This window comes from Oncorhynchus tshawytscha, linkage group LG16 (assembly GCF_018296145.1).
Source record: "Oncorhynchus tshawytscha isolate Ot180627B linkage group LG16, Otsh_v2.0, whole genome shotgun sequence".
NCBI lineage: Eukaryota > Metazoa > Chordata > Actinopteri > Salmoniformes > Salmonidae > Oncorhynchus > Oncorhynchus tshawytscha.
In genome coordinates this window covers 41,413,671-41,557,849 of record NC_056444.1, presented here as the reverse complement: position 1 = coordinate 41,557,849, position 144,179 = coordinate 41,413,671, and the positions used below count along the sequence as shown (strand labels likewise).

General features: G+C 42.4%; 3 protein-coding genes across 5 annotated transcripts in view; 1 reads left to right on the top strand and 2 right to left on the bottom strand.

Annotated features, from left to right (window-relative positions):
* LOC112215681 (progressive ankylosis protein homolog) overlaps window positions 1-16,227 on the top strand; it is a 32,047-nt gene extending 15,820 nt beyond the window's left edge. Inside the window, exons 7-12 of one of the 2 annotated variants that reach the window (XM_024374920.2) lie at window positions 6,090-6,182; window positions 6,327-6,419; window positions 13,432-13,561; window positions 13,889-14,012; window positions 15,144-15,243; window positions 15,374-16,227. In XM_024374920.2, the coding sequence (XP_024230688.1) occupies window positions 6,090-6,182; window positions 6,327-6,419; window positions 13,432-13,561; window positions 13,889-14,012; window positions 15,144-15,243; window positions 15,374-15,490 (657 nt within the window). In that variant the 3' untranslated portion in view covers window positions 15,491-16,227. Of the gene's footprint in view, window positions 1-6,089; window positions 6,183-6,326; window positions 6,420-13,431; window positions 13,562-13,888; window positions 14,013-15,143; window positions 15,275-15,373 lie in introns of both variants that reach the window. The other variant, XM_024374921.2, reaches the window with a different exon arrangement.
* Window positions 16,228-20,144: 3,917 nt separating this feature from the next.
* LOC112215680 (ubiquitin thioesterase otulin) lies at window positions 20,145-41,440 on the bottom strand. Of its 2 annotated transcripts, none has more exons than XM_024374916.2 (8): window positions 41,298-41,440; window positions 26,485-26,735; window positions 26,264-26,352; window positions 25,314-25,420; window positions 25,060-25,203; window positions 24,609-24,740; window positions 22,147-22,416; window positions 20,145-21,547 (listed from the first exon to the last, which is right to left on the bottom strand). In XM_024374916.2, exons 2-8 carry the CDS (start codon window positions 26,631-26,633, stop codon window positions 21,278-21,280), a joined length of 1,161 nt encoding a protein of 386 aa, XP_024230684.1. In that variant the 5' UTR covers window positions 26,634-26,735; window positions 41,298-41,440; the 3' UTR covers window positions 20,145-21,277. The 2 variants fall into 2 exon arrangements, with proteins under 2 accessions (XP_024230684.1, XP_024230687.1); XM_024374919.2 differs by having other exon boundaries at window positions 22,147-22,410.
* Window positions 41,441-54,288: 12,848 nt separating this feature from the next.
* On the bottom strand, window positions 54,289-119,585 carry LOC112215157 (POU domain, class 6, transcription factor 2-like). The gene is made up of 10 exons (XM_024374104.2): window positions 119,409-119,585; window positions 114,246-114,305; window positions 114,004-114,045; window positions 112,170-112,253; window positions 108,322-108,873; window positions 101,929-102,075; window positions 93,211-93,420; window positions 89,699-89,852; window positions 62,906-63,074; window positions 54,289-57,473 (listed from the first exon to the last, which is right to left on the bottom strand). The coding sequence occupies exons 1-10, from the start codon at window positions 119,583-119,585 to the stop codon at window positions 56,951-56,953; spliced, it is 2,118 nt and encodes a 705-aa protein (XP_024229872.2). The 3' UTR covers window positions 54,289-56,950.
* Between the last annotated feature and the right edge of the window lie 24,594 nt (window positions 119,586-144,179).

Here is a 144,179-nt window from a genome sequence, read left to right as displayed (position 1 = left end):
GGAGTGATGAATCACACTTCACCATCTGGCAGTCCGACATACAAATATGGGTTTTGTGGATGCCAGGAGAACTCTACATGCCCCAAGGCAGTGACAACTGTAACGTTTGGTGGAGGGATAATGGTCTGGGGCTGTTAGTCATGGTTCGGGCTAGGCCCCTTCGTTCCAGTGACGTGAAGTCTAAATGCCCAGCATACAATGACATTCTAGATGATTCTGTGCTTCCAACGCTGTGGCAACAGTTTGGGGAAAGCCCTTTCCTGTTTCTGCAGGACAATGCCCCGTACACAAAGTGAGGTCCATGCAGAAATGGTTTGTAGAGATCGGTGTGGAAGAACTTGACTGGCCTGCACAGAGCCCTGACCTCAACCCCATTTGAGCACCTTTGGGATGAATTGGAACGCAGACTGCGAGCCAGGCCTAATTGCCCAACATCAGTGCCCGACCTCACTAATGCTCTTGTGGCTGAATGAAAGCAGGTCCTTGCAGGAATGTTCCAACATCTAATGGAAAGCCTTCCCTGAAGAGTGGAGCTGTTATAGCAGCAAATGGGGGACCAACGGCATATTAATGCCCATGATTTTGAAATGAGATATTAGACAAGCAGGCGTCCACATGCTTCTGGTCATGTAGTGTATGTACATATAACTAGGAATAAAGTGATTGATTAATAAACAGTAGCAGCAGCATATGTGATGAGTCAAAAGGGTGAATGCAGATAGTCTGTGTAGCTACTTGGTTAACTATTTAATTAACTATTTAGCAGTCTTATGGCTTGGGGGTAGATGCTGTTCAGGTTCCAGACTTGGTACATTAGTACTGCTTGCCGTGTGGTAGCAGAGAGAACAGTATATGTCTTGGGCCTTCCTCTGACACTGCCTGGTATAGAGGTCCTGGAGGGCAAGGAGCTCGGCCCCAGTGATGTACTGGGCCGTACGCACTACCCTCTGTAGAGCCTTGCGGTCGGATGACAAGTAAGTTGCTATACCAAGCGGTGATGCAGCCAGTCAAGATGCTCTCAACGGTAGAGCTATAGAACTTCTTGGGGTCAAAGGGCCCATGCCAAATCTTTTCAGCCTCCTGACAGGGAAGGGGCATTCACGTGCTGTCTTCATGATCGTTTTGGTGTGTGTGGACCATGATAGATCCTTAGTGATGTGGACACAGAGGAACTTGAAGCTCTCCACCTGCTCCACTACAGCCTGTTGATGTGAATTGGGGCATGCTCGGCCCTTTGTTTCCTGTAGTCCACGATCAGATCATTTGTCTTGCTGTTCTCTCTGCTACCGCATGTCAAGTGGTACCAGTGCACCAAATCTGGAACTAATAGGACCCTGAACAGCTTCTACCCCGAAGCAATAACAAGACAGCCAAGTAGTAATGAATGGCTAGCTGGGCTACATGCATTGACCCTTTAATTTATTTGTATTAACTCTCTTGCTTTGACTCTACTCACACATCCTTACACCCCAACACACACATACAGTACACTGGCACACATGCATACTGATGCCACACACACTTGCACACACGACATACTCTGCTCTACTGCTCACATAAGCTGCTGCTACAGCGGTCTATTATATCCTGTTGCCTAGTTACTTTACCCCTACCCTTGACTTATTCCACAATTTGTTGGTAAAACCTGAATTAATTTTTTAAAATTAAATATATTTCTATTTTCTCACCCATCTACACACAATACCCCATAATGACAAAGTGAAAACATGTTTTTAGACATTTTTGCAAGTTTAATGTTCACACCCCTGAGTCAATGCATGTTAGAATCACCTTTGGCAGCAATTACAGCTGTGAGTGTTTCTGGGTATGTCTTTAAGAGCTTTGCACATTATTATTTTAAAAAGTTGGTTTATCAAATCCAGTGTATATTTGGCCTTCTGTTTTAGACTGTCCTGCTGAAAGGAACAGTTGTCTCCCAATGTCTGTTTGAAAGCAGACACAACCAGGTTTTCCTTTAGGATTTTGCCTGTGAATACTTTAAGGCACTCTATGTACTGTGCCTTCGGAAAGTATTCAGACCCCTTGACTTTTAACACATTTTGTTATGTTACAGCCTTATTCTAAAATTGATTTTTTTTTTAATTAGAAAAATCCTGAGCAATCTACACACACTACCCCATAATAACAAAGCAAAAGCACCTTTTTTGAGTATTTTTGCAAATGTATAAAAAGTTAAGCCTTTTATTTAACTAGGCAAGTCAGTGAAAGAACAAGTTCTTATTTACAATGACGGCCTACCAAAAGGTCTCCTGTGGGGAGGGGGGCCTGGGATTAAACATAAATAAAGGACAAAACGCACTTCACAACAAGAGAGACAACACTTCATAAAGAGAGGCCTAAGACAACAACATAGCAAGGCAGCAACACATGACAACACAGCATGGTAGCAACACAAAACATGGTACACACATTATTGGGCACAGACAACAGCACAAAGGGCAAGAAGGTAGAGACAACAATACATCACACAAAGCAGCCACAACTGTCAGTAAGCGTGTCCATGATTGAGTCTTTGAATGAAGATTGAGAACTGTCCAGTTTGAGTGTTTGTTGCAGCTCGTTCCAGTCGTTAGCTGCAGCGAACTGAAAAGAGGAGCGACCCAGGGATGTGTGTGCTTTATGGATCCTTTAACAAAATGTGACTGGCAGAATTGGTGCTGTATGGGGAGAATGAGAGCTGCAGTAGATATCTCAGATAGGGGGGCATGAGGCCTAAGAGGGTTTTATAAATAAGCATCAACCAGTGGGTCTTGCAACGGGTTTACAGAGATGACCAGTTTACAGAGAAGTATAGATTGCAATGATGTGTCCTATAGGGAGAATCGTGGAACCACCAAGACTTCCTAGAGCTGGCCGCCCGGCCAAACTGAGCAATCGGGGGAGAAAGGCCTTGGTCAGGGAGGTGACCAAGAACCTAATGGTCACTCTGACAGAGCTCTAGAGTTCCTCTGTGGAGATGGGAGAACCTTCCTAAAGGAAAACCATCTCTGCAGCACTCTACCAATCAGGCCTTTATGGTAGAGTGGCCAGACTGAAGGCACTCCTCAGTAAAAAGGCACATGACAGCCGGCTTGGAGTTTGCCAAAAGGCACCTAAAGACTCTGATTATCTGGTCTGATCAAAGCCAACATGGAAATCTTTGGCCTGAATGCCAAACGTCACGTCTGGAGGAAACATGGCACCAAAATAGCTGTGCAGCGACGCTCCCCATTCAACCTGACAGAGCTTGAGAGGATCCACAAAGAAGAATGGGAGAAACTCCCCAAATACAGGTGTGCCAAGCTTGTAGCGTCATACCCAAGAAGACTCGAGGCTGTAATTGCTGCAAAAGGTACTTAAACAAAGTACTGAGTAAAGTGTCTGAATACTTATGTAAATGTTTTATTATCGGGTAGTCAGTTAGGAAAGCTAAGGCTAGCTTTTTAAAACAGAAATTTGCATCCTGAGGCACTAATTCCAAAAAGTTTTGGGACACTGCAGTCCATGGAGAACAAGAGCACTACCCCCTAGCTGCCCACTACACTGAGGCTAGGAAACACTGTTACCACTGATAAATCTGCGATAAGCAATGATTTCAATAAGCTTTTTTCTACGGCTGGCCATACTTTCCACCTGGCTACCCATACCCCGTCCAACAGCTCTGCACCCCCTGCAGAAACTTGCCCAAGCCCCCCACACACACACACACACACACACACTTCTCCTTCACCCAAATCCAGACAGCTGTTGTTCTGAAAGAGCTGCAAAATCTGGATCCCTACAAATCACCTGGGCTAGACAATCTGGACCCTCTAAAATGATCTGCCAAAAATTGTTGCAACTCCTATTACTATCTTGTTCAACCTCTTTCGTATCGTCTGAGATCCCCAACGTTTGGAAAGCTGCCGCGGTCATCCCCCTCTTCAAAGGGGGAGACACTCAAGACCCAAACTGTTATAGACCTGTATCCATCCTGCCCTGCCTTTCTAAAATCTTCAAAAGCCAAGTTAACAAACATATCCCCGACTATTTCGATTCCCACTATGCAATCTGGTATCCCAGCTGGTCATGGGTGCACGCACCTCCTAAACGATATCATAACCGCCATTGATAAAATACAGTACTGTGCAGCCGTATTCATCGACCTGGCCAAGGGTTTCGACTCTGTCAATCACCGCATTCTTATCTGCAGACTCAATATCCTTGGTTTCTCAAATGACTGCCTCACCTGGTTCACCAACTACTTCTTCGATAGAGTTCAGTGTGTCAAATCGGAGGGCCTGTTGTCTGGACCTCTTGCAGTGTCTATGGGGGTGCCACAGGGTTAAATTCTCAGGCCGACTCTTTTCTCTGTATATATCAATGATGTCGGTCTTGCTGCTGGTGATTCTCTGATCTACATCTACGTAGACTACACCATTTTTTATACAGATGGTGTCTAGCCCTTCTTTGGACACTGTGTTAACAAACTTCCAAATGAGCTTCAATGCCATACAACACTCTTTCCGTGGCCTCCAACTGCTTTTAAATGCTATTAAAACTAAATGCATGCTCTTCAACCGATTGCTACCTGCCCGCCTGACTAACATCACTACTCTGGATGTTTATGATTTAGAATATGTGAACAACTACAAAGACCTAGGTGTCTGGTTAGACTGTAAACTCTCCTTCCAGACTCACATTAAGCATCTCCAATCCAAAATTAAATCTAAAATAGGCTTCCTATTTCGCGATAAAGCATCCTTCACTCATACCCTCATAAAACTGAACTATCCTACCGATCCTTGACTTCGACAATGTCATTTACAAAATAGCCTCCAACACTCTACTCAGCAAATTGGATATAATCTATCACAGTGCCATCCGTTTTGTCACCAAAGCCCCATATATTACCCACCACTGCGACCTGTATGCTCTTTGGCTGGCCCTCACTACATATTTGTTGCCAAACCCACTGGCTCCAGGTCATCTATAAGTCTCTGCTAGGTAAAGCCCCACCTTATCTCAGCTCACTGTTCACCATAGCAACACCAACCATAGCACATGCTCCAGCAGGTATATTTCACTGGTGATCCCCAAAGCCAACACCTTTTGGCCACCTTTTCCTTCCAGTTCTCTGCTGCCGATGACTGGAACGAATTGCAAAAAATCACTGAAGCTGGAGACTTATCTCCCTCTAACTTCCAGCATCAGCTGCCAGAGCAGCTTACCGATCACTGTACCTGTACACAGCCCATCTGTAAATAGCACACCCAACTACCTCATCCCCATATTATTATTATTTTTGCTATTTTGCACCCCAGTATCTCTACTTGCACATCTATCACTCCAGTGTTAATGCTAAATTGTAATTATTTTGCCTCTATGGTCTATTTATTGCCTTTACCTCCCTAATCTTACTTAATTTGCACACACTGTACATAGACTTCTTCTATTGCGTTATTGACTCTACGTTTGTTTATCCCATGTGTAACTCTGTTGTTTTTGTCGCACTGCTTTGCTTTATCTTAGCCAGGTCGCAGTTGTAAATGAGAACTAAATTGTTCTCAACTGGCCTACCTGGTTAAATAAAGGTGAAATATATATTTTTTAAGTATTGTGTGTAGATTGAGAGGGGGGGGAAAAACGAAGCAATTTTAGAATGACTAACCTAACATTTGGAAAAAGTCAAGGAGTCTGAATACTTTCTGAAATCTACCTCAATTACCTCATACCTTTGCCCATTGACTCTGTACTGGTACTTCCTGTATATAGCCATGTTATTGTTATTCTATGTGTATTCATTCCTTGTCACTTGCTATTTATTTTCTGTAACTCTGCATATTTGGAAAAGGAAGGTAAGTAAGCATTTCACTGTTTATCTTCACCTGTTGACCAAGAATGTGACACAAAACATTTGATTTGATAGTTATGGGAAAAACCACATGTGATTACCAACTTGGCACATATTCATAATTGTCTTTGCTGACGTCAAGGCTTTGGCTCAGCAGTCGTGTTTTAACAACTTTTCTACATTACTGTAAGCTGTTCAAAAAGGAAATGAAATATGAGTCCGAATGACTTCTTTGTCTCTCTCTTTGCTTGGCCAGGCTGTGGCTGTCCTCACTGCCACCTACCCTGTGGGTCACTTGCCGTATGGCTGGCTGACTGAACTGAGGGCCATCTATCCTGCTTTCGACCAGGTAAACCAAGACCTCATCCACAGTCTAAGAATAGCCTCTTGTTGCAGATCACAACATAGTAAATATCATCAGATTTAAATGAATACAGGTGACTTGTATTGGCGTCCTTTATTCCCCAATAATGATACTGTTCTTTTCCAACAGACCAATCCCAGCAATAAGCTTACTTCTGACACACCGGTTACAAAGACGCATATCAAAAAGTTTACAGCCTGTTGTTTGGCAATATCACTTACGGTAAGAAGGATCTATAGATGGAAGGATGTATGGATCTGTTTTTATTCCAATACTGTATTTTGATCAGTCACAGGATCAAATTATATTGGGAAGTATACCAACTCTACAGAAAAAATAAGTATGAGTATAGAATTCAGAGCCAAAACAGGTTGAGACTCACGCAAGCAGAGGAAGTTGTCCCTTTAAGATTCCTGCACTGACAAATGCATGGCATTTCTACCTCTGTCAATGCTTCTTACATAACATCCGGTGTCGTACTTGTTAATTTCCTGAACTATAGCCTAGCTGAAAATGATTGTGAGAAAAGCGAAACTGGCGCATCTGATAGATTAGCACAGTGTCATGGATGGATGAATATACAGTACCAGGCAAAAGTTTGGACACCTACTCATTCCAGGGTTTTTCTTTATTTTTTACTATTTTCGACCTTGTAGAATAACATCAAAATGATGAAATAACACATTGAATCCTGTAGTAACCCAAAAAATGTGAAACAAATATATATTTTATATTCTTCAAAGTAGCTATCCTTTGCTGTGATGACAGCTTTGCACGCTCTTGGCATTCTCTCAACCAGAGGAATGCTTTTCCCACATATGCTGAGCACTTGTTGGCTGCTTTTCCTTCACTCTGCAGTCCAAACTCATCCCAAACCATCACAGTTGGGTTGAGGTCAGGTGACTGAGGAGGCCAGGCCATCTGATGCAGCACTCCTTGGTCAAATAGCCCTTACATGATGAAATGACACATATGGAATCCTTTGAGATTCTTCAAAGTAGCCATCCTTTGCCTCTGACAGCTTTGTGAACTCTTGTCCATTCTCTCAACCAGCTTAATGAGGTTGTCACCTGGAATGCATTTCAATTAACTGGTGTGCATTAAGTTATTTTGTGTAATTTCTTTCCTTAATACATTTCAGCCAATCAGTTGTGACAAGGTAGGGGTGGTATACAGGAGATGGCTCTATTTGGTAAAAGACCACGTCCATATTATGGCAAGAACAGCTTGAATAAGCAAAGAGAAATGATAGTCCATTACTTTAAGACCTGAAGGTCCGTCAATCCGGAAAATGTCAAGAACTTTGAAAGTTTCTTCAAGTGTACTCGCATAAACCATCAAGCGCTATGATGAAACTGGCTCTCATGAGGACCGCCACAGGAAAGGAAGACCGAGTCACCTCTGCTGCAGTGGATAAGTTCATTAGAGTTACCAGCCTCAGAAATTGCAGCCCAAATAAACACTTCAGAGTTCAAGTAACAGACACATCTCAACATCAACTGTTCAGAGGTGACGGCATGAATCAGGCCTTCATGGTGGTATTGCTGAAAAGAAACCACTACTAAAGGACACCAATATGTAGAAGAGACTTGCTTGGGCCAAGAAACACGAGCAATGGACATTAGACCGGTGGAAATTTGTCCTTTGGTCTGAAGTCTAAATTTGAGATTTTTGGTTCCAACCACCGTGACTGTGTGTGATGAGATGCAGAGAACGGATGATCTCTGCAAGTGTGGTTCCCACCGTGAAGCATGGAGGTTTCAAAATAATAAAAGCTGTCTTCTATTTTACATTCAGCTCTAGATGTATGAATAATAGACATTAACAGAGGACAACAGGTTGTTTTTGTAAACGCGCTGTTGAGAGAGCATATATCCCAACGGATATAAACTCAGCAAAAAAAGAAAGGATCCTGTCTTTCAGGACCCTGTCTTTCAAAGATAATTTGTAAAAATCCAACTTCACAGATCTTCATTGTAAAGGGTTTAAACACTGTTTCCCATGCTTGTTCAATGAACCATAAACAATTAATGAACATGCACATGTGGAACTTTCGTTAAGACACTAACAGCTTAGACGGTAGGCAATTAAAGTCACAATTATGAAAACTTAGGACACTAAAGAGGCCTTTCTACTGACTCTGAAAAACACCAAAAGAAAGATGTCCAGTGTCCCTGCTCATCTGCGTGAACGTGCCTTTGGCATGCTGCAAGGAGGCATGAGGACTGCAGATGTGGCCAGGGCAATAAATTGTAATGTCTGTACTGTGAGATGTCTAAAACGGCGCTACAGGATGGACAGCTGATCGCCCTTGCAGTGGCAGACCACGTGTAACAACACCTGCACAGGATTGGTACATCCGAACATCACACCTGTGGGACAGGTACAGGAAGGCAACAACTGCCCGAGTTACATCAGGAATGCACAATCCTTCCTTCGGTGCTTAGACTGTCTGCAATAGGCTGAGAGAGGCTGGACTGAGGGCTTGTAGGCTTGTTGTAAGGAAAGTTTTCACCAGACATCACCGGCAACTACGTTGCCTATGGGCACAAACCCACCGTCACTGGACCAGACAGGACTGGCAAAAAGTGCCCTTCACTGATGAGTCGTGATTTTGTCTCAATAGGGGTGATGGTCAGATTCGCGTTTATCGTCGAAGGAATGAGCGTTACACCTAGGCATGTACTCTGGAGTGGGATCAATTTGGAGGTGGAGGGTCCGTCGTGGTCTGGGGCGGTGTGTCACAGCATCATCGGACTGAGCTTGTTGTCATTGCAGGCAATCTCAATGCTGTGTGTTATCGAGAAGACATCCTCCTCACTCATTTGGTACCCTTCCTGCAGGCTCACCCTGACATGACCCTTCAGCATGACAATGTCACTGCTCGTTCTGTGCGTGATTTATCAGTGTTCTGCCATGGCCAGCGAAGAGCCTGGATCTGGGACCTGTTGGATTGGAGGGATTGGAGGGTGAGTGCTAGGGCCATTCCCCCCCCAGAAATGTCCGGGAACTTGCAGGTTCCTTGGTGGAAGAGTGGGCTAACATATCACAGCAAGAACTGGCAAATCTGGTGCAGTCCATGAGAAGAAGATGCACTGCAGTACTTAATGCAGATGGTGGCCACACCAGATACTGACTTACTTTTGATTTTGACACCACCCGCTCTTTGTTTAGGGACGCATTATTCAATTTCTGTTAGTCACATGTCTGTGGAACTTGTTCAGTTTGTCTGTTGTTGAATCTTCATACAAATATTTACACGTTAAGTTTGCTGAAAAGTAACGCAGTTGACAGTGAGAGGACGTTTCTTTTTTTGCTGAGTTTTGTTATGCCCTGTCATAAATCATCTGGTTTTTCACTTTTATTTGTTTTATTTACAATTTAAAAAGGACTGGAATTGGTGAAACTTGCAGTTAAAACAATAATAATAATTCAACTTCTATAGAGCTTTTCAGAGAATTTCAAAGCACAGAGCTGCCAACTCTCACGCATTGGCTGGGAGACACATTTTGACCCTCTTCTCACTCCCTCACACCTCTTATATCTCACGCATTGAAAACTACTGCTTTTATTTTTGTAATTAGTTCATTTGTGTACTCGGCGTGTTAACTTTTAAACTATGCTCCAAATCGTTTTGAAATTGCAGCATCTGCGCCTGCAATTTAACATCATGAGCGGTCTTATCTTGCCACAGCACTGTGAGCTGCGGCACATTGAAGCATATAATTGGTATAGTTATGTAAGGGACCAATGGGATTGGGTGCGTCTTTTAAAGAGAGCAAAACGTTCTCCGCTGAGTTTATAAAACTGTAAAAAGAGCAGCACTGTAGCGCTGTTTTATGTACAATGTTGTCAACAAAATTAGGTTGCCTTTATACCCGTCCCTATTGCAGAATGCAGCCTTTTGACATCATGTACTGAAGTCAATTTAATCCCTACTTGCCTTAGTCCCCTCGTTTGGTGATTGGCATTTAGGCTGTTACAAAGAAGTGGCGGCAGCAGACAGACCTACAGTATGTTTTAGCAGGGAAGTTTGGTAGGGTGACCTGATTTTGTCAAACAGATTGTGAACCCAAAAGTGAGTTTTTATTCTAGAGGGGGGGACAGTACATAGAAAAATAATTTGGTTGGGGTGTAGGGGCATATTTATGTAAACTTGTCTAAAACATATTTTATCTCTTTACTTTATTTAGTCTGATCTGTGGAACAATAATCAGTCTTAATGGGATAAAAAATAGGGTAATTACTGTGCTTGTCAGCAAGAACACTATAGTTATTACCCACACTTATTCCACTTATTCCCAATTTTGCCAGTGTAATCACATATTTGAAATCTGATATGCCTGCTTGTCTTAAATGAATTATATGAGATGGTAGGGGGACTCAACTTAAACACATCCCATTTTGTCTATGTAGAGTAAGATGGCAAGGATCTTCAACTAGTAGGTGTAAACCCACTTAATATTGGTATTCATTAGATTTGTCTTGAAGGTTGGGTGATTTTCAGAAATTAGCCCTGTTTTAAAGAGTTAACCCAAATGACAAAATACGAAATTGTTTCTGTCCTTACCTTGAAAGCAGTCTATGGACAAGGAGACTGCAATATATGATTTGGTTATCCACTGCCATCAACCATTAATATAAAAATGGCCTATGCGGCAACTTGTTGTAGTTGGCCACACTCCATGGCAGGTGTTGCATACAACTTTCCACTTGAGAATAGGGATCAATACCTACTTCCAATGTTTCTACCGTTTGCCTATCTAATTACTTTCTGAATAAAGTGTCAAACCACCCAAAACAAATGACCATACATTAAATGTAATCCAACAAAATTCTGACAGTAACAAAGTTGTCGAATTTTGAGTGTTCATTTAATGTTCAAAGCATCCTCAATCCACATGATCTGGGGGTTTTATTTAAAGATGTTCCACCCTGGTCATGGGCCTAAGCCATGTCAAAATACGTAGAAATTAGTCCCCCGAGGTTGTGCCAGAGGGCAATTCAATTCACATAGCAAATCTCACTCCAAGTTTTTATCAAAAGTTGGCAGCCCTGAAAGCACAAAAAAATACATGTAATAAAGAAAAACATCATTGCAACTTCATGATAGACAGTCATGAGAAAGTTCATGGCTTGAGTGATCATCTGAGGGAGGTGGTCAAGCAGGGAGAGAGAGGCCGGAGGCAGGCAGGTAGCTCATCAAGGTGTCTCACTGTTTTGTCTTTTCCGTAATCGGAGCTAAGCCACTGGACTCTGTAATAGGTAGCTAGCTAGCTATTTAACTATTCCTTCACTACTACCAAAATGAAGCAGCCACTTGGATGACACTGCAGCAGTTACGTGGTGCCAGAAAGCACTCCACATTTTAAATAATAATTCAAGAGCAGCCTCCCTACGATCCTCATCACTGCACACGTCTGCCATCTTGCTTTCGGGCTTCTCTCCATCCTCAACCGCTGGACATTGGCTGGAATTCGAATCAAAACAGCTAGCCAGCTAATGTTAGCTAGCTAGCTAGCCAAACAAACAAATGACTAGCCAGCTTCAGTCTTAATGCTGTGGTTGATTCTGATATGAATTAGCTATATTAAATATTCATTCTTACAACCAAAATGAATTGATGACAAAAAATATTTACAAAAATGTACAGGAGCTCTCTGCTTAGGCTGCTAGGGCACCATGGAAACAGTAGACCTATGTACAAAATGATTTGTCTTTCCCTAAACTCATGGTGGTCAGTACTTTTTTATATTTAAAGGGGAGGATAACTGGGTCCCACAGACAATCGATCTGAAATCAGTCATGGGATTTTGTTTGGCTTTAACCCATGTAGGGTGGAAATGGGAACGGTAAGAAACTGGTTTGAAGTTTGTGGCCAAAGTTAGGTCTTGGAACCAGAGAAAGAAGTGGCATTCCAGCCAGATGTGGAATTCCAGTTTTAAACAAGTAGGGTGTGGGCTCATGCCTGGCAGCACACACCACGTTGGGCCAGTTAGATGTGGGCTTGATGAAAACTCGGGCAAAGCCTGTTTGACAGACAACAGGCCAAGACTTTCTCTGATTAGCATCTGACTCAGAGGGAAAGACAACGGAGAACAGCACAGAGCGGACAAGATGGATAACGGTGTACAAGAAACACCACAAAAATGATCCGTGTAAAGGTTATACTGTAAACAAAGCAAATTGGTTTTAGACCGAAGGGTTGCTGAATCGAATCCCCGAGCTGACAAGGTAAAAATCTGTCGTTCTACCCCTGAGCAAGGCAGTTAACCCACTGTTCCCCGGGCGCCAAAGACGTAGATGTCAATTAAGACAGCCCGCCGCACCTCTCTGATTCAGAGGGGTTGGGTTAAATGCGGAAGACTCATTTCAGTTGAATGCATTGTTGTACAACTGACTAGGTATCTATCCCCCCTTTAGATGGCGTTTAAAGATTTAGACTGAGTGAGGAAGTTTGGCGAAAAAGGGAGGAAAACCACTGATTCATTGACTCAAAATGACCTCTCTCTTATTGTACAGTATGACAGGTGACTGACTAACCGTCTACAACTAGAAAAACATCTGATTAGTAATCAGCACGACTACACTGCTACATTTTCTTTGACAATGCAATGTTTGTTAACCAGAACCTGATGAGCACTACAGGTGGTTTATACGTTGATTTGCAATATTGTTACATACTGTGTCTACAGTACATTGCTACCACAATTTGAATGAATGAATTCGGTCACACGTCTGGCTTGTGTTAACTTCTAAGGGACCACAGTGAATCGAAAACCACTCGCCTTAAAGAGGAAATATGCAGTTGCTACCTACATTTATGGATTTATAAATTAATGATATTAATAACTTTTAAATGGCTCGTGAGCTTAGTTGTCGTACCTCATCAGAACCCAAAATATAAGCTTGTTTTATTCCAATGTTTGTAGACAAATAAATGTAATACAACCTTTTTAAAACGGGGTTAAAACTGTAATTTTGATATTGTGGATGGTCTCCAGCCCCATCCTTCAGCTTTTTACTGAAAAATGGGCGGGGAGGATGCTTTATTATTGTTATAGCTACTGATTACCGCTTTATTGATCTAGTCAATTCTAACGAGGCATGGTTTTGGCAAGGTTGCCCAACTTTGGTGTGTGTGTGTGCTTAACACCAAGTTAAATTACTCTGTTTATTTGCCCAGCTGTGTGTGATGTACCGAACACCTCTTTGTTTGTTAAACTTTGGACAGCTCTGCTTCGTGGTGTTCTGGACCCCTCACATCTCAGAAATGATCCTGATGAATGTGATTGGGGTGGACTTGGCCTTCGCTGACCTCTGTGTTCTTCCACTGAGGATCTTCTCCTTCTTCCCTCTGCCAGGTAAGAAGAACCACTCGTCTTATTTCACCATTAAAACACTCCCTATGCCTCTTGCGCTGTTGGCTGGAGCGTAGAGTTGTGGGTTTGATTCCCGACGTGCCACATAGATTAAATACAATATATATTAACAAAGTTGTTTTAACAGGAAAAATATCTGCTGGAAATATTTGACCATGATGTGATGATTAGTCCCAAAATGCAGTGTTTTGTTCCTCTCTTGCCTGTGTGAACAGCTATGAGCCATGGTTTAGCTGAGAGAGCAGTATGTCTGGGATGTAATATTTCCACTGACTTTCCCTGTGTGCGTCTGTGCGTGTGTGTGTGTAGTGATAGTCCGGTCCCACCTGACCGGTTGGTTCATGACCCTGAAGATGACCTTTGTGCTGACCCCCAGCTCTGTGCTCCGCATCATCGTCCTCATCACCAGCCTGGTCATGTTGCCTTCTATTGGGTAGGTGGACAATTCAGTGGACACAGACCAGCCTCTGAGTCCCAAATGGCACCCTATTACTTTTGACTAATATGACAAATGATGTTCTATTCTAATACTGGATCACTAAAGATGGTTCATTTTGAATTCAGCAAACTTTGCTCAGTGTGATTTTGATTGGACTTCAATCTGACAGCGTTGAAGAGCTGCTCCCTGTTTCATGATGAGCAAATATTCATAGAAATGTATTCCGAGGTGAGTTTAAATCAGGACAATGTAAAGGATCCCCATTCACTGCATCACCTACCATCAAATGCAGTCTGTGCAAATTCATTGAGGTGCGCATTAATGGGTTCTCTGCAGTTTTTTATTGAGCTGATATACACATTAAATCTTTCTACCGTTTCCTTGTGCATGGTTTTGAATTAAACATAAGGCATAAGGTTATCGAAACATGAATTTATGAGCTATGCCACCAGAATTGGACCCATCTGCAATAGTAGCTGCCCTTATTTTACTCTACCTTATCCGTAAATGTAAGTGAATATGTTACTGCCGTTTCTCGCAAAGCCATTTTTATATCTGAAACGTATGCACCAGAAAACAGTCACTTCGAGATAGTTGTTTCTCTGTGGGCAAACTGCATCTGCACTTATTCCGCAAAAATATTAGTGAGTTACAAATAAAATGTATTGTTTATATACATCACCATAAAGACTGGCCATATAGAGATTACATTTCTTCCTTCGCTTAGCAACGCCTTTCATCTGGACTGACAAGTGGAAGCAAGTCGACCAGACCTGCTGCTATGGCGAAGACTCACAGGAGTGGAAAATCCTTTTTATCTTTACCTAAACCAACAATATCCATCTGTGCCAGATGTCAGGATATTTCACAAGACATCTCAGATGACTCATGTTCTTCCGGAACCCGCTCGCACATTTTTCGCTCGCCACACACTATAATAGACCTACAACTAAATGGCTGCTTTGTTTTTGAGGAAGGGTTAAGTGTCTTATTTTAGTCTATGTGGATCCTCAAAATGTATTCCAAAATGATAAGCCTGTACCACATAGGCCTACTGTAAATCCTGTATTCTGATCTCTACTGGTCAGTGGTTCCAGTGTTAATGAATTTGGGTTTGTGTTTCAGTGTCCACGGGGCAACTCTGGGGGTTGGGTCCTTGTTGGCTGGTTTCGTAGGGGAGTCTATCATGGTGGCCCTAGCAGCCTGCTATGTCTATCAAAAACAGGTGAAGTCCCATCCCTAAAGGCAAAAGGAGAGTAAGAAACTGTATAGTCACAGTGAAGTACAAAATCACTAAGTTGCCCTTCATTCCTTTCATGTCTCTCTCCTTTCTTCTGATCTCTCCTTTTGCACAGAAAAACTATGAGAGGGCCAACAAGCTGGTGGAGGGAGAGGAGTCTGTTCCTCCGAGTGAGGTGTGTTCCAGAACTCAGAAGGACGCCATCGAGGAGCTCCAGGAGGAACATGAGTAGAGGCCCTCGGAGGGAAAGGGACAGGAGAAAATGGAGCTAAAAGCCACAGAGAAAGGGAATTCCAGTGGGTAGTTCCTAATACCGGACCTGAGAGAACAACTGAGGGGATCACAGAGTCCTTAACCTTTTACACTCATACTCATATACTGGTTGAAAAGTGTAGGTCTGGGCACTAATAAGAGCCTGAATTGGAATGTTGTGGCTGTACAGTAACATGCTATATATGATGTCACAGCGCTGTATGGGTTTTGACTGACAGCCATTCTGAACTTGAGCACCCTGTGCGACAAGAAGTTGCCCCCATCCCTCCTGATAATTGGGCAACTCTTGCAATTTTTGTCTGAGAATGCTTTAAATGAAAATGACTATATTTTGAAAGATGTGATGAGGATTATAATAAATGTCGCTTTGATGTCAAACCAGCAACCCGAACAACTTGTCCAAATTTTCACTTCACATTTCCAAATCATAAAATGTATGTAATATACAGTGTGAACGTTCATGATCACTGTTTGACGTGCATTTACAAGATGACATGGTGCCACTCTCTGGGTTGTGCTGAACAGAATGAGCCTGTTTGTTTATTGTGAAGAAAATGTGCTGCTGCACATGAACCTGAATGCACTCATGACTCCTTTCTATGCTCACCAAAATTACCATCTGTTTCTCTGATTTGCCTTGTAAAAGCCTAACATTGTAACAGCGTGTTTTAGAACTTCACTAGTCATTTTGGCAATGGAACAAGCTTTCAAATCATGCCCACCTCACCCAGATTGCGATTTATGGACTGTTTTTGGATTGCGTAAACAACCGTAATTGTTTGATGGCGGGGATGCAGGGATGTTCCAAACAAAACAGGTTTGCTTGCTCTAGTTCCTCAACGGCACATCTAGGAGAACCTAAAAGTACCTTATTGTTGAAGACTTCTTTGGCTGTGTCATCCCAATTCTGTGATCAGCTTTGAAAAAGAAAATAACTGATGTGATTGGTCAAAAGACCAATCAGTGGAAACATTTTCAGAATTGAGCTGCCTGTGTAAACGCAGCCTTAGTCATGAATGGGCATTGAAATGGCTGTGCACACTTTGGAAAGGAGTGGCCACTTGAGCCTACATTATACCTGTCGCCAAAATGTCCTTCGTCATGATCTTGACCTGATGTCTTGATCTTGTCTGTTTAAACTTTTAAGATCTGGTCACAATCGGATCACTGTATTTTAATCATATTCATCTGTCTAAAAAATGTGGGCAAGATCAGGACAAAATACAATGTTAGCACCAGGTATAAATCGGGATATGGACTCAAGTTAGTACTCACTCAAACCCTTGTAATTGTTTTGTCTTGTGGTCTACCTAACCTACATTTTCCAGGAATAGTCTTGTTACTGAATATATTCAAGTTTTTTTTCCCCCATGATCAACAAATGCTGCGAAAGTACAGTAAATGTGAAATGCACAAAATCAAATGTACTATTTGGATTCAGTTGTGTGCTCACGTTTTGGACTAATTGTATTGATTTTATTTCACCTTTATTCAACCAGGTCGGCTAGTTGAGAACAAGTTCTCATTTGCAACTGCGACCTGGCCAAGATAAAGCAAAGCAGTTTGACACACAACACAGAGTTCCACATGGAATAAACAAAACATAGTCAATAATACAGTAGAACAAAAGAAAACAAAGTCTATATACAGTGAGTGCCAATGAGGTAAGAACTCCCTTAAGGCAATAAATAGGCCATGGTGGTGATGTAATTACAATATAGCAATTAAACACTGGAATGGTAGATGTGCAGAAGATGGATGTGCAAGTAGAGATACTGGGGTGCAAAGGAGCAAGATAAATAAATACAGTATGGGGATGAGGTAGGTAGATGGGCTATGTGCAGTGATCTGTGAGCTGCTCTGACAGCTGGTGCTTAAAGCTAGTGAGGGAGATATGAGTCTACAGCTTCAGCAATTTTTTTTTTTGCAGTTCGTTCCAGTCATTGGCAGCAGAGAACTGGAAGGAAAGGCGACAAAAGTAGGTGTTGACTTTGGGGGTGACCATTGAAATATACCTGCTGGAGTGCGTGCTGCTATGGTGACCAGTAAGCTGAGATAAGGCTGGGCTGTACCTAGCAAAGACTTGTAGATGACCTGGAGCCAGTGGGTTTGGTGACGAGTATGAAGCGATTTTCCCATTATTTATTTTTCCCATTTACTCACAAACTGTATCCCTTTCAGTTGCTAGCATGGTTATGCATATTCTTTTCAGATTTCTTCTGTAAGAAATGTTTTAATTAAGCACTAATCCATATACGACAATTTCCAGGAATGTAAAGGGTTAATTGGCTCCTTGAGCGTAGACAGTCAGCCAATAAGAGTGGAGATCTGCCATGATGAGAAACGCACACTGTACAGACAAGCCATGCACTAAAGTGCTCATACATTTAAATAACTTCCATCATGTTACTGCTAATGGAGCATGGGAAACAACTGACACAGGAGATCCTGTCCTCAGCAATGAAAGGGAAACAATGTGTTACTTGATCATAATGCCGGGACATTTTTAAGGACCTGTTGAGTTGGGCAAGTGTATTTTATACTGGCGACGGGTATTGCAAAGTGTGTATTGACTAACAGTGAGGGGTCGGGAATGCCTCAGAAGCTTGTATGTGTGACCTTGGGCCCGATTCAATCAGATCCGCTTTAGCCGAAATCCACAAAGCTGATGTTTCGACGTGTCGAGGTGGTACGGCTGTCAAATCAACGAGCGCACATTATCCTGAAGCGGACATAGCAGACGGAGTCGCATAGAGCGAAGTCCCATGCAGAACACTAGGATGTGAGATGTTGGCTAATCTACACCTCAATTAGGCTGATAGAAATCCTCATTACGTTGAATTTTTTGTTTATTTTTTAAATTTGAGGGTAACTATTTCTATATAGGCAACACCAGGGGTATTCCAACAAGAACCCCAACGACAGCGTTTCCCAAACTCGCTCCTCGGGACCTTAACGGGTGCACGTTGTATAGTGTTTCGGGCAACAAACAAATTTGGGAAACTGCCTTACGAGTTCTGGAACCAGCTGGTTTTCTTTTCTACCTGATAATTAATTACACCCATTTGAAATCAGTCCCTAATTAGAGGGGAACAATGAAAGAATGCAGGGGAACTGGTTTCGAGGACAAGAGTTGAGTTTGAGGGGCCTGCAATTCCTCGTTTTGAACTTCTAACTTGAGTGGAAAGGGTGTGGGTTCGTGACCACACGAGCAGCCGCTCACCAATTTGACAACTCGATTGCAGTTACACCTCTGACGTCGTCAAAACACCGGCTATGCGGGAGTCGGGTATCGCTGGTTAACACTTGATCTGATTGAAATACGAGCTTTACATTTTGCACAGAGTACATTTCTGATACGATAACATAAACTGTCTGGTTTTAGAATTTAAACTTTCAGCTCTATCAAATGTCACATTTGGAGATCTAGTTAATGAAGCCTATTGAATTTATTGGAGAAAAAAAAAATATTTGCCCAAGCTTATTATTAGAAGAGAATGCATCAGTGATTCCTATTTCCTGCAACTTTCTGAAGAGGCTAAGGCAATGCCCCTGTCTGTGTGTGTGCAGTGCATGTACACTACATGACCAAAAGTATGTGGACAACTGCTTGTTGAAAATCTCATTACAAAATCATGGGCATTAATATGGAGTTGGTCTCCCCTTTGATGCTATAACAGCCTTCCCTCTTCTGGGAATGATTTCCACTTTGAGATATCAGCTGATGTACGAAGGGCTATATAAATAAATTTGATGTTTCCACTGCTCCAGAGTCCAATGGGGGCGAGCTTTACACCACTCCAGCTGACGCTTGGCATTGCACATGGTGATCTTAGGCTTGTGTGCAGCTGCTTGGCCATGGAAACCAATTTCATGAAGCTCCCGACGAACAGTTATGCTGACGTTTCTTCCAGAGGCAGTTTGGAACCCGGTAGTGAGTGTTGCAACCAAGGACAGACAATCGACACATTTCAGCACTCGGCAGTCCCGTTCTGAGATTGTGGCATACCACTTTGCGGCTGAGCCGTTATTTCTCCTATACTTTTCCACTTCACAATTACAGCACTTACAGTTGACCGGGGCAGCTCTAGCAGGGCAGAAATTTGACGAACTGAATTGTTGGAAAGGTGGCATCTTATGACGGTGCCACATTGAAAGTCACTGAGCTCTTCAGTAAGGTCATTCTACTGCCAATTTATGTCTGTAGAGATTGCATGGCTGTGTGCTTAATATTTCTACACCCGTCAGCAATCAATGTGGATGAAATGGCTGAATCCACTAATTTGAAGGAGTGTCCACACACTTTTGTTTCTATAGTGTATGTCTGCCACTTTGTTATTATTAGCATTACTAACAGCTACACAATCTTCAGGTAGCTGGAAAGACTAGGGCTACATTCAATCAGACCTGTTTTAGCTAACATCCACATTGGGGTTGTTTTGATTGTGTCCGAGGTGGAACTTTGTTAGAGATGTCAAATCCACAAGTGGCTCCTGGCATTATACTGTACCTAAAGCAGACATTGCCATTGGCTGCACGGAGTCAATCCCATGCAGCCTTGTTTACAAATTAAAATACTGGAATGTGAAATGTAATCTACACCACAAGTTGGATAGAAATCATTATTTTATTAATTTAATTTGAGTATAATTATTTCTATACAGCCTACTATTTCTCGTGCTGAACTCTGAATTTTATTTTGACAAGTTTAGCCATTTTATTCATATTTTAAAGGCATCTTATTTGGCCAATAAATAGATCAAAATAATAGAAGACTATTGAAACATTGACACACAGTGAATAAAAAAAGAAATTGAACAATGTAGAAAAGCATTTACCCAAGTGGTATAATCAGTGTTACCTTAATCTTTCCTTGCTAAATGGTCTCTGGGCAGCAATTGCCAATCTTCACCCCTATTGCGGATAAATAACTTAAGGCAACATGGAGGACCAAGCCAGGTTTCCTATCTGGAACCCAACTGAGGCTGGTGGTTTAACAATGAACCTGGAAACAGTTGCCAGTATCTGGATGTTGCAACAACGCACAATGTTTTTCTCCAAGAGCACCTTGGTTAAAGGCAACATGTTACATATCGAAAAAAAGATCACACCTTCAGTCAAGTGCATAATGGCAAAAGCAGAGCCCAGGCATGCCTTTGACACAGGGACAAATGATCAAACAATCTCCTCTGTATTCTAGTTTAAGCCCATCTTCAAATACGTTATTGCTAGTGCTAACCTTACGATTGTCTCAAAATGCAAGTGTACCGGTATATCATGTTTTACATTTTTTTAAATGTCACAGCAAAAACTGCTATCAAAATGGTTTCAGTGTCAAACAATGTCAAAGTTAAACCCTTAACATGAAGTAGTAGTCATCTGTTCTATTTTAAATGACGTGCTGTGAGGTTTCAACTTCTGCTTACTGTAGTTTGCTCTGGTCACCTTTTGCAGGATGGTTAAGTGTCCATCTCTCATGCAAGTGGACATCTGACAGACACCATTTACACCTGATATTAAAATGCATCGCGATGGTATTGTGTGATCTGACGTTGGGCCAGTAACCGAAAGGTTGCTAGATCGAATCCCCGTGCTGACAAGGTAAAAACCTGTCATTCTGCCGTAGTCATACTCCAAAAGCTATTTTTAACTAAGTGTAAACTGTCAATAAGCATTAGTCTTCTTCCAGTCAACCTGAGGAGCCTTCTGACATTATGGCCCTGTGTGCATGCCATGAGCTTTTTCTTCAGTGGCAATCAGCCTGGGACTTAGAGTCCAAACAGTCTGGAGGGACGTCCTCTGGGATAGCAGTGACGTCTTCTGGGACTTGGAGTCCATTGTGCTGGCCCACTGGGACGTTGTAGTGGCGGTCATCCTCTGTGACCAGACACACACAAGGCCAGTCTTCCTTATGGTCATCAGGATAATAGGTGACAAACTCCTCGGTGTCTGTCATGTACAGCCTGTAGACCTGGATGGTGCACTGCAAGGCATATCCGAGCAGAAACATCTCTACCTGAAGGAACCAATGACATACGGAGTTGATGCTTTAAAACATAATTATTACACACTGTATTTAAAAACAGCCCATTAAGATTTAATGGGAGTGTTTACGTTGTTCAGTATCCACTTTGAAAATGAGCTTTTATCAGTAGAAACCTCTAAAAAAAGTATTGTTGTGTAATACATTCTTCCCCGAGACACCGCACTGATGATAATAACCTTCAAACCAAAGTTAAAAATGTTTTGCTCTGGCTTAAGACCTTCCCAAGAAGGTCACTGAACAATTCACAGACCCGGAGGCTTAGAGTGGACAGCTGTTAAGTGGCAACAGAACAGATGGTGCGGTGCAACTGTATGCATGTTAGGCATTCAGGGTTTGGTTTGTGGGAAAGCTGCACTCCCATTCTACTGCATCCTCCTGTTTGTGATTTACCACCATTTAATTGAACAGGGAACCATGAATGTGTATTCTATAGTCATACGGTCACAACTCTGGGGTGAAGTTTCCCCTAGGTAAAAGATCCAGGATTATCTTTTTCCCGATCCTAACCATTAGTGGGGAAAATTCTAAATGGACTCAAATCAGCATCTAGGGAAAACTTCAGTGCTCACCTGCTCTAGACCCCCGCTGAAACCCACTCGACTCAGGTGGTTGGAGAGGAATGTGCGTGGGCAGTCGGAAGAGTCGCGTGCATAGAGCAGCCAGCAAAAGACGGGCACGTCCCCTCCCTCTTGCATGGTGGTATGGAACTCCGACGCCCGGACCAGCATGAGTAGCTTCAGGGCCTCCAGCAGCCCCAGTTCCTCCTCCCCTCCCTGGAACACACTCTCACACAACCGCTGTCTCTCCTCCATGCTGGAGCAGCCCACCGCCGCCTGCCACTGGGCACAACACACAGACATGTCACATACTGTCAACATTACTGTGGCTGGAAATAATACACAGCATGTATATTGAATTATTGCCCTTTTCTTGACTCCAATTCACACACGCACTTACTGTCATAATTAGTGTAAACCATATTGAATATTCAACTTTTGCTCTTTTCACAACTGCAATTCATGACTTTCACTGTCAGTTTTCACCATAATACAAAAAGGTGACAATGTGCATCATTTTCCCCTTAGTTGGCGATGCTAGGGTACAGCTACCAACCATTTAAAACGACAGGAGTCTTTGAAGTGTAGAGTGTAATGAACAGAATTTTTCAAGAGCTGGAAGATGCTGTTAGATGCCAGCCTCTAACTTTTGGCAGAGGTCTCAAGTCTACGTCACACATATGTATTCAACTGTTTCCTGAAGACTGAGGGTCCATCTATCCTGTCTCCAATCAGATGGGTTCAATAAGACACAGCAATCCACAAGGAAGGGTACAGTTGTTGCAGTATACCACAAACTATCCTGAAACTGCCATTAAAACCCTCTTCTATATGGCCATAATTACAACCATAAGGATTGGGAATCAGCAACTTCTCCATTGACAGTCTCAGAAGGACATCAGTGTTTGATTGTTTAAACTAGAGAGCACAGTACATACAGTTGAAGTCGGAAGTTTACATACACCTTAGCCAAATACATTTAAACTCAGTTTCACAATTCCTGACATTTAATCCTAGTAAAAATTCCCCGTCTTAAGTCATTTAGGATCTTCACTTTATTTTAAGAATGTGAAATGTCAGAATAATAGGAGAGAATGATTTACTTCAGCTTTTATTTCTTTCATTACATTCCCAGTGAGTCAGAAGTTTACATATACTCAATTTGTATTTGGCAGCATTGCCTTTAAATTGTTTAACTTGGGTCAAACGTTTCAGGTATCCTTCCACAAGCCTCCCACAATAAGTTGGGTGAATTTTGGCCCATTCCTCCTGACAGAGCTGGTGTAACTGAGTCAGGTTTGTATGCCTCCTTGCGCACACACACTTTCAGTTCTGCCCACACATGTTCTATAGGATTGAGGTCAGGGCTTTGTGATGGCCACTCCAATACCTTGACTTTGTTGTCCTTTGGAAGTACGCTTGGAAGACGCATTTGCGACCAAGCTTTACCTTCCTGACTGATGTCTTGCGATGTTGCTTCAATATATCCACATCATTTTCCTCCCTAATGATGCCATCTATTTTGTGAAGTGCACCAGTCCCTCCTCCAGCAAAGCATCCCCCACAACATGACGTTGCTTCACGGTTGGGATGGTGTTCTTCAGCTTGCAAGCCTCCCCCTTTTCCCTCCGAACATAATGATGGTCATTACGGCCAAACAGTTCTATTTTTGTTTTATCAGACCAGAGGGCATTTCTCCAAAAAGTACAATCTTTGTCCCCATGTGCAGTTGCAAACAGTCTGGCCTTTTTTATGGCGGTTTTGGAGCAGTGGCTTCTTCGTTGCCAAGCGGCCTTTCAGGTTATGTCGATATAGGACTCGTTTTACTGTAGATATAGGTACTTTAGTGCCTGATCATCTCTAGGAGACAGAACGGGTCTCCTCCCTGAGCGGTATGAAGGCTGCATGGTCCCATGGTTTTTATACTTGCGTACTATTGTTTGTACAGATGAACATGGTACCTTCAGGAGTTTGGAAATTCCTCCCAAGGATGAACCAGACTTGTGGAGGTCTACCATTTCTTTCCTGAGGTCTTGGCTGATTTCTTGATTTTCCCATGATGTCAAGCAAAGAGGCACTGAGTTTGAAGGTAGGCCTTGAAATACATCCACAGGTACACCTCCAATTGACTCAAATTATGTCAATTAGCCTATCAGAAACTTCTAAAGCTATGACATCATTTTCTGAAATTTTCCAAGATGTTTAAAGGCACAGTCAACTTAGTGTATGTAAACTTCTGACCCACTGGAATTGTGATAGTGAATTATAAGTGAAATAATCTGTCTGTAAACAATTGTTGAAAAAATGACTTGTGTCATACACGAAGTAGATGTCCTAACCGATTGCCAAAACTATAGTTTGTTAACAAGACATTTGTGGAGGTGTTGAAAAACTAGTTTTATTTTCTTCAACCTAAGTGTATGTAAACTTCTGACTTCAACTGTATGGCTGTGGAAGGAAAACATGGGCGGTACCCTGTTCTGGAGGAGTTCCATATAGCGTTTGAGCTGTTGGACGGCGTCTTCGCTCCCATCCCCCTGTCTGCACTCCGAGGGGAACATCCACTGGCCAATCAGCCCCTCACGTGCCTCCAGCTCCTCCGCCCACTGTGGAGAAGCAACAGGGTCCTATTCATTATGCACCAAACGGAAGAAAACAGAAACGGGGAGGGAAAAACCTGAACTTTTCTACCCTAAAAATGTGCTAATTTTAGTTCTGTTGCAAAATGTTTTGCTACAGTGTGTACTAATGAATACAACCCAAGATGAATACAATAAAACTAACGGCAAGCCACACTGACCATCAGCTGATGTCCACTCAACTGTATACTTGGACTTCCACTGAATGTACAGACAGTATGAGGGCTAGTGACTTATAGAAAAGTGTCACAGTGTAGTCAGCATTAGTTACACAAGCATGGTGTACCGTGGAGATGTGTTCGACCTGCAGCCAGACAGGAGGCTGGGTGCTGGTGGAGAGCACCTGGAAAAGAGTGGCTCGGAGGGCACAGTAGTTATCGCCTCTCACCCGTCTCAGGCTCTCAAACCTCTGAGACAGCTTAGTGTAACCCTGGGACCAGACAGGAAGAGGGATCTAGGTGAATCGTGAATGATTTATAAGAATGTCCAAAATATTTATTTGAAAATATGAAGATCATAATAACTGGCTAATCAACTGACCTTTCTAATAAGGGTACTTTTGGTAGTGTTTCCCTTCCACTCACTCTCACTGTAGGACAGAATATCCAGCATCGGCTCCAGACTGCATCGGTCCTCAGCCTTCGGAACTGAGATATGGAGAAGAAAGTGAGAGGTTGCAAACTAGAATGGTTTCAAAAATATTTTGGGGTATACCATTTAAAGGGCCAATCCACAGTTGAAACAATAAGAGGGCACACCACCTCTTTTTTTTGGTAAAAAAGCTGACGGATGGGCCTGGAGAAATGTATGAAGAAGAAATAGGAGCTGAGATGCAATAATTGTTCAACCGACATTTAGACGGCCAAGCTGTCTTCATCGGGGTATAATGACAAACACTGCGGGTTACTAGTTTATATAGTTTGGAAAGACACACAGGTATCTGTAATAATGGCAGCTGTGGCATATATATAAATAAATAAAACATGAATGGATAACATACATTCATAGATACAATTAGGCTACATAGGCCTACAAACATGATATACAATGGATAACACAATCACAAGAATGGCTTCAGATCAAACTCGACGTTGAGACCGAAGGGAGCGAGTGCTTTAAATTAAAGATCCAGGAGGCCACTCGTTTTAAACAAATTGTCAAGGTTACCTGGAGAAATGTAGCCACAATCAAATTCAGACAGCACTGCGGATGCATGGACTGATCAATGATATAATTTTAACTATGTTGAGGATATACCATTTTAATTGTTTTTTTTATTACATTTACAATGTTTACTAACATTGAAATAAAACAAGTTTATATTTCCTGGGTTCTGACGGGGTGTGATCGTACCATTATTCAAAATCTATGGGATCATATCATCCATTTATATGTAAAACAATTGATCTGACAAATGCAGATTCCCCCTTTAAGGAGACACTTCTGGAAAACAATTCTGGAAAAAATGTAATGATCTGAAAATAACTGACATGTGCTTTCAAACAGTGCCCCCGATCCTGCATGTTTGACTGGCCCTTGGGGGAGATCTTCAGCTCCTCGATACAGGTCTTCCTCCTCACTAAGTGGAAGATATTTAATTGTTAGTTAATGATAATGTAATTACTAAGAAACCCATTTTGGCTTTATTGTGTGACATTGACACAGATCTGAGGTCAGTTGTGAGGTAATACAAAGCAGGACTCTGACAAACCTAACTCCCAGATCCTCCACAGGTGGACGATATTCCTCCCTCACATCAGCTAAGGTGCTAGGCCCCTGGTGGGCCTCTTCTTTTGGGTCCTCCTCCCCTCCCATGGCCTCTGCTGCTGTAACATTCTTCTTTCTCCTTTTCCTTTTCATCCTTCTGTTCCTGGCAGTTCTTCCTCTAAGAGGTCTTCCAAAGATGGGACTTCAATCAATCCACATTGGATATCTCCTTTATCGTCCTCATACGAGTTCTGACTGGAGAGAAAAGAGTGGATAAAGCCATTGTATGAAGTGCACGTTTTTGCGCATCACGTTATACAGGCAGGAATCCCACCGTAAACTTCATTATAAGATATTTTTCATGAAAATAACCTCTTCTGTCATGGTCTTATGTTGTTACACCACATTCCTCTTGTACAGTCTGGCCTCAGGCAAGGCATAATGCAAGTAGTCTAATGTTAAACTCCAGAAGAGTAAAAAAAGTATGTTCACAGGAGCAAACATTATGGAACATAGATCAAATTACAATCATGATAATGGTGAGAAGCCAAAGACAGATTTCAAAAGGCTTTTCCGGAAGAACAGTGATTTAAGATTGTAAACATGCTCTATGCTGCATTGCTATACCTCAAGAGTCCACTCTGACAGAATAAATCATTCCTTTCGCTCACTCAGTTCACTATTAAAATAGTCATGGCATTGATGGCCATGATTACACATTTATACACGGTCATATAGGAAACCTCAGTTGGAGGACTACATATTTTTTGATTCACTTTTAAGAAATGTAGGACAGTGTCCTTTTCACATTACAGCTCATCTCTAAATTGAAATTAGGGATTTTTTTTCAACACCTCAGATATTACTTTTACGGTCTTTGGATGCCCCCTAATGGTGGCAAATGAGACAAAAAAACTGCTTTGTTGTAGTAAACTGTACTTGTTAGTAATTGACAAAGACTATTATATTAACATGATACTCAATTGACCGCTCTAACAATGGAAATACATGTCCTCGGTGATGTAAGGCGGCGAGATCAGGTGGGACCATTCTAGCCAATGTGAAGGCAGATGCGTGTTTGAACAACAGGCCATAGAGATAGAGGGCTCATCTTTGCGTCTGTACCATTATAGCGCCTGACAGCATGGGCAGCGCCATTGAGGCAATCTGCATTTTAAAGTAGTCAATTTTCCTTCTTCATTGGCCGATTGCTCCTAACTCATAGGCATCCCCACCCTGTTGACTACTTTAAAAATGGTGGAAGCAGTCAATGGCAATGTCCATGTTAAAACAGGTTATACCCATGAATAGTCCTCTCTTTGACAACATGCACAACTCTGATATTAGATGTTTTCAAATGTTGCCAAAATGCCATGTGCGTCCACTTTATAAATCAGTGCATTTGTAACAACCTAAACATGACCAGACTTATTTACGATCAAATATGCCTCACAGTAGCAATTACATTTTCTGTTGATCAAATTCGACACTCATTGACGTCATACATAAATTCCTCACTCTTGCGTCGCCTCTTCCTTTCCGGTACTGAGCTGTATGGCAGAGACACAGTAGGCACGTCTCTCCCCACTAATGCGCACCGACTCCCGCCAATTCGCGTATTCATTGATTCAATAACCACGTTTCGATCTACCAGTTTATGCGAGTAAAGTCATACCCTATATAAAAAAAATACAACTTACAAAAGCTGTGATGGAAACGGGACGTTTCAGTATAAATGCAGACAGAATGTGTTCGATATGGTGGGATCTCAGTGTTGGTTATATTCATTATGTGAGAAATGGAAGTGGAAACGCCTTTTGGAGCAAATATTGATCATATCGAATTAAAGTGGACGCCGATTGTCCCCCCAATACGACTCGGAAAACCATGCAGTTTATTAGGCTACAGATTAAAAAGTGATTAACTTCACAGGGTGGCGAAAGTGCAGTGATGAGTTTGATGTTTCAATTCTGGTGACATAATCGATGCTTGACTGCCATTTGACAAATATTCTCCTTTACCCATAATCTCATAATGTTGACTAGCCTACCCGCATTGTATCTCCGAATTGTTGTCTATAGTGTACATGCCAAGACCACAGTAGGCACATTTGCTTTTTAACGCAACAGTTTGTGTGACAAAACCATCACACACTGATTTTTATTCTCAACAAACACCACTGATTGGAAAACGTGAACATTCTTTGTGCAGATTTTATAATATTCACATCAAAATCTGTCACCAATTGGATGGAGACCAGCTATTGTGTCAATTGTGTGCCCTTTGACAATGTTTATACATTCCCAGTTAAATATATAGGCCTACTCAGTATTAAAGTTACCGTTAATACCCGCATTTCCCCAGTCATTTTAGAATGTTAGTGTTACGGCAGGTAGCCTATTTTAGAATGCACTGGGTGAGGAAGCAGGTGATACAAGGTGTAGGTGTCCCGGTAAGAGGACAAGGATAGGAGAGAGACTTGAGGATCTGGTTTAGCTCCCATTTGTTCTCCCCGAAACAATTCCATGTGTGTGCGCGTTTAAAAAAAAGAAAAATCTGCATCAATCTTTCATCAGCAAACTTCATATTGTATATCATAGGCATAATACCAATATTCCTTGTCATTCATATTTCAACAATCTCAGAGCCAGTAGCCAAACTACAATTATAATCAAAATCATTATTTCCATTACATAATTCTTTACCCATAATTTCCAAATGCATTTACAAAATAGATTAATTATAAATGTAAAATTCGATCAATTCGATGCATATCCAACATTACTATCATACATTCTAACGCAAATCACAACAGTGGGTCTTTAAATGCACACTGAATGACACAAATTAAAAGGAAAATGTAATGTGAGTTTTAAGAGCATGGATAATCTGTAACTGTCTTTTAGTTCAAAGGTACTCAGGTACTTAACGGGTAGCTGCTTTTAGCAACGCGGGTGTATTTACATACACTAGCGTTGCTCTCAATGGTATTTGGGTTGAACAAAAACAGTCCGAATGGCACACGTGTTTTTCTGATGCTGATTAGAAACACGGGATTTCAGTCTTGGACGGGTGTTTCCTGACCGATTCTGCGTTTGGTTAATGAAGTTTGTCCCCCATGAGACAATTTCACTTCTTCAAAATCACAGGAATTCGTCGTTTATGCCTAGGATGTTTTAGATCTAACTAAGGTGTGTGGTGGAGTATTTATCAAGTTTTTAAAAAATGCACGTGTTGTCTTATGTAAACAAAGTCCGAGCTGCTGGGCAGGTCTGTCTCGCTGTCTATGCTATTGGATAGAGAGCAATCACCGCAGTTGTTCACCCCATGTAAGTGGGCATATGGACAGTTTAAAATCAAAACCCAACCTTCATTTACCTGTTGACGCACGGATGTTCCAGACTACATTTTAGGCGAGACTGACTTCACCAAAATGATCCCATTTACACTTTGTAGTCTGTTAAATGCTGCTTTTGTAAAAACCAAACATAATTGAAAGCAATGCTAGTTTATGTAAATTACACCCGCGTTGATAAAAGCAGCTAGGTAACGGGTTGGAGGTGCGCTCAGAGGTGCCCACAATTAAAGGGACAGTTCCCTAAAGTATAAAAAAATGAGAGCCTTTCCTACAGTTTGTTTACAGTAATTTCTGTTAATTCATTGACTATATTACATAGTGCCTTGCGAAAGTATTCGGCCCCCTTGAACTTTGCGACCTTTTGCCACATTTCAGGCTTCAAACATAAAGATATAAAACTGTATTTTTTTGTGAAGAATCAACAAGTGGGACACAATCATGAAGTGGAACGACATTTATTGGATATTTCAAACTTTTTTAACAAATCAAAAACTGAAAAATTGGGCGTGCAAAATTATTCAGCCCCCTTAAGTTAATACTTTGTAGCACCACCTTTTGCTGCGATTACAGCTGTAAGTCGCTTGGGGTATGTCTCTATCAGTTTTGCACATCAAGAGACTGACATTTTTTCCCATTCCTCCTTGCAAAACAGCTCGAGCTCAGTGAGGTTGGATGGAGAGCATTTGTGAACAGCAGTTTTCAGTTCTTTCCACAGATTCTCGATTGGATTCAGGTCTGGACTTTGACTTGGCCATTCTAACACCTGGATATGTTTATTTTTGAAACATTCCATTGTAGATTTTGCTTTATGTTTTGGATCATTGTCTTGTTGGAAGACAAATCTCCGTCCCAGTCTCAGGTCTTTTGCAGATTCCATCAGGTTTTCTTCCAGAATGGTCCTGTATTTGGCTCCATCCATCTTCCCATCAATTTTAACCATCTTCCCTGTCCCTGCTGAAGAAAAGCAGGCCCAAACCATGATGCTGCCACCACCATGTTTGACAGTGGGGATGGTGTGTTCAGGGTGATGGGCTGTGTTGCTTTTACACCAAACATAACGTTTTGCATTGTTGCCAAAAAGTTCAATTTTGGTTTCATCTGACCAGAGCACCTTCTTCCACATGTTTGGTGTGTCTCCCAGGTGGCTTGGGGCAAACTTTAAAGATACTTTATGGATATCTTTAAGAAATGGCTTTCTTCTTGCCACTCTTCCATAAAGGCCAGATTTGTGCAATATACGACTGATTGTTGTCCTATGGACAGAGTCTCCCACCTCAGCTGTAGATCTCTGCAGTTCATCCAGAGTGATCATGGGCCTCTTGGCTGCATCTCTGATCAGTCTTCTCCTTGTATGAGCTGAAAGTTGAGGGACGGCCAGGTCTTGGTAGATTTGCAGTGGTCTGATACTCCTTCCATTTCAATATTATCGCTTGCACAGTGCTCCTTGGGATGTTTAAAGCTTGGGAAATCTTTTTGTATCCAAATCCGGCTTTAAACTTCTTCACAACAGTATCTCGGACCTGCCTGGTGTGTTCCTTGTTCTTCATGATGCTCTCTGCGCTTTTAACGGACCTCTGAGACTATCACAGTGCAGGTGCATTTATACGGAGACTTGATTACACACAGGTGGATTGTATTTATCATCATTAGTCATTTAGGTCAACATTGGATCATTCAGAGATCCTCACTGAACTTCTGGAGAGAGTTTGCTGCACTGAAAGTAAAGGGGCTGAATAATTTTGCACGCCCAATTTTTCAGTTTTTGATTTGTTAAAAAAGTTTGAAATATCCAATAAATATCGTTCAACTTCATGATTGTGTCCCACTTGTTGTTGATTCTTCACAAAAAAATACAGTTTTATATCTTTATGTTTGAAGCCTGAAATGTGGCAAAAGGTCGCAAAGTTCAAGGGGGCCGAATACTTTCGCAAGGCACTGTACATGTTCTCTTCTCATTCTCATAGTGGAAACGTACATTGTTTGGAGAGCTCAAACTGTAACACTTGTGATAAAGCTTTGGTTTATTCAAATATTTTTTTACCAGTTCTGTCCATTTCTTCATGTTCTTAGTTTGAATAATGTTCAATTGTAAAATGACCAATACATACATTAACAGAAATGTAGATTACCAAATGACTGAGATTAACAGTACATTTACAGTTTAAATCGGAAAGTATTTCAGGCCCCTCAACTTTTTTACAGCGTTATTCTAAGATGGATGAAATTGTTATTTTCCATCAATCTACACGCAATACCCCATAAATGACAAAGCAAAAACCAGTTTCGAAATGTTTGCAAATGTATAAAAAAAAGGAAGAAATAACTAATTTACATAAGTATTCAGACCCTTTACTCAGTACTTTGTTGGAGCCCCTTTGGCAGGGATTACAGCTTGGGTATGATCGGGTTAGTGTTTCCTCACGGCCATATCACCATGTCACAGCGTTGTTTACGGAAAACAAGAGGCGATCACCTGTGCTAATTAGTTATCCGCATGTTCCGAGCACCTGTATGGAAGCATAACTCGGGAATTGTAATTTCGTCAGCTGGAGGCACCCATAGCTGTATGAATCTGTGCAAAACTGCAACAGTAAGTATCTTTTATTTGAAGGATTCTTTCTCGCTGATCAAAGAAAGTGCCACATGTTTCAAAAGCCATAACAAGCGATGATTCGTCGGGATTGTAGCTCACACAAGGCAGTCGTGGGCAAAGCTAATGGTTGAGAACTGTAGGGAGAAGGAAGAATCCAGCATAGTTTGAGGGCCAGGTTAGCCCAATATTGGACTAAAGAAGGGTAACGTTACTCCTTAGTCCAATGACCTTACATGTTCTGTTTAATAAAGGGCGAATTGGCACTGGAAGCCAAAATAGTCAAATACTCTAAACATGAATCGGTTTTCAATTGCGGTACAATTCTACCAGGGCCGGGCCGCTCATTAGGGCGTCATTTTCTGAGTTAAACTGACCAAGATGTACCTCCAACAACACATAAAACGACACATAATTCTTCCCAAAAACAATGACAATTTCTCCCCACCAGTGGTATTTGGCCTTTTTAGGTGGGCGCTGATACCGCCCTGGGATAAGCAGTGCTCACTTTATGCAAGGACACCAAATATTTATCTTGTCAATTCCCAGCGTGGCTCACCATGGTGCTGTTGGAGAGATCATCTCTGCAGCGCTCCACCAATATTCCGCCAAAAAAACAAATCTAACATAAATCATGTAGCAGATATCATATGGTAGAAAGAGTATGTGCCCTTTTCTGTAGCCTACAGGCTGGAGATAAAATGGATGACAATGTAATGAGAAGTAAACTTATTACATTCGGTTTCTACGGTCAAATAGCCTAACCTAAATGTTGCCCAAACAACAACAAAAATGTGGTGATATGTTAACAAACATCCTAAAATCAGGACAGGTCAAAGTAAAATGGACAAATCAGGCTACTCATAACTGATGTCAGGACTATCATCCCGTGAGCTAAATTGTCATAAGTGGTTTCATGCTTGTATATGTCAATTTTTTACAAGCTGATCATAGCTAAAAGTATACCTTTGCATTTCCTGCTTTGGCAAAAAAATAGGCAATGGATAACTCCTCTTGATAAAGTTGGGTAGCTGATTCAGAGAATTTAGCAGGCGCTATCAACAAAGATCAGTGGGAAAAAGGTGTCGGACTAACATTACTTCCTGCACACAGTTGCCCGGAGTGACTTGACAATGGGCCAAACAAGCTGTAGCTAGCTACAAACCAAACGGAAAAGACATGCTACCGTGAAGCGTTCATCTATCTATCTATCTATCTATATATATATATATATATATATATCAGTAAGAGTGGCAACATTCATATTATGTTTCTAATTTAGTCAGAAAGTCATCTTCATTGCAAGATAAAGCATACTGTTAGCTAGATAGCGAACATTAGCTTGCCAGCTAACATTACGTGTATGATCTGTGTAGTAATATTATTCATATCTCAGAAAGCCATCTGCATTGCTAGTTATAGCCTAATGTTAGCTTTAGCTAACATCGAACCTAGTTGGTTAGCTTTAGCTAACGTTACATGTAGATTCATACTCCAGCATTTCATGGATGGTGGCTAGCTACTTACTGTATGCCAATTATTTTGTACTGTAGCTATGGGTGGGATTATGGTTCATTGTTTAGCTAGCTAGCTACCTGTCTAGACAAAAGACTACCTCAGAAGAGAAGGATTACATGACCGATAAAGTTAGCCAGGTGTGTCTGGGGGTTATTATTAATCCAAGATGGCGTAGCAGTCAGACGTCTTTTATCCTGTTGTGTCCCTTGTGTATATCGTTTTACATATTTTTCATCGCATATCCTTTAAAATATTTTGCTAAACCTCATCTAAATACTCTCCTGCAACCCGCCTCACCCAATGTGGCGTGGATCTGCTTTTTTTTCATAAAGTATTTATATTTACTTCGGATCTGGAATCCCTCAACTGAAGCTAGCCAGCTAACTACCAGATATCAGTCAGCAATCGATTGCCAGCGGTCATCAGCTAACCTTCAGCTCGGAAAGCTCTCGCCAGTTCGAACAACGTGACTCTAACCAGAGCATAACGGGCCTGTTATTTTTATCCCCGGATTCCTACCGCAAACTGAACATTTTCATCTGGATCTTCACAACTAGCTAACCGCAATCCCGGATGACTACTCCTGGCTAGCGTTTCCATCCCAGAGCAAGCACCAATTTAGCTTGAAGCAAGCCCGGCCAGGGCTCCTGTGCTACCACCGAAGCATACTCCTGGGCTACAATATCGGCCTGCTAGCTACCTAGAGCTACTTGCAACCCTACTAATTCCATGACTGGTCTATCGACGTCCCCCCCCCAAAGGCTAACTTTCTAGCCCCTGCTATCTGCTTGCTTGCTAACCCGGTCTGCTAACTGCTAAACTGCCGGGCCCTGGTCTGCTAACTGCTAGCTTGCCTGCCCGGTCTGCTAAATGCTAGCCCTTGCTAACTTGCTAACCCGGTCTGCTAACTGCTAGCTTGCCCTGGTCTACTAACTGCCAGCCCATGCTAACTGCTTGCTTGCTAACCCCGCCTGCTAACTGCTAGCTTGCCCTGGTCTACTAGCTGCTAGCTTGTTTAGCTCCGGCCTACTAACTGTTAGCTTGTTAGCCTGCTAACTGTCTGAATCGCCATGTCCCCAGCCAGCCCAACCACTCACTGGACCCATATGTTTACTTGGCTACGCATGCCTCTCTCTAATATTAATATGCCTTGTCCATTACTGTCCTGGTTAGTGATTACTGTCTTATTTCACTGTAGAGCCTCTAGCCCTGCTCAATATGCCTTAACCAACCATGTTGTTCCACCTCCTACATATGCGATGACATCACCTGGTTTAAACATCTCTAGAGACTATATCTCGCTCTTCATTACTCAATGCCTAGGTTTACCTCCAATGTACTCACATCCTACCTTACCTTTCTCTGTACACTATGCCTTAAATCTATGCTATCGTGCCCAGAAACCTGCTCCTTTTACTCTGTTCTGAACGTGCTAGACGGCCAGTTCGTATAGTCTTTAGCCGTACCCTTATCCTACTTCTCCTCTGGTGATGTGGAGGTTAATCCACGTCCTGCAGTGCCTAGCTCCACTCCCACCCCCCAGGTGCTCTCATTTGTTGACTTCTGTAAACGTAAAAGCCTTGGGTTCATGCATGTTAACATTAGAAGCTTACTCTCTAAGTTTGTTTTACTCACTGCTTTAGCACACTCTGCCAACCCAGATGTCTTAGCCGTGTCTGAATCCTGGCTTAGGAAAACCACCAAAAACCCTGAAATCTCATTGCTAACTATAACGTTTTCCGCCAAGATAGAACTGCCAAAGGGGGCAGTGTTGCAATCTACTGCAAAGATAGAAAGCAATACAGAACTCTGCAGGCTAAGTCTGTACCCAAACAATTTGAGCTTCTACTTCTAAAAATTCACCTTTCCAGAAACAAGTCTCTCACTGTTGCCGCTTGCTATAGACCTCCCTCTGCCCCCAGCTGTGCCCTCAATACTATATGTGAACTGATTTCCCCCCCATCTATCTTCTGAGCTCGTGCTACTAGGTGACCTAAACTGGGACATGCTTAACACCCCGGCCATCCTACAAACTAAGCTTGATGCCCTCAATCTCACACAAATGATCAATGAACCTACCAGGTACAACCCCAAATCAGTAAACACGGGCACCCTCATAGATGTCATCCTAACTAATTCGCCCTCCAAATACACTTCTGCTGTTTTCAATCAAGATCTCAGCGATTCACTGCCTCATTGCCTGCATCCGTAATGGGTCTGCGAACAAACGACCACTCCTCATCACTGTCAAACGCTCCCTGAAACACTTCTGCAAGCAGGCCTTTCTAATCGACCTGGCCGGGGTATCCTGGAATGACATTGACCTCATCCCGTCAGTAGATGATGCCTGGCTATTCTTTAAAAGTGCCTTCCTCACCATCTTAAATAAGCATGCCCCTCTCAAAAATGTAGAACTAGGAATAGATATAGTCCTTGGTTCACGCCAGACCTGTCTGCCCTTGACCAGCACAAAAACATCCTGTGGCATTCTGCATTAGCATCGAATAGCCCCCGTGATATGCAACTTTTCAGGGAAGTTAGGAACAAATATACACAGGCAGTTAGAAAAGCTAGGGCAAGCTTTTTCAAACAGAAATTTGCATCCTGCAGTACTAACTCAAAAAAGTTCTGGGACACTGTAAAGTCCATGGAGAATAAGAGCCCCTCCTCCCAGCTGCCTACTGCTCTGAGGCTAGGAAACATTGTCTCCACCGATAAATCCACTATAATTGGGAATTTCAATAAGCATTTCTCTACGGCTGGCCATGCTTTCCACATGGCTACCCCTACTCCGGTCAACTGCCCGGCACCCTCCACAACAACCCGCCAAAGCCCCCACCATTTCTCCTTTACCCGAATCCAGATAGCCGATGTTCTGAAAGAGCTGCAAAAACTGGACCCCTACAAATCAGCCGGGCTAGACAATCTGGACCCTCTCTAAAATTATCTGCCGAAATTGTTGCAACCGCTATTACTAGCCTGTTCAACCTCTCTTTCGTATCATGAGATTCCCAAAGATTGGAAAGCTCCTGAGGTCATCTCCCTCTTCAAAGGAGGTGACACTCTAGACCTATATCTATCCTACCCTGTCTTTCTAAGGTATTCGGAAGCCAAGTTAACAAACAGATTACTGACCATTTCGAATCCCACCATACCTTCTCCGCTATGCAATCTGGTTTCAGAGCTGGTCATGGGTGCACCTCAGCCACGCTCAAGGTTCTAAACGACATCATAACCGCCATCAATAAGAGACATTACTGTATTCATCGACCTGGCCAAGGCTTTCGACTCTGTCAATCACAACATTCTTATTGGCAGACTCGACAGCCTTGGTTTCTCAAATGGCTCGCCTGGTTTACCAACTACTTCTCTGATAGAGTTCAGTGTGTCAAATCGGAGGGCCTGTTGTCTGGACCACTGACAGTCTCTATGGGTGTGCCACAGGGTTCAATTCTCGGGCCGACTCTCTTTTCTGTATACATCAATGATGTTGCCCTTGCTGCTGGGATTCTCTGATCCACCTCTACGCAGACAACACCATTCTGTATACTTCTGGCCCCTCCTTGGACACTGTGTTAACTAACCTCCAGACGAGCTTCAATGCCATAACTCTCCTTCCGTGGCCTCCAACTGCTCTTAAACGCAAGTAAAACTAAATGCATGCTTTTCAATCGATCGCTGCCCACACCTGCTCGCCCGTCCAGCATCACTACTCTGGACGGCTCTGACTTAGAATACATGGACAACTACAAATACCTGGGTGTCTGGTTAGACTGTAAACTCTCCTTCCAGACTCACATTAAGCATCTCCAATCCAAAATTAAATCTAGAATCGGCTTCCTATATCGCAACAAAGCATCCTTCGCTCATGCTGCCAAACATACCCTCGTAAAACTGACCATCCTACCGATCCTCGACTTCGGTGATGTCATCTATAAAATAGCCTCCAACACTCTACTCAACAAACTGGATGCAGTCTATCACAGTGCCATCTGTTTTGTCACCAAAGCCCCATACACTACCCACCATTGTGACCTGTATGCTCTTGTTGGTTGGCCCTCGCTTCATACTCATTGCCAAACCCACTAGCTACAGGTTATCTACAAGTCTCTGCTAGGTAAAGCCCTGCCTTATCTCAGCTCACTGGTCACCATTGCAGCACCCACTCGTAGCACGCGCTCCAGCAGGTATATCTCACTGGTCACCCCCAAAGCCAATTCCTCCTTTGGTCGTCTTTCCTTCCAGTTCTCTGCTGCCCATGACTTGAACGAATTGCAAAAATCTCTGAAGCTGGAGACTCACATCTCCCTCACTAGCTTTAAGCACCAGCTGTCAGAGCAGTTTACAGATCACTGCACTTAGATGGGCTGTTTACAGCCTATCTACCTACCTCATCCCCATACTGGTATTTATTTTGCTCCTTTGCACCCCAGTACCTCTACCTGCACATTCATCTTCTACCATTCCAGTGTTTTAATTGCTATATTGCAATTACTTCGCCACCGTGGCCTATTTATTTCCTTAACTTACCTCATTTGCACTCACTGTATTCTCAACTAGCCTACATGGTTAAATAAAGGTTAAATAAAAATAAATTTAAATTACAGTCATCTTTTGTATTTCATGAACATGTGTACATGTCTAGACAATAGTGACCCATCCACTTAACTAGATATGGCTGGGATGGTGGTTATAGCAATTCTTTCACATGACCCATCAATTTAGACAAGTGTCTATGTAAGCATTATCTAATAATTATACAATATTTTTTATCTGGACATTTCAATGTCAGATCATATAGGCCAAGGACTAGATAGTGTATTTTTACGTGGAGTTCTCCCTTATTTTAGGCTACTACTTTCACCACTTTTAGTCTTTGGTTGTTTACCTTAAAGAGATGGGTGGGGCTAAGGCTTAAGAGGGTGTGAATTATGCTGAATAGGTGTAGGCAAAGAAGAGCTCTCCAGTAGCTTTACCAAAATATTCCAAAGGCCAAGTGAAGTTACAAGTTTATCAACTTTCAAAGCAGAATTATTTCCCCCATCTGCAGTGTATGATATACCATTTTGTAGCTAAGTCCAATGTAAAAAAATAAACATTTTAAAACACCATTACAAATTTTGCTACATAAAATTGAATCGAGGCGTTGGGTCAAATGGTAGGACTACCACAGATTGAATTTTAAAAATCAACCTAACTTCAAAATATGGAAAAATATGTATTTTAGGACGTCTGTTCAACGTAATTTTCCTTACTGGGACTATTCTAGTAAGGGCAACAATGTGTCTCCCCTAGGGCGGCAGAATGGCCAGGACCGGCCCTGGGTTCTACATTGAACAAAAATATAAACAACAATTTCAAAGATTTTACTGAGTTACAGTTCATATAAGTGAATCAGTCAATTTAAATAAATAAATTAGGCCCTCTATGCAATAGAAATCTATGGATTTCACATGACCGGGAATACAGATATGCATTTGTTGGTCAACGATAACATTAAAAAAAGGTAGAGGTGTGGGTCAGAAAACCAGTCAATAGCTGACCATTTGTGACTATTTGCCTCATGCACACATCTTCCAATAGAGTTGATCATGCTGTTGATTGTGGCCTGTGGAATGTTGTCCCATCCCTCTTCAATGGCTGTGCGAAGTTGCTGGATATTGGTGGGAACTGGAACACACTGTAATACATGTCGATCATAGGGCATCTCAAAACATGCTCAATGGGTGACATCTTGTGAGAATGCAGACCAATGAAGAACTAGGACATTAAGCTTTCAGGAATTGTGTACAGATCCTTGCGAATTGTGGCAGTACATTAGCATTCTGAAACATCAAGTGATGGCAGCGCATGACTGGCATGACAATGGGCAACAGGATAGTGCGGCGCAATTGGCCCAGCGTCGTCCGCGTTTGGCCACCAAGGATATCCTTGTCCCATCGTGCACTAGCAACTCCTGTGGCAGGCCGGGCACAGTGCACGCTGACAGTCGCCAGGTGTACAGTGTTTTTCCTCCGACACATTGGTGCAGCTGACTTCCGAGTTAAGTGGGCATTGTGTCAAGAAGCAGTACAGCTTGGTTGGGTTGTGTTTTGGGGGATGCACAGCTCTCGACCGTCGCCTCTCCCGGGTCCGTACAGGAGTTGCAGCGATGACAAGACTAACTACCAATTGGATACCACGAAATTGGGGAGAAAAAGGTAAGCAAAAATAAATAATAATAGCCATTGATAAACGACAGATTTGTACCTTGTCAGCTTGGGGGTTTGAACTTGCAACCTTCCAGTTACTAGTCCAACGCTCTAACCACTAGGCTACCCTGCCGCCTCCGTAACTTATGCCTGCCCATACCGTAACCCCACCATGTGGAAATCTGTTCACAAACCGCTCAACCATACAACGCCATCTACCCGGTACAGTTGAAACCCAGGATTCATCAACGAAGCGCACACATCTCCTGAGTGCCAGTGAGCATATGTCCACTGAAGTCAGTTACCACAACAAACTGCAGTCAGGTAAAGACCCTGGTGAGGATGACAAGCACGCAAATGAGCTTCCCTGAGACAGTTTCTAACAGTTTGTGCAGAAATTATTTGATGTTGTCCAAACCCACAGTTTCATCAGCTGTCCAGGTGCCTGGTCTCAGAGATCCCCCAGGGGAAGAAGACAGATGTGGAGGTCCTGGGCTGGTGTGGTCACCAGTCCGGTCATATGACAAAATAATGTAACAAATACAACACACACACGGACTGTACACTCTTAGCACAGTTGCAGCCGACAGCATTTTCAGTGGACACAAGTTTGTGACGTCTGTCTTGTTTACACCATTAACACAGGTAGTCAGTCCACTGTCTACCGTCTGTTTTCCGGAAACAAGCGATATAACATCGACTTATGGCCGTGTGGGAACACTAACCGTATAAAAGAGGTATCAAAAGAGGTATCAATCTCGCGGATATAAAGTCCTTATGACTCCAAACCCGTACCGCAAGCGATGTGTGTTAATGTTCAGATCGACCGTTGGAGGCTCTCGTTAACAAAACACCGCCCTACAGAAGACTGCTTCGTCCAATGACGTGTACTTGAACCGAGAGTCTTGATCAAGTGCTAGGTTAGCCTGTTCCCTTCCTTGTAACAAGTTAGCAGTTAAACTAGCATGCTAATGTAACAGTTTGTTACAAAAGCACCATGCCCTTCAAGACAAAACAGTTGCAGGCGCAACAGTTCAGAGTTCTAAATCTCTGACAGCTCAGGTTTCAGATTGTACTCCTAGCAGTCAAGACACAGTTGCCGCATATAGTAAGTATATATATATCCATGCTTGACGTACACTCGAGACATGTCTACTTACGTTTAACGCTTCCAAAACACATTCTACACAGGTGTCCCACTTGCAAAAATGCTATATAGCCACCAGTTGATAAATGCTGTGTGCACGTGTCTGATCAAGGTTTCCTCAGCGACACAAAATAAAGTACTTCCGCTTCATGGAATTGAGGAAATTGTCAAAATAAAAGTCCCCCACGTAACAGTAGAAAAGTGTCAATAAGCTGTATTTATTCATGATGTAATCAAAATAATTGACTAAACATTAACAGTGATCCATTGTTGTTCATATTTAAGTTACATTTGCATTACATTTGGGTTTTTAAAACATGTTGCCTGTTTTGCATTTTATTTTGACATTAATACGTGTCACATATCAGTTTGCAAACATTGTAAAAAAAAATATATATATATAATTGACTTAATAAAGCCGCATACAAACATGGTCTCTTTTTTGTTTTCTTGAGTAAGGCAGCTCCAAAATGCAGGTGTTTCAGCCTAGCTCAGTGCCTTCTGTAGTTGGGCCAGCCAGCAGAAAATACGGAGCCTCATGATTGGCTCACTGTGCTGTCACTCATGGGGACACTACGTCACCGTCAAGTCTAAGGGTAGAGCTCGAAAATTCAAGCCCCTTGGATGCTGCCATAGAGTTACATTAGATGTGCCCATCCATGAAAGCTCCAGGTCATTGGCCACAGATAAAATGACACCAAATCATGTTATATCTACAGTAGCTTTGATTGGACTGATCATGTCAACATCATACTTTCAAAATCATAGCTAGCAGTCATCATCACGAATCAAGTCAACAGTCTATTTGCAAATCTGTTTTAGTCCTTGTCATATGGAGAGAAATAATGATGAGAAACTATGGATCAAACGTATCTGTGCTCATTGGCCATTGGACAAGATTAAGGGTCTCTTTTCCTAGTTTAAAATTATGAACATTCAACATTGGCCATGCTGTCAATGAAGCATGATTTGTGCCGCACTAAAAACAATTGTAAACTCGGAACTGCAAAATCTGACTTCAGTGAGTTCAAGACAACTGGGAACTCTGGGAAAAACGAGCTACTACTGGGAAAATACGTTTTGCACTTTCATCCAACTCGGAATTGTGAATCCATAACTCAAGCCTCTTTCTAGAGCTACAACCTGAAGATCACTGAGGTCATCATGATTCCATTTTTTCTTTTTGAGTTCCCAGTTGTCTTGAAAGAACCATAAATCCAGAGAATGGCATACTTTGATGACAAAATGGATGATAAAATTTGCTCAAGAAGGACCGCCGCGCTACCTTTCTATTCAAGTGAGCACACTCCAACAAGGTCCAAAAATGTCCAAAAATGTCTTATATGCTATTGCATAAATGATGTAATATGCCAGGGAGATATGTATACTGTAGCTAAGAAAGTAATACTAAGTGTATGTTGTGTAGTAAGCTGTTAGTAGCCCATGTGCTTCACTCTTATAATTTGGTCTATTTTCACCTACTGTTCTGACTCTGTGGTGCACATGTAGCCTATAACCTGTTTTTGAGAAATGTAATCATAGAATATTGTAAGAGCTTTCATTGTCTGCTTATATAGCTCCTTTATTTATCCTACGGTTCTGACTTGGTGTACAGGGAGAGCACTGTAAGAATGGCCCATGTTCTGAATTCTGTCATTGTACATTTCAAAAGTGCTGAACAAATAGTTATAGTGACTACGTCCGTCCTAGCTCGCTCATTGTTGTCTTAATCGAAATTCCGGATTGCCTCATCCGCTTGTCGTCCCCTTATGCCATAGTTTGTACATCTCAATTGTCAGTAGAAACCACATTTGTTTAAGCAAGTCAGCCATATCATCTTTCTTTTTTTTTAAGGCAGTAAATGAGGCTGAATGAACTGTTTCGCTGATAGCCAGGTGTAGCAGTGGTAAGGTGTTTGGACTTCTGTTGGGACTCTGTGGTTGGGACAGCTTTATGTAGGGGTGGCAGGTAGCTTAGTGGTTAGAGTGTTTGACAAGTAACCAAAACGTTGCAAGATCAAATCCCTGAGCTGACAAGGTAGAAATCTGTCATTCTGCCTCTGAACAAGGCAGTTGAGGCTATTCCTAGGCCATTGTTGAAAATAAGAATTTGTTCTTAACTGAGTTGCCTAGTAAAATAAATGTAGGCCCTAAGAATTTGTGGTCACTGTTATAGTGCAATTAATGTATTGTTGTGTAGTGGCTTTGCTGGCATGCATCCCACATTTTTATTTTTTTGCAGCACCAATATTTACATGCTACAATTGCCACTGTATGCATTACATCTTGGCTTATAAGAGAAAAAACAATTATGTGTGCCAATGTAAAAGTGGGGTGGGAAGTACTGTAATGCATACAGGGTCTGTAGAATCTAAATATGGTGTCATTTCATGCTGGACTACTCTGCCCATTACATTGGCCACAATTCAAATCATTGTAAATGCATTAACATATTTTCTTATAGAGAAAACAATTTATTTGTGCCAATGTAAACTTGTTGATAATTACATTGGTAGAAGTTTTTGTGTTTTTTACTTCTTTTCACAGGTGGATCTAAGGACCCAGATAGATAGTGGGCACACAGGAGCAGGCGTTTACATTCCTGAATTTGATGTGCAGATATGTAGAAGACTAACAGATGAACTGTCAGTATACTCAGTTGAACTGTTGGCGATAGTAGTTGCCCTCCATTGGGTGGAGGACGTACAACCTGTTAGAATTATAGTATGCTCATATTCTCTGTCTGTATTGAATAGTTTATCTTCTGGTAAATCTCATAGGAGTGACCTACTATTGGTTCTTTGCTTCTTTGCTCACTTTGATGTGCCACTGATGTTCCACAATAAAGTGCCACCGACACGGCCCGCTCCTTCACCGCAGCCAACATGAGTAAAACATTTAAACGTGTTAACCCTCGCAATGCTGCCGGCCCAAACGGCATCCCTAGCCGCGTCCTCAGAGCATGCGCAGACCAGCTGGCTGGTGTGTTTACGGACATATTCAATCAATCCCTATCCCAGACTGCTGTTCCCACATGCTTCAAGAGAGCCACCATTATTCCTGTTCCCAAGAAAGCTAAGGTAACTGAGCTAAACGACTATCGCCCCGTAGAACTCACTTCCGTCATCATGAAGTGCTTTGAGAGACTAGTTAAGGATCATATCACCTCCACCCTACCTGACACCCTAGACCCACTCCAATTTGCTTAGCGCCCAAATAGGTCCACAGATGACGCAATCACACTGCACACTGCCCTAACCCATCGGGACAAGAGGAATACCTATGTATGAATGCTGTTCATCGATTAACACCATAGTACCCTCCAAACTCGTCGTTAAGCTCGAGACTCTGGGTCTCGACCCCGCCCTGTGCAACTGGGTCCTGGACTTTATGACGGGCCGTCCCCAGGTGGTGTGGGTAGGAAACAACATCTCCACCCTGCTGATCCTCAACACTGGGACCTCACAAGGGTGCGTTCTCAGCCCTCTCCGTACTCCCTGTTTACCCATGACTGCGTGGCCATGCACGCCTCCAACTCAATCATCAAGTTTGCAGACGACACTACCGCGGTAGGCTTTGATTACCAACAACGACGAGACGGCCTACATGGAGGAGGTGAGGGCCCTCGGAGTGTGGTGTGAGGAAAATAACCTCACACTCAATGTCAACAAAGGAGATGATCAGGGACTTCAGGAAACAGAGGGAGCAGCCCCCTATCCACATCGGGACATTAGTGGAGAAGGTGGAACGTTTTTAAGTTCCTCTGTGTACATCACGGACAAACTGAAATGGTCCACCCACACAGACAGCGTGGTGAAGAACAACTGTCCCAAAGTATGCTTGGAATATTTATTTCTTGCATAGAAGGACAAGTTGGCCAATATAATAAGTCAACTTTTGTACTATGAGGGACAGTATATTGACATAGGCGAGTGCTTTTGCTGTTCGTTAGGCCTACTCATCTTGTTGGCTGACGAAAAGTAGGCTAAATGTGCACAGTTCTATCTTCAATATGCGCCTCGGAATTCGTGCAGTCGCGCCTGTGATGTGTCTGTCTTCACTCACTTGAAGCCTACTTCTTAGCTGAAATGCGTGTGAGAAGAACCCGTTGACGTGACGGGCATTGGCGACATCTAAGAGAGCCATGTGAGCGAGAGTTGCTTTGTAGCACGGCAGCAGGGAGAAGGGAATTATACTTAGCGTATTATATTCAGCCTAAGGGGACAACGGCCACTCTGGCCGCAAAAGGCATGCATTTTTTAGGGGACATTACGGCCACACAAGGGGGGATACTGCCGGGAAATTCGAGGGCTGATGCGAATATTATAAAGTGCTTGTCAAATTGTGAATGGGAGACTGTTGAAGAGTGTGCAGATTGCGCCTTTTTTCAAATCATAATTCAAGACCTATCATGCAGCCTTAGAATGTATTAAACATCAACACATATAGCCCAACGTTTGTATCACAACTAAAGTTGCACAGATAACTAAATTATGCGTATAAGAGGACCAGTTTATTTGTTAACCAATCAACACAGGACAGCCACATGTGCGCGTTATCCTTTCTATTTTATTAAGCTATGTTCAATTGTATTCTTCATACTATAAAATAATACAAAATAATGCTACAGAATTCGAAGCAAATCTTATCAGCTAAATTAGCTAGAACAGCTATATGACATAGCCACATCAGGGCCTAAAATAAGGACAACTCAGACACAGGAGGTTGGTGGCACCTTAATTGAGGAGGACAGGCTCGTGGTAATGACTGGCGCAGAATCAGTGGAATGGTATCAAATACATCAAACACGTGGTTTTCAGGTGTTTGATGCCATTCCATTTGCTCCGTTCCGGCCATTATTATGAGCCATCCTCCCCTCAGCAGCCTCATGTGAAGTTAGGGTATGTTATTCTGTTCTTCTGAAATAGATTACATTTTCTTCATGTCATGTTTCTTTAGACCTGTCTAAAATAAAGAATGGACGTATTGCGATGGTGTAGGCTATATTAAATGGATTTATTTAATATAGAACCGCCACTGGGAGGAACATCTCCTATCACCACAGGAGGGCCAACCTCCAACTCCCTCAAACCACTCTCACCAGCAAACTTTACAACTTTCCAACCAAAACCACTGCCTTGTCTACTAGTATATTTCCAACAGTCATGAAGAACAGTATCAGTGAGATGGTCAACCTCACAGCCTTTCAGCTTAACCCAATACACGAATGAACACTGTAATTCGTTGGGCTGGCAGAGTATAAAAGCAGAAATGGGCGTTCGTCAACGGGCCAGAAAAGTTACGATTCCATCACAATGCGCATTGTTTCTTTTCTTCTTTGGATGGCAATGTATACCCAAAGCGAAGTGATACATTCTGCCATCTACAGCGTGGAAGTAAAATGACACACTTGTCTCCAGATTGAGTTTCATTTTGCCTGTAGATGGCGCTAAACCCATACAATTCTACAGAGCTGCTAAAAAATGTAGGTCTTCTACCATTTGTCACATTCGGTTACTCTCGTCGCCCTCAAATTCAACTCTGGACCTCGAAGCTAGTTCCACTGTTTGTTTTCATTGTTCAGCTCTAATCAGGGACGGATTTAGACCTGGCACACCAGGTGGGTGCAATTAATCATCAGGTATAATAGAAAACCAGCAGTCTCCGGACCTCGTAGGGTAAGAGTTGAATACCCCTGCGAGTCTAATGTATCTAACTATGTCTAAACATTTTTGTACACAAGTAAAACAAACTATATGAAAACATGAATGAATATGTAGTTCACACACATCCAAAGAGTAGGTCTATTTCAAAGGCAAGATGTAGGTACTAGGTCGCCTATGCAGACAGGACTATTGCAGCCTACATAAAAATGAATTGCTTCACATATTGCATTTTATGCATATTCATATTTTTGACATTCTCAATTATCTTTCCACCCAATACCAGTCCCATATAATTCACTATTTTCACATGTGGAAAACGATCAGTCAAACAAATCTCTGGCACAGTGGAAGAGTGCTGGAATGGAAAGAATGGCAATACCTTCCACTTTCTGACTACTTTGTGTGCAAGACATTTTTCCTGTCTATTTACAGAGTTTTGGTGCTCAGATACATAGCCATTAAGAGAGATGCAAAATATCCTGTGGGAAGATGGTCTGCACAGAGTAAACATATTCTGAAAGTAGGCTATCCTCTCTCACCGCTGTTCGTTCATTTATTCCGGAAATGTTCATTCTTTAAACTTTTGCATATGATACCTGGTATCCTTTTTCAGTCCAGTAAAATGTTTGAGGAAATAATGATTGATTGCTTTCTTTTTGTAATTGAGTAGTGGCCAAATGAACGTTTATTTTCCTCAACTCTTCACATTTTGGTCAAGTAAATGTTGCTTTATACCACAGGGCGGATGGGCAGATATTCAATATGAAATGTAAACCATCTTGTTGTGGCATGAGGCTCGGGACCTTATGCTCTATTTACACAAGACATTTGCCAACAGCTTTTGTCCAGCTTGACTGCATCTGTTGTTGATGTCAATGCTCAGACGCTCTTTTCTGTCTCCCGTTGAAGTTTCAAACAGGGACATGTTATTTGCGATGACAAACACATTACTTGCTCATCAATATTGCATTTCCCCCCTTTCTTCTTACCATTGCGTTATTTTAAGGTTCCCCCATTCTTCCATGCCATGCTTCATGGAAAACACAAGAGAGAGAGAGAGAACGTGGTGGACAAATGCATTTCAACTAGGTAAGCATGCATGTGCAGGAGCTGGATAACAATGGTCTTGAGAATACTCCCAGGCCACAGTGGAGTTGTCTTTTGCTCTGGAAATGGAGTCAGTCCATTTCGCAGCAGCAGCCACACCTTCAGCCCCGCTGCTCAACGTGCAGAACAACCAGCCAGGGCAATCACCTGACACATTTCCATCCAATTTCCACTGCAGAATGTGTTCATTTTCAGCCTAATGGCATGTCATTTTGCGAGAGCCTTTGGTCAAGAATTAATCCTGGAATCAAAACAGATTTTCCGGGGAGCAGTCTTCCATCAAGTATTGATTTTTTTTACACTCACGGAGCCTGTACTCCCTAATTTAACCTGACAGCCGGCAGCACAATGGACTGGGAGCACCTTGGCATCTCACAGAGGGAACTCTCCGCCTCTTCTTCGCTCTCCTTTTCTCTTTCTCCTTTTCCCTCTCTCCCCCTCCATTTTTCTTTCCTTCTTTCATCCCCCTTTCTGAAGAAGTGTAAGAGAGGTATGTGTGTGTGTGTGTGTGTGTATAAAACAAAGAGCTTTGGCTACAGAAAATGGTGGAGGGGTGGGGTAAAGCTTCTGTCTGTTTTACCTCTAATTATGTTTTCAAGTATAGTGCAACTTGGGCAGGTATAAGGCTGAGAGGGAAAAGGGGAGAGATTCTTCTGGGGCCATCAGGTATCATTATGGTCCTGTTGACATCTCCCTGTTTTTGAGTGATTCTCATCTGTGATTTCCCCCAGCCATTTTGCTGAGATGTGCGAAGAGGGTCTCATCATGGCCCCATGAAGAAGGCCAAAGTGTCCGCACTGAGCCCCCACTAATAAGATGGCAAAGATGCGGCCAACCATACCACTCACAACCTACTTCCCAATCCATATCTCCTCTCTCGCTCGCTGCCTTTTGCTATGTACTCTATCTCTCTGCCTCAGAGTATACTATAGGTGATTGGGAGAGAGAGTAAGAGGCAGATGAAGAGGTGGACATTGTCCATACAAACACCTCATCAGAGGAACAGTTATCTGCCAGACTTCCAAACATCTTAGGATGGAATCTCTGTTATACATGTTAAATATATATATATATCTATCTATATATATCTCTATATATATATATCACTCTCAGATGATACCACTCCACTTAGAATACAACTCGTGTCTTGTTTTTACCATAGCAATGAGAGAAATGGACAGTACAACAATATTTTCCACAAGAGCTAGGTTTCCATCCAATTGGCGACAGATTTTCATGAAAATATTCTAAAATATGCATAAAAACAATGTGCATTTTCACACCAGAGATGTTTCCATCAAACAGATTGGCACGTAAAAATAACTTTTACGCTTCAATTCCCAGGTATCGAATCATTTTTTTAATGTTGCTTTATATAGCGAATGTGCCCACTCTGGTCTCGACGTCAGCGCTCTAGCCAACAGCTCGCAGATACAGTGCGGGTAGGCACAGCTCGCAGATACAGTGCGGGTAGGCACAGCTCGCAGATACAGTGCGGGTAGGCACAGCTCGCAGGTACAGTGCGGGTAGGCTACATACATCATGAGAGCGAGATTATTTTTATTTGTCAAACGGCAGCCAAGCATCGATCATCATGTCACCAGAATAAGACCCAATATATCTATTGGAAAGAAGCATGAAGCACATCACTGTACACTTTCACCACCCTGTGAAGTTCATCATAATTTATTTCATCTGTAACCTAATAAACTGTTTTCTTTCCCCGGTCGTAGTGGGAGGACCACACAATATCATCGCTTGACTCCATGTTTACTTTGATGTGATGGTTCTTATATCAATATTTGTGCATAAAGGCATGTCCACCGCCATTTCTCTCATCATTAATTTTACTGACACAAAAAGATCCCACCTTGTCTAGCGTATGTTGTTTTGTGGACATTTGGAAATGTTACCGACAAAAATGAGCTGTTTCCATACGACACATACTTTACTTGCATGAAAGGTTGGATGGAAACCTGGTTACAGATCAGAATAGCTGCCGGTGTGTAATAATATAGTAAAGCAGTGTCAGTGGATAGAGATCTGGGTTGGGTCCACTCATTTCAACTAATTCATTGAAAGTGAATTCATGGGCAATCCTATTTATAAATGGCACTTTAATCCAATTCCTTATTGAGTTTAACTGAGGGTGGAATTGACCCTGACCCTGGAAGAGATAAACAGATTTATAGGTCCTACCCCTGACAACAATAATTAGGTAATGCAGATGGTCTTTGCACATTTTTTTTATTTTTAGGTTCATGTTCAGAACATTACAGCACTGTAAATATTTCTGTTGAATTCATTCAACATGATTTAATTTAGAATTTCGGTAAAAACCAAGAATGGTAGTGAAGAAGAACATGTCAAACCAAAACACCCTTGTGAAGAAGAACATGTCAAACCAACACCCTTGTGAAGAAGAACATGTCAAACCAAAACACCCTTGTGAAGAAGAACATGTCAAACCAAAACACCCTTGTGAAGAAGAACATGTCAAACCAACACCCTTGTGAAGAAGAACATGTCAAACCAACACCCTTGTGAAGAAGAACATGTCAAACCAAAACACCCTTGTGAAGAAGAACATGTCAAACCAAAACACCCTTGTGAAGAAGAACATGTCAAACCAACACCCTTGTGAAGAAGAACATGTCAAACCAACACCCCTTGTGAAGAAGAACATGTCAAACCAAAACACCCTTGTGAAGAAGAACATGTCAAACCAAAACAAAGAAGAACATGTCACACCCTTGTGAAGAAGAACATGTCAAACCAAAACACCCTTGTGAAGAAGAACATGTCAAACCAACACCCTTGTGAAGAAGAACATGTCAAACCAAACCCTTGTGAAGAAGAACATGTCAAACCAACACCCTTGTGAAGAAGAACATGTCAAACCAACACCCCTGTGAAGAAGAACATGTCAAACCAACACCCTTGTGAAGAAGAACATGTCAAACCAACACCCCTGTGAAGAAGAACATGTCAAACCAAAACACCCTTGTGAAGAAGAACATGTCAAACCAACACCCTTGTGAAGAAGAACATGTCAAACCAACACCCTTGGATTGGTTCATGCAAAAGAGAAGAGGTGGGACCCATGGTGGTGGGAGCACTGGGCCTAGTCTTGAGTCCTGAAGGAAAACGGAAAGCATCACAAAGTGAGAAGGAGCATTCGCACAGTCAGTGTAGATTAGACAGTGTAGAAAGTTTATCGGGCTGTGGGCAATGCAATCTGCTATTCCAGTCAGGGTGCCGGCCATCTCTGTAAAGAAAAAACTAGCCTATTAACTCCTCTACCTTCAAATGCCTCAAATTGTGTCATGGCTAAGAATGGTGGAGGACAAAAAACAGAATACCAAAAGCAACCAGGCATCATATGCATGGACAACCTGGATTGCATGTGAGGATTGTTAATTGTACCCCCAGAGGCAACCTGGTGTGCGGAGCAGAGCAGCAGAGTGGGAGACGCCTCAGCGGCTTTGGGGGCTGAGCAGTGAGAGCAGCAACGTCTCAACCTTGAGGCGGAAGTGAAAACAAGGAGGCGGAGGGAGGGCTGCTGGTAGAGATGGATACACCGACAGTTCATTTACTGAGAACATCAGCCCAGTGCACATTGTCTGAAAGATAAGGGAAGTGAATGCCTCATGCCTGATGGAAAACAAAGGGGGCAATTTAAAACCATCTGCATCCAACACATGTAGCCTCATCCTCCACCTTTCTCTTTCTGTGTCCTGACTGATATTGAAACATAATCCATTTGGACTGCCAACATGTCATAATATTTTCTTCTCACCCTCTTTCTCTTCCAGGATCATTTCAATTGGTTGCTAGTTGAACAGGAATGTGTTCGAAGTCCGTCGGTTGACTGTCGCAAAGAGCTGTTCGGAAGAGATTATTTTTCCTATTTAGACTCATAGATCAACACAAACATATTTCTCACTTTTTTGAAAGACTATACTATATGTACGTAATGTAGGCAAAATCCAAAGGGGATTTTCTAATTTGCAAAGAAATATGGCAATACTAGTGATAATGTCCTCCTCTGATTTCATTGAAATAGGGACCGCAAACAACACTGTTTCAGATGATTATTGAGGGTCATGGATATGGTTAAGATTCAGGATCAAACAGCTTCAGTACTGACAGTGTTGATTGATGATACTTTAGTAGCAACATTATCCCACCCGTAGAAACACAATTAATATAACAGAATATTCTATTAATTGTGGACTAGAATATCAGCATATCGGCGGTACCATTTTGAATGTTTGAGTGTGATTCTGTCCTTGTGCTTCTCACAATGTTGTACACATAGTAGACATGACAAAGTCCAGAAGCAAATAGGTGAATTGAAAAAACGTGGATTTTAACCATGTTTGTTTTGTCTATACACTATTTCCATGATTCCACCTCACTTATTGGGTTACTCCTCTCTGTACCAGAAATATGTGTTGTTGTTATGTTGAGAGTGAGATATGTCATTTTTGTGCTCTGGTCATTCACTTATTGCCATTTTGTTAACTTAAGTTGAAGTTTTACTTTTCCATCAACAAACTATAAAAGACATTGAAAAAAAATGGCTGTCTCTGCACAATTATGTTGTACAGTGAAAAATAAAGAAAATGGAACAAATACAAAACAGAAGAATATCAAATAGCCCAAGCTATACCTCACCCATCACCACGTAAAAATACACTAGTTTTTTGAAACGAAGAGGGGGGAAAAAAAATCTGTTTTCAGCCTAATGTTAATAATTTATGTTTGTCTGTGCTTTTTTATTATTTATTTATTTACTACTTTCTATTCACCAGCCAGACAGTTTTCAAAGGCTTCATAAACAAGAAAGCTATTTCAAACTTTGGAGTTTAGTTTCAAAAGGCTTTCACTGAAGAATGTTGATTTTTTTTTTTTTTGTACGCTTGTCTCGTTATTGTTATCTGGTAAGGCATTGATGTGAAATAACCCTGACATGTATTCATTTCTATTGACCCTATGGAAATATAAATGAATTGCTACTGACCCCACAGGCTGTCAAGCTTGTCCGTTTGCTTTTAGGTGTAAATTCTCTGTATTGAAACGTGGTTCATTGTTCAATTCTCTCAATCACGGCACTGTGGAAGTGCAAGAAAGCTGACAGCTAAGACGTTCTGAAAACTACACAGGGAAAAATGATGGGCAAGACACAGAAGTTTGAGTTAACTTTATGCTCCAACTATATATATATGTGCGTGTTTTAATGCAAGGACAGCAAAGTATGCATTGGTGGAATTTGATAGGGGGATATGTAAAGGTCTTGTGAGACTAGAAGACAGCGAGTCATTTTCTGCAACCCCGGCCTTATTACTCCTACTGCAGTGTTTACAGTGCCTGTTGGTATATTGTTAGTATGTGGTGCATTTGTGCTTTCTTTACCACACACAGGAAAAAAAAGGTTCTAAAAAGGTTATATCGCTCGCTTGATATATGGCACCCTAAATTCTATATGGAACCCAATGAACCATTTTCCTTGACGAAAAAGGGGTTCTACTTTATAGAACTTTTAGGGGGTGAGATATATGAAGCAAGCAATATAACCTTTTATTCTAAGAGTATATTGTACAAGACAAAATGCAGTTCTTACCAGATAATTATTTGGAAATGTCCTTTTGGTGCTTATAAGTCACCGAGAAATATCTTTTAGATTCAAAATTCATTCTACATTTCAGAATAAACAAGACGATCCATTAATGTCTAACACTTGTTTATTATTAATAATGGTACAAATAAATGTGACAGACGTGAAGCTTTTTAGAAATACACAAAGCGCCGCTTAAATGACCAAACAGATATTGCTCTATAGATTAAGCACAGGTTTCAGTCTATAAAATGAAAAGCAACCTTTGCAGGTTCATCAGCTTTGGTTTCGAGGTCTTTCTTGAGTTATAACAATATTTCAAACCAGTTGGTGTATGAGTCTGTGTGGATATAATTTAAAAACATTTATCTTAATTATGATGATCTTTTTTTTTTTTTTTACAGAATCGGGTACAATCATAAAGCCTTCTTTGCCCCCTATAAAATAGGGCACATCTTGGAGACTGAAACTGAGAAGTGCATGTAACATAGCCACGAGAGAAAAAAGCTAAACAAGTAACAACAAACTCTAGTAAGTCCTATACATGTGACCCTGGAAACCACTTGGCAAAAGTAAATCGGGTGTCATACAGAATCTCAGTTCAGACCCCCCCCCCATGAGAAGTGAACACTACTTTCAAACATAATACAGGAGTCATTTTTCGGTCTTTTTTTCTCTGATGGTTTTTGCATGGCATTGCTCACAATGTACGGTGGGCAGTGGTGACGTCAAATTTAAAAGAACTACTACTTATCTACTCATCGATTCTCTTTGTATTTCAAGATTGTCGGCGACATTAACCCATTTCTCTGTACAATGTGCATATAACTATAGAGCTTTGGTCCAGCTTCAAAGGGTTTACGTGAAGGTTTAACTCCGTCCTTTGTCTTTTTGTTTTTGGTTACAGCTTCATTGTTTAGCCTCAGTACTACCTGCCCATGCAATACAGAAGCCGCATAATCACTTCTCTTACATGTTGGGATGAGGTGGGGTGAGAGACAGAGGGGGAACACACAAACGTCTTTAAATTGAGTCAAATCACATATGACTTACAGTATATTATGATTGAACACCATTTAGTAATACTGACTTACAATATTACACTGTTAAAAAACGACTTCCTGCTAAAAGTATTCAATCTTTGCTCAAGGTAGGCCTACAGTAAATAATAAAGGGTAAATGAACACGTAAGGGGGGCTCCTATGTAGTGCCTCTCAAACCTCAGCCTTCTGTATACTCTCCTCAACTAATGTCTATTTCCGTATGTGTTTGTAAGTGTTATCAAGTGCACTTTATGCTGCTAGGCAAGCAACAGTGTAAAGTGGGACTAAGTGTTTTACTTGAATCAAATTAGAACATTTCATATCAATGTGTAATCTTCAGAGTTCTAAAAAGTGGTTTTTACATGTGTGTATCAGTTTGCAATACTCTTTAAAGTTCAACACAGTGGCTGTAGGCCTATAGGTTATTAACACATCAGTGGTGTAACAATATGGATTCCTTAAATCCTCCATGTGGGCCCTGGTAATATTGAAGTACACCTATAGGAGGTGAGCTACATGTTGTGACGACACTCTGTTCATATCCAACATCTACACAGCAATAACACCCTCTGATTTGTTGGTTGAAATGAATATGGATCATGTCTTGTGAAAGGGCTACTTGGTTGTCTTGCATTTCACACGACTTTTCCCCAAAATACTTTTTGAATTAGGCTATACTGTCTGTCAAGGCTTCACTATAGAATCACTCAAAGAAAAGAAACAAAACCGCAGCAGGACATTTTCACAAAAACATATTTGACCCCTGAAGACAAAGATTCATCGATTAGAAAACGTTCAGATTGATAAGATTATAATGGGTTACTGAATGCTAAAGGGAAGTAATGCACATTTAGCTCTAAAGGTCAAATCATGTAAAAAAGATTTGCTAAAACCACTAACGTGTAATTTGTTCTCAGTGACAATGTACTCTGAAAAATATACATGTAATTTAGGGATTTGGAACTTGGGCTGCCTTTTGTGTTTTATGTTGTCTTGTTTCCAGATTTCTGTAAGTCCAACTTTGTTATAAGTGGTTCATCTCAAACATGCAGGAGCAATTCTTCAAATAGAGAAAACTAGACACACATTTCAGAAAGGGATGGGCAGAAAAGTCCTCACAGTAAAACACATGTTCTATATTGCAATATCAAAGGTTTGTGAACTAACAAAGAGTCATTTTTGGGAATCAAAATGTTATTTGGCATTCTGTTGGCCTTTGTGTAACTTAGTTGAGCTCAGTGTATGAAAGAAACTGTACAGTAAAAAGAACCAGAGAAAGGGAACTTAGGTACATAACAATAACTAAAACATGTTATTGGCCAAGGTAAAATACCCCCATGTTCTTGAGCTGAAGTAATGTGTTCTTTGGCTATCAGGCTTTGGCAACAGAATGAGATACAGTAGTTTCAGACATATCCACAATAGAGTCGGTGCACAGAGACAGAACCTATATGGTTAGGTACAGAGTATCCCCTCATTGTTTAGACAGCCTTCAGTTTATTACCCTTCCTCCAAAACATAGACAATCTCATAAAATCATCGATAAATACTTGTAAAAGTTGTACAAAGTTACACTGTGACTGAAAATAGTTGCAGATGAGAAAGAGTCTGAGACAAACAATATGCCATTGTTGAACAGCAAATAAACGCATTTACATGACAAATTTGACATTGTGGTTTCAATTTAGTAGCTATTTACATATAAACACGGGAGATAATGAAATTAAGTGAGACAAAGATAAAATGTACAGCCAAACTCACACACATATCTTAGATGTTCTTGCCAGTACAAATGTAAAAATTTAGAACACTTTTACACTTAAAAAATTATTCTTAGTATTCCGATGCAACAGACTTTGGTAAGTAGTTAGTGTTTTTGTCTTTGATTTTGGCATGATTGCTTTACTAAAATCTCCCTAATGGGAACCCAAATTTGGACAATATTCTGGTCTATGAGGCCAGAACTAGAACTCTTTGAAACAGCACACTCTAGGTTTGTAATCTTTTTCTATCAAATACTAACATATTTATTTTTATTTGGGGATTTCGGCAAAGGTCAATAACTGTGGTAATCACACTGATAACACGTATTCTCGTTTGCAAACTTTCCTAACTGTCCTTTTCAGTTGACTCTATAAAAGGGCTGGAATGTTCTTTCATTCTTCTTCCCACTTTGGGTCATGATCCACCATGTTGTTTGGACTTTTCTCTTTATCTCTAGTTTTGGTCATTCATTTTGGGATCTCATCCAGAGAATCACAGAGAGGGTCCATGGGCGCGGTCGGGCCGAGGTCCAGGTCCAGGTCACCGGGCTGTTTCAACCGCTTTATTGTGTTTTTCAACGCTTGCCTCTTGTTGCAGAACCAGACGCGGACCACCTCGCGGTCATAGTTCAGTTTCTCTGCTATCTCGGTCATTTCCTGTCCAGAGGGGTGCGTGTTCTTCTCGAAGTGGCTGTTTAGGATCTCCAGTGCTTGCGGGGTGAACGAGGTCCTCCGCTTGCGTTTTTTGGAGGGCTCGCTGCCAATAAACTCGGTCAGGTTCTGCATGCCGGACCGGTGGCGGGCCTCGGCCTCGGCCATCCAGCGCTCCAGAACGGGCTTAATCTTCTGGGCGCTTTTTGGGGTGATGTCCAACTTCTCAAACCTGGCAGGATATAAAAGGCCAGGGTTCAGTTTGCCTGTCAGACTGCTACCTATAGTGTTCTCTTGGGCTTCCTGTGGTAGGAAAAAGTGGCTTCTCAGGATGGTGTGTCTGGGGAGAATTGAGAGAGAAGAATCTTACTTAGGTGCCCTGCTGGGCCAAGGGATAACCTGCCTGCCTCAGTGAACTGGAAGGGCCACCTCTCCCAGACAACTGCCACTGGGACAGAGACACCCACCAGCCTTGGATACAGTCATGACAGTTTGTAGCCAAAGTTGTAGCAATTGGAAGAGAGTGTTACATGTGGTGCTACATTGTTTTTCGCTTTTCTTGTATTTGGTTGTGATTCGCTGTCCCAGATAGGCAGTGTTGGAGTGAGGATACCCTGCCATTGGCTAAAAAAAAGACTTCAGATAGACCCCCCCAAAAAACAGACAGAGCATCTGACTATCATGATCAAACACTGAGCTTTAGCAATGTAGATTACACAACACATTGATGTGAAATATAATCCACGTATTATATCACCAATCACAAAAAGGTAAAAAGGGGTTAACCAAACAATTAATTGAACATTATTCCCATACCTTCCCTTGAAGTGATAAAATAAAATCTGTTTTTAATTCATATGGCCAAACAGGCAGCAGTGCATGCATCTAGATCTTCTCAGTCGCTTACACTCCATTTCTGTATCAGTGTTGAAACGTATCTATAGCACAACAGCAATGATCAAACGCTCATATGCAGTTACAGAACTGATCATTTTCTTGCCTTTGTACCTGACTTGTATATCTTAGACCACTTGTTTGCAAAACTTTTAAATACAAACGTCAACAATGAACACAAAACTCACTGTTAAGTGTTTTGTTCTCAGAAATGTTAACCCATTGTTTTCATCAGAAGAGAAATGTGTGCAACTCTGTTCACTTTCTGGCATAAATAAATACTATTGCACAACATGTTAAAAATCCCCCCCATCAGTGTCAAACCATGTACAATATAGAGAATGATCTATGCAATGGGGACTGTCCACTTTTTATGATTTATTTTTACAATATTGCGGACATGCAGAGATGCAGAGAATGAAGTTGGGTTACTTATAAGTCACTGTGGGTTACTCCTAAGTCATCATCTCCAATGTTGTGATCTTCGATGATAGAGCTTTGCTTTGGTGTAGATTGAGGCCTATACAGTATACATTCAGACTGTATCAGTTGTGTTTCTCCATTGTATTCACCTTTCCCATTTCTATTGTGGATTGTGTTTCTGGAACCAATTGGAAAGTCTACAAAATGTGAGCAAACCAGCCTACTGTATGTATTAAATACATGGAATTGGATTGTGATGATATCGATGAATGAATCCTACACAAAGGGCTTATTATTTACTTTTTTCCATTTTTATCAGGAATAATATTTGATTTGATATGTATGAAATTGTTTGGTGAAATATGTAATTGCTCATAATTCTGCAATTTTGACCATCATGATTTGGTGACTGTAAAGAAAATGTATTGATCTAAGTGGGATTTTTAAAAGACAGACTAACTTTCTGTTTTGTCTGCTTGGACTCGAGAGATGAGTGTGGTTGTGTTAATCTTTTTGCAGGCAGTCGTGCTCTTTTGATGGATCTATTTGCAATGTGGACAGTATAGTAGAGTTTTAATGAATGTATTTATGTTTTCAGAAGGCAACCACATTTTGAAAACACATCTACTCTTTTGCAAAAGGCCGCAGAGTTTTGTGTCTTGTGGATTCTGTTTTGAAAATAGTCCTTAATCCAAAAAAATGCTTGTAAGCGATTTGAGCAAGTGTAAATACATAACTGTAATTTCTTTACAAAAGCAGTATGAATTATTAATCCACATTCACATTTTTCAAACTTTTCTCCTGCCTCAAGTTCTCTTGTATATTTAATATGAATACATTTCCACCCTTCAGACTTGAATATACTTCAGAGTTTATGGATGCATGAAGCATAAGTCATTATTTGAATTGAATGTATTGTGCACTTTAGTGCTTTTGAAAAGTACCTTCAATAGCTCAAGACTATAGTTACAACATTTTGACAGAGTTCCTGAGTCACGAACAGTAGCTGAATTATGGCTTGCTGAATCAGTTTAATCTCAACAAATAGTTGATACTACTGTCCTATTAGAACATTTTCAGGAGTATCTGTACTGTAGCTCTGTGTACTCTGAACCTGTCAGTTGCAGAGTTCTGTGAGACAAGCACAGAGATGGCGTTTGGCTTTCACATGATGAAAGAAGATGGACCTGGGCTAAAGTTGCTGGGTTTCTCTCATGCTGTATAATAATGGGGTCAGTGTCAGAGTGTGGTTTGAGCTGCCTGCCCTCTAACGAGAGTCCAGACATCTGTCCAGGTGTTCGGGAGCGAGCAGCTGAGAGAAAAAGGTGATCCCCCTTTAAAACAACAGCCGTTCCTGTCCAGGCCTCTTCTAAGACCTTGACCGAACATGGATGTCTTTGATAGAATCTTCCTGGCAGGCAGGTGAGGAGAGCCTTAGAGCTGGGGGAAAGGACCCCTCTCACACAAACAAAATGAAAGACATTTCTTAGTGGCAAGTCGGCTTGTTATACAGAACAGTAGGGAAGTGATGCTGCCCTAGCTTACTGAAGAAGGACCCTGCCTGTTGTTTCCTGTTTCCCCTCTCTGATTGTTGGTGCATCTCTGCTTGTCGACGGCCATTATTGTTTATAACCACCTTTTAAACAGCGGAAAGAGGACGGTTATATACTGCAGGGAATATTTAGTAAATATGAGGAGTCGGTAGAGACAGGACATTTCATGGATCAACAGGAACCAAATGCACTAAAATGAGTTGGGAGCTGCTCGGCTGGCTCCCCACTGGTTCAGAACCACCAGGGGAAAATAAAAACATACCTCTACCGTTTTTACCCCCATTGTCTCTCTCTCTTAACTGTCTTAAAAGTACCTTATTTCAGGCCATGCACAAACATCGGCTAAGTGTAGCCCAAAATGAAGGTTTGCATATGATTATGGCTAAGAGTGGGTCTTTGACTGAGTGGAGGCTCTATGACTTACAGAATACAAGGGGCAGATCAGTATCCCATCTTTCAGATATTAACCCAGGAGCAGGTCGAGACAGAAGTGGATGTGATGAAATAGACATATCGAGGACGTGAAGGCACGTATCTGCTACATTGATGCGCAAATTAGAGACAACCGTTTCTTGTCACGAGATGTGAATCGTTGATGTGGACGGGCTGTGTTCTAGCGTGAAGGAAGGCCGTAAACGCATGCAGCTTAAACATGCATGCAGCGCCATGATTCCCCTTCAAGAATTACACCAGCAATGAGTAGTTAAGACAACACTGTGCACCTATGCATTCTGAGCAGCATTGACATCGAGAGCACCGTGAATCTTTGGACATGAACTGTAATTTTATTGAGGTGGATTCAAACTTCATGCATTTTTATCTGCAATAAGATGTGTCCTCCATTTGATGAAAGAATTAATGCCATCAATCATAATCTGCAACATGATCTATACATAACTGATACAATAGAATAATAGTTTTTTGTTTAACCCATAAATATGACATGCAGCAATATGACATATTGCATGTACCAAGCACTCTATCATAAGACAAGATCCAAACCCATTGGTCTGATGATGTACTTATGGGATGTTTGTTCCCCCTGTGATAAGCTAATAAGGCTTTTTAACAAAGGGAGCAATGGAATCAGACAAGATGGAACCATCTGTCACTGCCTGTTCCAGTGATATCGGACAACAACATGCCCCTGAGCTAGCATGCGGTCCCCTCTTCTCCCCCAACTTCCATGTCTCTGTTGATGTTAACTAAACTAAAGCATGTGAAGACTGCCTCTCTACTTAAAACATAGAAGATGCTTGTCATGTCCAATGTCATACAAGCAAAAAAAACCACCATCTTACCGACATAAATGAACCCTCAAGGACATATTACCTGTTTATTTATTTTAAGCTAATGGCCCTTAATGTATGTTATAAATATCTGAATTATGGATGCTTGTAAATATTTCATGTGTGATTTTTAAAAAAGACTTTAAACATTAGTTTGAAATGGCTGTCCATCATAAGAACCCCCCCCAGTTTCAGATTATATCGGCCGTTTGATGTTGATGTGATGAAACTTTTAAAAGCCCATTGCACCAATATGTCACAGAAGCAGGGCAGGTCATCAGCTAAGCACATGTATTTCAGAAACACATTATGAATGAATACAGGAATAAGACGGGGTACAGTGCTGATAACTGTTGACAATGAAGCATGCAACTATGGTAAGGCAAAACACTATGGGTAGAGTACAAAGAAAAGGGAACACGAAATTAGCCACAGTAAGGTCACGGACAAATGCCAGAATTAAAGAAAACAACATAATTATGATATTGTTAAAACTATTGCCTTTGCATGTAGTCCTCTGTTGCTCAGTTGGTAAAGCTTGCCATGCCAGGATAGCGGGTTCTATTCCCAGGACTACCCATACATTAAATGTATGCACGCATGACTGTAAGTCGCTTTGGGTAAAAGTCTCTGCTAAAAAGAACACATTATGTGTTTGGTGAGAGAAAAAAACATAAAGTATCATACTTTTTGATCATGTGAAACTCTTTGGGTTAATATAATGTTACCCACCCTATGTGCCTTTGTCTGATTAGAGATACTGTGGGTGTATTTTCAAAGGGGTCTATTTCATTTGCACCAAAGTCAACCAGGTGGAAGGAAAGGCATAAAAAGGAAGAGATTAACTCGTAACACTATATGTCTGATTATCTAATGAATAGGTAATGCAGCTGTTTATGACTAAACGCATGTGCCTGCGGGACTGTAGAACATGACAATCTTATTAACAGACCAGTTCTTGACAGGTTCTCTGAAGCCCAATGTAGAGGGAACAGCAAAAGGCCTTAGTAATTATTAAATGCGTTAAGTGCTTTGTGTAATACTCTCGGTAATGTATTTTGCATAAGTTACAGCGCGCTCTTGTGTGAGAGGAGAGAAAGAAGAGGGCAAAGAATTGACGTGAGAGCTTAATTTGACTGGATGGTCTTCAATTATGTATTCATTTTAATATCTTAATGATGTCTGCCTAAATATGAGATGAAATATGGATGTGAGTCATCATGGACACCGGACGATTATGTGCATTCTCATGTACAGCAGTGCTGAGTGCCTTCGTCTACTGTAGCTACTACTGCATACTGACCGGAGTGGAGCAAGAGGGTCAGTTGAACTACAGAGAAATGATTGTCCACTATTCAGATATGAAATGGTATAAGATGTTGTACATGAATGACATATATATTTCCATAACACTGGTAATATATTGTATTTATTTGTCATTTTAACACCACAATGAGTTAGTAAACTTAAATTCTGCACTGCAGTAAAGAAAAAACAATTTATCACTTGATGGGAAGGATAGGAATATTCCAGAAGACACCATAATCAACAGATCTATGGTCAAATATAGCATGCTTTGATGTTAATCACATGGCACCCCAAGTCTTCCTTACCTGCAGATGGCAGACTGACTATAGGCTGGGCCCTCGGCCGCGCTGAGCGCCTGTCCCACCTGAGTCTGGGTCAGGCCAAGGGACAAGCGACGGATCTTGAATGCTTTGGCAAACTCCCGAATCTCCTCCAGGTTGACCCCATCCACCTCGCTGGGAGCCATCTGGGGGTCTACAAATACAACACAGAAGGAGTGGCTCAAAAAAACGAGGAGGACCAAGGCACTCTTCATATAGTTTAAAGGAAAATCTGCACACTAGTAGCTCCAATGCAATTATTTATTCACCAACGTTTCAACAGCAAGCTGTCTTCGTCAGGGTTTCTCTTCATAGAGTTAAAATGCCTAAAATGTTAAAATTGCGATGGCCTGTTCAATAGAACAACATCTCAAAAGCTCTATGTCAGGGATTGCAGAGGGAGGCAGGTTTCCGTTACCTGAATAGTACTGTTAAACACACTGGATATAAGGAATGTAGCTCATATACAGTATATACATTCCAATATAATGGGACCATGCTGCTCTCTGTTGACGAGCAACGAGTAGCTTTAGAAAATAGATTATGAAATGTATCTTCAATTAGCAGTGATTCTCATTTTGGTGCTTCTCTGCCTCTCTCGTTGATAATAGCAGTCTCTGTACAGTATGTGCTGTATCAATGGTAGTGAGAGTGAAAGGCTGGCTTTGCATTTAACACTAAATTGAAAATGTTCCTCCTTCAATCTTCCATATAAAAGCTCATACAACATACTCTGTGGCATAAAGCCATTTAATAAGTTAGTCTACGGTGTCCAATTGCCATTCTCGGCATTCATTCTGTTTCATGCAAACAGTTTTATAACCCACTCTCCCTGCTTTTATAATAAAAGATAAGGTCTGTGGAATGTTTATTAGAGAACCATTCCTATTCATGTGTCCCTCCTTTGGGTTAGTCAATTGAGGTCTCCACAGAAAGATTGTGCTGCTGTGCACTGCACAACTCAAGTGTTGACAGATGACAAAAAACTCCTCTGTGTAGAATTCACTTTATAGGAATGTTTTTGTAAATTGCTGCTTTGCAGACCCCCATATACACTGAGGGTACAAAACATTAATAACACCTTCCTAATATTGAGTTGCACCCCCTTTTGCTCTCAGAACAGCCTCAGTTCGTTGGGGGCAGGGACTCTACAAGTGTTCCACAGGGATGCTGGCCCATGTTGACTCCAATGCTTCCCACAGTTGTGTCAAGTTGGCTGACTGTCCTATGGATGGTGCACCATTCTTGATGCACATGGGAAACTGTTGAATGTGAAAAACGTAGAAGTTCTTGACATAAACCAATGCGCCTGGCTAGGGCTGTGGCAGCCATGAAATTTTGAGTATTTACCAGCATTTGTAACATGAGTCTGATAATTATCTGTACAAAACAGTTAATCTGTAATAATACTTCTGGAATATAAAAAATACTAGTTTGATATATGTTTTGAAAACTGAAATGGTCTACTAATTGCTTTTCAATAGACACGCTTATCCAGAGCAACTTACAGTAGTGAGTGTATATATTTTCATACTGGTTCCTCGTGAGAATCGAACCCACAACCCTATAAGCACCATGCTCTACCAACTGAGCCACATCATCACATCACCTCATCACAAACTCCTTGATGTCTCAATGTATTCGATTACTGTACTGTGCATTGTTTTTCTTTATGGTGATGGAAAGTCTACAGGTACAAACCTAGATGACCAGCTAAGGTACAATACAGTAACTGCACAAAAAGTGGTTTGTTGTCCATGTTATTTGATCAAGAACAATATTGAATTTGATGTGGATGTTTTGTGTCTTTGCCCATAACTAATTCATTGTTTGAGGACAGGGTTTTGTTCTTTCTAGATTCCATTAGAATGACAATCACAGAGAAAGGGACAGGGAAACAACTCTTATAATTCCAATGATTGAATCCTGCAACTGTCACACCCTTTATTTATTTATTTTTATTTTACCTTTATTTAACCAGGTAGGCAAGTTGAGAACAAGTTCTCATTTACAATTGCGACCTGGCCAAGATAAAGCAAAGCAGTTCGACAGATACAACGACACAGAGTTACACATGGAGTAAAACAAACATACAGTCAATAATACAGTATAAACAAGTCTATATACAATGTGAGCAAATGAGGTGAGAAGGGAGGTAAAGGCAAAAAGGCCATGGTGGCAAAGTAAATACAATATAGCAAGTAAAACACTGGAATGGTAGTTTTGCAATGGAAGAATGTGCAAAGTATAAATAAAAATAATGGGGTGCAAAGGAGCAAAATAAATAAATAAATAAAAATTAAATACAGTTGGGAAAGAGGTAGTTGTTTGGGCTAAATTATAGGTGGGCTATGTGCAGGTGCAGTAATCTGTGAGCTGCTCTGACAGTTGGTGCTTAAAGCTAGTGAGGGAGATAAGTGTTTCCAGTTTCAGAGATTTTTGTAGTTCGTTCCAGTCATTGGCAGCAGAGAACTGGAAGGAGAGGCGGCCAAAGAAATAATTGGTTTTGGGGGTGACTAGAGAGATATACCTGTTGGAGCGTGTGCTACAGGTGGGAGATGCTATGGTGACCAGCGAGCTGAGATAAGGGGGGACTTTACCTAGCAGGGTCTTGTAGATGACATGGAGCCAGTGGGTTTGGCGACGAGTATGAAGCGAGGGCCAGCCAACGAGAGCGTACAGGTCGCAATGGTGGGTAGTATATGGGGCTTTGGTGACAAAACGGATTGCACTGTGATAGACTGCATCCAATTTGTTGAGTAGGGTATTGGAGGCTATTTTGTAAATGACATCGCCAAAGTCGAGGATTGGTAGGATGGTCAGTTTTACAAGGGTATGTTTGGCAGCATGAGTGAAGGATGCTTTGTTGCGAAATAGGAAGCCAATTCTAGATTTAACTTTGGATTGGAGATGTTTGATATGGGTCTGGAAGGAGAGTTTACAGTCTAACCAGACACCTAAGTATTTGTAGTTGTCCACGTATTCTAAGTCAGAGCCGTCCAGAGTAGTGATGTTGGACAGGCGGGTAGGTGCAGGTAGCGATCGGTTGAAGAGCATGCATTTAGTTTTACTTGTATTTAAGAGCAACTGGAGGCCACGGAAGGAGAGTTGTATGGCATTGAAGCTTGCCTGGAGGGTTGTTAACACAGTGTCCAAAGAAGGGCCGGAAGTATACAGAATGGTGTCGTCTGCGTAGAGGTGGATCAGAGACTCACCAGCAGCAAGAGCGACCTCATTGATGTATACAGAGAAGAGAGTCAGTCCAAGAATTGAACCCTGTGGCACCCCCATAGAGACTGCCAGAGGTCCGGACAGCAGACCCTCTGATTTGACACACTGAACTCTATCAGAGAAGTAGTTGGTGAACCAGGCGAGGCAATCATTTGAGAAACCAAGGCTGTCGAGTCTGCCGATGAGGATGTGGTGATTGACAGAGTCGAAAGCCTTGGCCAGATCAATGAATACGGCTGCTCAGTAATGTTTATTATCGATGGCGGTTAAGATATCGTTTAGGACCTTGAGCGTGGCTGAGGTGCACCCATGACCAGCTCTGAAACCAGATTGCATAGCAGAGAAGGTATGGTGAGATTCGAAATGGTCGGTAATCTGTTTGTTGACTTGGCTTTCGAAGACCTTAGAAAGGCACGGTAGGATATATATAGGTCTGTAGCAGTTTGGGTCAAGAATGTCCCCCCCTTTGAAGAGGGGGATGACCGCAGCTGCTTTCCAATCTTTGGGAATCTCAGACGACACGAAAGAGAGGTTGAACAGGCTAGTAATAGGGGTGGCAACAATTTCGGCAGATAATTTTAGAAAGAAAGGGTCCAGATTGTCTAGCCCGGCTGATTTGTAGGGGTCCAGATTTTGCAGCTCTTTCAGAACATCAGCTGAATGGATTTGGGAGAAGGAGAAATGGGGAAGGCTTGGGCGAGTTGCTGTTGGGGGTGCAGTGCTGTTGACCGGGGTAGGAGTAGCCAGGTGGAAAGCATGGCCAGCCGTAGAAAAATGCTTATTGAAATTCTCAATTATGATGGATTTATCAGTGGTGACAGTGTTTCCTATCTTCAGTGCATTTGGCAGCTGGGAGGAGGTGTTCTTATTCTCCATGGACTTTACAGTGTCCCAGAACCTTTTTGAGTTAGTGTTGCAGGAAGCAAACTTCTGCTTGAAAAAGCTAGCCTTGGCTTTTCTAACTGCCTGTGTATAATGGTTTCTAGCTTCCCTGAACAGCTGCATATCACGGGGGCTGTTCGATGCTAATGCAGAACGCCATAGGATGTTTTTGTGTTGGTTAAGGGCAGTCAGGTCTGGGGAGAACCAAGGGCTATATCTGTTCCTGGTTCTAAATTTCTTGAATGGGGCATGTTTATTTAAGATGGTTAGGAAGGCATTTAAAAAAATATCCAGGCATCCTCTACTGACGGGATGAGATCAATATCCTTCCAGGATACCCCGGCCAGGTCGATTAGAAAGGCCTGCTCGCAGAAGTGTTTCAGGGAGCGTTTTACAGTGATGAGTGGAGGTCGTTTGACCGCTGACCCATTACAGATGCAGGCAATGAGGCAGTGATCGCTGAGATCTTGGTTGAAGACAGCAGAGGTGTATTTAGAGGGGAAGTTGGTTAGGATGATATCTATGAGGGTGCCCGTGTTTAAGGCTTTGGGGAGGTACCTGGTAGGTTCATTGATAATTTGTGTGAGATTGAGGGCATCAACTTTAGATTGTAGGATGGCTGGGGTGTTAAGCATGTTCCAGTTTAGGTCGCCTAGCAGCACGAACTCTGAAGATAGATGGGGGGCAATCAGTTCAAATATGGTGTCCAGAGCACAGCTGGTGGCAGAGGGTGGTCTATAGCAGGCGGCAACGGTGAGAGACTTGTTTTTAGAGAGGTGGATTTTTAAAAGTAGAAGTTCAAATTGTTTGGGTACAGACCTGGATAGTAGGACAGAACTCTGCAGGCTATCTTTGCAGTAGATTGCAACACCGCCCCCTTTGGCAGTTCTATCTTGTCTGAAAATGTTGTAGTTTGGAATTAAAATTTCTGAATTTTTGGTGGTCTTCCTAAGCCAGGATTCAGACACAGCTAGAACATCCGGGTTGGCAGAGTGTGCTAAAGCAGTGAATAGAACAAACTTAGGGAGGAGGCTTCTAATGTTAACATGCATGAAACCAAGGCTATTACGGTTACAGAAGTCGTCAAAAGAGAGCGCCTGGGGAATAGGAGTGGAGCTAGGCACTGCAGGGCCTGGATTCACCTCTACATCGCCAGAGGAACATAGGAGGAGTAGAATAAGGGTACGGCTAAAAGCTATGAGAATTGGTCGTCTAGAACGTCTGGAACATAGAGTAAAAGGAGGTTTCTGGGGGCGGTAAAATAGCATCAAGGTATAATGTACAGACAAAGGTATGGTAGTATGTGAATACAGTGGAGGTAAACCTAGGTATTGAGTGATGAAGAGAGAGATATTGTCTCTAGAAACATCATTGAAACCAGGAGATGTCATTGCATGTGTGGGTGGTGGAACTAATAGGTTGGATAAGGTATAGTGAGCAGGACTAGAGGCTCTACAGTGAAATAAGCCAATAAACACTAACCAGAACAGCAATGGACAAGACATATTGACATTAAGGAGAGGCATGCTTAGTCGAGTGATCAAAAGGGTCCAGTGAGTGGAGAGGTTGGTTGGGGGTCACGGCGATTTAGACAGCTAGCCAGGCCATCGGTAGCAAGCTAGCATAGGATGGAGGTCTGTTGTTAGCCACCTCTTGCGTTCCGTCAGTAGATTAGTGGGGTTCCGTGTGGTAGAGGGGATTAATCCAAATCACACAACAACAACAAAAATAAAAACAATAGATATAGTTATAGAGGCCCAAGAAGAAAACATAATAATAATAAAAATAAATAAATTGTCCGATTGTCTATTCAGATAGCAGCCGGTAAGACAGCTAACGGTTAGCAGGCCGCAGATGGGCGTTCAGGTAACGTCGCGACGGAGGAGCCAGCCGGATCTCCTTCGGGTAGATAACGTCGGCAGTCCAGTTGTGAAGGCCCGGTGGGGCTCCGCGTAGGCAGTAAAACGGGTCCGGATAGGTGACTGCAGCCCAGGAGTGATTGATGGAACTCAGGAGTGATTGACGGAGCTGGCTAGCTCCGGAATAATTGATGTTTGCTCCGGAATCGACGAAGGCCGATAGTCACACGGATAGCAGCTAGCTAACTGTGAGATCCAGGTATGAATGTCCAGAGAGCAGTCGAAATCCAGGGACATGGAGAGAAAAATTGGTCCGGTATGTTCCGTTCCGAGCCGCGCTGCGCCGTACAGAACTGGCGATAGATTTTCGAGCTAAAGGATAGCTGATGACCACAAACCGTGGTTAGCTGAATACTAACGATTTGCCAGTAAAGAAGCTAACTAGCTTCTGAACTAGCTTCTGATTAGCTTCTGGATTAGCTTCTGGCTAGTTTCAGGCTAGCTTCTTGGAGTTTCTGGCTAGCTTCTTGGAGGATTACAGATTTGAGGTAAATAATACTTTTTTATAAATATAAATTGGTGAGGCGGGTTGCAGGAGAGTGTTTTGAAGATGAGTTGATGGAAAATAAAAATAAAATGTATATAAAAAGTTGTAAATATATATATATACAGGACATGACAAGACGAGGACAAAAGACGTCTGAACTGCTATGCCACCTTGGAGTTATTTTGCCACCCTGACAGTGGCCACTCGTCTTCAGGGCGACCACCAGGTGTCTCACATTTTCCCCCCCATTATCCCCTGTGTATTTATACCTGTGTTTTCTGTTTGTTTGTTGCTAGTTCGTCTTGCCTTGTTCAAGTCATACCAGCGTGTTTCCCGTTTTTACCTCTTTTCAAGTTTTGTTTTTTAGTGTTCTCGGTTCTGACCTTTCTGCCTGTCCTGACCCTGATTCTGCCTGCCATTCTGTACCTGCCCGACTGACCTGGTTTACAAACCCCTGCCTGCCCTTTGCCTGCCCCCTGTGTAACAACAAATACCTGAGATTCAAGCGATCTGCCTCTTGCGTCTGCATCTTGTGTCTGCATCTGAGTCGAGATAGCAACATACTCTTGTTAATTATACAAAATGGTTTGCCAAAGTGGAGATGCTGAAACAAAATGTTGCCCGCGCTACAGACGTAGCTACAGAAGTGTGCCCTACTTTTGTGATTTTTTTTTCTCTTTAAAAAAAGAATGTATATTTACATTTTATTCCGATTTTTCAGAACTCCTACTGCCCGGTGGCTCTGCATGAAATGGAAGCACTCTTCTCTGTTTCTTGCAGGCTGCACACACTTCATCAGTTTTTCCATTCATAATTTGACAAGCACTTGATAATATGCTCATGCAGTGCTCTCAATTGAATCTGGTCTTTACTTATAGCCTACTAATGTATGTGTAGAATGTTAAAAAGTCATCCATAGCCTGCACTGAGAAATGGCATAATTCAGAATAGCCTACTACAACATGAGTAGGCCTGTAATTTAGCCGTATGGGCTCAATAGTGTCATTAGAAATAGCTTAGCTGTGGATTGTGTAGCCCAATATGAAGGCATAGCCTACAGTCAGGAACGTGCTGCAAATCTGTCGGTGAACAGCATGCAGACAAAACACACCTTTTGCAATATTTCAAATACAATCGCCGGAAAACCCAGGTTGCTAAGCAAATGGCTCCTGCTGAAAAGAAAAGCAACTAATCCGTATGCTGTAGGCTACGGAAATATTTGATCAACTTCCAAATATTGTTTTACAAAGTAAAACAAGAGAGAGAAAGGCTTTTGGCACGAACACTTCGGCCTTTACCTAACAATGACCTGCGCATCATTGGCTGAGTCAGTGAAACTGGAAAGCATTTTTAGGACTATAATTTCCTCCTCATATGGTAGCCTACAATATGTGTCTACACACACACACACACACACACACACACACACACACACACACACACACACACACACACACACACACACACACACACACACACACACACACACACACACACACACACAGTGAGGTATTAAAAGAGATTCTGCCAGTATGAAATGTTTGATTTGATTTTAGAGCGCTGAGTACCGGTCCATTAGCAGGTTTGGTAGGCTACTAATGACCATCAGAGGCATCAAAGCACACTTTTGAAGAAGCCTAGTTGCAGTGACTCAATGGTCACATGGTGTTTGACTGCGGTCATGTCTCCTGACTGTCAGTGTGGGTGAAATACGGTCTCCTTAACAGCCCCCACGCTGGCACCTACTACCATACCCCATTCAAAAGGCACTTACATATTTTTGTCTTGCCCATTCACCCTCTGAATGGCACACAAACACAATCCATGTCTCAATTGTCTCAAAGCTTAAAAACCCTTCTTCATCTACACTGATTGAAGTGGATTTAACATCCAAGGTGACATCAATAAGGGATCGTAGCTTACATCTGGATTCACCTGGTCAGTCTGTCATGGAAAGAGCAGGTGTTAATAATGTTTTGCACACTCAGTGTAAGTGACTTTAGGAAACTTTTTTCCCCCCAGAGCATTTGAAGAATTTCATAGCTAATAAAAAGTGATTTCACATTGTACACATTGTGCCCTGGCATACTGCTTACTAAAGCAAGGTTTGTGCCGGTGAATTATTCATCTTGGTCATTATCAATTAATTATTAAAGGAATCCTCCAAGCGTGTTTAAAGAAAAATCTATTGAGCTGTCATCTTGCCGTGAGGCCTCATAAGAGTGGGGCTTCTGTGCTTCTACAGCGGCCGAGCTCCAGACGTGTGAACATTTGGAGACCTACGTAGTGCAATACTTTTGACCAGGGCCCATAGTATATTTTTTTACTTAATGGGGGGGTTCATCTGGTCAAAAGTAGTGCACCATATAGGGAATAGGGTGCCATTTGGGACGCAGACCCTTTCTGTCATAAAACAACAGAGCTAGAGCGGTGTTTGTCAGACCAGGGCCCATATCGACAAAGCATCTCAGAAAAGGTCTTAGGAATCCTGTTAAAACCTGTTTCAAGACGGAAAAAACTACTAGCTAGGAGTACGGTTTAGGACAACGCTAATTTTATTCAACTTTTATTTTGGGGTAACCCATTGAGACCAGGGTCTCATTTACAATGGTACCCTGAGGACAACAATACAAATTCCAAATTATCAATACAGATGAAATAAATACAAATTACATAATCAACAATATAGCTTCAAACACCACAAATACAATTATTGACCAATTCTCATTAAATTCATTCAACTTAATGACCTAAAATGCACTAGAGGCACCAGAGAGTCAAGATGTAGGGAGTTTGGTAGGCTATACCAAAAATAGGGATCACTAAAACTGAAGGCGGCTTTACCTAGATCGGTGTGTACTAGTGGAACCTCGAGAGGTAACCATCTCTGTGAATGGGTTTGGTTTTAATATATTCCAATTTTAACAGTGAAGTGAGGTAGGTCGGAAGCTTGTGTAGTAAAGCTTTGTAAACAAAAAGGGAGTAATGAGGACCAGCCAATCTTTTGATACAAATTAAATCATATTTTGTCACGTGCCGAATACAACATCTCAACATCAACAGTGAAGAGGCGATTCCGGGATGCTGGCCTCCTAGGCAGAGTTGCAAAGAAAAAGGCATATCTCAGACTGGCCAATAAAAAGAAAAGATTAAGATGGGAAAAAGAACAGACACTGGACAGAAGAACTCTGCCTAGAAGGCCAGCATCCTGGAGTTGCCTCTTCACTGTTGACATTGAGACTGGTGTTTTGCGGGTACTATTTAATAATGAAGCTGCTAGTTGAGGACTTGTGATGCGTCTGTTTTTCAAACTAGACACTCTAATGTACTTGTCCTCTTGCTCAGTTGTGCACCGGGGCCTCCCACTCCCCTTTCTATTCTGGTTAGAGACAGTTTTCGCTGTCCTGTGAAGGGAGTAGTACACAACGTTGTATGAGATCTTCAGTTTCTTGACAATTTCACGCATGAAATAGCCGTCATTTCTCAGAACAAGAATAGACTGACACATTTCAGAAGAAAGTTATTTGTTTCTGGCCATTTAGAGCCTGTAATCGAACCCACAAATGCTGATGCTCCAGATACTCAACTTGCCTGAAGAAGGCCAGTTTTATTGCTTCTTTAATCAGAACAACAGTTTTCAGCTATGCTAATTTAATTGCAAAAGTGTTTGCTAATGATCAATTGGCCTTTTAAAATGATAAACTTGGATTAGCTAACACAACGTGCCATTGGAACACAGGAGTGATGATTGCTGATAATTGGCCTCTGTACGCCTATGTAGATATTCCATAAAAAAATCTGCCTTTTCCAGCTACAATAGTCATTTACAACATTAACAATGTCTACACTGTATTTCTGATCAATTTGATGTTATTTCAATGGACCAATCATTTTGTTGATTTTCTTTCAAAAACAAGGACATTTCTAAGGGACCCCAAACTTTTGATCGGTAGTGCATATATATTATTTATATAAATAGTAAAAAGGACAGGTCCCAAAATCAACCTTTAGTAATATCGAGGTAACTTGACACCATCAGAAAGCACACCGTGTTCTGTCGGACAGTTCCCAAACCACTTGTATGACACCTGGTCGAGCGCAATTTCAGACAACCTTTGAATGAGTAGGGGATGGTGGACAGAATCAAAGGCCTAGAATAGGTCTATAAATACTGCAGCACAGTGATTCCTATGATCTAAGTAATTCAATTTATAATTTAAGAAAAGTGTAGCTGCTGAAACAGTGCTATGTCCAGGCCTAAAACCAGACTGGTACACATTAAGAGTATAATTTGAAGTTTAAAAAGTTCTTAGCTGAGAGTTTGCCAGTGATTCTAATATTTTTGCAAGACCGTTTAGAAATTGGGCAGTAGTTATCTAGGTCAGAAGGATCTCCACCTTTCTAAAGGGGGAGGACGTGCGCCGCCTTCCTGATCTTAGGGATAGCACCAAAGGCAACTGTTAAATAACACATTTGGGTCAAAGGTTCTATAATTAGGGGGACAGAAAGCTACAGTAGAAATAGATCAAGCGAATCAGCTCCTGTGGATTTGGTTGCATCAATTTCTTTGCAAGGCACTTAATAATTCATTGACTTAAAATGGTTCAAATTAAGAAAAAAGAAGTGAATGTCTGGAAGTGCATCATTCTCTGCTATCTGTTTAGAGGTGAATAAAGTACTCCCTCTACTGGAAGTTGAGGTCTTTCAGAAACCATTATTTCAAATAGATGGCCAGCTGAGGCAAAATGGTTATTAAAAGCACCACAATTTTTTTTTGTCTGTTATGGGACCAGAGGCTGTCATAACCTGCTGGGGCAATGAGGGGCAGAGTTTCTCAAAGATTCTACACTTTCAAAAATGTAGCTGGATTTCTAACACTCTCTGATACACAATGCAATAAGTATGTTGACTTTGCTTTTCTAACCAGAGTAATACATTTCTCAAATGTCTGAAGGACTGCCAGTCAGAGGTAGAATCAGTCAATCGAACCATAGCCCAAGCTAAGTTTTCTTTCATAAAGTCTTTCAGACAATTCATGCGTGAACCATGGGTTAGATCTGTCCTTTACCCTTAATCTCTTATATGGGGCATGCTTCTCTGAAATAGAGTATTGTGTATGTTAAGACACCGCTTTTTAACAACTATTAGAATTGAAAAAAAGGCTACACATGCCAACTTATTAGGCAAGAATTAAAAGTAGGTAAAGTGATTGTGTCAGGCGAAAATTATAATAAAAGTTTTACCATTGCAACATTTGATATACAGTCATATTCACTGTGGTTGTCGAGCATGCTATAGAGTTCACAGTTGGTAATGCCTCATCACCAGTGGCAATTTTAGCATGTACATTTTGGTGGGGGAAACTATTTTTTCCCCCTTGATGCATGCCAGCAAAGCCACTACACAACAGAACACTAAACAATGCATTAATTACACTACAACGGTGACAAATGGTGTCCACAAATTGTTAGGGCCTACATAAAGTGGTTCCAACAGCGGAGCTTTCTTTTCAGGACCATGGAGTGAATCCTTAACACCGCTACACCTGGCTATCAGTAGAGCCTCATCTGGCAGCGAAACAGTTCATTCAGCCATTTACTGCCTTTTTAGAAACCATAGCTGATACGGCTGAGTTGCTTAAATAAATATGATTTCTACTGACTTGTGGAGTCGCGTAACTAGATAAAAAATGCATTCTCATTCAATAATAACGAATGCCAACATGAGTTTGACTTCTGAACCATACACAAACATTATTACATTTATGTTCCGTAGATTCATAATGTTTATTCATATATCATTAACACTTAGCTCTAAGTATAAGCAATTGCAAGCAAACAGGCTGCGACGAGGTAGGCCTTCGCTCAGCACTTTCAAAATGGACATGGACAGAAATTTAGATTGGTGTTAGTTCAGATAAATTCAGCAAGATGTTAGGGTGTTAACATTACACTTCTTCAAGGCACCACAGAGAGAGAGAGACTCAAATTATGAATAAGATACTAATGAGATAGACCTATATAAGCAATATAACAATTGAGGTGTAGAAAGTATGGCATAAGGGAATGATGAGCGGACAAGAGGCAATTTAGAATTAAGATATTAATGAGTGAGCTCAGATGGACGATATGCCTATTTGTCCAGCACTTTTTAAATGGCCAGCGACAGAATTCAGAACATGGGCCGTTCTTACAGTATTCGCCCTGTACACCATGTCAGACATGTAGGATTAATAACAGGCATATAAGCAGACAATGAAAGCTTCTACAATATTCGATAATGACATTTCTCTAGAACTGACTATAGGCTACATGAGCACCACAAAGTCAGAACAGTATAAGTTAAGTTCTGAGGGGGAGAGGGAACAATTTCTTAGGATGAGACATGTTCTACTAACAGCTTACAACACAACATACACTTAGTATTATTTTTCTAGCTATAATATACATACAGTGGCTTCGGAAAATATGACAGCCTGCTTGGAATTTGCCAAAATGCACCAGATTCCAAATTGTAACATGATTCTCTGAACTGATGAAACCAGGATTGAACTTGTTGGCCTGAATGCCAAGCATCACGTCTGGAGGAAACCTGGCACCATCCCTACAGTGAAGCATGGTGGTGGCAGCTTCATACTGTGGGGATTATTTTATGTGGCATGTACTGGGAGACTAGTCAGGATCGAGGCAAAGATGAACAGAGCAAACTACAGAGAGATCCTTGATGGAAACCTGCTCCAGAGCGTTCAGGACCTCAGACTGGGGTGAAGTTTCATCTTCCAACAGGACAACGACCTTAAACACACAGCCAAGACAATGCAGGAGTGGCTTCGGAACAAGTCTCTTTTTGGGGAACTCCCCCAAAAAACGAGGATGAATCATGACATCAGTGATCTTCCGGTCGGAAATTCAGAGCTCTAGAAAGAGATCCGAGTTCCCAACTTGAAATTCTGAGTTGGATGATCGTTCAAAATGTATTTTCCCAGTTCCCAGTTGTCTTGAACGTATCGAAATCGAGATTTCCTAGTTCCAAGTTCTGGGGTCCCAGCTGTTTTGAATCCGGCAGAAGTCATGCTGGATTGACAGCATGGCCAATGTATTCAACCTTTTCTGACCCATTGTGTTGTGTGTGGATGTTAATCATTTTAAGCTTGAAAAAGAGACCCTTTCAGACATGTGTTTGAAAACTTTAAACCCAGATTGGTGAATGTTGATTGCTTTGCATGTGATTGCTTTGCATCTCAGTTAGCCACTGATTCCTTCCAAGTCACTCATTGTTGAATTTGCAATTTCCGACATGTTGTGTAGTGTTTATGTCCAATGGCCGATGAGCACTGACATGTTTTTATCTATAATTTCTCTTCATATGACAGGGATTGAAAAAGATTTGCCAGTAGATTGTCAACATGATTCATGATGATAACTGCTTGTCTAGCTAAGATTGTGAAAGTATGATGTTGACATCAGTCCAATCAAAGCTATGGTAGATATAATGTGATTAGGCCTCCCGGGTGGCACAGTGGTCTAAGGCACTGCATCACAGTGTAAGCTGTGCCACCAGAGATTCTGGGTTTGGGCCCAGGCTCTGTCGCAGCCAGCTGCGACCAGGAGGTCCATGGTGCAATGCACAATTTGCCCAGCGTTGTCCGGGTTAGGAAGGGTTTGGACGGCAGGGATATTCTTGTCTCATTGTGCACTAGCGACTCCTGTGGCGGGCTGGGTGCAGTGCACGCTGACCAGGTCGCCAGGTGTACAGTGTTTTCTCCGACACATTGGTGCGGCTGGCTTCCGGGTTGAATGTGCATTGTGTCAAGAAGCAGTGCGGTTGGGATGTGTTTTGGAGGATGTATGGCTCTCGACCTTCGCCTCTCCTGAGTCAGTACTGGAGTTGCAGCGATGAGACAAGATTGTAACTACTACCAATTGGATACCATGAAATTGGGGAGAAAAAAAGGGGTAAAAGATAACGTGATTTGACGTAATTTTATCTGTGGCCTTCTTGGATTGGCACTTCTAAATGTAAATCTATGGAAGCACCCAAGGGGGCTTGAACTACCTAGCTTTCCCTGAAGATTCTGCGGCAACGTAGTGTCCCCATGAGTGACAGAACACTGAGCCAATCACGGTGCAACTAGAAAAAAGTACTGACGTATGTTCTGCTTTTGCTGGCTGCCCCTCCACCATAGAAAGCACTGAGTTAGGCTGAAATGCCTGCATTTTAAAACACTTTTTTTGCAAATGGATTTGTAACATGAATTAATGCCAAAATAACATGCAAAATAGGCCAATTATAATTATTATCTGTTTTTCCTTGAATAAATCTGGCCTTACAACTATTAGCCCATTGAATAATAATTCAATGCATTTCTATGGGCTAATAGTAGTAAGGCCAAATTCAATGGTTCATTAAATACTTTTTTATTTGTATATATTTATATCTAAAGGGTCCTGAAATGTAAAATCAGATAGCTAAATGATCCTCGGTATGACCATCTTAAAACAATTCCATATATTAGCTTAGTAGAAAGCCAGCTCCGGGCCCTTAGACTCTAGGGCAGTGGTCACCAATCTTTTCTGAGTCAAGATCCCTTTCGGAGTCAAAAAGCAAGCTGAGATCTACCTCTCAGATATATTTTTAAAGACTTAAAAAATATAAGCCTATGCATCATTAACCTTTTAAAACAGATCTGTAGCGATGAGGTTTGTGCAGTAGGCTATAGGCCCAACACATTATCACTGCACACCAATTCACGTTTTTACTCCTATGATCAGAGAAAGTGAAATATTCCTAGATATTAAAAAGACACAAGCCACTAATAATGACAACACCTGCTTATCAAAACACTTTGCTATACTCATTCATTGAAGCTGCAGTGTTGGTTGCAGCATGAGTGGAAGTAGCCTTGGGAGAACACGCATTTTATGGCTTCTAAAAAAAAAGTGTTGAACAAAGTGCTAAATGACATTTTAGTCATTTAACAGATGCTCTTATCCAGAGCAACTTACATTTAGTGCTTTCATCTTATGATGGCTAGGTGGGACAACCAAATATCACAGGCATAGTAAGTACACTTTTCCTCAATAAAGTAGCTATCAGCAAAGTCAGTCTTTCTCTAGTCTTGGTTTTAAAAGTTTTCAAATATTCTGCACACTATTTAGAAAATTCCATCCACTCATTCAGAATAAAAACCTCCTCATATTCTAGAGGTAAATAGAGAAAAGATAAGTTATGTCAAGGACCTTGCCAATACAAAGAGCTTGACCACAGCAGTACATTGGTTGGAAGAATATAGAACTCAAATGATGATGATTTGACACATAAATAATGCTCCATTGCTCATGTTCCCGTCAAGTTGATCAATGGCAACTTCTTTATATTGAATTCAGAACTCATTCGCAGATGCTTAAGGAAATAGTTTAGCAAGATGAAATTAATCTAACTAAAACAGCCTTAAGGCAACGTTTGTATGCTGACAACCTTGGGACCTATGATTCATATAGGGTCCACGAGAGGGCAAAGCATTTGGAAACTGAGGCCCATGTTCAATACATACAGGGTTTTTGGATAGACTAATAAATGTTTATTTAACATTTTTAAATGTTTTATTTAACCTTTATTTAACCAGGTATGCTAGTTGAGAACAAGTTCTCATTTACAACTGAGACCTGGCATAGCAGTGTGAACAGACAACAACACAGAGTTACACAAGGAGTAAACAATAAACAAGTCAATAACACAGTAGAAAAAAAGAAAAAAAGAGTCTGTATACATTGTGTGCAAAAGGCTTGAGGAGGTAGGTGAATAATTACAATTTTGCAGATTAACACTGGAGTGATAAATGATCAGATGGTTATGTGCAGGTAGAGATACTGGTGTAGCAGAAAAGTAAATAAATAAAAACAGTATGGGGATGAGGTAGGTAAATTGGGTGGGCTATTTACCGATGGACTATGTACAGCTGCAGCGATCGGTTAGCTGCTCAGATAGCAGATGTTTAAAGTTGGTGAGGGAGATAAAAGTCTCCAACTTCAGCAATTTTTGCAAGTCGTTCCAGTCACAGGCAGCAGAGAACTGGAACGAAAGGCGGCCAAATGAGGTGTTGGCTTTAGGGATGATCAGTGAGATACACCTGCTGGAGCGCGTGCTACGGGTGGGTGTTGCCATCGTGACCAGTGAACTGAGATAAGGAGGAGCTTTACCTAGCATGGACTTGTAGATGACCTGGAGCCAGTGGGTCTGGCGACGAATATGTAGCGAGGGCCAGCTGACTAGAGCATACAGGTCGCAGTGGTGGGTGGTTTAAGGTGCTTTAGTAACAAAACGGATGGCACTGTGATAAACTGCATCCAGTTTGCTGAGTAGAGTATTGGAAGCTATTTTGTAGATGACATTGCCGAAGTCGAGGATCGGTAGGATAGTCAGTTTTACTAGGGTAAGTTTGGCGGCGTGAGTGAAGAAGGCTTTGTTGCGGAATAGAAAGCCGACTCTAGATTTGATTTTAGATTGGAGATGTTTGATATGAGTCTGGAAGGAGAGTTTACAGTCTAGCCAGACACCTAGGTACTTATAGATGTCCACATATTCTAGGTTGTAACCATCCAGGGTGGTGATGCTAGTCGGGCGTGCGGGTACAGGCAGCGAACGGTTGAAAAGAATCCATTTGGTTTTACTAGCGTTTAAGAGCAGTTGGAGGCCACGGAAGGAGTGTTGTATGGCATTGAAGCTCGTTTGGAGGTTAGATAGCACAGTGTGCAAGGAAGGGCCAGAAGTATACAGAATGGTGTCGTCTGCGTAGAGAAGGATCAGGGAATCGCCCGCAGCAAGAGCAACATCATTGATATATACAGAGAAAAGAGTCGGCCCGAGAATTGAACCCTGTGGCACCCCCATAGAGACTGCCAGAGGACCGGACAACATGCCCTCCGATTTGACACACTGAACTCTGTCTGCAAATAACCAATTTAATTTATAGGGGATTAAATAAATCAAATTAAAGAGGAAGGAGAAAAATCTGTAACCCTGCATATTACAGCTTGTTAATTACCTAGTAAATAAATAATAATTAATTTTAAAAATATATATATATTTCACCTTTATTTGACCTGGTAGGCTAGTTGAGAACAAGTTCTCATTCACAACTGCGACATTGTATTTACAAATTAAGTTGCCTGAGTCACAAAATGTAATTATATAAGTAAGTACAATTAAGAAGAATGGTACAACTAAGTACCAGTTAATAACTATGTAAATCCCTACTCACGCCACTATTTCAATGTAATATAAAAGAAAAACCAAGCAACATACAAACTCACAAAATGTCATTATAAAGTAACTACTTAGTCCCAAAGGTGAGTACAAGTACGAAACAGAGTATTAGTATGTAAATACTTAGTCACAGCAGTCTCTTTCAAAATAATATCTAAGAAACACCAATGAACATACATGGTCATTTATTACCACATAATTACCAAATAAATACATTCAAGTGATCCTCCTGTGTTGATATTCTCTCAGTTGTTCCTATGTACAGTACTTTACCTTTAGTTACCATATACAGTTGAAGTCAGAAGTTTACATACGCTTAGTTTGAAGTCATTAAAACTCGTTTTTCAACCACTCCACAAATTTCTTGTGAACAAACTATAGTTTTGGCAAGTCGGTTAGGACATCTACTTTGTGCATGACACAAGGAATTTTTCCCACAATTGTTTACAGACAGATTATTTCACTGTATGACAATTCCAGTAGGTCAGAAGTTAACATACACTAAGTTGACTGTGCCTTTAAACAGCTTGGAAAATTCCAGAAAATTATGTCATGGCTTTCGAAGCTTCTGATAGGCTAATTGAGTTTGAAGGCCTACCTTGCTTGACATCATGGGAAAATCAAAAGAAATCAGCCAAGACATCAGAAAAAAAGGTAGACCTCCCCAAGTCTTGTTCATCCTTGGGAGCAATTTCCAAAAGCCTGAGGGTACCATGTTCATCTGTACAAACAATAGTACGTAAGTATAAACACCATGGGACCACACAGCCGTCATACCACTCAGGAAGGAGACGCGTTCTGTCTCCTAGAGATGAACGTACTTTGGTGCAAAAAGTGAAAATCAATCCCAGAACAACAGCAAAGACCCTTGTGAAGATGCTGGAGGAAACAGGTACAAAAGTATGTATATCCACAGTAAAACAAGTCCTATATCGACATAACCTTAAAGGCCGCTCCAAAACCGCCATAAAAAACCCAGACTACGGATAACAACTGCACATGGGGACAAAGATTGTACTTTTTGGAACAAAAATAGAACTGTTTGGCTATAAAGGACCATCGTTATGTTTGGAGGAAAAAGGGGGAGGCTTGCAAGCCGAAGAACACCATCCCAACCGTGAAGCACGGGGGTGTGCTTTGCTGCAGGAGGGCCTGGTGCACTTCACAATATAGATGGCATCACGAGGGAAGGAAAATTATGTGGATATATTGAAGCAACATCTCAAGACATCAGTCAGGAAGTTAAAGCTTGGTCGCAAATGGGTCTTCCAAATGGACAATGACCCCAAGCATGCTTCCAAAGTTGTGGCAAAATGGCTTAAGGCCAACAAAGTCAAGGTATTGGAGTGCCCATCACATAGCCCTGACCTCAATCCTATAGAAAATGTGTGGGTTGAACTGAAAAAGCATGTGCGACCAAGGAGGCCTACAAACCTGACTCAGTTACACCAGCTCTGTCAGTAGGAATGGGCCAAAAGTCACCCAAATTATTGTGGGAAGCTTGTGGAAGGCTACCCAAAACATTTGCCCCAAGTTAAACAATTGAAAGGCAATGCTACCAAATACTAATTGAGCGTATGTAAATTTCTGACCCACTGGGAATGTGGTGAAAGAAATAAAAGCTGAAATAAATCATTCTCCACTATTATTCTGACATTTCACGTTCTTAAAATAAAGTGGTGATCCTAACTGACCTTAGACAGGGAATTCTTACAAGGATTAAATGTCAGGAATTGTGAACAACTGAGTTTAAATGCGTTTGGCTAAGGTGTATGTAAACTTCTGACTTCAACTGTATGTTCATAATAACAGGGCTATAAAATAAAGGGGTGTCTGTTTCCACATAGATTCGATGTACACTGAACAAAAATATCAGCGCAACATGTAAAGCCGTCGTCCCATGTTTTATGAGATGAAATAAAAGATCCCAGAAATGTTCCATACACTCAAAAAGCTTATTTCTCTCAAATGTTGTTTATATCCCTGTTAGTGAGGATTTCTCCTTTGCCAAGATAATCCATAAATCTGACAGGTGTGGCATATCAAGAACAGCAGAGAATTGTTTTGTTCACCCTGGCTCCATGGAGAAATTCTGAGAACTGCAGGAAACCGGCTTTAAAAAAAACATGAAGTGAGGCCATCTTAAAATGTTCTCACAAGTTCACCCGCGCCGACCGCGCCCATTGCCACGTCCCCTGGCACACTCAAACCCTTTTTGATCAAGTAAGGACCGACGCCAGAGATGAGAAGCGGGTACGAGGAGTCAACATTTATTCCCGGAACAGACTGGTAACAGGAGAGGCACAGCATCCGAACAAGGGCAAAACAAGGGCAAATGACAATCCATACAGCAGCGGGGAACAGAGATGTGGAACTGACACATATAGGGGAGGTAATAAACAGGTGATCGAGTCCAATAATGCAGTGGCAGGAGTGTGTAATGCTGGGGAGAAGGCGTCAGGGTTGGGGAGCCGGAGCAGGCGTGACAGATCCAGGGAAAAAAACGGATAATATCTTTCTAAAGCTCATTGAGAAGGAATGGTGGAGCTCACCCATGGCCACAGCTGGCCACATTAAGTCTTCCGGTTTTTGCCATCAAAAGAAAATGTGTATGATATGAATTCAATAACTTGTTTTTTGTTTTTTGATTTTTTTACAGTTTTCCATAGTGGACAACATTACATTGGGATGCAACATTATAACTGGAATGGGAAAAAAACGAAAGGTTTCTAAATATGTTTTAGACACTTTTCTACTATGACATAGGGGAGTTTTATTTTGAAATGTAAAAAAAAAGTAACTCGTTAGTGTTTCTATCAATACACTAAGCTAACTACTTTCCAATCTCACCAACTCGCCCCAAACCATAGCCATACTTGTCTTTCTATCCTTTAAACTGTACAACTATTATTTGTCATGATTTGAGCACGTACGTGTTGTTATTTAGTAGAAATAAATATTTTTACTAGAAATAAATAATTGCTATCAGTAGCTAGGTTTCAATGTTCTGATTAGCTGGAGGTAAGATGTACATTTTAGCAAATGTATTAAATAAATTTAAAAATGAAATAACACAAAATGTCTCAATAACACAGTATTGAGACATTTTACTTAGTACTTTGTGCACGTCAGTACTCAGTGCACTTTTGGCAGCGATTACAGCCTCAAGTCTTCTTGGGTATGACGCTACAAGCTTGGCACAGCTGTATTTGGGGAGATTCTCCCATTCTTCTCTGCAGATCCTCTCAAGCTCTGTCAGGTTGGATGGGGAGAGTCGCTGCACATCTATTTTCAGTTCTCTCCAGAGATGTTGATCGGGTTCAAGTCCGAGCTCTGGCTGGGCCACTCAAAGACATTCAGAGACTTGTCCCGAAGCCACTCCTGCATTGTCTTGGCTGTGTGCTTAGGGTCGTTGTTCTTTTGGAAGGTGAACCTTCGCCCCCAGTATGAGGTTCTGAGCACTCTGGAGCAGGTTTTCATCAAGGATCTCTCTGGACTTTGATCTGCTCATTTTTCTCTCGATCCTGACTAGTGTTTCAGCCCCTGCCACTAAAAAACATCCCCACAGTATGATGCTGCCACATCCATGCTTCACCGTAGGGATGGTGCCAGGTTTCCACCAGACGTGACACTTGGCATTCAGGCCAAAGAGTTCAATCTTGGTTTCATCAGACCAGAGAATCTTGTTTCTCATGGTCTGAGAGTCCTTAGTTGCATTTTGGCAAACACCAAGCAGGCTGATTGATGGAGTGCTGCAGAGATTGTTGTCCTTCCGGAAGGTTCCCCCATCTCCACAGAGGAACTCTGGAGCACTGTCAGAGTGACCATCGGGTTCTTGGTCACCTCCCTGACCAAGGCCCTTCTCCCCTGATTGCTCGGCCAGCTCTAGGAAGAGTCTTGGTGGTTTAAAACACATTTTATTTCAGAATGATGGAGGCCACTGTGTTCTGTGGACCTTCAATGCTACAGACATTTTTTGGGTACTCTTCCCCAGACCTCTGCCTCGACACAATCCCATCTTGACACTCTACTCCAAGGAGAAATATCTCAAGGATGATCAATGGAAACAGGATGCTCCTGATCTCAATTTCGAGTCTCATAGCAAAGGGTCTGAATACTTAAGTAAATACACTTCCAAAAATGTCAAAAACCTGTCAAAGTAAACAGTCCGAGATGTCCATTTGATTAATTATTCAGCAGTCTCAAGACTTCGGGATAGAAGCTGTTAAAGATCCTTTCGGACCTAGACTTGGTGCTACGGTACCGCTTACCGTGCAGTAGCAGAGAGAACAGTCTATGACTTGGGTGACTGCTACAGCGTACAATGACATTCTAGATGATTCTGTGCTTCCAACTTCATGGCAACAGCTTAGGGAAGGCCCGTTCCTGTTTCAGCATGGACAAAGCGAGGTCCATACAGAAATGGTTTGTCGAGATCGGTGTGGAAGAACTTGACTGGGCTGCACAGAGCCCTGACCTCAACCCCATTGAACACCTTTGGGATGAATTGGAACGCCGACTGCGAGCCAGGGCTAATCATTCAACATCAGTGCCCGACCTCACTAATGCTTGTGGCTGAATTGAAGCAAGTCCCCGCAGCAATATTCCAACATCTAATGGAAATCCTTCCCAAAAGACTGGAGGCTGTAATAGCAGTGAAGGGGGAACCAACTCCATTTTATTGCCCATGATTTTGGAATTAGATTTTTGACGAGCAGGTGTCCACATACTTTTGGTCATGAAGTGTAAATCTATATTAAAAATACAAAACTGAAATATCATAATTGGATAAGTCATCAGCCCCCTGAATTAATACTTGGTGGGAGCACCATTGGCAGCAATTACAGCTGTGAGTCTGTTGGGATATGTCTCTACCAACTTTATACACATCAGCCTGGTCTCATAGATTAGACGTAACATAGAAAATCTAAATCCGGGACACTGAAATTAGTATGATATGTTGTGTTTGGTATGGCTACATAAGACAGAAGGTTAATTAAGGCAAAACAATTAAAGGAGAATCGTTTGTAGAGGTGGATGGGTGGGAGAATAACACGAACGTCTAGCAACCCAAAGGTTGCGTGTTTGAGTCTCATCACGAACTTTAGCATTTTTGCTAATTAGATACTGTCCTGTACCTGTCACACACCTACTCATTCAAGGGTTTTTCTTTATTTGTACCATTGTCTACATTGTAGAATAGTAATGAAGACATCAAAACTATGAAATAACACATATTGAATCATGTAAGTAAGCAAAAATATGTTTTATATTTGAGATTCTTCAAAGTAGCCACCCTTTGCCTTGATGACAGCTTTGGACACTCTAGGCATACTCTCAACAAGCTTCATGTGGTAGTCACCCGGAATGCATTTCAATTAACAGGTGTGCATTGTTAAAAGTTCATTTGTGGAATTTCTTTCCTTCTTAATGTGTTTGAGCCTGTCAGTAGTGTTGTGAGAAGGTAGGTGTCGTATTCAGATGATAGCCCTATTTGGTAAAAGACCAAGTCTATATTATGGCAGCTCAAATAAGCAAAGGGAAACGACAGTCCATCATTACTTTAAAACATGACGGTCAGTCAATACGGAAAATTTTAAGAACTATGAAAGTGCATTCAAAAAAACCATCAAGCGCTATGATGAAACTGGCTCTCATGAGGACTGCCACAGGAAAGGAAGACCCAGAGTTACCTCTGCTGCAGAGGATCATTTCAGTAGAGTTGACACCACCTCAGATTGCAGCCCAAATAAATGCTTCACAGAGTTCAAGTAACATACACATCTCAACATCAACTGTTCAGAGGAGACAGCATGAACCATGCCTTCATGGTTGAATTACTTTAAAAAAAACACTACTAAAGGTCACCAATAAAAAGAGAAGACTTGCTTGGGCCAAGAAACACGAGAAATGAACATTAGACCGGTGGAAATTTGTCCTTTAGTCTGATGAGTCCAAATTTGAGATTTTTGGAGATTTTTGGATTTTTGGACGCAGAATAGGTGAACAGATTATCTCTGCATGTGTGGTTCCCACCGTGAAGCATGGAGGAGGAGGTGTGATGGTGCTTTGCTGGTGACACTGTCAATTATTTATTTAGAATTCAAGGCACACTTAACCAACACAACTATCATTTGTTTTTCAACGGGACAATGACCCAAAGCACACCTCCAGGCTGTGTGTAAGGGCTATTTGACCAAGGAGAGTGATGGAGTGCTGCATCAGATTACCTGGCCTCCACAATCACCTGATCTCAACCCAATTGAGATGGTTTGGGATGAGTTGGACCGCAGAGTGAAGGAAAATCAGACAACCAGTGCTCAGCATATGTGGGAACTCCTTCAAGATGGCTGGAAAAGCATTCCAGGTGAAGCTGATTGAGAGAATGTAAAGAGTGTGCAAAGCTGTCATCAAGGCAAAGGGAGGCTACTTTGAAGAATCTCAAAAAATTACATTATTCCATTTTTGTTATTTCATAGTTTTGATGTCTTCATTATTATTCTGCAATGTAGAAAATAGTAAAAGTAAAGAAAAACCCTTGAATGAGTAGGTGTGTCCAAACTTGACTGGTACTGTACTTTGCAACTACTTACTACTTTCTAGCTACTTTGCAACTACTTGGCATGTTAGCTAACCCTTCCCAACCCTAACCTTGACCCTTTAACCTAACTCATAACCTTAACTCCTAACCCTTAGCCTAGCTAATGTTAGCCACCTAGCTAATGTTAGCCACCTGGCTATTGTTAGCCACAACAAATTGGAATTTGTAACCTATAATACCAATTGCAATTCGTAACATATCATACAAAGTATCATTTGTAACATATCATACTAAATAGAGTTTCTCAGATTTACTTACAGAATAATAAGAAATGCTCTGAGACCCGGTTGCACACCTAGATTTGGCCATATTTGATCATTCTTCATTACAATACTGTTCAAGCTCTGTCACATTCATTTGAGAGCATTGATGGATAGCAATCTTCAAGTCATGCCACAAGTTTTCTATTGGGATTAGGTCAAGGCTCTGACTGGGCCACTCAAGGACATTTAACCTTTTTATTTCTTAGCAACTCCACTGTAGCTTTGGCCTCCGGGTCATTGTCATGCTGAAAGGTGAAATTTCATCCCAGTTTCAGCATTCTTGCAGATGGCAGCAGGTTTTCTTCAAGGAGTTTTCTGTACATTGCTCCATTAATTTCCCCTTCTATCCTGACGATGAGAAACATCCCCATAACATGATGCTGCCACCACACTTCACATATTTAAAAAAAAAAAGTATTTAACTAGGCAAGTTAGTTAAGACCAAATTCTTACTTACAATGACAGCCTAGTAACAGTGGGTTAACTGCCTTGTTCAGGGGCAGAACGACAGAATTTGACCTTGTCAGCTCAGGGATTTGATCCAGCAACTTTTCGGTTGCTGGCCCAATGCTCTAACCACTTAGGCTACCTGCCGCCACACTAAGGATGGTGTTCTTTGGATGATGTGTTGTGTTGGATTTGCACCAAATGTAATGCTTTGCATTGAGGCCAAAAAGTTCCATTTTAGTTTCGTCAAACCACAAAACGTTATGCCACATGGCTACAGAATCTCCCAAGTGTTTTCTTGCATTTCAAACGGGATTCAATGTGGGCTTTCTTGAGTAATGGCTTCCTTTTTGCCACCCTATCATACATGCCAGATTTGTGGAGTGGTTGGGATATTGTTGTCACATGCACACTTTGACTAGTCTTAGCCATAAAAGCCCATAGGTATTTCAAAGTTGCCATTGGACTCATGGTAGCTTCAGATTAGTCTCCTACTTGGTCGGTCATCCAGTTTGGAGGGACGTCCTGATCTAGACAGGGTCTTGGTGGTGCCATACACCTTCCACTTCTTAATAATCGTCTTCACTACCCAGTTTCAGGAACTGCTGAATTTATCCTGAAATCATGTCAATCACTACAATTGAGGCCAATTAACTTGTGTGTGTGTTTTTGAAGGTGAATTGGTTACACCTGAGCTAATTTAGGATCGCTATTACAAGGGACACTTATCCAACCAAGCTATTTCAGGTTTTATTTTTTATTGATTTAAAAAAATACAAATAAAAATGTTCACCTGGCAGTTGTGGGGTATGATGTGTAGATCAATGGGATAACTACTATTTTAATGCATTTTACTTCCAGGCTGTAAGGCAACAAAAGGTGATGTTTTTAAAGGGGGTGTAGACTTTTCTATAAGCATTGTATATGGTATTAGCAATGATTTCATTTTACAGCCCTCTTACCTCCTACCTACCCTGTGAGTGTAAAGGTAGTACCATGTAGGGTAGGATCACAGACAGATTTGTCTTTGTGTGATGGAATCAACCAATGCGGTGGTAACTCACAAGTCACTACATTGTATCTACATGGAAACAGACATGACTTCATTTTACAGCCCTGTTACTATGAACATACATGGTAACTAAAGGTAAAGTACACGGAAGCAACTGAGAGAATGTCATCAAATGAGGATCACTTGAAGGTATTTATTTGGTATGTAAATGAAGGTATTTAAATGATAAATGACCATGTATGTTCATTGGTTTTTCTTAGGTATTACTTTGAAAGAGACTGGTGTGACCACATATTTACATAGCAATACGCTGGTCCTTACTTAAACTTCTTACTTACCTGTACTTACTTATATTATTACTTAATAAGTATGTATGCAATACTTATTTGGTTGTTTAAGGCTAAAATGTTACTATGTATATTGTTTTTGTTACTATGTAAATACATAGTAATTAAGAGGCTATAAAATGTTACCGAAAAATCTAATGTTTTTGGACAAACGAAAGCCAGCGCTCTTGAAATAGAAGGTTCACCATACCAATGACTGTGGTCAATTACAAAAGGTAATTCTCTGACAATGTAGGTTTATCTGTATGCTTGTATGTTATTTTACTATGTGTGCATGTGTGTTTGTGTGTGTGTTTGCGCGTGGGGGTGTCGCCGGGTACTCACTGCTGACCAGCTGACCCACACTGAGAGCGGAGGAGGAAGAGGACGATGATGAGGAGGAAGAGACCTGGCGGAGAGGACTCTGGCTGTGGGGCATGTGGAGCAGGTTGGGCTGAGATGACACTGGGCCTGTCTGAACCTGCTGAGCCTGAGGCAGCTGAAGACACACACACAGAAATTAAATATTGACTGAATATATTCACTTAAAACAACAATACAACCACTATCATATTACACCTTAATAGCACAACAAGTTATCTTCATTAGAATAATAGAATATACGGTGCAATTTCAAAATTTGGTTGTGCATCTGCAGTCACTTAATTAGCTCAAGTCTGATTATTTTTTGGGGGGATTGGTAAATTAGTCTAGTGGCCAGCTATCTAAACTTGTAGTGAGCATAGTCAAATTACAGACCTGGGTGGAGCCCATCGATCATCAGTAATCATATTAAAAACGGAAAACATTTGCTTCTACCCTAAGGGCAAAATGTGTAGAATTGCATGAAATTAGATATAAAATTACAAAACCTTCTCTCTGCCCCATGTCAAAATGTGTTGAATTTCATGAAACAAGCTAGACAATTGCAAAATCTTCTCTCCGCCCCATCGCAAAATGTGTAGAATTGCAGCAAACTTGCTTTAAAACAACAACATTTTCTCTACGCCCTTCTCTTCACTGTCATGAGGGGTGCCGCTAAAATGTTTTGCTTGCAAGGTGGGGGGGTTGTGGATGTGGGTATCCAGACCCACAAGCCACTGCGGCCCTTCAGGAAAACTATTCAGAGGTAGATTACAATTGAAACAGACAGTGTTAGATTTGTTAAAAAAGAGACACTGGGTTTTAATAGGAGATGAATGGTGGCTCAGCTTTTTTGTATTTCTCTCTCTCTTCCGCTCTCCATGAGCATAAACGTCCCCTAGAGGTCTTCATGGATCCACCTGTACCCGAATACCCGAGACCCAATCCGGGACTCGAGCAGATCCGAATCCAGAATTCTGAATAATGTCATGGGTCTGGGTTGAATCTGATATGACTGTCAATGGTCTCGGCCCGGGTATGTGTAATTTTAATAGACTTGTCCGGGAGGGCCCGTACATATCCCAACGCGACTGCTGCAGTAGAGAGAGAGAAATTGTACCCTTTATGCTGCTGCTCATGCTTTTCACGAGAGTGGAGTGTGTAGCGTATAGATTGTTGTTGTTTTTGGCCAATCATAAATCATCAAAACGGCAATTGTTAGTAGATATCTAATCAATGTAAGATTAAATTAAAATGACAAATTAAAAGTTAAAGGAGACGGATAGACTGCAACGACCAAGAGTCAACAGGTAACGCTAGGCTGCTACTTAATATTTTGAACGGAGTTGTCATTTGTAACTGTAGGATGAGAAAGCACATGCAGTGCAACTTCAATTAGCCTAGCTACGGTAGCTAATGTTAACTAGCTTCTCCCAGTTTGATGCAGTCATATTTGATGCTAAATAACCATGGCATATTTTAGTCTACTATAGCCGCCAGTCGGCTTGGTTGCTGTCTCTTGTCTCTCCCTCAACGCTCCCAGTGTCACTCGCTCACAGTAGGGTCCCTCCCCGCCTGCTAGAGCAGCACCTCTGTCTCCCTCCTCTCACTTTATAAACTCCGGTCAATAAAGTAGCTTAAAAATATATATTTTCTTCTGCTTCCCGCCCTCGGATCCGACCAGGTCTATATGGAACGGGTCTAGTTGTCCTTGGGTTCGTTCGGAACGAGTGTCTATATATAAATAAATAAATAAATAAATAACAATGTATCCATATCGGATTCGGGTTGGAAAGCCTAGGTCCATTTCAGAACGGGTCCAAAAAGTGAATAGCTCTACCATCCCCTGCCTGCCATACAGGAGTGTATAAAAAAACGTTATGACAATTATAGGGTGTTTTCTCCAGTCATCACACAAGGGAATTGCTAATAAAGGCAAGTCCGCGCAGGAAAAGAACCATGGACACCGCGGCTCACGTATCAAAGATAATGTATGATTTACAGGCAATGCATTCCAGCTGTAAGAAAACGATGTATTCTCATGTTTGGTGCGCAAATGAATTGCTCTTACAAGATCAAGCTGATACGTCTTCACTCTAAAGTGAAAGCTGTCTCCTCCGTGAACTAGGTTGGCTTTCTCAATACTCTCTCTCGCTATTAATTCCTTCCCCATCGGCATGTGTTTGTTTGGAATGGTAGTGGATGTCAACAGCGATGCACATACTGTCAAGACGGCTGACAGGCAGTGAGAATTATCTAGCTTCACTTGAAATATTCGGCACTGCCGGAGCTGACAACCGTAAATTATACCCGTGGAACAGTCGCTGTCTACGCGCGTGGCTTTGAAGAGAGGACCAAAACACATAAACATTATTACAAAAGCATTCATTCATTCACGAGTGTGATCTGGTGTTCCGTGAAGTCACGCCTACTGCCCTAGCCCGTTTACATAGCATGTTTCATTTGTTTTTATCTTCCTTATGTATGGCTGAAAGCCTGGTCCATAGTAGGTAGACTTAAAGCTTGGACATTTCTTTGTTTTCTTTGGTAAGTGACTGACTCCTACCATGCATTTACAAGTTCAAAAGAAGGAAGAACATTTACGTTGTACATAACAATTCAGCACTAGGTAGGGTTTGAGTTCACTGTCAAAAAATATAGCACCATAGAATTCATGTTCTTCTTTGCATGTTCTAGGAGAGCCTCTTTTAGAGGATCGGTCTGGTGTTGTACTGTTACGATAGCTAGAGACACACGATTCTCCTTTTAAATGTGTGATTAAGGAGAATCATCACATGCTCAGGTCACAGGTAAGGTCACGAATGAGCGGGGAGGATGAGGGAGAGAAATATAGCGGGTAGTGAGAGAACAAAAAACAGAGTGAGGTAGTGTTTGAGTTTTAAGTGGGGTGATGAAAAGTGTTGTTTTTCGTTTGGCTCTGCAGGGGCTCTGCAGACTGCCAGAGAGGGAGTTTGAGAGGTTCCCTGACAGGTGCTTTACACACACACAAACACGCACCTTTGTGAGGATGCACCATCGTGCTGCTTATTAGCTCCTAAGAAAAGAGTATATTTTCAAAGGCCTGACAAATTTTGATATATCACTCTTTCTTTCTGTCACACTTCTGTAATCTTTACTGCCCTAGTCAAGAGACTGGTTTAATCGAAAGCAACCACTTCCAAACACTGGGAGCAATGAAATGCTACAGTTGGGGGTTATGTTTATGAGAAGGAAATCTTCTCAAGTTGTGTTTAGACAGAAGATGAGAAGACGTGATAGCTGAAAAAACATCAGACTTGACTAGTATTGTTTATCACGAGTAAACAGGAAAAAGCTAAATCTACACAGATTTTTGGTCTCCGAATGTATTCAATTGGCATTTTCTGTGAGTAGGAATATATCTTCATGTGTCTAGTATGTGATGTGACTCGTGTGAATGTGTGTTTGTGTCTGTGCACGTGTGTGTGTACTATACAGTACATGTGTGTGGTTACCTGCTGTCCAGGCTTGATTGGTGACAGTGTGATTCCCTGGGTGTTGATGACAGGCAGGATCTGATTGCCGATCACCGTGGCGATGATCTGGCCCTGGGTGTTGGTCAGAAGCTGAGGTGTAATTGGCTGGACCTGCAGCGCAGGGTTTCCGCCCCCTGATTGGCTCGAGGGCCCCCCAGAGTTGGGCATCAGTGGGATCGTTCCAATTATCTGAAAAAGGAGGGGTGAGAGGAGAAGAAATCAGATGGGTCATTCCATTGATCTACAGTACATAGATAAGGGTAGGAAGGCAATTATCGTTACAACTGTTGTACAACTGTTGATCTACTGCACAGAAGTATAGAGTGCCTTTCAGATTCTATATGAACTCCCCCATTAAATACTTGTGCATTGCGTATGACAATACGTGTATGTCAGTGGACACACAAACGTTTGGAATGGCAGTATCAAAGCCCAAGCACTTGATGGTTGAGTTCATGTGTGTGAGGGAACTCACAGGCAGATTATCTGATCATCTGTCATAGAGGAGGTTTTATAGGCCAAACCAAGTGAAGGCAGAGCCCACTGCTGGGAGCACACTGCAAAGGTCAGTTCTGAGTACCTGTGTGTGTGCTGGTGCAGACCACCGCCTGTATTATCCATCACCAGGCCAGGAGAGGGGCGTGTGTGTAAGATTCATGCGTGTATATGTGTATTTGTCGGTTTCTGTTATGGGGGGTTGCTAATACTGAGAGACCCCACCCCTCCCCCTTCAACACACACACACACACGTGCGCTTGCATGCACACCAACACACACACACACACACCCCAAATGTCCAATTCAGCTCCCAGGGTCCCTGGGGTACTTCATCCCCTCCTCTCCTCCTCTCCTCCTCTCATCCCCAGCTCTCCTCTTCTCTCCTCCATGGCTGTAATCAGGAAGTGCAGATCAAAGGGGGCGGCAGAGTGTCACCGCAGCATTTTAGCTCTCAGAGCTGCCAGAGTGTGGCCAAGAGTAGCGCTTTAGGGGGGGACTTAGCGCCTCTTCACAATGATGAAGGTTAATGTAATCTGTGGACTGGTCCTGGACAGACAGCTTCAGAGTTTCAGTCTCTCTGCCTGTTCTCTCCACTGACAGGACCACAGCACGCAGCCTAATTATGCCAGAGGAGAGTGAACATGGTTGGGCTTGCAATTATTTTTACCAAACTTGTCATTTGGACCTGGCTGGAAGATTTGGGCTAGCATTGTTGTATTTTGTTACAGTAAAAAAACAAAGGCAAAACATTTTGACCAAAATAAATGGACACAAGCACAATGAATGTTTTGGTAGCTCATGCTGCTTACTTCAAGCATTGTGTACAAATCACCAAAATAATCATATATACTGTAGGTCAGACATAAAAATTATTACACATGCAGCTGCCACTATATATAATTTCACAGCTAAATGTAAACAGGTCCCCCCCATACTGTAGTCCAGCGTCTCACTACTGCTTCCAGTGCTAATCTGATTCTCCCTGCCATGCCTCTTTCTTTTATTGCCCCCCCCCCCTCCCCTCTGTTTGACATAATGGGGAAGGATCAGTGGTAGAAAGGTAGGCCGGCAATCTGTAATTCATCCCCTCCACGGCTCATTTGCTTACGTTGCTTCGTGTTAAGTGACAGATAATTTCTCTCTCTCTCCGGGCTCTGTGCCGCCGCCGCCGATTCCCCCTGTAATGCTCTCCTCTCTTGCCACTTAGCATATTTTATTGCACCGCCTGACGCTCATGTCTCTCGACATCTGGCTTCGCGTGCCTCCGTGGCGGAGGACTTGTTCCACTCAATTATTCATCCTCGTTGGATTAAGTGGTTATTCTACAAGAGATTAGCGTAATAGCACGGGCAGGGAACTGACAGTTAAGCTCTTGCCCCGGATGCACCGCTACCGCCACATCTCCTTCTCTCCCTCAGACCTCTTGGATGATCTATGGCAGTGCTCAGATGACGTTTCTCAAGGCAGTTGATTGTGACACCGATTATGTAAAACATGTAAATTCTGATGGAAACCTGTAGATTCACGGAGAGGTCAATAGAGAATACATGCTTCGGTGGCAGACTACAGCCAGTTATGGCATTTTATACACACAGAGTCACATAGGTTGTGGCACCTTCTATCAAACAATAGTATTGTCAGCTTTGTCCAACCAGCATCCTTCATGTTTACCTTTCCTCTCTTTGTCTTTTTCCTCCTCATGTATTTGTTTTCCACTCGTGATAGTGTGGCGTGTCAGGAGCGGTCAGGACCCGCATCCTCCTCTCTCTCCCTTCTCCCAGCAGAACTCATTAAGATTATCCTGCTCTTCTCTTGTTTCCACAGAAATGCTGTCTCATCTATCCAGCCAGGCCAGGGCAATCTGTGGTGTTAGCCATGGTGGCCAGACAAGATCTCTGGCCATTTTCCCCTCCTGCTACCTCCGTGCTGGGAATAGAGAACCATGTTGGAATAGGGACCCGGGTTGGGAAACGTTTGGAAGTCCTGACTTACCTCATTACAGCTCAAAGACATCAAGCATAACACTTTGATAAGGCATGTGAATTGCTTTATAAGATCACACAGTCAGATGTAAAGCCATTTTGATTGTGGCCCTAACACAGTGTGAATATTCTATCATATTACAAAATATACAGACACCTGAAGTATTATTCACCTGCCTTTTATTTGCCCCGCTGTTAGGTGAAAACAGGGGTTCAAAAGTTAAAATGACAATGTCAGAATATGTTTCCTCTACCACTGAGGACTGATTTGTATGTTGTATTTCAGCGGAGTCCCTCTGTGGTTGTGCCCGTGCAGGTTAACAGAGCATGTGTGTTCCTGCCTGGCATTGTGTGCATTAGTAACAGCAGTCAGCCCTGTGGGCTCTGGTCTTTATCAAAGCTCAGTGAAGAGGATGGATGGGCCCAACAGCCCAGGCTCATGGGGGTTTCACCAGGAAGCACAAAGACCAGGCACCAGGCACCCATCACACATGAAAAAAATACTAAGTTTACAATGGAATACTACAGTACTTACTATATCATTATTTAGGCATATTCTACACACTGTAGTATCCCTCGATCATGTGTAGTACTTACTATAGAATTTTGTAGTATACTGTAGAAAACTATAGTAAATACTACAGTATACCTCAGACCGCAAAAACACTACAGTAAATTCTACAGTAATTTCCGCAAAAACACTACAGTCTGCAAAAACACTATAGTAATTAGTATATTATATTATACTACAGTATTTCATTTGCAAATACCCTGCCAATCCCCCTCCCCTATATCCCATTTTGTGCCACCCAGAAGGGAGAAACCTGCATACCAAGTGTAGACCATATATTTTGTTCTCTACAGGTTATTCGTTCAGACCTCAGTCATACCTACCTACAGGTTATGGAAAATGTGCTCTTTGAGTATTATGTCCAGTAGGTTTCCTCAAGGAGAAGGCTCCCACTGCTATATCCAAGATAGGAAAATAAAAACACTGTAGTAAATACTACAGTAATGTCCGCAAACACACTGCAGTAAATACTGCAGTACGCAAAAACACTGCAGTAATTATTATAGTATACTGCATACTACAGTTTTTTACTACAGTATTTATGCTATAGTAAACTGGAAATACAGTGTATGTCCACAACAATTCAGTAAATACAATATTCACTGTGCACTGCAAAAAGTGAAATCTAAGCAAGCCTAAATATCTTATATTGAGTGATAATTCACTGTTTTTATGTACCAAGCTAAATTATCTAACATCATTGGCAGATCATTTAGCTTATTTAAACCTAAACATGGCTTAATACAATAAATGTATCTTATTTCAAGATATTATTTAAAATATATTTGACCTTAATCGTTGTATTAGATACTGAGGAAACTAAAGTAAAATGGTGTAATGCTTTCCCAAGGCAATCTGTGTATTGATATCAAATGAATTCTTACTATTTTCTCACAGCCGTATTCAAAAAGATGGGACTGAAGAGTGGCTTCGTCGGCTAGCCTTGGAAAGTGAAAAAAGATTGACAAATGTAATCAGGTGGACACATGTTAAAGCCACATGATCAAATCCAAACCTACTCCAATAAGCTAAGAGGAAGAAATCGACTGGGCATTAATGACAGGGTCACTTACTGTGTTATCCTCTCTTCAAAAGTCAAATACTTCATTCTGATTAAAATACCTATAGGAGAAGAAAGGACTCCAAATGAAGGCAGGGCAGGTATTTTCATTCGGATACCTCGTTCAAAATCCTTGTGCTTTTAGCACAGTAACAATGCTGCATAACCTAGCTAAACAACTGCTGCCTAACCTAGCTAAACCACAACACAATATTCAACAAGCCCACACATTTTGGAGGGATTCTAGTTCCTCTGTCGTTCTTCCAGCAAAACAAACTCCAAAGTCTGTTTGGGATTCTACAGACTGACACAAGTGCTGCTTTTATGGTGGGCATTCAGCTTCTGAGGCGCTGTTTTGTTGGTCCTCCAGTCAAGTTGCAGGCATGCATTAACCTCTAATGTTTCCAGTATCAGAGGGGTATGTGTGCATGTGCACGCGCATTTGTGTGTGCGTGTGTGGTGGGGGGATCCTGGGTTAGTAGTAGTAGTGTAGTGCATGTTTCAGAGTGCTCAGACTGAATAATGCTCTGAATAATAAGGTGTAGGAGCAAAGGACTGTCGCCCAGGGCTTTGACCGTCTCCGTGACCTTATTATGTCAGCCAGTGTCAGTCGCCGTGACATTACAAAAGCACAGAGCATCCCATCAAATCCATCTCCATGGCGATCTGTCCCCGGCGCTCTGGGCATTTCCAGACCAGGGAAACCTATACTTTCTCATTAGCCGTGTTTAGCATCCCTCACACATGCTGTTTACCATATACACTACACATGGGCAAACGCATAGAAATCAATCCAATTTTATTTGTCACATGCGCCGAATACAACAGGTGTAGTAGACCTTACAGTGAAATGCTTACTTACAAGCCCTTAATCAACAGTGCAGTTTTAAGAAAAATACCAATAAAAGTAAAAAATCAAAGTAAAAAATAATTAAAGAGCAGCAGTAAAATAACAAGAGCGAGGCTAAATACAGGGGCTACCGGTTAGTCGAGGTAATTGAGGTAATGTGTACACTATCGTTCAAAAGTTTGGGGTCACTTAGAAATGTCCTTGTTTTTTAAAGAAAAACACATTTTGTGTCCATTGCAATAAAATCAAATTGATCAGAAATACAGGGTAGACATTGTTAATGTTGTAAATGACTACGGTAGCTGGAAACGGCTGATTTTTTTTATTGAATATCTACTTAGGCGTACAGAGGCCCATTATCAGCAACCATCACTCATCGGTCAGCAACCATCACTCATTTTAAAAGGCTAATTTATCATTAGAAACCCTTTTGCAATTATGTTGGCACAGCTGAAAACTGTTGTTATGATTTAAAGAAGCAATAAAACTGTCCTTCTTTAGACTAGTTGAGTATCTGGAGCATCAGCATTTGTGGGTTCAATTACAGGCTCAAAATGGCCAGAAACAAATAACTTTATTTTGAAAATTCAGTCAGTCTATTCTTGTTCTGAGAAATGAAGGCTATTCCATGCGAGAAATTACCAAAAAAATTAAGATCTCGTACAACGCTGTGTACTACTCTGTCACGTATGCTCCCTCTTCGGCCTCTAGGTCACCAGGCTGCTCATTATGGCGCACACCTGTCAACATCATTATGCGCACCTGCGTGTCATCAGACTCACCTGGACTCCATCACTTCCCAGATTACCTTCCCTATATATGTCACTCCCTTTTGTTCCTTCCTTGTTTCTGTTTCATGTCTGTGTTCTGTTAGTGTTTCTTGTTTTGTATTATGTTCCGTTTATTTTATTCAAACACTCACTCCCTGTGCTTGCTTCTCGACTCTCACCGCACATCGTTACATACTCCCTTCACAGAACAGTGCAAACTGGCTCTGACCAGAATAGAAAGAGGAGTGGGAGGCCCCGGTGCACAAGTGAGCATGAGGACAAGTACATTAGAGTGTCTAGTTTGAGAAACAGACGCATCACAAGTCCTCAACTGGCAGCTTCATTATGAAATAGTACCCGCAAAACACCAGTCTCAATGTCAACCGTGAAGAGGCGACTCCTGGATGCTGGCATTCTAGGCAGAGTTGCAAAGAAAAGGCCACATCTCAGACTGGACAATAAAAATAAAAGATTAAGAGGGGCAAAAGAACACAGACACTGGACAGAGGAACTCTGCCTAGAAGGCCAGCATCCCAGAGTCGCCTCTTGATGGAGTCGTGCCTGGCCATGCAGTCATGAGTGAATAGGGAGTACAGGAGGGGACTGAGCACGCACCCCTGAGGGGCCCCCGTGTTGAGGATCAGAGTGGGGGATGTGTTGTTACCTACCCTTACCACCTGGGGGCGGCCCGTCAGGAAGTCCAGGATCCAATTGCAGAGGGAGGTGTTTAGTCCCAGGGTCCTTAGCTTAGTGATAAGCTTTGAGGGCACGATGGTGTTGAACACTCAGCTGTAGTCTATGAATAGCATTCTCACATGGGTGTTCCTCTTGTCCAGGTGGAAAAGGGCAATGTGGAGTGCAATAGAGATGGCATCATCTGTGGATCTGTTGGGGCGGTATTCAAAGGGACTAGGGTTTCTGGGATAATGGTGTTGATGTGAGCCATGACCAGCCTTTCAAAGCACTTCATGGCTACAGACGTGAGTGCTACTGGTTGGTAGTCATTTAGGCAGGTTAGTTAGTGTTCTTGAGCACAGGGACTATGGTGGTCTGCTTCAAACACGTTGGTATTACAGACTCAGACAGGGAGAGGTTGAAAATGTCAGTGAAGACACTTGCCAGTTGGTCAGCGCATGCTCGGTGTACACGTCCTGGTAATCCGTCTGGCCCTGAGGCCTTGTGAATGTTGACCTGTTTAAAGGTCTTACTCACATCTGCTATAGAGAGCGTGATCACACAGTCGTCCGGAACAGCTGATGCTCTCGTGCATTTTTCAGTGTTACTTGCCTCGAAGCGAGCAAACAGTAGAAGTCATTTAGCTCGTCTGGTAGGCTCGTGTCACTGGGCAGTACTTGACTGTGCTTCCCTTTGTAGTCTGTAATAGTTTGCAAGCCCTGCCACATCCGACGAGCGTCGGAGCCAGTGTAGTACGATTCGATCTTAGTTCTGGATTGAAGCTTTGCCTGTTTGATGGTTCGTTGGAGGGCATAGCAGGATTTCTTACAAGCTTCCGGGTTAGAGTCCCGCTCCTTGAAAGCGGCATCTCTACCCTTTAGCTCAGTGCAGATGTTGCCTGTAATCCATGGCTTCTGGTTGTGGTATGTACTTACAGTCACTGTGGGGAGGACGTCATCGATGCACTCATTGATGAAGCCATTGACTGATGTGGTGTACTCCATAATGCCATCTAAAGAATTCCAGAACATATTCCAGACTGTGCTAGCAAAACAGTCCTGCAGCATAGCAGATGCTTCATCACCACCTTTTTATAGACCGAGTCACTGGTGCTTCCTGCTTTAATATTTGCTTGTAAGCAGGAATCAGGAGCATAGAATTATGGTTAGATTTGCCAAATGGAGGGTGAGGGAGAGCTTTGTACGGGTCTCTGTGTGTGGAGTAAAGGTGGTCTAGAGTTTTTTCCCCCTCTGGTTGCACATTTAACATGATGATAGAGATTATGTAAAACTGATTTAAGTTTCCCTGCATTAAAGTCCCCAGCCACTTGGAGTGCCGCCTCTGGATGAGCGTTTTCCTGTTTGTTTATGGTGGAATACAGCGCGGTCTTAGTGCCAGCATTGGACTGTGGTGGTATGTAGACAGCTAGGTAGATAGTGTGGTCTACAGCTTATCAGAAGAAGAACATATACACTCTTGAGAAACACATTTTTGATTTTAATTATAAGTAGCCTGCAATATGTGCATCGCTTAGTCATGAGCATATCGAGTAAAACTCCCCTGTACGGCAACTCTTACGCCTTACAGACTTCCTACACAACAAACATGGAATACGGTCTGTCTTATCATAAAACTATGAGAGCCAACGTCTAAGGCATTCGTCAGGCAGTGGTTTTAAGTTAGCGATCAACAGGATAGCGGGAGGAGTGCACCGAGAGAGGGATGAAACGGGGGTTAAGGTAAATAACTGGCTGGCGTGAAAGGGCACATTGTCCATATGATCTTTCTTGAATATGTGCTGTGTGCACCTGCAATAAGATGATTCATTAGATAGGGCCCCACTCTGACAAGCGTCATCGTTCAAGCCACTGGCTACTGATGGAACAATTCTGCAGCCACCCTGTAAATATGACACGGTCAGCATTTTACGGTGACCGGCACATGCGGATAAGAGGAAGAAGGGCTTTGTTTATTGCCAAAAAGCTTAACATATGACAGTATGTCTGCCACGGGGCTGATAAATAAATAAATAACCCCCCCCAAACAACATTGCTACATAAGAAAACGGAATATTGAGGCCATCCAGTCTTTGGAGTTCTGTTTGCATGTATTTAGTTAGTGAAAAGTGTTTATTGTAGCACTGAACAGCATGGAAATGTACTGTAACAGTAACCACCATTGTGGGACGTGATCTTCCACTAGGTTTTCATTCCAGACATGTCTTATGAAAAGTTGAAACCTGATATACATCACTTTTTGTGTTATAAGTGGAGTTATGAGTGGACACTCACCTGTCCTTGTGCATTGGTGACCAGCTGACCCGTGACTCCAGCTTGCAGGTTGGAGAGGGCGTTGCCAAAGACCTGGGACCCGGCGATGGAGCCCATAGCTGCTGCAGCTGCCGCCGCCACCGCTGCCTGGCTGGCCAGAGGGTTCAACTGAAGGTACACAATCCACCATTAGAGGTCAAATATAATAAGTTATGCTGTTTGATCAGTAACAAATAAGGTTTTTTGGTGTTATTGAAATGTTAGCATACACAAACATGGGAGAGCAAGTACAGGATGAAGAAAGTGAAGTAGCTTGAGAAAATAGAGTGCCAATGCTTTGTTCCTAACGACAGTCGTACTGTGATGTCTATATGTACAGTAGTCCATCATCCAGGCCCTAGAGGTGTGTGCTCCAGGGCCCAGATGAAAGCTTGGGGTGGGCTGGTGAATAAGTGGCAATTTTACCAGTTTAAGTGCTTCCTGTGGCCCCCAGGGTCCAGCACCATCTCTACAGGGGCCAGGCAGCCCCAGACCATCTAGCTCTAACAATAGAAGGAGCCACGGTGGCCATGCACCACCACTTCCCACCAACACCTCCCACTCTGAACTACCCCGCCACCACACCGCTCATCTCGAGGGTTAAAAAATGACCGTCTTTACCCCGGCTATAATGGACTCATCTTGAACCGGTGGACTGGCCAAGCGGTTGTAGAGGAGGTCTCCGTGTGGGCAGAGCCTGTGGAGCTCCAGCCAAGAAGGAGCATGAGATTACCCATATAAATCAAGCTAACCACTTATTACGGCCTGAAAATGCACTGCTGATTTGGTTGTAGTGCAGCAGAGCAGAGCCTTATTAGGTTGAGTAAGTAGATCGGAGAGCGGGCCGACAGAGGAGACTGTCCAATTACTCAACAGAATAGAGAAATAATAGAAACACTTCTTAAGCTGCGACTGGCTTGTGCTGGTGGGCAATAATGTTATGAGGGGGCTAATGTTCAAACAATTGAGGTCTGGTGAAACAATTGAACATCCTAATAGCACATAGAGAATGCATACACAAAAGGATAACCATGTAAAAACCAATATGGGTAGATAACGTCAATGTGTAGTGGATGCGCAATATCTTTCATATACTTCTGTATCAAGGCACGAGGCAAGACCCAGATGCAAACACAGGAGGTAGATGGTTGGAGTCTTACAATGTTTATTAATCCAAAGGGGTAGGTAAGAGAATGGTCGTGGACAGGCAAAAAGGTCAAAACCAGATCAGAGTCCAGGAGGTACAGAGTGGCAGACGGGCTCGTTGTCAAGGCAGGCAGAATGGTCAGGCAGGCGGGTACAAAGTCAAAACCGGGAGGACTAGAAAAAGGAGAATGCAAAAAGCCGGAGAACGGCAAAAAGGCTGGTTGACTTGGAAACATACAAGACGAACTGGCACAGAGAGACAGGAAACACAGGGATCAATACACTGGGGAAAATAGCATAAGCACCAGGGACATGGCTTTTAATCTTCTTCCCATTAATCGTTTTTTATTTTCAGAATCTTCTCATGCTGAGCCTGTCTACCACAAAATATTAACAATCTACCTTTTTCTAATGTACCGAGCTAATTTCACTTCACCTACCTCTTTCTCTATGGCATTAGTTAGTTGGATAGGGTGTAAGTGAGGCCCTGTGGTCTCATCAAACACCATCACCATCACCACTTCCCACTCAAACACATCATTACTCTTGCTTCCTACCTTGGCCCTCTTTATGTTTTCTTTACTAAACGCTCCACTGCTTTCTGTATCATGATCTCTCTTCTTCCTATGACTTTCCACTACTGACCATTCCAGTCTTTGACCCTCATCCTCCCACCCAGAACTGACACCCATATTGTTCGCATTCCAGCACAGCTGTTGCTTTACCAACTTTTCCTCAATTTCCTCCATTTCCACACTACTCCCCGCCATTTCCGACTCCTGGGCTCCCCCCCTCTCCTTCCACCTTGAGCTGGCATCAGCTGTGTTTACTTCTTTTGTAATAGAGAACATGATTGGCAGACGCAATTAGCAGAGATGGTACCCAGGTTTTGATTGGTTTACTGTTATAGTACTTGGCAGCATTTGTTTGACCAGCTAGCGAACTTAAAAATAATTATAAAAATAAATAAAAAATCGAGAATAGAGATGGCCAACAAATGGAAATGTGTTTAAAAAAAATAAATGTAGCTTATATGAAGAAGAAGAAAAAAACGCTCCACCTCACCAAGGATCGATTATCTTGAAAACTAAAGCAGATATGGTGCTTCGGCTAAATCATTCTGTGGGGACCTGAGCTTTGTTAAGCTGAGACCATTCAGTTGCCATTCATCTTTTATGGTACCCCAACCACTATATTATTACGCCTTCTGAAATCAAATGATGAAAAAATGCCACGGAACGATCAATACTTTTTCATTGACAGTAAAGGTTAAGCACATTAAAGAATGACACTGCATTTTTCTTATGAAATCATATTTCATGTTGGTGGCCTCAAACTGGCCATGATTGATATTGGGTCCCCGAGTCTGAAAGTCAACCAGTTTTTTTTTTTTTTTTTTGAAAATCGCAGGAGTTTCTTTAAATGCCCAACCCGCGTTCGTCTTTCTGACCAACTTCAGTCTTAAACGTTAAGAAGAAATTCACCCTTCACAGGGGTGAAGTGCATTTGAGAATCTCATTCAAGCTGTTACTCGTCATTGGCTAATTGACATATATCATTGTCTCAAAATGATTAAACATATGCACTAACTTTTGACAATTGTATTTGTTTTTCCATGCTCTTGTTCCAAGAGACCCGTGTGAAAAAAATCACACACTTCACGTGATCACATTGTAGCACTGACATTCATGTGTTAACATGTGGCAACATTTAAAAGCAACATGCGATAACATGAAACTACATATGTGAAATACATTGAGCACGTGTGGAAGCATCACCTTGTGAAATAAATGTGACAACATTGTGTGAAATTGATGTGAAATGTCAACATGTGATACCATGAAACTGAAATGCTAATTCTATTTTCACATGTAAACGTTTTTCACACGTGAATCTGCACATTTCGCGAACATGAACACATGTTATACTCCTATACATAAGAAAAGATGGTGCTAACACGTGAACTCTAAATTTAATACATGTGAACAACTGACCTCGTGTCTCTTTTGACAGTTCAACATGTGAAAAGGGAAGTAAAGAAATTCTATGGGGTTTTAAGGTAGGTGGTACGCTGTTCAGCTAAAATAGTGTAAACATCTTTAATCAACATAGTTACATTTGACATGATCATTTAGTGCTGACTTTTCAAGATGACCCCAACTGGGATTTGAACTCGCAACCTCTGTATTTGGGGTCTGCTGATAAATCTGCTGCGCCACATCTTTATGGAATACATGTATCACTAGCCACTTTAAACTTTGCCACTTTGTTTACATACCCTACATTACTCATCTCATATGTATATACTGTACTCGATACCATCTACTGCATCTTGCCTATGCCGTTCTGTACCATCACTCATTCATATATCTTTATGTACATATTATTTAACCCTTTACAATTATTAGGTTAGATTACTCGTTGGTCATTACTGCATTGTCGGAACTAGAAGCACAAGCATTTCGCTACACTCGCATTAACATCTGCTAACCATGTGTATGGGGCAAATACAATTTGATTTGATTTACATCGCTGCACTTAGCAAAAGAGTGCCATCTGCATTGTTCTTTTAGTTATCAATTCATCAGATTATTCTGTCATTAATTTCATTGACTTATTTAATGTCCAATGTTGGTGGGTCCTATTATTCAGTTTTAATGATACTACTGAATCCCTATGATAAATAAAATTGTTTTTCCAAAGTGCAGGAATACAGGTGAAATCAGTTATTGACACAGACATGGTTGCGTAGTGAAGATTGGAATGCCGTTGTCACACCCTGACCATAGTTTGCTTTGTATGTTTCTATGTTTTGTTTGGTCAGGGTGTGATCTGAGTGGGCATTCTATGTTGTGTGTCTAGTTTGTCTGTTTCTGTGTTTGGCCTGATATGGTTCTCAATCAGAGGCAGGTGTTAGTCATTGTCTCTGATTGGGAACCATATTTAGGTAGCCTGTTTGGTGGTGGGTTTTGTGGGTGATTGTTCCTGTCTTTGTGTTTGTGGCACCAGATAGGACTGTTTCGGTTTTTCCACGTTTCTGGTTTTGTAGATTGTTGTACTTTCATCTTTATTAAAGATGTACAAAACTAACCATGCTGCATTTGGTCCGCCTCTCCTTCAACTCAAGAAAACCGTTACAGTCCTGTTCAAATCCCAGGTGAGGGATTGAGTAATAATTACTGTATAAATAAACATACACTGTAATCATGTATTTTAAATATGTACGTTGAAAACACAGTTTCTGTTTGCAGGGCATCATCTGTGAAATTTCATGTGAAAAATATCCACATGTGAAGCTTTATGTGAAGTATCATCATATGTGGTGTTCCAAAACCACATGATTTTACATGTCAAATTTCATGTGAAATGACATTTTACATGTGCAAAATGTGGACATTTTACATGTTAAATCCATGTGAGTTTCTGCATGTGAAATCATGTGTTTTTTCCGTAAGGGGAGGCTTGTGACTTTACAATCAATTTGCTCTAGTCAGGGTAGTATTATTGTAAAGGCCAGCGAAACAGAACAGAAGAGGAAGCATGTATTTCATTACTTGGCATACAGTAATTGTTTTGAAAACACGTCACTCTCCCGTGAAGTGGATGCCTTTAAAGGACTCGTGTCATTTTAAATAGACATTTTTTTAACATCAATATGTTCACAGTGACATTTTCGACAGAAATAAAGGATGAGTGTGATGAGGAGCCAGGTTTGCCTCTATATCTGTCCTGGTGGGAGGGGGGGTGGAGAGAGCCAGCCAGACACCCTCATCCTGCTTTATGACCACGGTGCTGGATTTCAGAGGGTCTTATCCAGGCCAAATCTTCAAATAAATACATGTATCGGGGCGAAAGTGGCAGGAAGGGTCGGCTGGTGATATCAGTCAGTAAGGGATTGCATTAACAGATAATCCTCCCTTCATTTCTGAGCAGAGCCGCTCTCTCTCTCTCCCCTCTCTCTCTGCTCTCTGCTGAGGGGGAGAGGATTTGTGTGAGTGAGAGGTGATACAATGGTGGAGTCCAGGTGAGGCAGAGAGGGATTTGGTCATGGTCGTTTAAACATCATGCCCTTAGGTGATTTGGTTATGTCAAGCGATGCGCTGGTCTGACAAAGGGGGTTTCCTTATTTAACTGGGTTAATGATGTGTATTTGGTAATACCACGGGGTGATGTGCTAGCCTGATAGAGGCACAGTGGAGAGAAGGAGGATGTAGAAAGGGGCATCTACACTACAGCTAGCAGAGCGGAGCAGAGCCAGGCCTCATGTGGAGTTGGAGAGGTCTGGATCAGTACACAGATAATGGTATCGGTGTGTGCGTGTGTTGATACTTCAGTGCTATTTCCTTGTGTAGCTATACGTGCCCAACTGAATATGTTGGTGGTAGTATCATTGTGTTTGCTATTCCTCTGCTATGCGGAGGCTATTATTCTGGTAAATCCAGGTAAAAAAGAGATAATCGACTGGGCTCTAGCCTCGGGTCTTGAATTGGGTAATATGGGTAGCGGCGTGAGGGAGAACTAGGCATAAGAAGGGGGGATAGCAGTGTTGGACATCTAAACAGGTGATTTTCCGCCACAGTGCCTCCTCTCAACAGCGCTATAGGAGGCAGAAAATGACAGACGTGGCCCAGCATTTGTGTTGATTGCATGTGTTGCAGGAGATAAACAGTGATCTTCCTATTTACAAGGCCATATAAACCATTGTGTTCCAGCCTTTTCATTCTCCCATCAATAGGGTGGTTATGGAGTCTTAGTGGTATGGATCTCACTAGCCGTTCGCTAGGGCCGAATCGTGCCAATAACCCACAACCAAGAGCCGCAGGAATCTGATAATGACATCAAATAATTGGATGAATATATATTGTGGAGTCACCAGTCAGGTACACTGTAGGACAAATATTATATTATTATATTGAAACATCAGTATGTCATCATCACAGGACCACAAGCCACAGATGTTTCTTGTCACATCTACTTGCCATCACTCCCCATAAGCCTTATTCATCACCCTAACTGAATACATACTGTACAGCCCATGGAGTCAGTTGGTACAAAAAGACGGTCCTTGCTTCAATGTAGATGTCATTCTTTGATAAAGCAGCCAAATTGTTACAAATACATATTTTGCACTATGGGTAAAATGAGGACGGTCAATGTCAACTCTGTTACAGTCACTGTTGACCACGAGAGTTACCTGGTGCAGTAACCCGTTGACCATATGAGGGTTACCTGGTGCAGTAACCCGTTGACCATGTGGGTCACCTGGTGTAGTAACCCGTTGACCATGAGGGTTACCTGGTGTAGTAACCCGTTGACCATGAGGGTTACCTGGTGTAGTAACCCGTTGACCATGAGGGTTACCTGGTGCAGTAACCCGTTGTCCATGAGGGTCACCTGGTGCAGTAACCCATTGACCGTGTGGGTTACCTGGTGCAGTAACCCGTTGACCATGAGGGTCACCTGGTGCAGTAACCCATTGTCCATGAGGGTTACCTGGTGCAGTAACCCATTGTCCATGATGGTTACCTGGTGCAGTAACCCGTTGACCATGAGGGTTACCTGGTGCAGTAACCCGTTGTCCATGAGGGTCACCTGGTGCAGTAACCCGTTGTCCATGAGGGTCACCTGGTGCAGTAACCCGTTGACCATGTTGGTCACCTGGTGCAGTAACCCGTTGACCATGTGGGTCACCTGGTGCAGTAACCCATTGTCCATGAGGGTTACCTGGTGCAGTAACCCATTGTCCATGAGGGTTACCTGGTGCAGTAACCCGTGCAATCTCTGGAATAGGATAAAAATGGTCTCTGTGAGCGTGAACAGACCCCTGGAAACGTAAATGTGTGTGACTCAAACTAACTGGAGTTTATTCTGGGCTGGCTCTTCTTATGTGCCTGTTTGAAAGTGAACCGCTTTTCCGGCAGACACAATGGAACAGAGAAGAGCAGAGGTAATGGGTATCAACCCAGGTCAGACAACAAAAAGGGAAGCATCTCAGGGGAGTTTCGATAGGCTTGATGCATGCAGCGCTCAAACGTTTTGATATCTAGCGCCCCCCCAAAAGTCACAATAATTTAACAAACCACCATTTTGTTTGTTTTGCAGCCATATGTACTGGGAAAGGAAAACATAGTGTTCTATCATTATCAATGAGCTTTGAACAACATCCATAATAATTCTCTCAGGTCCTTAGAAGGCGCTTATCAGAGAGAATTTAGCTAAGAGTAGACAATTACTGCAGGATGAAAATACTTTCTCTAGTAGACCTACATACACAGCATGTTTAATGGACAAATGATTCTGTACATAAGGGCACAGTATATCTGACCAGTATGGAATAGAATGTACTTCAGCTTGCCTGAGAGGGTCCTCACGTGAAAATGAGGATGATCGCAGTGAAAGGAAGCCTGGCAGAGTAATGCTCTTGAATGTAGCCAGATGCAAGAAGCCCATCTGATAAAGTGGCCCATCCATCTTAATTCTTCCTGTCATGCTCGTTATCACTCAGCCAAAAGTGTGGCAAAAGTTAACCAAACAGGGAAAATGTACAATCAATACAGTTTTTGCTTCTGGATGAGAGCAACGAGAGTCTATCTCAAGAGGGAAAAACACACACTGTACATTTCCCCTCCCTCGCTCCTGTTTTCTCGGGCCCACCTCTCACATCCCTCTATCCCTCTCTTCTTTTCCCACTCCTGAGTGAATGTAATCAGCTGTGACATGAGAAAACACGCTCTCTGCCTGTCAGTGCCTTGCCAGTCCTCTGCTCGTCCTAGCTTCCCCAAACAGCTCCCTCCCTGGCTCCTCCTTGCCCTCACATCCGCTACTGTACATCAAAAGGCCATTAGGCCCTCCCAAACACCTCTAGTCCCAGGGTTGGCTGAAATGGCTTGGGGGGCAGCCTCACACACAGCTCCTCCACTCTGGGTCCTCAGAGCACAGTCTGGGTCACTGATGGACCTCTGTTGCCACTCTACTTATTGGCCATTGTCCCAAATTAACATTCGAAAGGACATTGAACATTGACGATGAGGGACGAGAAAGCCAGAAAGGCAAAAAGAACATCAGGGACAGAAAATGCCATGACAGTAGAACACCAGAACATCCGTAACCATTCTAGTGGGCCTGAGATGGGTGGGAGTGGTGCGTGCTAATGGAGTGATGTCATCATAGCCTAGCAGTCTGACAGTTAGTTAACAGAGGAGGGGTGGTGGGGGGGGTGGTAAAATAAAATGCATTAACTCCAGGAAATAGACATCCTTAGTGGTGGGAGAATGGCTATATTTAATGAATTTAATGAGGCTAAATGCTAATGAAGGAAGAGCAGAGTCCTGAAAACGTTCGGGCTAACTATAAAGGGATGATTGAGTGCAGGATAGTGGCCGTCAATCCTCTCGCTCATTAGCCTCATGTGAAATTAACAGCGGCTTGAATCATTACATGAAATCTGTTCTCGCCCATTCATTGATAATTGTGGGGGCTTGAGAGTTCACGTTGGGTTCTATAGCCATCCATCAGCAGAACAGTACATTTCCTCTGGTCAGAGGGGCCACCGACTGTGGCTAAAAAAGGTACCTTTTATAAAATCCCTTTTATTCTCATTTCTCTCTGCTTAATAATCCATAATATTTGGCTTTTTTTTCCCGGACGTGATGAATTTACGGCAACTGTCTATATGATGAAGTACCATTCGTGGAAAAGAGCTGACCATTACGATTTTACGAAGTGACACATTTGGTCCAGTTTGTATACAGTTGTAAAGTTGAGAAACATGCCCCTTTTTCTCAAGCTACGTTTCCTAAAATAGCAGAGAGAGTATTACTCTGGCTGAGAGTGTGAAGTGGATGCATTGTTTTCCTGGTCTGTGCTACTTCTCAGTTTACTACAGTAGTAAGTGGAAAATGAAACATTGGGTGAAAAAATGCACAGAATGACAACATTAGAGTATCACATGGTATAGAATTAGGGGCTGGTTTCTCAGACACAGATGAAGCATAGTCCTAGACTAGAAAGCAGGCTCAATAGAGATTATTCATAGGAAGTGCTTTTCAGTCTAGGACCAGGTTTAACCTGTGTCCAGGAAACTACCCCAAGAGATTGATTCAATTATTTTGGGTGTGTGTTTAACAATTTATGTTAAAAAGGTTAAGGAACAACAATCACCTAAACAAAAATATATTGACCATTTTTCATGACCTGAGGGGAAATGCCGTCTCTTTTCAAATTGCTGTTATTTGACATATAAATATAGCATTTGAATTACTTTAATATCCTCCTAATCAATGACCGGTGATCTTTCCATGTCCTCAATTCAATATAGAAAGGGTCATCCGTGCTCCGGCCTTATAAACACAATAAAGGTAAATGATTACTCTTTACTGTGGTGTCCCAAAATACGGCTTATAATGAAGAGAAACGAGGGAGGTCGAGGGGGAGGCCTGTCATGTGTCATTGACTCCAGAGATTAATCACAAGAGAGGGGCACTGTGGCCGAGACGTAGTCACCCATGATCGATAAACCCCACCGCTCACACAACACACACGTGCAAGCACACACACACACGTGCACACACACACACGCACGCACACACAACGCTATATCAGCATTAAGTGGTGAGATGAATTGATGACATTTACAGACTTTGTGTATTGATAATCTGCTTGTTTAAGTCCCGAGGCCATGCTTTTTGAGAAGCTGCTAAAGTGAACTAAATCTATTGGTTTTGTATTGTGGTCCATTCACAGAAGCATCAACATCAGTTTCACTCCGCTAATCAAATGAGGTCAAAGATAACCCCCCACATGGATGAATATAAGATGGAGCCTATACTTCCATTTCCTTAATTCCAATGGTGTATCAGCATTTAGAGTGTAGCTATCGAGTGACCCTAACATAACATGCAAATAACACACTTTCTGGTCATATTTTGCACTGACCAGAAATGGGGACTTTTGACTTGGTCTGTAAGGGTAATGCAATAACATTGCATTAAAAGAGGATGCTTATTTGCGGTGCAGGTCAGTGCTGCTGTGCAGAATGGCTGTTTGCCTTGTGGTCACTAATGGGCATCAGAAATTACAGGCAGGAGAATCGTGCCCCGCAGGGGGACTGGCCTCCTCGGTGGAGTGGAGCACTTAGACAGCAGCTTGTGTCTGGGAGCCCACTGGAGGAGGAGGAGGAGGAGGAGGAGAAGGAAGAGGGGGGAACTCAATGTCACGGCCTAGCCTCATAATTTAAGAAACCCTATTCCGTATCCACTGTTAAGTGAGCCTTGGCTTGGCTTCCCAACCCCAAGGCTCCCCTGTGGGCATCTAATGCGTGTCGCCCCCAGTGTGAGTGCAGGTGGATCGGGGAACCAAGTCTCACTATTAGGCCGAGTTGGTTACCTCCTCTCTTCTCCCCAGCTCTCTGCCTGCCCAGTGGGAAAGAAAGGCTGGGGAAGAGGAAGAAGCGCCAAAACACAGACGGGAAGTAGTAAATAGGGGAGTGTGCCTCTGCAGAGCCACACAGCAACAGAGTGCAGTTGATAAAGGATACCTGCTTGTTACATCCCTAATAAAAAAAAATGTGCAGGAATTGTCCATGGGCTGGAGTGAAAAACGTATTATTCTTTCAGAAAATATAGTAAATATGATTTTTTATTTTTTTTGACTTCTTCAAATGTATTTGGCCCTGAGTCTAAAGATTTCCTTCGGGCCTAATCCCTCTAATTTGAAGTAAATAAAAGCAGTAAGGCTGTCATGCTGTTTCCCTCATCTCCCTCCACCTATGCTGCTGTATAAATATTCATATGAGAAATGTGCCGCTGTCTATTGATGGACAACAGTCTTATTTTCTGCTTCAGTCCACAGTGCCCATTTGTATTTCTAAATGGTGGTGGTGGTGCTGAGGTCGCTATGTAAGGCCATTTTCTGCCTTCTTAAGAGCCAGCTCTCCTGTGCATTAATGAGACTCCCACCCTCCACCTCCTCCCAACTTGAGCTGCTGAGGAGCCTGACTACCGACAAGGCCCTGCTGCTAGCACTAGACAGCAGTGACGGCACAACACTTAAGACATCTATCCCCAGCTGCTCATTTACACACTTTTTTTTAATTTAAAGAACACGCTAGTAACAAATGAGTTGAATCCAATGCTTTATGGAAAAATATGCTGCATTTTAATTCAGTAGTAGTTACTGCGATATGACCATATATCTGTGCTGTTTGTATTAGACCTATGACATCTTTTAATTCACCTCTAACACTGTATTTTTTTTTCATTACATTTCTGAGTGGTAAAGGACAATTTCATAGACTTTACATGAGTCCTGTTAGATATGATACTATCACACTAAGAACTATTGGGCATGGAAATCATGTTGTACATTTAGCATGCTAGGGGCATGTCATCTTCATTTACATTTAATACACTGTGGAATTATCCGGGGCTGCATTAAATTAAGCAGGCGGGTACCTGATCTGGAAAATCAATTAAATCGATATGCAAGAGCCATTTAAAACACACAAAAAGAGGAATGAAACAAATTGAAGGGTGCTGATTCTAACAGTGGTTGACATAGGCAAAAGTGCTCTGCAGCGGAAGACAGTGACACGGGTGTTTTGAAGGGGCGTCAGCTGGAGACAAAAGCAGTTGAGATGGGCTGGAGACCGACCGAGGGGAAGGAGGGAGGGAGGGAGTGCAAGAGATGGAGAGAGTGCAGACAGCCCAGGCCCCTGAAAGCCTGTTGTGGTGGGCAGGGCCTGACCTTGGTGACGATGGGTTTTCACGAGAGGGCTCTTAATGAAGCTTGATTGTCAGGGACTACTGAGGGAGCCGAAGGGGAGTCGGGCGAGGAGGGGAGAGAAGAGAGGAGGAAGAAGAAAGAGCGAGAAAAGGATAGGGGAGAGAGAAAGGGCCCAGGTAATTGCAGCACTTGTGGGTCTGATGCCCCGCGGTCCTGTGATGTCGGGGTGCACTGGGGAAGAGAAGGAAGGAGAGAGAGGGAGAGAAAGAGATGTCCGCAGACGTTTTGGTGGTAAATTGTGGAGCGCTGGAACAGGAGGGAGGGAGATAGAGAGAGAGAGAGAGAGCAGGGCTCTGGGCAGTAATTACCCCAGCGAGTCTGTGGGATGGAGGGATGGAATAGAGTGGACAGGCCCAGTGTGGAGCTCTGACAGGGATGGAGAAGAGGAAAGCTGAGGACTGCAGGGGGGAGGCCAGGCAGACGGCAGGAAGCTGACAGAGGGATGGAGACAGGACATACTGTAAGCCCTGAAACCACAGAACTAGACACCGCTAGACACTGTGCCAAGGTTAAGGGCTATAAGTGAACACACACACACACACACACACACACACACACACACACACACACACACACACACACACACACACACACACACACACACACACACACACACACACACACACACACACACACAGCATGTGACAGGACAGCCCAGACCAATACAAGAGGTACTGTAGGGCTGGCGAATGATACTGTTCATGAGCCTCTGGAAGATGTCGCTCGCACAAGAAACAGCAGATAAGGTTCAGGCAGACTGAGTATTACACCTAACCAACCAGACAGTTTGCTTTAAGAGACATTCTACATTCTTCTTTCTATAGAAGAACAGGAAAGTGGAGAAAGGACATGTGAGAACTCAGAAAAAGAAACAAATCAAACAGAAATTAAAGGAATAGAATGTGAAAAGAAAGAGTGGAAGAGAGTGATAACATATGGTAGAATGTGTGTGTGTGTGTGTGTGTGTGTGTGCATGCAAATCTGTGTGTGTGTGCCTGTGAGTGTGTTAGCTCCACTGAATGGAGCACAGGGGTCACGAGGGCCCGGGCTCAGCGAATGGAATTAGAGAGAGTTGATGGGCTGGCCTAAGCCTCCCACTGCCACGGATCAGTATGTAGCAGACTCTCTCTCCCTCTTCTGCCTCTCCCTGCCGGGGGCCGATGTAACTCAGTGGACTGGCAAATTACAGCAGACCTACAGCTGTAGCCCGACATTATGATTAATTTGATCAGTAATTTCTCCTGTTTTTCATTTTAATCGCCGCGACCATTCTGCTGTGGCAGGTCTTTCAGATCTAATTAAGATCAATTCTGGTGTAACAGACTTGGCGAGCGCCTTCAAATCCCTGAGCTCTGCTGGGCGTGGAGAAAACCTGCACCTCTATTCAATCAACTTCCAGCAAATCCAGCCCGGATCCAGCAATCAGGCCATTAACACACTTAAGGAAATTTCATAATCTCCCTCCCCATCTATTTGCCATCACTGTGGAGGGAGGCCCCCTCTGCGAGCGCCTGGAACTCAGCATGCTGGAGTGGGGTGTGAGACAGGAGGTCGTAGTGTAGTGGAGGCGCACCGAGGAACGGGAGAGTGAACCTCTCGTTGTGCTCAAAGTTCAACTGTGGAGAGTCCGCCAGTAAACCTAGGCTGTTAGGCTACTCTACTGAAACATGGAGGGAGCAGCAGTGAAACAGCAGCATCGTCTCTCTTCATCCACTCCGATGTTGATATTAGAAGCCAGTGGATGTTAGTGTCTCGACATGCAAAGATGAGCTCGGACCGCTGATTCTATTCTAAAAGGTTCAACGTGAGCATCATCTCCCAGTGGGGGACAATTAGGAGAGACTGTTTGTCTGTCTGACACTCCCTCTGGTTCTTAAAACAAAGGGTTGAATGGCTGAGTGGTCTTGTGTGTGTGAATAATAGGTGAACAATAAAATGGCTGTGATCTGTACTCCCCTACATCCCAAATGGCACCCTATTCCCTATTTAGTGCACTACTTTCGACAAGAGCCCTATAACCTATTGTGAGGACTAATTATGGCATGCCTTGGCTGTATTGATTCCCAATACAACACTTTTGTATTTTAGTCCCACATGGCCAAAGCAATAATGCAAAATACGTAATGAAAATGTACTCTAAGGCCAATTATGGTTTAGAATTCTCAGAGGAAAGGATTAATGAAGCATGCATGCACACACACACACACAGACACACACACACACCCACACACGCACCACCACACACACCCACACACACTCAGGGGGTTACAGATGGGGACTCTCCCCGGATGGAGGCCTCTATGGATTAACCAAATTGATGCTCAGTGACTCTTAACTGAAAATGTAATCATTGACCTGGGTGTTGAGGGTGGAGGGTGCAGATGGATGGAGGGGCCCAAATCATATTGCAGACTTGAGTGTGTCGAGAGCTGGGCAGGACTGCTGTCAGCAGAGAAGGGTTGTCTCCCAATTGGCAGCCTATTCCCTGCGTAGTGCACTACGTAGTGCACCCCGGTCAAAAGTAGTGCACTACGCAGGGAATAGGGCGCCATTTGGGACGCACACAAGAACTGTCCATGGAGGGACCCTCACCGGGTGGCATAGCAACTCCCTCAGTGACAACCCCAGCACTGAGCCTGAGAGAGATGAAACATTTCACACCCAGCCTGCCTACCTCCCTCTCACATCAGCCTTAATACCATTGGACGAGGCAATATCTTAATGATGGCCTCTTCGGCTCCCCTCCAGGGTGGTCAATTTATCTATATATCTGTCTATCCCCAGTCATTATAATCAGGATCTCAACTTCTTTATCTAATACAATTCATGCTAAGAACAGGGTGTGATTGTGGGGAAACTGGTGAATGATGTCATAACAGCACTAATAAATTATGATTTCTCATTTTAATAAAGCATTAGAATGCATTGTGACTATGCCAGGCACAGGCAGGGATTGCTCTCTGTAGCTCTGCTTTCAAAGAAGTTCTATAAAAGCCATGCTTTCAAAGACATTCCTCAAACACACTAAAATATTCAGAGAAGAAAATGGGGAGATTTGCTTGACTGTAATGTACTAACATTAGAACACTTATTTACTCCAGAAAATAACATTATTGTTAGGCTTTGGCACTTATGCTGGGCGTGTCTGATTGGACCAGTACTGTGTGTTCATTCCAAATAGCACCTTATTCCCTATATAGTAGGGTTGGGCGGTATCCATATTTTCACTTCGTTAAACCATCCTCCTTTACGGTATTACCGGCTTATTACACAAGGGGGCGGCAACATTAAAAATTAAAGCCAACTGAGCGTCTATTACCAGAATTACTAACACATTTGTAATTTCCATGGAGGCTGCTAACTAAATATGCTAACGAGCGCAAACTAAAAAATAAATAATTACAAAGACACGCAGTCCAGCTCAAAGTTATACACATATACTTTAGGTAGCTACATATGTCATTTTTGTTAAGTTTGGACATTTACAAGCGGATGTGAACGAGAGATATTGTCCAAATGAACAGTACTGGCTTTAGAGCAGCATGTGTCCCCACTCTAGGGCAACGGGCCTGCCTGCTCTGCTCTGAGGAGCAGATGGGCCGAGAAAGGAGAAGAGAAGAAAACGTAAGGAAATCAAAAGATAGCGGTGGCAGCTAACTTCTCGAACACGGGGGGTCGCGTTAACACAGAATTCTAAAACGCATAAGAAATATCTTGCTGCGTTTTTTAAAGGCAGATCTAAAATGCTTCTTATTGTAATTTCTGCTCGGCTTCAGACTCATTTTGTGCTTCAGTTGCATTTCTCCACTTCACTAATGGGCAGCTCTCTGACTGATGTGGAGCTACTTTTCTCCGGTACTTTTTTAGGTGTAGCCAGCCTACTGTTCTCAAGTAAAATGATAGATTAACTTCATGAAAAACATGAGGAAATGTAGCTGGCTACATTCTTTCTATGATAAACAGAAATATGATGGCCATGCAGTGTTTTTTCAAAAAATACCGTGCTTTTTTATTGTAAGGTAATTTAGCCTACAAGTGTGGCTGCCCGCCAAATAGCGTTGCACTTCTGTTGTCATCTGATGAAAATGAAGCTATTTTTTCCGAATGTGTTGCACTAATGTCTTTTCTGTGAAGGAAAACTATTAGTTGCATGTCCCTGTTCTCTCTATTGAAGCAACAAAACACACTTGAGTTTCAATATATATTTACAAACAAACACGTGACTGGCTCAACTGTTCTGGGGAACTACGGTAAGCTTCCTAATGAAAAATAATGTGACAAGTGAAATGAAGAACGCAATCTGCTTTATCTTCTAACACATTGCACAAGTGGACTGCAGGTATTTACTTAAAAAGTAGCTGCAAATATTAAAATGTATAAACAAGCTTCAAAGAAATAGTTTCAATGGTTTTGACGGTATTGAAAAACCATCCTGTGGCTATTTCCAAATACCCTGGTACACGGTATACAGCCCAAGCTTACTATATAGTGCACTACTTTTGACCAGAGCCCTATGGGCCCTGGTCAGAAGTAGTGCACTATGAAGGGAATAGGGTGCCATTTGGGATACACAGCCTTTCACTAGCCCAATCTACCGTCAGCGCTCAGGGTTCATTGCCATGGCTGGACTGTGGCTACAGTATATGGTTGGCATCTAGGTCTGGGAGGCAGGCAGCAGCTAGCAAGCCTTTGGAGGTCATTAAATGCGGGCGTCTGTTTTTCCTGCTGAGTCTCACTAGGCCATGACAGGGCCAGAGAGGGGTGCAAGGGGGGAAACAAATAGCTGTACTCATCCCGGCCTTAAAGAAGGGCGCAGCGCCACAACACAATAAGGGCCTGACGCTGATGAATGTGGCTGAGGAGAGGGAGGCGACTCTGGCCAGGCTCCACCAGAAATGAAACCACAGGGATATAAAATAGGTTATTATCGTCAGATGGACAGAAGGGGGCCGAGATTGATGGACAGACAAACTGACTGAAAAGTAGGTCGGATGAGGGAAGGGAAGGGCAGCTAAGCTAAAAAAGGACTGATAAAGGTTGATGAGAGCTGGGATGGATAACATGATCTATCAGAGAAAAGTTATGCATGATGGCTCGAGACTCGGGTTTAGTGTGCTTTGAATAAACCTCTCACTGTAGGATGACCTTGTCGATGAGATGCACATTTGATGTTCCCCACACTGACAGCAGAGCTGCCTGCCAGGAGTCAAACACTGGGTTTTGTTTCATATCAAGTATAGAATAGAGTACATGGACAAAAGAGGTCTATTAAGTAGGCATCAGCATGGTGTTATCTTGAGGTTGGCCTCCGTCTCTATACAACACACCCAACAATAGCATATCACCACTAGTAAGACAATTGAAAAACACACCCATTTGCTGAAGTTTTGTATGAGGGTGTCAAAGGTACAGCAGCAAAAAGCAGTAAGGTCTACGTAAACGACTATTCTTCCAACTTGGATAACAAAGTTATAGATCATTTAGTGACTAAACCATTGGCGTACGCAAACAGGAGGGGGTAAGAGTGAGCTCACCTGCAGTGGCATGGGCGGGGTGACGGGCGAGGGTAGGCTGCGGGCCGGCGATTGGTTTTGCCGGAGGGGCGAAGACTGTGGCAGTTGGCCAGAGCCAGTCATGGAGGTGGTGGAGGAGGAGGCGGAGCCAGGGGAGGGGACCGAGACAGAGGGCTGCTGAAGGCCGGGCGGGGTCATGCAACCCCGCGATGACAGCTGGTTGTGGGCGTGGCTGTGGGAGTGTTGATGCTGCTGATGGTGGTGTTGTTGTTGCTGATGGTGGTGCTGTTGTTGCTGATGGTGGTGCTGTTGTATCTGTTGGAGCTGCTGCAGGTGCTGAAGCTGGGAGTTCAGGGATGAGGTAGCTGAAGAAGGAAGAGAAACAGAAGCAGAGTGTCAACCTCCTGATATCATCTCCATTGTTATCATCATCACCGTCTAAAACGAGTCAGAGACATTCAAAAGCTATTGTAAGACATTCATGTGCAATCATGAAAACCAGCAGTCAGGTTATCACACTGAAAAAGAATGCTCATGCCTCAGACACACGATACATACTAGGTGGAGGTGTGGAACGATGATGTAAATTGGGCAGCGCCACAACAAGGTCCTGTAGTTTTTTAACTTCTACAGCGGACTTACAGAACCACTTAACTTCAAGTTAGAGGACAAAGCTATATACATTGATTGACATAATTGCTCTCTCTAGAGAGAATCTGTTCAATTTCACGCAATGGATGCCACGATCTTGGATTTAATTGCAGAAAATCTCCTATGAAGAGCCATTCATCTTGACTGGACATCTTAAGAAATCAATCCATTAACTAATTGGATTCAATAATGGCATGCCATTATCCTCATTTCTAGATTTAAATGTTCATACATTTCATGCACAGTTTCAGTGAAACACAGAGGCAGAGATGTTTCAGAGAGACAGACATGCATACTCGAGTTTGACAGGGGAACAGGACTCCCGAATCTCGCGGGTCTCGCGGGATTCTGGCAGGAATGGGAGTAAAGTTCTAGAGTCCAAGTTCGAGACAGGATGGGACAGGATCAACAGTCTACAGGGACGGGTAGTACAGGAATAGTTATAAAATATAGTTTTTTTTCTGCATAAATATGTCATGTGTGGAGCAAGTGTGTAGGCTAGGCTTTATACTGTTTACTTAATAAACATTTGTTTTAAAGGTCATTTCCCCTTTGCCCCTTCTGTCGGCTCACTCCAGTTGTTGCCAGTCACTAGGTTTCAGATGCCAGCCGACATCAGTAGGCTAAATGATGAGGCATTCAAGGAATTGCAATGTCTTGTTGCAGCCAAGGACCCATCACTAACATTAACATTAGAGCCAAGGAAAGAGCGATGTTTTAGCAACATTTTATGGAGTTGTCCGTTGACAAGGAAGGCTTGTAAAAAAATGCTGTGGTTTAATCAAATAGGCTACCAACCGGAGAGCGGGAGCTGTACTCCTAACAACTTTACTGTCAAGCCCAATTGTTTATGTATTTAACTAAACCCGTATCATCTGAGGTGAAGAGCAAAATAGAAATAGATTGACTTATGCAGTACTGCCACTCGGTTTTTATTTTGTATGTTCATGTTGTAAATGTTCATATGGGGCTCCCAGGTGGCGCAGTGGTCTAAGGCACTGCATCTCAGTGCTAGAGGTGTCACTACAGACAACCTGGTTTGAATCCAGGCTGTATCACAACCAGCTGTGATTGGGAGTCCCATAGGGCAGCTGTCACACCCTGACCATAGAGAGCCCTTGGATTCTCTATAGTGGTTTAGGTCAGGGTGTGACTAGGATGGTGTTCTAGAATGTGTATTTCTATGTTGGTGTTTTGTATGGTTCCCAATTAGAGGCAGCTGGGAAGCCCTATCTCCCACCTGCTTTGTGGGATATTGTTTGTGTTAGTGTTTTGGGGCACTACGTCTTCATGTTCGTTGTAAGTTTTGGTTCTAGTTTCACTTTGTATTAAAAGAATGTGGAACTCAATGCACGCTGCGCCTTGGTCCGCTCATTTTGAAGTCTGTGACAGCAGCGCGTAATTGGCCCAGCGTCATCTGGGTTTGGCTGGTGTCGGCTGTCTCTGTCCTCATCCTCCAGCCTTAATCGATCTACATTTAGGTAATTTAGAATATGCTCTTATCCAGAGCCATTTAGGCCTACAGTCATTGCATTTAACTAAAATAGTAAAGACAACCACATATCACAGTCGCATATTACATTACTGAAATTATTTTCAATACTTCCTAAACAAGCACAATAGCCAACATATTTCTGAGTGCAAGAACTCGCATGGGACGGGACAGGAGTGATTTTTATCGGGAAGGGACAGAAAAGTTCCGGGGTTGTAGAAGTATTGCGGAATCAGGACAGTACAGGAAAAGAATTGACAGGACAAGACTGGAAAAGGAATACATTTTCACTCCCATAATATGCTATACTTACTGTACATGTACAGTGTATTCAGAAAGTATTCAGACCCCTTCACTTATTCCACATTCTGTTGCGTTACAGCCTTATTCTAAAATGTATTAAATAAAAAATAATCCTCATCAATCTACAAAATACCCTGTAATGACAAAGCGAAAACAGTTTTTTAGATTATTTTGCAAATAAATAAAAAACAGAAATACCTTATTTACATAAGTATTCAGATCCTTTGCTATGAAATTGAGCTCAAGTGCATCCTGTTTCCATTGATCATCTTTGAGCTGTTTCTACAATAAATTCAATTGATTGGACATGATTTGGAAAGGCACACACCTGTCTATAGAAGGTCCCACAGTTGACAGTGCATGTCAGAGCAAAAACTAAGCCATGAGGTCGAATGAATTGTTCATAGAGCTACGAGAGAGGATTTTGTCGATGTACAGATCTGAGGAAGGGTACAAAAAAAAACTCTGCGGCATTGAAGGTCCGCAAGAACACAGTGGCCTCCATCATTCTTAAATGGAAGAAGTTAGGAACCACCAAGACTCTTCCTAGAGCTGGCTGCCCGGCCAAACTGAGCAATCGGGGAGAAGAGCCTTGGTCAGGGAGGTGACCAAGAACCAGATGGTCACTCTGATAGTGAGTTCCTCTGTGGAGATGGGAGAACCTTCCAGAAGGACAACCATCTCTGCAGCACTCCACCAATCAGGCCTTTACAGCATGTTAGAGTGGCCAGATGGAAGCCACTCCTCAGTAAAAGGCACATGACAGCCTGCTTGGTGTTTGCCAAAATACACCTGAAGAACTCTCAGACCATGAGAAACAAGATTGTATAAGTGACTGTATAAGTGACTGTATTGACCTAAGGCATACAACATTTTATCCGTATCACTCAGTAATTAGAATGAAGAGAGTGCAAAAACCAGACGATTTCTAATAACAAAACCAAATATAAAGACATGCATACCAGTTGATTTGACCAATACATCACATTTCTAACTGACTCACACGTTCTCCAGTGAAAGGAAGGGGAAGACTACGCTCTGAGAGGTAGAACATTTGACTGTGAATCTACTTGACTTTGTCCCTTGGGAAGTAGTACTGGTGGTGTGGTGCACATCCGGCACCAGACAAAGATCCGATTGATGTTCAGAGGGCTCTTGCCACTCACTGTAGGGCTACCTGCAGCCTAAGACTTTGTTTTTGCCAGGTCTGGGACTACGTGTGAGAGTACAACAGTATATTGCCAGAGTACTATTATCTACTTTCTATATGTTATGAATGCTATTTTAAGACGTATAATATCAATATAACCTTTAGTGACAAGGCTACCGCAATAGTTGTTTTTCAGCCTTGAAAAACAACGAGAGGTCTCGAGAAATTGAGAGAATAACAACAGATCAATGGCACAAAAAAATTGTGTTGATTTGGCGTATTGATAATGCAACAGAGCATTCGTGAATAGAGGGGTAGGCAAACTTGTATACGTACTGAATCATTGCACTTCACTAATTATGTTTCATAGTGAGATTAATAAATAAAACATCAGGGCAGACATTTCTTTGATTAGTCTGGTCGCTGTTGGTTCTGGACAGGCGCATACGAACATTTGATCAGGACCTCCCCATTTTCCTCAGTTCTAAGTAGCAGAAGAAGAATGCCAGCGAAGGAAGCTCGTGAGTACGTCTCAAATGGCACCCTATTCCTTATATAATGCACTACTTTTTGTTACCAGAGCCCTATCGGACCCTGCTCAAAAGTGTTGCACTTTAAAAGGAATATGTTACCATTTAGGACGTGGCCAGTGTCTCTGGGCCAGTAAACAGCAGCAACACTTTTACATTTCTTCTACCTCCTGACACATTGACACCTCTCCCAAACCCCACCATGAATTATATATCATCTTGGGCTCGCGAAAGCCAAGAGTCCAATTCTCGCTTGAAATGTTGGGGCAAGTTGTCTCGCAATGACAGGACCGGGCGCCTCTCCCGGTCTTCCCTTACAAGTGAACCACAAGAAAATGTGGAGTGCGCCAGTTAAAAGATGGAAAATGGGACGAATGAAAGAAAGACAGAACGAACAAACGAAAAGGAGAGCGCGCGAGAGAGAGAGAAATAGAAAATGTCTGTAAAAAAAACACACAAAAAACATCGAAACCTAGGGACGATCAAAGACGATTCGGAGAATTTCCTCCAAGCGCTGACCTGAGGCAGAGGAGGAAAGAGTGGCACGACAAAAGAATATGAAGAAGAAGGAAAACAAATACTGAGGGAATACGGAAGAAGCCCCATGTGGCCTTATTATAAGGGCTGCACCACAGGTAACTATATTCTTTAACAGCTGTGGTTTATAAATTCTGTCATCTTGTGAAGACTTTCAAGCCCACTGACCCTTCTACCCCTTGTAACTGGGCACCCGGCTTTAGGAAGCACATTCTTCTAACCGCGGCTGTCTGATGGCTTTGGCTGAGCACATGATCCAGCAGCCCTGTCTCCACTAATTGTTTGTGCTCTCCCTCTCTCCTCAAGCAGACAGTGGATGGATGGAGGATGAGAAAGGGAGGCTCGGTGAAGTTGGAGACAGGCCAAAAGGCTGCTGGGATCCTATGGAGCTCATTATATGCTCTACACTTCCCTGGCTGCGTGCTCACCAATCCTAGTACTATGTTCGAGTGGTCCTCTCACTTATATAGGCACCATGCTTAGTGGTAAAAGAGCGAGGTTCCCAATCTGACTGTTGAACCAGCAATCCTCTGTTAATGAGGATAATAAGGAATAAGCCACATCACAGAAGAAGGACTCAAAAGACATGAATCAACTAAAAACATTAGATGTGCATTTCAGTAACACTTCTGGACCATAAGAGGTCCCAGTAGGTGGGAGATGAAATCCCTCAAACAGCATACAATGATTCTCTGCACCACAGAGGGGTAAGAGTCACGTGACCTGCGTGGTTCTAGGACCCAGGATACTGTAGGCTCTTGTCTACTTTGTTTCACCGGGGATGGTGCCACCGTTCAAAAAATAAAAAATCGACTGTCGTCTTTGACTGCCGCAGCCCTGACTCTTTGTGAAGTACGAAGCGAGGCTGATTGTCAGAGGTCGAAAAGGCTAGGTCAAAACCTGCTTGTTCGTCAGACACAATGCTATTTTTGTTTCCTGTGTCGCTCAGGGGAGGAGGAGAGAGAAGCAGCCACCTCTCTCATTACCACAGGGCCCTCTCTGGTCCCTGCCAACCCTCCGTTAATGCAGTTCTCTCTCTGGGCTTGATTTGGACTCTGTTGTTTTCTCCTCTGTGTTAACAACAGCTCAGCCCTGTGTTTGAGTGTGTGTGCGCGCAATGTGAGCATTAGTCATATCTGTCTGCTCTGCACAATGCATGTGTGGTAACTCTTTTCTTTAGAGTTAGGACACATCCATACAAGGTGCAATGAAAAAGGCGGAACATAAAGGAAGGCCAAGTATTTGTCCAGTTATATACAGTGTTGAAAGAAGGTCATCAATGGCAAAAGGTGATGTTATAATTGAAAGGAGAAGCCTTTCAATGGGATTGTGTCTACCTCCATGCTCATCACACTCAGTTCACAGAAAAGGCCGAAGTAGTAACGAAGTAGCCATCATGTCCAGATAAAGGAACATTGACTGGCCTGGCTTCAACCCACAATGTTTACCCCATAGATAGACTTGCTCTTTACACTTCACTGAATGGACTGGACTCCTCTTTCTTTCGTGGTTATAGTGTATATCGCACAAACCGTTTGAATACAATATAAAGATGAGGAGTCCAGTCCATCCAATGAACTGTAAAGAGTTCTTCAAGTACGAAAAATAGTCTAGGTCACAACAGTCAGTGCAAACTGTACAGTCGTGGCCAAAAGTTTTCAGAATGACACAAATATTATTTTTCACAATGTCTGCAGCCTCAGTTTATATGATGGTAATCTGCCTCATTGTTGTGAAGAACGCTTCAGGGCGCCCAAGAAAGTCCAGCCAGCGCCAGGACCATTTCCTAAAGTTGATTCAGCTGCGGGATCGGGGCACCACCAGACTTTTGGAGGATGGCCTGGTGTCAAGAAGGGCAGCAAAGAAGCCACTTCTCTCCAGGAAAAACATCAGGGACACACTGATATTCTGTTGAGGACTGGGGTAAAGTCATTTTCTCTGATTATTTGGAGCATCCGGAAAAAAGCTTGTCCGGAGAAGACAAGGTGAGCGCTACCATCAGTCCTGTGTCATGCCAACAGTAAAGCATCCTGAGACCATTCATGTGTGGGGTTGCTTCTCAGCCAAGGGAGTGGGCTCACTCACAATTTTGCCTAAGAACACAGCCATGAATAAAGAATGGTACCAACACATCCTCCGAGAGCAACTTTCCCAACCATCCAGGAACAGTTTGGTGATGAACAATGCCTTTTCCAGCATGATGGAGCACTTTGCCATAAGGCAAAAGTGATAACTAAGTGTCTCGGGGAACATGGCCAGGAAACTCCCCAGACCTTAATCCCATTGAGAACTTGTGGTCAATCCTCAAGAGGCGGGTGGACAAACAAAACCCCACAAATTCTGACAAACTCCAAGCATTGATTATGCAAGAATGGGCTGCCATCAGTCAGGATGTGGCCCAGAAGTTCATTGACAGCATGCCAGGGTGGATTGCAGAGGTCTTGAAAAAGAAGGGTCAACACTGCAAATATTGACTCTTTGCATCAACTTCATGTAATTGTCAATAAAAAGCCTTTGACACTTATGAAATGCTTGTAATTATACTTCAGTATTCCATAGTAACATCTGACAAAAATATGTAAAGACACTGACGTAGCAAACTTTGTGGAAATTCATATTTGTGTCATTCTCAAAACTTTTGGCCACGACTGTACAATATGTGTTCAAACGTTCGGAGGCGTGAAACATCCAAAGGTCAAAAAAACAAATCTACCTAAAACAAACAATGCTCTATCTACCCTGTAAACCTTCCAATCCACAGTGAGATGAGAAACTTCTTTCTGTCCGCTATCTATCTTCGCCTTTCTCTCTGCCCAGCATCATTAGCATGTTGTAGTAAATCAAATCAAATTGTATTTGTCACATGTGCCGAATACAACAGTGAAATGCTTACTTACAAGCCCTTAACCAACAATGGAGTTTTAAGAAAAATACTTTTTTGTATTTTTTTAATTATTAAATAAAATAAGTAATAAAAGTAACAAATAATTAAAGAGCAGTAGTAAAATAACAATAGCGAGGCTACATACAGGGGGTACTGGAGTCAAAGTACACAGAGTCAATGTAAGGGGGCACTGGTTAGTCTAGGTAATATGTACATGTAGGTGGAGTTATTAAAGTGACTATGCATAGATAATAAACAGAGAGTAGCAGCAGCGTAAAGAAAGGGGGGGGGGCAATGCAAATAGTCTGGGTAGCAATTTGATTAGATGTTCAGGAATCTCAAGGCTTGGGGGTAGAAGCTGTTTAGAAGCCTCCTGGACCTAGACTTGGTGCTCCGGTACAGCTTGCCGTTCGGTAGCAAAGAGAACAGTCTATGACTAGGGTGGCTGGAGTCTGAAAATTTTTAGGGCCTTCCTCTGACACTGCCTGGTATAGAGGTCCTGGACGGCAGGAAACTTGGCCCCAGTGATGTACTGGGCTGTACGCACTACCCCCTGAACACCTAGTCAGGGGTCTGAAGAGGTGCCTTCATGACGTAAATAAACATTTCTCTTCTGACTCATCCTGTATTTTAGGGGTCTTCTAAACTGTGCTGTGGTTCTTGAACAAGTCAAGGGAGAGGAGAGGAACAACATCCCTATTATTTCTCTGCCTCACTGTTCTCAGTGGGAGCACATCAAGCACCGTCTCAATTGGTTGCTCAATGAGCCACACAGGTAATTACTACACTGGAGAGAGATGGGCCAGTCGGCGAGGCTCTTGGTAATTATGACGGAGGAAGGACATTTTTACCCCTAGCATTAAAGAGTAAACTCACTTGGACTGATAAACTGGATGAAAACATTTGTTGCCACTTTTATCACAGTGGTAAATCATTTTAGGAGGATTGCTGTCTCCCAAGAAATAGTTCATGTTATTGGTATTTGCAATATGGCGGCTCAAGCATAATAATTCAGCACAATGATATACTTCCCTTCACCTTTTTTTTTATAGATGAACTGAAATTGAAAATATTTCATCATCACAGTCTTGTGTAGAGAAGGGTTTAAAATTTCCGCATCAAAATAGATTCCTGCTCCTTGGCCATGGTTGGAATAATCACTGGGAAATAAAACCGGGATCAAAGATCCAACTGTGAAAAAATATTACCCGCAGTCAGTGTTTCAATACCGCTTTGGAGGTGTTTAGACAACACAAAAATGGAAGCAGTTGAGACTGAGTTGAGTGGGCCATGGGGTTTTACAAAGTAAAACGCACTGCTTGTCGGGATCCACAGATCTCTTTGTGATGCAATGCCATCTCAAGCTGTGTGGTGGAATTCTCACCCCAGGGGAAGGATTTTAAAGTATTGAGTCCTCTCCATGGAGATATTAGAATACAAAAAGTTGAGACTGTAATATTAGGAGAGGGGACAACTTTAGTTTTGACTCACTGTAGATATTTAATTGCTATAGTTGATTTTCATCATTATTTCTCATTTTTCCCTACTCTATTTAACTCTGTATCTGTCCATGCGAAATGTCAACATCATAGATCAATCACTACAGTACTATGGTCAATAAAGATGTAATGCCAGGCATGGCTGCTTAGCCCACTCAAGTAGGAAAACTCCCTATGAACAAAGCAGGCTTCTCTCGCTCTTCAAAGTCCGTCCAGAAGGGAGGTTCAGACAGATGTGGAGGTGACACAGAATGTGTGTCACTGAACACAACAGACATGATTGGCCCTCTAGCTCTGCCTTTTGTCCTTCAGTGGTATGTACTACAGTGGAGTCTGGAGCCCCAGTCAAGCCTGTTAGCCTTGGCAGTCCAGGGTTATCACAGCCTGTCCATGGTCCCGTCAGGTGTTGTCAGACCGAGGAGGAGGCCGCGCGTAAAAGCCTCATGCAAAATGTATGTTCATGTGGCTGTTTCGGTGGGTGGTAAAATCAATATTGTGGACCTGATGCACAGAGATGACTGAGTGCTCTCTGACTGACAGTAAAAGCTGGGAGAGATTGAGGGGCTACATTTACTGCTCCCAAAATGGAGTGTAGTCGAGCTCCTCTAATAGTCTGCTCAACTTAAATTAGAATTTCATTGGGGATTATTTTGATAACAGTTTGGATTGTGTGTGTGTAGGGGGGGTGCCATTAGAAAACAAAAGAGGAGGGAGGGAGAAATGAGAGCGCACAGCTTGTCCTTTAAAAAACATATTTCATTCTCAGTTTCCAGGCAGCTACATTATGGGGTTATTAAGCGTTGCCTCACTCGCCACTTCACTCACCCACTCCCACAGATATCAAATGATTCTGAAAGAATGAAAAGACAATGTAGGGATGAGTAGGACATCATAGCCCCCTTTGTTGTACACTGCCTTCGCTTACATATGTGTTTGAAAGTGTGCCATAGACCCATAGTGAATATGGAGAGAAAAATGCGAGAATAGAAGGAGAGAAAGAATTCGGTGGGATGAAATAACCCCAAACAATGGGATTTGCTCTCCATTCTTCTGCCGACATCTTCCGTCTTTAATTATTCCCTTTGGTTGTCTGTGGGAGCGCGTAAGCACTTTTGCACAGCACAACATGCCCACCAGCACAACATTGTCAGCCCCAGTGATGTGGAGACTTCTGAGTAACACAGAGCCTCTTGTGATTAGTAATGCTCTTTAATACAACACAATACAGCAGCGAATATGATCGGGGGGGAAAAACTGATTTCAAAATTCATAGGCAAAGATAGTGTCAGAAATGTACGAGAGATGTATAATGTCAGTCACGAGCACCACTAATTGTGAGTTTCATACCACATAAACTGAAATGATGGCAAAATGCAAACATCAAAAATGTATATTCCATTACACATGCAAACAATCCGTACATTATTTATTGCACAGCATTTGATATAACCTCAGCTGCTTCCTACAGGGATTCTTTGTGCCGTTTTAGTAGTTTCCTCCTGAATCGCATATGAGATATTTGCGGTCCAAGAACGATGTATGATGAATGAAGACCCTCGCCACTTATACACCTATCGTGCTCACTGACTAGCAACAGGTTCAGCAAAAGGCAGCAGCAGTAAGTGAAATTCCCTACCGGGACAATATATCATCAGAAGAAATGTATGCATGCACCTGAAATGTAGAAGTCTTCCCTGGATGCAGACATGGTGCTTGAAGGGGGAAGAGGAACAGGTAGTGGAGAGGGCAAAGGGGTAGTGGAGAGGGCAAAGGGGTAGTGGAGAGGGCAGAGGGGTAGTGGGGAGGGCAGAGGGGTAGTGGAGAGGGCAAAGGGGTAGTGGAGAGGGCAAAGGGGGTAGTGGAGAGGGCAGAGGGGTAGTGGAGAGGGCAGAGGGGTAGTGGAGAGGGCAAAGGGGAGAGGGCAGAGGGGTAGTGGAGAGGGCAGCAGAGGGGGGTAGTGGAGAGGGCAGAGGGTTAGTGGAGAGGGCAGAGGGGTAGTGGAGAGGGCAGAGGGGTAGTGGAGAGGGCAAAGGGGGTAGTGGAGAGGGCAAAGGGGTAGCGGTGAGGGCACAGGGGTAGTGGAGAGGGCAGAGGGGTAGTGGAGAGGGCAAAGGGGTAGTGGGGAGGGCAAAGGGGTAGTGGAGAGGGCAAAGGGGTAGTGGAGAGGGCAGAAGGGTAGTGGAGAGGGCAAAGGGGTAGTGGAGAGGGCAAAGGGGTAGTGGAGAGGGCAAAGGGGTAGTGGAGAGGGCAAAGGGGTGGGGAGGGCAAAGGGGTAGAGGGGAAAGGGGTAGTGGGGAGGGCAAAGGGGTAGTGGGGAGGGCAAAGGGGTTGTGGGGAGGGCAAAGGGGTAGTGGGGAGGGCATGGGCAAAGGGGGGGTTGTGGGGAGGGCAAAGGGGGTGAGTGGGGAGGGCAGAGGGGTAGGGAGAGGGCAAAGGGGTAGTGAGGGCACAGGGGGTAGTGGAGAGGGCAGAGGGGTAGTGGAGAGGGCAAAGGGGTAGTGGAGAGGGCAAAGGGGTAGTGGAGAGGGCAAAGGGGTGGGGAGGGCAAAGGGGTAGTGGAGAGGGCAAAGGGGTAGTGGAGAGGGCAAAGGGGTAGTGGAGAGGGCAAAGGGGTGGAGAGGGCAAAGGGGTAGTGGAGAGGGCAGAGGGGTAAAGGGGCAAAGGGGTAGTGGAGAGGGCAGAAGGGTAGTGGAGAGGGCAAAGGGGTAGTGGAGAGGGCAAAGGGGTAGTGGAGAGGGCAAAGGGGTAGTGGAGAGGGCAAAGGAGAAAAGGAGGGGGGTTGGGATGAAGAGGGGGATGGGAGGAGGAGGGGAAGTGGGGGTTGGGAGGAGGAGCAGGCAGAGGAGAAGATGGGGTTGGGAGGAGGATTAGGCAGAGGGGAAGATGGGGTTGGGAGGAGGAGCAGGCAGAGGGGAAGATGTGGTTGGGAGGAGGAGCAGGCAGAGGGGAAGAGGGGGTTGGGAGGAGGATTAGGCAGGGGGAAGAGGGGGGTGGGAGGAGGAGCAGGCAGAGGGGAAAGCAGCAGATTGGTTGAATCATTTCTAATTTCATATGATGTGTCTTTTAACCATTTCCCTACAACTGGAAAATGAGAGTACCAGGGCTAATTTCACAGTGAGAGCTCATTGAATAAACCTCCATGGTCAGGGCAAAATGTGCTAGCCTACTTTGTCACTGTGAATTACAGTTATGTAATTCCATAAGGCTAGGAAGAGAGAAAGAGGGTGGAGAGGAGGAGAGTACAAGAGGAGAGGGGTGGGCGATGTGTTTGAACAAAGTCAGAAACCGTTGCTTTTCTCTACGCTCAGATCTAGTTAGTGATGCTCTCTTATGATCAGTGAGTAATGGATCTCCATCTGTGATGTGTCTGCGGTGAGCCCAGAGATGGCCCCCCAGGGACCCCAACACCACTCCCCAGAAATCATCTGACACTGATATAAGCCCCGCTGTCCCTGTCTCAGGCCTGAGACACCAAGCCTATTAATTAAGGCAATTAGGCCCCGGCCAGCAATTAGTAACCACAGATAGCTTTTAGCAGCCTCGTGGTCCAGGCTTCTCCTAATGGCCGTGGGGTTTGTTTCAACACCATATGCTGACAAATATCACCACAAGCTCTCTGGTTTCACAGACATGGAATTGGAGAGCCATGTTTAATAGTGACCTTAGTGTGATATGGCTGGGCTCGCTGGTGTTGTGACACCCTGAGCCCTTATTGGAGTAGCACTTTGTTCTGTTGAGATGTTTCTGTTACCTTTGAAATGCCTGTGTTTAGTGTGTGCCTGTCTGACCTTTGTAGGGAAAGGACATGTTAAGTGCACAGACTATTGATAAAAATGTGTAAATGTGGGTTGAGTGTAAGCATTATTGATTAGTAGATACGTTTTTATTGATTTTGTGTTATTATTAAAGAGATGTTCCATAACTTTGGCGACTATGTAATGTCTTTTCTAAACCTCCCTCTTTTGGGCTGGATGTGTTGTTCCTACAGCACCAATTTGAGCACTGCCAGCTTGGCCCACTTGGGCCAGCCCCCTAGGAATTAGAGCTCCAGACAATAAGTTTTAGCCCCCCGCCATTTCAGTCAGTCAGTCAGTCAGTCAGTCAGTCAGTGAGTGAGTGAGTGAGTGAGTGAGTGAGTGAGTGAGTGAGTGAGTGAGTGAGTGAGTGAGTGACTGACTGACTGACTGACTGACTGACTGACTGACTGACTGAATGAATGAATGAATGAATGACTGACTGACTGACTGACTGACTGACTGAATGAATGAATGAATGAATGAATGAATGAATGAATGATGAATGAATGAATGAATGAATGAATGAATGAATGAATGAATGAATGAATGAATGAATGAATGAAAGAAAGAAAGAAAGAAAAGTACACAAATGTCCCGGAAAGGTGTATTGATAATGATGTTTTTGTATTGAACAAATATTGTATTCCAATAATAGCTACTCGTCCATTATGAAATAAATATGTATTCCTTTGGAAAGTATTCAGCGCTGTTTCTGAAGACTGCATACTTCAGCCGAATGTCAGTAACTCGATTTTTAAGTATCCCTTGAGAAAAATTCAGTTTGAATAGCTTGGTAGAAATAAAAGTGTCAGAAGCCATTCAGCAAGTACTTTTTACTCCACATTTCTAAATCTCTAACGAACGAAGATGAATGTTCAAACAACCCAGTGGTAAAATACTACAGTGTCTCTGTATAGCCTTTGCTTCAGTAAAGGTTGCGTGTTTGCAATTGGTGTTCTGAGTAGAACTGCCTGATTTTTAAAAAATGGTCTGAATTCATACATTCAAAAACAGAGGACAGATCATGCAATAAGTCACATTACTGGAAAATGGGAAATAAAGGATACAACCGCGCTCCCTTACACACTTCTACATTGGAGGCAATCTGAGATAACGCCATTTTCATTCCAAGTTCAGTCCCATAAAATTACCATTAACATTACAAGCCATGCAGAACACAGATAAATGTAAAATGTCTCCCAATTCTGCCACAGCGGGATTTCCAGTTCCACAAAATTACCATCTCGGTCTGCTCTCTCCCACTGCACCTTGCCTAATATTTCATTTTCAACATTTCGTAAGTTCGTTTTCCTCTCACTGACCATTTAAATCACAAATCAATTTTCATTTAAAATGCTTGACTACAGATTGTTCCTGAAAGCTTAGGAATCGTGCCTTGGCAATCTCTGGCAGACCTTTAATTAGTGAGGGCAGCAAGTCTTTTGGAAACCTTCTGGAGGTAAAATAAGTAAAGGGCTAATTCTGCATTATGCTTCCAACCGTCTTCTCGAATGCCTAGGCACTGAAGTAACTTGCTGGAAACATTGGAAGTATGGAAATGTCAAATGTTTGAATTTGTATCTATTATTTTGACTATAATAATAGTGATAATACCTTAAGGTTTAAAATACAAATTCAGTATCGAACAAGTACAAAAGACTTTCCTTTAACACCATCCCATTTTTCATTCCATATTTGACTGAGCATGGGACGACAGTGAGTCAGGCTGATAATGTAATGTATTGTTATAGTCCAGTAGTTGATCGAATGACAGCTGGCTGGGGTAAAGGGAATGTGTTCCAACTTTGTCATTTCATTTTTAATGCCGGTTGGCAAAGCTCAAGTCATTTCAGGCCTCCGTGCACCACTCCTCTGTCAGAAGAGAGCACTGTATTCTCCCCACACATGCCTTTATTGTCAGCCCAAATTACTGGGCGACAAACACGGTTACTATATCGTACAAAGCATGTGCAGAAATAAACATCACGCCCTACACAGTACAAGCACCTCAAGTGTATGTCTTGAGTCTATGTTTATGACATGATGTTAGCAGACTGTCTCCCGCAGTGCTCTCTCTGCCGCAGTTAGGGCAGATCCAGAGCCTGCTGTAGTGAAGCACCCACAACCATGTCTGATTAGCATTGTCCTTTACTACACTGGCATCAAAGAGAGTCTCTCTCTCTCTCTCTCTCTCTCTCTCTCTCTCTCTCTCTCTCTCTCTCTCTCTCTCTCTCTCTCTCTCTCTCTCTCTCTCTCTCTCTCTCTCTCTCTCTCTCTCTCTCTCTCTCTCTCTCTCTCTCTCGGCATGGGAAACATTTTTACTTTGCTAAAGCAAGTGAAATAGATAATAAACAAAGGTGAAATAAAAAATGAACATTAGTTCCTAAATATATACACTACAGTTCAAAAGTTTGGGGTCACTTAGAAATGTTCTTGTTTTTGAAAGAAAAGCAAGTTTTTTGTCCATTAACATAACATAAAATTGATCAGAAATACAGCGTAGACATTGTTAATGTTGTAAATGTCTATTGTAGCTGGAAACGGTATATTTTTAATGGAATATCTACATAGGTGCCCATTATCAGCAACCATCACTCCTGTGTTCCAATAGCACGCTGCGCAAGCTAATCCAAGTTTATCATTTTAAAAGGCTTATTGATCATTAGAAAACCCTTTTGCAATTATGTTAGCACAGGTGAAAACGGTTGTTCTGATTAAATAAGCAATAAAACAGGCCTTCTTTAGACTGGTTGAATATCTGGAGCATCAGCATTTGTGGGTTCGTTTACAGGCTCAAAATGGCTAGAAACAAAGAACTTTCTTCTGAAACTCATCAGTCTATTCTTGTTCTGAGAAATGAAGGCTATACCATGTAAGAAATTGCCAGGAAAGATCTCGTACCACGCTATGTACTACTCCCTTCACAGGACAGCGCAAACTGGCCCTAACCAGAATAGAAAGGGGAGCGGGAGGCCCCGGTGCACAACTGAGCAAGAGCAAGTACATTAGAGTGTCTAGTTTGAGAAACAGACGCCTCACAAGTGGCGGCTTCATTAAATAGTACCCACAAAACACCAGTCTCAACGTCAAGAGTGAAGAGGTGACAGGGATGCTGGCCTTCTAGGCAGAGTTGCTAAAAAAAAGCCATATCTCAGACTGGCAAATACAAATAAAAGATCAAGATGGGCTAAAGAACACAGACACCGGACAGAGGAACTCTGTCTGTATTTCTGATCAATTTGATGTTGTTTGAATGGACAAAAACGTTGCTTTTCATTCAAAAACAAGGAGATTTCTAAGTGACCCTGAACTTTTGAACAGTAGTGTATTTAATTAGGCAAGGAAGTTAAGACCAAATTCTTATTTACAATGCTGGCCTACCCCAGCCAAACCCAGACAATGCTGGGCCAGTTGGGACTCCCAATCACAGCCAGATGTGATTCAGCCTGGACTTGAACCAGGGACTGTAGTGTCACCTCTTTCACTGAGATGCAGTGCTTTAGACCGCTGCGCCACTCAGGAGCCCTGAAGAACAAAGACAATGCAAATGTAATATTATGTCTATATACAGTGTTGTAATGATGTGCATATAGTTAAAGTACAAAAGGAAAAATAAATAAACATAAATATAGGTTGTATTTACAATGGTGTTTGTTCTTCACTGGTTTCCCTTTTCTTGTGGCAACAAGTCACAAATCATGCTGCTGTGGTATTTCACCACAAAAATAGGATTTGTTTTCTAATTCTTTGTGAATCTGTGTAATCTGAGGGAAATATGTGTCTCTAATATGGTCATACATCTGGCAGGAGGTTAGGAAGTGCAGCTCAGTTGCCACCTCATTTTGTGGGCAGTGTGCACATACACTAGCATGCCTTCTCTTGATAGCCAGGTCTGCCTTTGGCAGCCTTTCTCAATAGCAAGGCTATGCTCACTGAGTCTGTACATAGTCAAAGATTTCCTTAATTTTGTGTCAGTCACAGTGGTCATATATTCTGCCACTGTGTACTTTCTGTTTAGGGCCAAATAGAATTCTAGTTTGCTCAGTTTTTTTGTAAATTCTTCCCAATGTGTCAAGTAAATATATTTGTGTTTTCTCATGATTTGGTTGAGTCTAATTGTGGTACTGTCCTGGGGCTCTGTGGGGTCTGTTGGTGTTTGTGAACAGAGCCCAGAACCAGCTTGCTTAGGGGGCTCTTCTCCAGGTGCACATCTCTGTAGGTGATGGCTTTGTTAAAGAAGGTTTGGGAATTGCTTCCTTTAAGGTGGTTTTAGAATTTAACGGCTAATTTCTGGATTTTGATCATTAGCTGGTATCGACCTAATTCTGCTCTACATGCTTTATTTGGTGTTTTACGTTGTACACAAAGGATATTGTTGTAGATTTCTCCATGCAGAGTCTCAGTTTGGTATTTGTCCCATTTTGTGAATTCTTGGTTGGTGAGCGGACCCCAGACCTCACAACCATAAAGGGCAATGGGATCTATAACTGATTCAAGTATTTTTTGCCACATCCTAATTGGTATGTCAAATTTTATGTTATTTTTGATGGCATAAAAGGCCCTTCTTGACTTGTCTCTCAGATTGTTCACAGCTGTGTGGAAGTTACCTGTGGTGCCGAGGTATGTTCAGTTTGTGTGTGCTCTCGGGCAACGGTGTCTAGATGGAATTTGTATTTGTGGTCCTGGCAACTGGACCTTTTTTGGAACACCACTATTTTTGTCTTACAGAGGTTTACTGTCAGGGCCCAGGTCTGACAGAATCTGTGCAGAAAGTTTAAGTACACTTAGGTTGGAGTCATTAAAACTCATTTTTCAACCACTCCACAAATTTCTTGTTAACAAACTACAGTTTTGGCAAGTTGGTTAGGACATCTACTTGTGCATGACACAAGTAATTTGTCCAACAATTGTTTACAGACAGATTATTTCACTTATAATTCACTGTATCACAATTTCAGTGGGTCAGAAGTTTACATACACTATGTTGACTGTGACTTTAAACAGCTTGGAAAATTCCATAAAATTATGTCATGGCTTTAGAAGCTTCTGATAGGCTAATTCATTTGAGTCAAATGGAAGTGTACCTGTGGATGTATTTCAAGGCCTACCTTCAAACTCAGTGCCTCTTCACTTGATATCATGGGAAAATCAAAAGAAATCAGCCAAGACCTCAGAAAGAAAATTGTAGACCTCCACAAGTCTGGTTCATCCTTGGGAGCAATTTCCAAACACCTGAAAGAACCACGTTCATCTGTACAAACAATAGTACGCAAGTATAAACACCATGCGACCACGCACCGTCACACCGCTCAGGAAGGAGACAAGTTTCTGTCTCCTAGAGATGAACGTACTTTGGTGTGAAAAGTACAATTCAATCCCAAAACAACATCAAAGGACCTTGTGAAGATGCTGGAGGAAACAAAAGTATCTATATCCACAGTAAAACGAGTCCTATATCAACATAACCTGAAAGGCAGCTCAGCATGGCAGAAGTCACTGCTCCAAAACCGCCATAAAAAAAGTCAGACTGCGGTTTGCCACTGCACAAGGGGACAAAGATCGTACTTTTTGGAGAAATGTCCTCTGGTCTGATGAAACAAAAATAGAACTGTTTGGCCATAATGACCATCGTAATGTTTGGAGGAGAAAGGGGATGCTTGCAAGACGAAGAACACCATCCCAACCGTGAAGCACGGGGGTGGCAGCATCAGGTTGTGGGGGTGCTTTGCTGCAGGAGAGACTGGTGCACTTCACAAAATAGATGGCATGATGAGGAAAGGAAAATAGTGAATATATTGAAGCAACATCTCAAGACATCAGTCAGGAAGTTAAAGCTTGGTCGCAAATGGGTCTTCCAAATGGACAATGACCCCCAGCATACTTCCAAATTTGTGGCAAAATGGCTTAAGGACAACAAAGTCAAGGTATTGGAGTGGCCATCACAAAGCCCTGACCTCAATCCTATAGAACATTTGTAGGCAGAACTGAAAAAGTGTGTGCGAGCAAGGAGGCCTACAAACCTGACTCAGTTACACCAGCTCTGTCAGGAGGAATGGGCCAAAATTCACCCAACGTATTGTGGGAAGCTTGTGGAAGGCTACCTGGAAAGTTTGACCCAAGTTAAACAATTTAAAGGCAATGCTACCAAATACTAATTGAGTGTATGTACACTTCTGACCCACTGGGAATGTGATGAAAGAAATAAAAGCTGAAATAAATCACCCTCTCTACTATTATTCTGACATTTCACATTCTTAAAATAAAGCGGTGATCCTAACTGACCTATGACAGGGCAATTTTACTCTGATTAAATGTCAGGAATTGTGAAAAAACTGTGTTTAAAGGTATTTGGCTAAGGTGTATGGAAACTTCTGACTTCAACTGTAGGTGCTGCTGCAGGCCCTCCTTGGTTGGGGACAGAAGCACCAGATCATCAACAAACAGTATATATTTTACTTCAGATTCTAGTAGGGTGATGCCGGGTGCTCCCCCAACATCACTTTACATCAATTTGCATAGCAGACCCTCATGCCAAATTGAGTCGAAAGTTTTTTTTTAAATCAACAAAACGTAAGAAGACTTTGCCTTTGTTTTGGTTTGTTTGTTTGTCAGTTAGGGTGTTCAGGGTGAATATGTGGTAAAAATACAATTTGACATTTGCTCAGTACATTGTTTTGGCTGTGTAAATGCACGAGTCTGCTGTTAATGATAGTGCAGAGAATTTTCCAAAAATTGTTGTTGATGCATATTATTGGGGTCAAATTTTACTCCACTTTTGTGGTTTGGGGTGATCAGTCCTTGGTTCCAAATATTGGGGAAGATACCAGAGCTGAGGATGATGTTAAAGAGTTTACGTATAGCCAATTGGAGTTTGTGGTCTGTTTATGTTATCATTTAATTTAGGATATCATCAACCCCACAGGCCTTTTTGGGTTGGAGGGTTTGTATTTTGTATTGTAGTTCATTCAATGTAATTGGAGAATCCAGTGTGTTCTGGTGGTCTTTAATAGTTGATTCTAAGATTTGTATTTGATCATATATATGTTTTTGCTTTTTGTTCTTTGTTATAGGGCCAAAAAGATTGGAGAATTGGATTATCCACACATCTCCATTTTGGATAGATAACTCTTCGTGTTGTTGTTTGTTTAGCGTTTTCCAATTTTCCCAGAAATGGTTAGAGTCTATAGATTCATCAAATACATTGAGCTGATTTCTGAAGTGCTGTTCTTTCTTTTTCTGTGGTGTGTTTCTGTATTCTCTTAGTGATTCACCATAGTGAAGGTGTAGACTCAGGTTTTCTGGGTCTCTATGTTTTTGGTTGGACAAGTTTCTCAATTTCTTTCTTAGGTTTTTGTATTCTTCATGAAACAATTTGTCATTGTTAATTTTCTTAGGTTGTCTGCTTGACATGTTTAGATTTGATAGGGAAGCTGAGAGGTCAAATATAATGCTTAGGTTTTCTACTGCCAAGTTTACACCTTCACTATTACAGTGAAACATTTTGTCCTGGAAATTCTCTAGAAAGGTTTGAATTTGTTGTTGCCTAATTGTTTTTTTTTTGGTAGATTTCCACACTATTTTCCTTCTATCTATAGCATTTCTTAATATTATTCAGTTATTTTGGCTTTGATGCCTCATGATTGAGTATAGCTCTGTTCCAAGTAGAGTGTGATTTTGCTGTGATCTGATAGGGGTGTCAGTATACTGACTGTGAACGCTCTAAGAGACTCTGGGTTGAGGTCAGTGATAAAGTAGTCTACAGTACTACTGCCAAGAGATGAGCTATAGGTGTACCTACCATAGGAGTCCCCTCGAAGCCTACCATTGACTATGTACATACCCAGCGTCCGACAGAGCAGCAGGAGTTGTGACCCGTTTTTGTTGGTTATGTTGTCGTAGTTGTTTCTAGGGAGGCATATGGGGGAGGGAATGTCACCTCCAGGTAGGCGTTTGTTCGCATGTGTGCTGAGGGTGTCAGGTTCTTGTCCAGTTCTGGCATTTAGGTCACCACAGACTAGTGCATGTCCCCGGGCCTGTTGATCTCCCCCTCTAGGATGGATAAGCTGTCATCGTTAAAGTATGGGGATTCTATTGGGGGGATATAGGTAGCAAACAAGGACATTTTTTCTCTATTGGGATCATTTCCCAACAGAGACATGTCTTTGATTGCTACTGACACAGCTTCTCATGAGGCTCGCGCTAGGTGAGTGAGACACACAGGGTTTATCTCTCTGGATCCCTGAGGGATGTTTCCGTGTTTTCTCCTGGACGAATGCAGGGGAACAATGCTATCACCTGACCGTTAGAACTGGGGTCTCTGGTGCCATGCGCACCGTGGAGTTTGGGCTGAGAGCAAAGGCTACAGCCGTTTAACCAGAGTGACAACGCCACCATCTCCAAAACAAATAAGAGCGGGTGGAGGAGCTGGGATTTAGCAGGCCAATGTTTATGACCAGTAAACATAGGAGAACATGCCAGGTCATGGCAATTTCATAACACATAACAGGCCGCGTCAATACAGAGCGAGGGATGAAGGGTGTACGACATGTGACATATCTCAAAAAGTGAGTTTTGTTCATGCTGATGTTTTTCCGTTTGATCTCACTCGCTGTGTTACAATTCCACCGCAAATTGATAAACAAACGCTTTGAGATGACGTCAAATTCGGAGGTGAAATTGAATTACACCTTTGCTTCCAAAAAAGAACACCTAGGTTTAAGTAGTACGTGTCAAGGGATAGGTGTGTGCCTGCTGAAGTGAATACGAGGGGGTTTGATTCGAACCTTTGGTGCGCTGCTGTGGTACATTCTGATTGGTGAGTTATTTTCTTTTCCCGAACTGTCACATAAGCAGTTCGCTCCTTTACGTACCCAAGCTGCTTATTGAAGACAAAACAATAAACCAGTGGTAGCTGATATCAATGGCAGAGATGAGAGCCACGGCGCCATGTCTGCTGGGATTGCCTGGGATAAAACTGCCTCAGCCTGCTCTTTATCGCCAACAGCACCTCTCGCTCTCAATTATTTGGCTGCTGTCACAACAAATCAATCAAATTATCGCTCCAGGACAGTGTGTGCAGCTGCTCCTATGGCATTGCTAGTTGCATTAGCTTTGAAATGTATGAGGTCTACATTTTATCACGGTTATTTATTTAATGTCACTCTCTCCCTTGCAAGTCATCTTACAACAACGGCAAAGTTGAATCATTAAAGGAACGACGTGGATTACATACGGGTGGAAAACACTTCAAAATCAACAGGAGAAGGGAGAGGGGCTGGGATAGGTTCTATTGTATTGAGAACGGAATAGATAGGGGTGTTGATCTAGGGGAATTATGGGAGTAATAAAGCCTCAGAAGTCTCTCTGACATAAAAAATACTCCATCTTGATGTACTCATCGCTAGGATTTTTTTTTACAAACACCAATCTGTTGTAGTTATTGTAAGTATTCTTATTATTAGAATTTTTACTTGCCGCAAAGTGCACGCACGCACACACACACGCACACACACTGTATGACGCACTGTACAAATGAAGCTGACATGTTTGAAATGCACCAACTGTGCCAATGGTGGAATGGAGTAAGGAAGGGCATAGATAGGTATTTCCTTTAAATCCCAGTGTTTCTGGGAGTTGTGGCGCTGTGGCGAGCTAACCTCTTAAAGGAGCGGTGGCGTACACCCAACCGTCAGCTGAGTCGGGAAAAGATGGAGTCTGACATTGACTAGCGAATGTACCCCCCAGGAGTCCACCCTTTGGCGCTGTAATGAGAGGAGTGATTTCCATAATTTGTATCATGTTAACACCCACTCACAACATGAGAACGCCACCGATTGCGTTTGAGCGTTTTCATCAAACCAGGGAGGAGACATGTCTTTGATTGCTACTGACACGGCTTCTCATGAGGCTAGCGCTAGGTGAGTGAGACACACAGGGTTTATCTATCTGGATCCCTATGTTTTCGTGTTTCCTCTGGAAGAATGCAGGGGAACAATGCTATCACCTCACCGTTAGAACTAGGGTCTCTGGTGTCATGTGCACCATGGAGTTTGGGCTGAGAGCAAATATGAACGGGATACACTTATAAGAAAGGGGTTTGTTCAGTGGAATTGAGTCTGGAATTACTGTCGAGTGAGTCCTAGAGAAAATGCGCAGACAAATGATGTTTCATTCATTTCCCTCCACTGAGCATTACATTTCTGCTTCATTGATACTTTACAACGTACAATACAAGAAAGGATATCTTGCATGGCCAGTTACTTTAGGCCCTATGTGCAATAACGCTATATTGAAAATCCAATATAAATATTGTCAGGGTATTAATGTGAGTAATCTATCTTTCCTAGAATCTTATATTTAGTTACTTTTTGTGCAACTGTGTTTTGTTTTATTTGCATATCTAATGACTTACAGTATACAATAGCAATATAGTAATGAAGTAACAACCAATTATGTTAATGAGCCAATTAATAAATAAATGCATCATCACATAATTGTACAAACAGCATGACCGTAACCTAGTTTGCAGCTAAAATAGTGTCCACTCTATCAAACAAATATACTTTCTCCCTCGTTTAGTTTCAATGGGAATTTGTTTGTACAGAATGTTTCCTGGCATAAATCATTCTGACAAGTAACAAGTTACACTGGGTGCTGCTGTGTTTACCGTTTCCGTGACAAGATGCTGCTGCTCCGTTTTATTTAAGCAACAGTTCCAACCTTACTGCACAACCCCATTACAATGATGGTTATTCATCACTCTGCCTCACTCTCACAACTCTCCAGCCTACACACACCTCTCTCTCTCTCTCTCTCTCTCTCTCTCTCTCTCTCTCTCCTCTCTCCTCTCTCTCTCTCTCTCTCTCTCTCTCTCTCTCTCTCTCTCTCTCTCTCTCTCTCTCTCTCCTCTCTCTCTCTCTCTCTCTCTCTCTCTCTCTCTCTCTCTCTCTCTCTCTCTCTCTCTCTCTCTCTCTCTCAGATGGGCAACTTTGATGGGGTGGGGGCAACAAAATAACGGAACTGATCATGCAAACACCTTGCATGCAAAACATTTTAGTGGACAGCGAAGATAAAACAATTATGTGTGAAAGATATTTTCCTGCAATTCTGGGGACAGAGAGAAGATTTAGAAATGTTATAACTAATTTAATGCAATTCTACTCATTTTGCCATGGGGCAGATATTTATTTTTTGCAGTTACAGCTTGACAAATGTTTGCAGTTTTTAACATGATAACTGATGATCAATGGGCCACACCCCGGTCGGTAATTCGACCATGCTTACTACAAGATTAGATAGCTGGCCACTAGACTGACTTACCAATAAATAAAATAATTGGCCAATTGAGTGACTGCTGATGCGAAACCAAATTTCATAATTGCACCTTGTGTATTCTATTATTCTAACTCTCAACAGTAAGTTGAGACCCCAACTAAGTCAATTTGTAAGGGCCCCGGACACAGTCAAGACATTTGGGGGGGGTGAAATTGATCCGTGGGCCTAAAAATGGGGGCCACGGGCCAACAGTTGCCCATCTCTGCTCTAGAAGGATCTTAGACAAGGTCAAATCCAGGGGTATTTAACAAGAGGTAAGATCAAAGATGCTTAGCGGGAATCTCTTGGTTCTCACATTTCCCTGCTTATTTCATTTGTAAGAATGTTTTGCACCTTGCATAAAACTAAAGCAGATAGGGGCGAACAATCGAATTAAATAGCCAGTGTTGATAGAAAATGCATACTTTTTAGCACTATATTTGGGCTTCTGTTAAAGCCTATGAAAAGGTGGACTCCAAAAGTGGAATCCATCCTGGGTGGAATCCATAGCTTTAGTAGCTATACTAAACATGTACAGTGAAGAATCCCTCACCCTCCCAAAGACAAACAGCTATTAGCTGATCATTAGCCATGTCAATAGATTTAAATAGAGTCAAAGGTCTTCCTGCAGTCTCA

Excerpts from the sequence above, each read along its gene's own strand:
- LOC112215680 (XM_024374916.2), bottom strand. The coding sequence starts at position 26,633 with ATGAAAAGGAAAAGGAGAAAGAAGAATGTTACAGCAGCAGAGGCCATG. Across the intron at positions 26,353-26,484 it reads GTGGAGGATCTGGGAGTTAG|TGAGGAGGAAGACCTGTATC; the intron begins GTTTGTCAGAGT and ends TCTTCCACTTAG. Across the intron at positions 22,417-24,608 it reads TGGAACTCCTCCAGAACAGG|TGGCAGGCGGCGGTGGGCTG; the intron begins GTACCGCCCATG and ends TGTTGTGCCCAG.
- LOC112215157 (XM_024374104.2), bottom strand. The coding sequence starts at position 119,585 with ATGACCCCGCCCGGCCTTCAGCAGCCCTCTGTCTCGGTCCCCTCCCCT. Across the intron at positions 108,874-112,169 it reads GGGGCACGATTCTCCTGCCT|AGATTGCACGGGTTACTGCA; the intron begins GTAATTTCTGAT and ends ATCCTATTCCAG. Across the intron at positions 93,421-101,928 it reads TCACCAATGCACAAGGACAG|ATAATTGGAACGATCCCACT; the intron begins GTGAGTGTCCAC and ends CTCCTTTTTCAG.